The sequence below is a fragment of the Diceros bicornis genome, chromosome 33 (genome assembly GCF_020826845.1).
Source record: "Diceros bicornis minor isolate mBicDic1 chromosome 33, mDicBic1.mat.cur, whole genome shotgun sequence".
Classification (NCBI taxonomy): domain Eukaryota; kingdom Metazoa; phylum Chordata; class Mammalia; order Perissodactyla; family Rhinocerotidae; genus Diceros; species Diceros bicornis.
Genome location: NC_080772.1, coordinates 27305319 through 27449497, shown reverse-complemented (window position 1 = coordinate 27449497; position 144179 = coordinate 27305319). Strand labels below are relative to the sequence as shown.

The 144179-nt window shown below is 35.6% G+C and overlaps 1 long non-coding RNA gene across 1 annotated transcript; it reads left to right on the top strand.

Moving 5' to 3' along the window:
• Positions 1-28600: 28600 nt before the first annotated feature.
• Positions 28601-139692, top strand: LOC131396569 (uncharacterized). Its single transcript, XR_009216586.1, has 3 exons — positions 28601-28790; positions 129546-129768; positions 139401-139692. It is a non-coding gene; the product is annotated as an uncharacterized LOC131396569 (long non-coding RNA).
• The last annotated feature ends 4487 nt before the right edge of the window (positions 139693-144179 follow it).

Here is a 144179-nt window from a genome sequence, read left to right as displayed (position 1 = left end):
GCCTAATTATAGGTATACGGAAATTTCAGTTCTAATTAAATTACTGTCTTTCCATAGCCCCATTTCTAATTAGCCTTCTCATTTCTTTGAAGCTTTACTTTAGCTTACACATAGCTAAATTGTATGGTTGTTCTAATTGTGCACACAAATTTAGTGTGGTTTAAAAAGATGACCTAGAAACGTGCTTTTAAATACATGAAACTCACATTATAGACATTATATTTTATTATTTGTACCGTTCAGATTTACTTGAAAAATCTCTGGCACTCTTCACCAGCTGGATTTGTATTATCTGTGGCCTGACAGCTCTCACAATAAGGTTTTAAATATAAAAGCAATTTCTAAGCTTTCAACGAGCTCATAACAATAGATTCATGTGCTTGTGGAATTAGCAGCATACCTCAATACTATCAATATGTCTGTGTAGGTTAGCAAAAACATATCTTGATTGCAATGAGCGCTCCACATCTCAGAATGACTGTTACTTTGCATGCATCATGACTAACGAACACACGTCTCTTTGCAAAGAGCATTGTTTCTGGAGGAAAGAAACTGCTGCTAGTAATGTGTGTTGATTTTTCAGATCCTCTCTTCAACGGAAAACATCGATGGTTTTTATTTGTTATCTGTGCCTGGTAGAAAATACCCCTAGAATCCACTGTTTCTCAGTGGATTTATTTCCCAGCAAAAGTATTCTCTGGGAAGACGGCAGAATCTACATGGCTAAGTGCCCTGTGGTCTGGGAAGTATTTTACCAGAGCTGCTGCTGCTGGCTTTACAGGGAATGGGCGGGGAAATTCTTTTAAATTAATTCTTTGGGCTGTTCTGAACCCAGACCTCAGCCCACCTTCAGATGTGCACCTCTGTCCTGGACACTAGAAGGACTGTTTGAGTCTGGACTGAGCTGTCAGCCTCTCCCACTGGTGTCATCTCTTTCTCTTTTTCTCCTTTTTTTTTTTTTTTTTTTTCGCTCCTTTCAAAGCCCCATTGTTGCAGAAGCTCAGCAATGGGCAGGGACTGAGGAACTCTTTGAAAGGAGACCTGGCTCTACTTTGCCATGGGGCTGAGCAGCACTAAGCAAAACCCACCTCACATCTGTCCAAATCACACTGAAGCGAATGAACTTTTAAACAAATGAGCTGCATGTTTTTCTCTAATGCTTATTACTAGCTGTGCAGCGAGGCTGCACCAATTTCAAAGGCTTTTCAATTCCTGCACAGAACTGAGAGGCTGTAGCAACGGTTCTTTGAAGAGAAAACACCACTATTGGGACAGGCGTGCAGCTCGGGCTTGGCTCAAAGACCTCCAAAAGTGACAGGGAACGGCAGAGGGGAGGGTTCTGGCTACAAGCAGCTCAAGAAATTAATATAAAAAAGGCTTTCTTCTGTCCCCTACTGCAAATATTTCTCTTGCAAGAATCCTTGGAACTTGTCATACATACGAGTTCTCTTTCAACTCCAAGGGGCTAACTTTCATACCTGCGTTTTGGCATCACTCTAGATTTTAGACATTTTAATAACTACTTCTGATTTAAAAAAAAAAAAGCAACCAACTTTTGCTGCATTTAAGCCTATTTCTGCTTTTCCTAATTTGACATTTGTTAAGCAGATCTAAGAGAGGTTTATCTATTTTTTATTTTATTCTTTTCATTCTCCAAAAAAGGATTTCTAAAAGAATCAGGTATGAAATGAAAATGTTTATTGAGCTAGGGATAGAAACTAAATAAAACATTTTAGTGTATTTCACAGGAAAGGAATCCGCAATACAAGCATCAATCAACAGGTTTTTGGAGAATGCTTTGGTATGTTAATTGGAAAGGACTCTAATCTGTTCAACCACAGAACTCGTTTAGGTGGCCTTGATTAGGACAGCTCAAGTTACACCCTCTACCTAAAAGTGATGAAGCTATATTTCTTCAAGAATATCTTATACTTTGGACTTTCCACTCATTTATCTCAACCATTATCTCTTTGATCCAAATTAGTAAGGGTTAATGTTGAAATTTAGGATAATTCAGAAATTCTGGGCAAACAGAAGAAAGACTCCAAAGAAAAGTGGAGAAAACATCATGTTAAATATTTCTAAAACCGTGGCTTCTGCCCAAGTGTCATATGGAAATCCTGGGAACCCAAAACATCACCTCATAGTAGAGAGAATATTCATCAAGATTCTAGGTCGTCATAGAAGAATTCAGCATGGAGTTACAAAAAGAATCAACTTTTGAAATCAGATAGACTTGGCTTTATTGCTAGCTTTGTCACTTTAGGAGATGGAGATTTGGTCAATTTTCTCAACATTTCTGAGTCTCAAATTTTTCATGTGTAAAATGAGATAAAGACTGATGAGAGAAAATATGAAAAGAATTTACTAGACAGTGTATAATCAGTAAATATTAGTTCCATTTCCCCCCTTTAATTAAATACTTTTAAAACAAGAGTTCAAATGTATTTCACTTAAATTCTCAAAAAGTGTTTGTGACTGACTGACATTTATGAAATAGCCTTTAGTCAACTTCTTCAGAATTATTCCTGATGGTCAGACTGTTGTAATTATTATGTTACTGTATATAACTGACACTAAACAATTTTTACTGAAAATCAACTCTATTGAGGTACAATTTACATAAAATATATTACACTCATATTAAGTGACAGTTTGACTAGTTTTAGCAAATACGTATACCAAGTAATTACCCCTTTAATCAAGATACAAAATATTTCTAATACTCTCCCAAATTCCCTCATACCCCTTCCCAGTCAATTCCCCCGCTACAGACTGAATGTCTGTGTCCCTCCCCAATTCGTAGGTTGAAACCTAATCTCCAATGGATGGTATTAGGAGATGGGGCCTGTAGGAGTTGATTAGGTCATGAGAGTGGAGCCTTCATAAATGAGATTAGTGCCCTTATAAAAGAAACCCCAGGGAGCTCCCTCACCTCTTCCACTGTGTGAGGACTCAACAAGAAGATTGTTGTCTGTGAACCAGGGAGCAGACCCTCATCAGACAATGCTGGTGCCTCCTTCTTGGACTTCCCAGCCCCCAGGACTGTGGGAAATAAATTTCTGTTGTTTATAAGCCACTTAGTCTATGGCACTTTTGTCATAGCCGGCCAAATGGATTAAGATACCCTCAAAGCCAAGGATGATCTGCTTTGTTTTACAGATGAGTTTTTCCCATTCTAGAATTTCATGTAAATGTGATACTACAGAAGATAATCTTCTGTATCTGACTTCATTCATTTAGCATAATGTTTTTGAAATGTTTCGTGTTGTTATGTGTATCAGAGGACTTAATTGCTGACTAGTATTCCATTATATGAATACACCACAATTTGTTTATCCATTCACCTGTTGATGGATACGTGAATTGCTTCCAGTTGAGGACTGTTGTGAATAAAATTGCTGTGAAGATTTTCACACAAGTTTTTTTGTGGACATATGTTTTTATTCTCTTGGCTAAATATGTGGCAGTGGATTTCCTAGATCGCATTGTAAGTATACATTTGACTTTGTAAGAAATGGCTAAACAATTTTTCAAAGTGGATATACTAATATTGTGCTCCCACCAACATTTGTATAGAGTTCCAGTTGCTTTTTATCCTAATGAATACATGTTATTGTCAGTCTTATCTGTGTCTGGTGGTACCTTATTGGGATTTTTGCATTTCCTTGCAATGATGTTGTACATCTTTTCATATGCTTATTAGCTCTTTGCCTATGTTGTTTTGTGAAATGTTTGTTCAAAGCTTTTTGTCCATGTTTTCATTGGGTTTTTCATCTTATTTTTGATTTTTAAAATTCTTTATATATTCTAGATGCAAATTCTTTGTCAGATATATGTATTGTAAACATTTATCTCAGTTTTTGGCTTGTCTTTTCACTTACACAGCACTCTCCTGTGTGGAGCAGAAGATTTTAAACTGTATAAAGTCCAATTTATCTTTTTTTCTTTTATAATTAATGATCTGCGTGTCTTCTCTATGAAACCTTTGGTCTAGACCAAGGTTACGCAGTTATTCCTCTATGTTTTCTTCTGGAAATTTGACAGGTTTAGTTTCACTTTTATGTCTACAACTCATTTTAAGTTAATTTCTGTGTATGATGTGTGGTATGTTTGAAATTGTTTTGTTTCCATGTAGATATCCCCTTATTTAACTGATTTTTGAAAAGAGTATTCTTTCTCCATTAAATTATCTTAGCACTTTTGTGAAAAATCAATTGCCATACATGTGTGGGTCTATTTCCAGACACACTATTCTGTTCCATTTAACCTTATTCACTCCCTTGATTAGTGTAGATTTATAGTAAGTCTTGAAATCACATACAAGAAATTCTCCAATTATGTTTTTTTTGTTTAAATTATTTTGGCTATTATTCCTTGCTTTTCAATACAAATTTTAGAATTACCTTATCATTTGCCACAGACAAGTGTGCTAGGATTTTAAATGGAATTGCTTTGATTCTATAGATCTACTTGGGGAGAAATGAACATCTTAACACTAATGTGTCCTCCAATCAACCATGTGGTCTACCTCTTCATTTGTTTACCTCTTCCTTAGTTTCAGACATTTGTAGTATTTAGGTCTTGTACGTATTTTGTAAAATTTACTTCTAAATGTATCATGCTTTTTTATGCTTTTCTAAGTGGCTTTTTTTTTTTTTTTTTTTTTTTTTTTTGCTGAGCCAGATTGGCCCTGAGCTAAGATCTGTGCCCATCTTCCTCTATTTTGTATATGGGACAACACCACAGCATGGCTTGATGAGCGGTGTGTAAGTCCACACTCGGGATCTGAACCCGTGAATCCTGGGCCACCAAAATGGAGCATGTGAACTTAACCACTACACCATTGGGCCAGCCCCCAAGTGGCATTTTTAAATTTTATTTTCCATTTGTTAGTTGCTAGTATAGAAAAACAAAATTGACTTTTTATATTGATCTTTTATTTTGTAACCTTGCTAAACTTACTTATTAGTTCTAGTAGATTTTTGCTAATCCTCCAGGTTTTTTTTATCTAGATGATCATGTCATTTTTGAATAAAACCAATTTTACTTCTTCCATTCTAATCTGTAAGACTTTTCTTTCTTCTTTCCTTCCTCCCTTCCTCCCTTCCTCCCTTCCTCTCTCTCTCTCTCTCTCTCTGTCTCTCTGTCTCTCTTTCTCCCTTTCTTTCTTTCTCTCTTCTCTCTCTTTTCATTATTGCACTGGTCAGATCTTTCAGTACAATGCTGAATAGAAGTGGTGAGAGGGGACATCTTTGGCTAATTTGTTGTCTTCAGGGAAAATCATAGTCTTTCATAATTAGTATGCCCTTTATGAAACTGAATTTCTTTCTATTCTTTCTCACTGACAGCTTTTATCATGAATCGTGATTGAATTTTGTCAAATTCTTTTTCTATCTCTCTTGAAATGATCATAGATTTTTTTTCTTTTTTTCTATTATTACGTTGAGATGCATGACTACTTTTTGAGTCTTAAACCAACATTTCACTTATGGGATTAATCCACTTGGTCACAATGTATTATATTTTTACATATCATTAAATTTACTTACTATAATGTTATTAAAGACTTTTATTGTTTATGTACATGAGAGATATTGTTTTGTAGTTTTCTTGTAATCTTTTGTGGTCTGGTTTAGGTATCAGAATAATGGTGGCCTCCAAAATCGAGTCATCAGGTGTTCCTTCCTTCTCTAGTCTAGAAAAGAGATCATGTAGGGACAGTGTTTCTTAAATGTTTGATAGAATCTTTCAGTAAAGCCATTTGGGCCTGGATATTATTTGTGCAACTTTTAAATTACAAATTCTATTTCTTTAATACTTTTATGATTATTCGGCTTTTCTATTCCTTTTTGAGTCAGTACTGATAATTTCTGTCTTTCAAAGTGTTTATCTATTTCATCTAAGTTGTAGAAATTATTAGTATAAAGTTTTTCATAATTTTAAGATTTTTCTTTTAATGTCCAAGGGATCTATAGAGAATCCAGTCTTTTATTACTGATATTGTTACTTTCTACTTGTTCTCTCTCTCTTTGTTTATTTTTCTTAATCAGTCTCGCTAAAAATTGATCATCAAAAATTTTTTTTCAAAGAACTAGCTTTTGGTTTCATTTATTTTGCCTCTTATTTGCCCATTTTCTACTAACTGATTTCTGCTATTAATCTTTATTAATTCCTTTCTTCTACTTGTTTTGGGTTTAATTTAATCTCTTTTTTCCTAGCTTATTCAATAGGTGAACACTTACAACATTGACTTCATCTCTTTTTTATTTTCTAATATAGGCATGTAAGGCTGTCTAGCTCCCTCTCAACACTGCTTGATCAACATCTCACAGTTGTGGGGGCCGGCCCGGTGGTGCAAGCAGTTAAGTGTGCACACTCTGCTGTGGTGGCCTGGGGTCCGCTGGTTCAGATCCCGGGCGCGCACTGACACACTGCTTGGCAAACCATGCTGTGGCGGCGTCCCATATAAAGTGAAGGAAGATGGGCATGGATGTTAGCCCAGGGCCAATCTTCCTCAGCAAAAACAGAGGAGGATTGGCAGATGTTAGCACAGGGCCGATCTTCCTCACAAAAAAAAAAAAAACTCAGTTTTTGATGTGATGAGTTGTTATGATTCAGTTCAAAATATTTTCTAATTTCAATTATTATTTCTTCTTTGAATGCTGACTTATTTACAAGTATGTAGTTTAATTTTTAAATATTTAAGAATTTTTCAGACATGATTCCATTGTTGATTTCTAATTCAATTTTGTTGTGATCACAGCATATAGTTTATATAATTTAAATTTTTAAAAATTGATTGAGACCCATTTTATGACCTAGCTTACGGTCTATATTTGTGAATGTTCCATATGCTAAAAAAAGAATATGTATTTTGCATAGAATTCTATGAACATTGAGTAGATATTGTTGGTTGCTAGAGTTTTTCAAGTCATCTATATGCTTATGCTTTTGTGGTTTACTTTTTCTATCAACTTTTGGGAAAGGAAGGTTGACATATTCAAGTATAATCATAGATTTTTTAAAATCCTGTGGATTTTATCTGTATTCTGCTTTCAGTATTACTTTTCCAAAGATGTTAAATGCAATCCTAAACCAAATGCAAACATTTTATTTTAGAGACTCTGTTTGCAAAAAAAAAAAAAAAAAAAAAAAAAAAATCCCACAAATCCATTATTGTTGAATTGAAGAATTATGCTCAACAAACACTTCAAATCATCACTAAGGTTGGGGCCAGTCCTATGGCATAGTGGTTAAGTTCATGCGCTCTGCTTTGGCAGCCCAGGGTTTGCGGGTTCAGATCCCATGTGCGGACCCACGCACCGCTCATCAAGCCATTCTGTGGCAGTGTCCCATATACAAATTAGAGGAAGATAGGCACAGATGTTAGCTCAGGGACAATCTTCCTCAGCAAAAAGAGGAAGTTTGACAATAGATGTTAGCTTAGGGCTGATCTTCACCAAAAAGCAAAGAAAAATCAACATCATTAAGGTTAATATAGGGCCAGTCCCGTGGTTTAGAAGTTAAGTGCTCGCGCTCCACTACTGGCAGCCCGAGTTTGGATCCCAGGCGTGCACCGACGCACTGCTTCTCTGGCCATGCTGAGGCCATGTCCCACATACAGCAAGTAGAAGGATGTGCAACTATGACATACAATTATCTACTGGGGCTTTGGGGGGAAAAACAAAGGAGGAGGATTGGCAATAGATGTTAGCTCAGAGCCGGTCTTCCTCAGCAAAAAAAAAGAGGAGGATTAGCATGGATGTTAGCTCAGGGCTGATCTTCCTCACACACACAAAAAAAAGGTTAATATAGTTAAATAAAGTTCAGAATTTGTAGAATTCTGATCTCTAGAGGGAAGAAAATGCTTATCTCTTTTGAGGGAAAATGCTTCTGTATAGAATATGCATTTCTACTTTAGTAACATGATAATAAAAGTTTTGCTAGATATTATTTTCAGTAACCTCAAACAGAACCACAAAAGAAGTTACATAAGCCATATCTATTTACATCTATTACATCTATTATGAAATAATAGATAATACAAATATCTATTATGTCTATTATAAAATAATAGATAATACAAATAAAAGATAATAGTTGTTGACAAATCTTCCTGCATGTAGTGGTGGTTTGTGTAAATGTTGTATCAAAGGGATCATAGAAATGAGAAAAACTATTAAGCACACTTTTTAGATTCCCAGTATACTCAGATTATATAACTAAAAAAATAAATGCCACCAACATCCTTTCACTGAGATTCTGCTGATTATCACATCCATTTTTGTCTTGCTTCACTTCAGAAAACCAAGAATAATTATGGGTCTTTTTACTCTTCCTGGTGATGATGGGTGATAAAGACAGTGGATCATGTTCAATATACATATTCAAGAAAACACTCCTCAAAAAGGATTTCTTTACCTGTTATTCAACCTTGACTATATAACTTTGTCGGTCACCATTTTTTTTTTCTTTCCTATATACCAAAGAGAGAAAAACCAAGCACACAAAACTGTATTCAATACAGGCTAGAACCTGAGAAGTAAGATATTCTAAATGACACTAACAATAATGTGTAACAGTTATGGGGGAACTTATTTCATCAGATTTTTGTGAAAATCTGCTAAGCATTGGGCAGCAGGCTAGGCATTGAGGATATCTCCTCTCAATATGTATACGTTGAAGTAGACAGACACGTAAGCAGATATTTTCCCTGTAAAACAGAAGTTTCCTGATGGAAGCAAGCCCAAGATGATACAGTTGGGCAGCCTAGGCATTAACATAGGGCTTTATGGAGAAGACGGTGCCTCAGCTGGGTCTTTAAAGGTGAAAAAACATAACACAGGGAAAGAAAGATGGAAAAGGTATTCTGGACAGAGATTATTATGAAGAATGGACATACTAACCAGTTTAGTACAAGGAATTATTGGTTCAGTATCCCCTGATAATGAAATGGGGTGCACAAGAGCAGTATAGGAACCAGGTCTTACAAGAGTCTGTAGGTTCTGCCAAGGAAATTAAGATAACCATGTAGAGAATGAAAAGCGATTGAAGAGTTTGAAAAACGTGCTTTGCATTGGCAGGCTAGCTTGAGTACTATGACTTCAGGTTAATCAGCTTAAGAAGAACAAAATCAGAGAAAAGGAGATCAATCAGGTGGCTACTGTGATAGCATAGCCAAGAAATAATGCAGTTCTGAACCAAGGTAGGGTTAATAGGGTTTAAAAATAGGGTATGGATTAGAAAAATATTTGAAAGCTAAAATCTTCAAGATTGGTCCATTGATTAATTGTGGAAAGTAGAGTAAAAGGGAAACAAATTAAATCTGATTTCAATATTTTGGTGACGTGAATTGATTTAGAAGTCATCAGTTTACAAGCTATGATCGTCTGAGATTGTCACAAGTGAACACATAGAGAGATTACCAATCCCTCAAGTCACCAAGATTAAAATCCTGAGGAATACCAATCTTTACAAAGCTGGACGAAGGAGCCAGAGTGTTATGAAGAGATGAAGAGAACCTGGGGAGGGATGTGTAAACAGCAGTCAAGAGCATGATGACCATTGTCCAATGCAGTAGAGAAGTGTTAGTGGATTTGGTAATGATGAGGTCACCTGGAATGTTAGTGAGAGCACTGCGAGGGGGTGGTGGAGATGAAAAGTAATTAAACAAATGGGACGAGGGAATAGGAAGGAGATATAACAAATGTAGACTACTCTTTTGAGAAGCTTTAGTATATGTTTTACAGAGGTTCAGCAGATGAGCTTCAGTGTCAAGATATCTGGGTTGGAATCTTGCTTCTACCAAAAAGAGCTCTGTGCCTTTGGGTAATCATGAGCCTCTTAAGGATCAGTTACCCCAAATGTAAATTGAGAACAAGAACATCTATTTTATGGAGTTACTGTGAAGATCAAAAGAGATGATACATTAAAAGTAAATAGCACGTGCCTGGCACATAGTGAGTATACAGTGATTAGTGTACACAAATCCCAGGGAGGTTTCCTTTTTGTTTTGTTTTCAGTTCTAGATGTAATTTTTTGCTATTCATTTCATTTCATTTCAAATAACCTATTTATTAATTTTTTTTAATGTTTATTTCTTCTAGATCCCAGATGTAGAGTGTTCATTGATTGTATTCCTCAGGTCATGGCACAGTATCATTGTTGTTCCATTTTGTTTATTATTTATTTGACTATTTCTTATTTTGTTGATGTTTATTTATTCTCTTTTAGCCCTGTACCTCCATCCTCTTCTCCTCCTATCACAAAGAAAACCATTTTATTGTGTTTAATGTGTATGTTTGTGTTTGTATTCTAACAACATGGTTTGCTGTTGTTTTCTTTGCATGTATTTTTAATTTGCCTAAATGGTTTCATGCAATGTGACAATCTGTCTTACATGTTTCATAATGCAATATATTTTTTAAGATCTCTCTCTGTTGTGTATAGTCACCATTGTCTTAATCAACAGTGTGAATTCATGCCTACCTATTCTCCTACTGATGGACACAGAGATTGCTTCCAATTTCTACCAGTACGAATGACATTTCCATGATCATTTTGTGCATGATCTGGGCTTGCATCACATTTCTTTGGGATGTGAATATCCTGAATGGAGTTGCTCCACTCCTTGTAGGGTATGGTAATGCTTAATTTGCCTTATTGGTACAGTGTGCTCCCCAGGGTGACTTGTACCAGTCTATGCTCCCATCAGCAGCACATGAAGGGTTTTTATTCTCCACACCCCCACCAACACTTGGCAATAGGCTTCTCTCCAATGTTTTTCAGTCAATTGACATGAAACCATATCTTATTTCAATTTGCATAATCACAGGAAATTACAATTATTTTGAACATATCCCCATGAGATTTGTTTTGTTTTGTTTTGTTTTGTTTTTTTACCAAATTATGGAACTAGAATGAAAATGAAAGTCTGATAACTTGTTAAATGAAGATAACCAAGCCCATTCCCCAAATTCACCCTAGGCCTGGTGATTCTTTAAATTAGAACTACTGGTTCTTTTAGTAAACTCTACTTCACATACATATTTAAATCAGAGAATATTAAAGCTAAAAGTGATCTTAGCCCTGTAGACCAAGCTTTTGACTTTAAATGTGGGGACAGTTTCAGATTTTGGAGAATTTTTTGGAATAATAATAAAAATATAAAGAAATTTCGGTTGGGAATATAACACAGTATCACTACTGACATACTTATGCTCCAGCATTTCACAATTTTTCCCACTTCTGTCTAATCTACAAGTTACCTACTATTTAGCAAATGGCCTATAATCCATTCTAGCTGCCCCCTTAATTCCTTTCCAAATCCTCGGACATGTCTCACCCTTTTTCAACATTCTTTTAAACAGCAATTTTAAAAGACATCATGAAGACTCCATCTTGCACAGTCTCATTTTGTGGGAAGCTATGTGCTTTTGAAGTGACTTTTTTGAAAGAGCTCTGACATCAGGTGGTCCCTTTGTCATAGATCTAAAGATCTCATGGATAAAAATGCAAAGGGGGATACATAGAACTTGCTTTTTTATACTTATGGTAGTAGATTGAATTTCAATTTGGAGTGTAATTTACAACTTTCTAATTTATTGAAACAAAAGACCCCAAGCAACAAGAAAATCTGGTTTCCCTGATTTCTTGCTACTCTTCTGTCCAATTAGCTTTTTATTTATTTCTTCCCCATAGCCTAAACACAGCACAATCACCTAATTTTATTTTCTAACTCTATTTTCCTTTAGTAGACTCCAAGAAGGAAAATTTCTCACTCTGAATGTAGGATCCCTATATGCCTCTGATGGTTATTTAGTGCCCCATATAATACACGCTAGATTCCAGTTTATATGTATTTAACATCTATTTAATTTTTTGTCAGTAATATTAGTAAGATGTTCTCTCTATAAATCTTGATGACTCATTAGACATGCCAGTTACATCATTAGGCTCGTGGTTTTTTCTAACTTTTTATCTAAACAGTAGAATGAGAATTAATAGCCTAAGAAAAAAATAGCTTAAGAATTTATTTCCGGGCCGGCCCCGTGGCTTAGCGGTTAAGTGCGCGCGCTCCACTACTGGCGGCCCGGGTTCGGATCCGTGGCGTGCACCGACGCACCACTTGTCCGGCCATGCTGAGGCCGCGTCCCACATACAGCAACTAGAAGGATGTGCAACTATGGCATACAACTACCTACTGGGGCTTTGGGGACAAAAAGGAGGAGGATTGGCAATAGATGTTAGCTCAGAGCTGGTCTTCCTCAGCAAAAAGAGGAAGATTAGCATGGATGTTAGCTCAGGGCTGATCTTCCTCACAAAAAAAAAAAAAAAAGAATTTATTTCCCCTGATCCCCTTCCCTATCATCTTTTGAAGGAGTCTAGCTCAATTTCATATAGATACTAAAACTGATTTTAATTTTTTGACTGTGCTTCTTGTGCTACTGCTTTATATATTCTATAGTTTCCTATAAACTATTACTTAAATTACCAGTTGAATTACAAATGACTATAACCTTCTCATGATACAAATAGATGTGTCTCTCAAAGAGGTAACTCTCAAAGAGTTGAGGTATTTCATCAGTAATAGAAATAGGACACAAAATCTGTTTTTATTTTTTCACTACCACTTAAGGGTGAGAGGGAATAGTGAAGACCAAGAACTCAGCAAAGAACACAAATCCGTATTATTTCTGTGGTTTTACTCATACTGTAAAATTATAAAGTTCAAAGGTATAGAAAGTTTATTTTAAAACTATGTTTACTCTTCTACATTAGAACACAACTGAAATAAATAATTTAAATTCTATTTTGAAATGTTCATAACTCTCTGCCAATCCCTAGACTATGGATCCAAAGAATATGGATCTTTGTAGAAACTGGACAGCTAGGGTAGGCTTGGATCTGAGCAAAATGAGTGCTGGTGTTGTTTAGGGCTTCAGTAAACAAGTAGAAGATGAACTGCTTCCAATCCACAGCTTTCTTAAACTTAAACCTTTACTTTTGGCCAGAATACACTTCATTCAACACAATCATCCAGGTATTTAATCGAGAACAAACACAAAAAAGACCTCAAAAAAGAGAAGCAGCATACTTCGGATTATAACCTACCTATCCCATGCCCATTTATTAGTATTTTACAAGGAAATCACTTGCTTTGTTTCTGTTCTCGCTGGTGTTCTAGGATACATAGAATCACCAAGTCTCTTCCCTTCTGTTATTGGGGCCCTCAAAGAATCAGGTTTGGTTCTGGTTTTCATTTTTGTTTTAATTGCATCTTTCAGATCACTATAAGCCATAAGGAAGAACATTTAGTGCCAACTGGTCTCTGATACTCCAGATTTTATACAAAAACTTTCTTATGATTCATTCCAGTAAAGAGAATTCTTATATCCTTCTAGATCAATCTGATTACAATGAAAACTATGATGTTTGATTGATTTTCATGACTTCCTGTAGCCTTTGTCCTAGCTGGTTCTTGATGATTTTTAAAAAATCATTTCACAAGCAAAAGTGAAGCAGCTCTTTATCCTCTGACAAAAGTAACTCTTTAAGCACTTAAAATTAAACTTTTCTTGATGATATGTCAAAATATTCTGCCACTATAATAATTCATCTTTGTAACCCTTAACTACTGAGCATATGACTGTATCCCTGTCGATTTGTAGAAAATGTGCTTAAAATGTTGCTGTGAGTATTCAACTCAGAGACTGACCAGTCCCCAGAACATCTAATGGTGCTAGGGAGCCCTCTGGGTAAATACCTGGGTTTCATCATTTAGGCAATGTTGACAAGCTCATTGAAGCAGACATTTTTACTGCACTTAATATGTTGTTCTTCTTTCCATCTCTGTGTTTATCCTTATGTTTTTTGATGATAAGAGCTTAGGAAAAGCTATAGTTTCAGACTGGATAAGGCTGTTCTGAGTGGCTCACTTTACAATAATCCATAGGCCCTTCCAGTTGCCTTCATGTATCATCAAATTTCCTAGGAGAATATGGAAGGGGTGCGTTTGCTGTCTTCTAAGTCACAATAGATATGGCACCAACTCGTACCATAGCACATTGGAAACATCATTTTGCCCCCAGTGGGGTTAGACTTGAATGGCATAGGTATAATGGCTCATATGGGATGAACTAAAATCCAGATAAAGGATGAAAAGTTGTATCTTTTTTATCTGTCAGCAGGAAGAAAAATGAGTATTCTATGAGCTTAATTACTAAGGTTTTCAAGCTTTGCTAGATGATAAATTCCTGTGTCTACAATACATTTTACATGCATTGGTCACTGGTCAATAATATTTTCATGAATTTAGAATGACATTCACAAACTTGATATTATCTTCATTCTTTGTATTTAAGGTTTAAGTAAGTATTTGGCACAGTTAATACAGTCAGTTTGCCTTTGTAATTGGTAGAGCATAATTTGATTAGATGCTCAAAAGCTACTTCTGTTTCCTCTTTTAGAATAAAAATAAATTTCTTTCTTTCAAGTTGATTGGTATAATTATCTTTTCATATCTGAAATAGCACTGGCTCCTGTTTTAAGCTCTTAGTTATCTGTAATATATCCGGAGAAAATTCTTGACAATATGTGCTAGTTGCAACCTTTCTCATCTCAGTTTCACAATAGAATTAATACCCCATGCCCTATGATATTCATTGTATGTAATGAGTGAACTTCTCTCCAATGTATCTAGAATGTTACTGGCTACGCAGCGTTCTGGAGGGAGCTTAGAAAATAGTCACTCAAATCATCTCCAGAAGGACTTAATTCTTTTGTAAAGCTCCAGTTGAGAAAAGTCAGAATTGAAGATATTTTCAAACCTTTTTTAATCAATAGAATTTTTTATTCAAATAAAATTTTATATTGAAGCCCAGAATGGAAAACAGATAAAAGCTGAGATGTTTTGGATGAACTAAAAGAGGGGTGCCTGGAGAAAGTCTGTGAGTATCTATAAGCAATGCCCATAGATGTATTGTACACCATTACAGTTACCAAGCATTGCTGCAGTGTTTTGAGTGGTATAGAAGCCTTAAACACTGATAATTAGAGATATCATGCAGGGTGTGCTTAATGGTCCTCTACCATGTCCTCTTGGAATAATGAGTTAAAGTTTCACAGAAAAAGAAACATATTATATATTCATAGACAGATCCAGAAAAATCAAATGGTAACTAAGTCTGAAATGATGGAGTAAATATATTTTCCCTCTTCCTCCTGCTAAGTACAATTAAAAGCTCTGTACACTACATATTTGAAAAACAAACATAGAAAGATTCTGAAAGGTGGAAAGAGGAAGGCAGACTAGGTGGTGACCTTGGTACCCAAACAATGACACCATAATGAGTTTCCTGGGCAAACTTGGTGGTGACCTGAAAATACCAACAAACACAAACCAAAAAGAGTCCAACAAAAGGCTATTATCTCTGGCCAGATACCAGGAAAAGGGTAGCATAGCAAGACAGAAATATTTTTTAGACATTAACCACACTATTCTAGCCAAACACCACAGAAAAAACTAAGGCCCCAACCCTAGTCCTGCCAGAAAAGGCTGAGAATAGATCCTAGACTTCCATCTTTGGCAGAATGGAGTGAGATGCTCCAACCCGCATGCTACAGTGGTGTCAGAGAAGACTAGGTAGGGAGCTGGGGATCATCATGCAAGTTGGTAATAAGCCCTCTGCCCCTGTGGTGTAACATCCACATGGGGAGCCTGGAATTCCACCATTACCTGCCAGTAACACGGTACACTTCCTCCTCCTCAGTGGGGTGATATCAGAGGAGGACCAGTGGAGAGTCAGAAATTTCACCACTGTCCTGTGGTAATGAGGTCACATATCCATCCCTGTGGGGTTAGTGTAGGCCAAGTGGGGAGCATGAACAAAGCAGTCCTACTTTTCCAGCCACAGATGTACCAGTGGAGGTCTAGTGGGGAGAATGAACACCCTTGCAGTAATGTTGACTCCATCTGGGTGTCAAAGGAGGCCATGAGGTGAACCTGTACCATATCTAGCAGTTGGGAGGTATGCCCTCTTCTTCCCTTGTTAGAGAGGTGTCAGAGGAAGCCATCTAAAACAGGTTTAAATAAGATCCAGAATCTCATTACACAATACCTACATGTTCAGGTTTCAAAAAAAAAAAAAATCATTTTTCATGCCAAGAACTAGGAAGATCTCAAACTAAATGAAAAAAAGACAATCAATAGATGTCAACACCAAAATGATAGAGATGGTAGAATTATCTGGCAAAAATTTAAAAGTAGCCATCACAAAAATCCTTCAAAAAGCAATTATAAAAATGCTTAAAACTGGGTGACGTCAACATCATGGCAGAGTGAGCTTTCCGGTAAACTCTTCCCCTGATAAGATATAACAAAAGGGTCAGGCACAGACCAACAGTGGACTCCTACACAGCAAAAAGGAAGATCGGAAAGATAAGGAGAACTCCTCTCCCTCCCCATCAGATCAGTGATCCGGGTCCACGTGGCTCCCAGAGGGGGGGAGGGGCGGCCCTCTGTGGTGAAACCGTAGCTCTTCAGGCTCTCTCAGCCAGTGGGAAACTCCCACACAGAGCACTCAGCACTGCTGCAGGGGTGCCATCAACATCTGAGCACCCCAGGAGAGCAGATAACGAGGGACAAGCAAGAAGCCCCCCACTCCAGGGACCCGGCGGGCATAAGAGAGAGCCCTCCCCCTCCCTGCATGCCCGACACTGCAGCTCAGCTCACTAGACCAGACAAGCGGGCAGCAAATCGCAGGGAGGAGCCTGGGCAGAGTGCAGGGGGCTCAGATTACACAGCCCTTAACCCCTACACAGTGGTGGCAGGTGGAAACTCCAAGCAGATATTTCCAGGATGAGGAAAAACAAAGCGAATACAGGAACCACAATGTAAAGGTACATAAAATCACCAGCCAGAAGGAAAATGACAAGCACCCAGGAACCAACCCTGAAGGCACAGAAATCCATAACCTAAATGACAGAGATTTCAAAATAGCTATCATAAAAAAACTTAATGAAATACAAGATAACACAGACAAACAATTCAATGAGATAAGGAGTTTCTTCACAAAAGAGATTGAAATCATAAAGAAAAACCAATCAGTACTGATGGAGATGAAGAACACAATGGAGGAGATAAAGGAGAATCTGGAATCTTTAAAGAACAGAGCTGACAATATGGAGGAAAGAATTAGCACTTTAGAGGATAGGAATACAGATATGCTCCAGATGGAGGAGGAGAGAGAACTAAGACTAAAAATAAATGAAGAAAGTCTCCGAGAAATATCTGACTCTATGAGGAAAGGTAACATAAGAATTATAGGTATTCCTGAGGGAAAGAGGAACAGAGAGACTTTTCAAGGAAATAATAGCTGAGAACTTCCCAAATCTGGAGGAGGAGGAAATACCAGTAAGTGAAGCCAAAAGGTCGCCTAAATACATCAAAAGGCAAAGGCCCACTCCACGGGATATAGTGGTAAGGCTGGCTAAAGTCAATGACAAAGAAACAATATTAAGGGCAGCCAGACAAAAACAAAAAAATAACATACAAAGGAACTCCCATCAGGATCTCAGCGGATTTCTCAACAGAAACTTTACAGGCTAGGAGAGACTGGAATGATATATTCAAAATACTGAAAGACAAAAACTTTCAGCCAAGAATACTCTATCCAGCAAAAATATCCTTCAAATATGATGGAGAAATAGTAACTTTGCCAGATAAACAAAAGCTAAAGGAGTTCATGGCCATGAGACCCCCCCACTACAAGAAATACTCAAGAAGGCCCTCAGGCCTGATAAAAAGAAGAGAAAGAGAATACAAAGCTTGGAGCAAGGAGAAAAATAGGTAGACAAAATCATAAAAACAGTAGATCTTTACCAGGATAGGTTAGCAACCACTTAAATACCAAAATCAAAGATCAAAGGAAGGAAATCACCAAAATTAAATATAACCTCATCACTGTAAACACACACCCACAACACAAGATAGAATGAGTTGTAACAAGAATGACTTAGAAGGGGAAGAGGAAAGAGATTGAATTGTCTTAGTATAAGAAAATAAGAGGCCATCAAACCTCAAGGTAACCACTAAACAAATAATCAAAAACAAAATCACATATGATAAACAAAGAGAAAACTAGAAGAGTCATAAGACAGAAGAACCAAACTGAATTGGCAGTCCGAAACACATGGGACAAGAAACAAAGGAAATGCAAAAGAACTGGAAAATAAGTGACAAAACAGCAACACTAAGACCTCATATATCAATAATTACCCTAAATTTAAATGGATTGAACTCTCCAATCAAAAGACACAGAGTGGCAGGATGGATTAAAAAGCAAGATCCAATAATATGCTGCCTCCAGGAAACACATCTCAGCTCTAAAGACAAGCACAGGCTCAGAGTGAAAGGATGGGAGACAATACTCCAAGCTAATGGCAAACAAAATAAAGCAGGTGTTGCCATACTCATATCAGACAAAGCAGACTTCAAGGTAAAACAGGTTAAGAGAGACAAAGAAGGGAGATATATAATGATAAAAGGGACACTCCAACAAAAAGGCATATCAATTATAAATATATATGCACCCAACACAGGAGCACCAAAGTACATAAAGCAACTATTAACAAACCTAAAAGGAGACATTAACAACAACACAATAATATAGGGGATCTTAATACCCCACTTACACCAACGGATACATCATCCAAGCAAAAAGTCAATAAAAAAACAGTGGACTTAAATGAAAAACTGGATGAGATGGGCCTAGTAGACATATACAGAGCACTCCCTCCAAAAATATCTGACTACACATTCTTCTCAAGCATGCATGAAACATTCTCAAGGATAGACCATATGTTGGGAAACAAAGCAAGCCTCAATAAATTTAAGAAGAATGAAATCATAACAAGCATCTTTTCAGACCATAATGCTGTGAAATGGGAAAACAACTACGAGAAAAAAACTGGGAAAGTGACAAAGATGTGGAAATTAAACAACATGCTACTGAACAACCAATGGATCATTGATGAAATTAAATGAGAAATCAAAAAATATCTGGAAACAAGTGAAAATGAAAATATGCCATACCAAATCATATGAGATGCAGCAAAAGCAGTCCTGAAAGGGAAACTCATAGTGATACAAGCCCACCTTAGCAAACAAGAAAAAGCCCAAATAAACAACCTTAAGTTACACCTAACAGAACTAGAAAAAGAAGAAAAAACAAAGCCCAAAGTCAGCAGAAGGAGAGAAATAATAAAAATCAGAACAGAAATAAATGAAATTGAGACCAAAAAGACAGTGGAAAAGATTAATGAAACAAAGAGTTGGTTCTTTGAGAAGATAAACAAAATTGACAAACCGTTAGCCAGACTTACTAAGAAAAAAAGAGAAAAGGCTCAAATACATAAAATTAGAAATGAAAGAGGAAAAATTACAATGGATACCGCGGAAATACAAAAGATTAGAAGAGAATACTATGAGAAATTATGTGCCAACAAATTGGACAATCTAGAAGAAATGGATAAATTCTTAGACTCATACAACCTCCCAAAACTGAACTAAGAAGAAATGGAGAATCTGAATAGACCAATCACAAGCAAAGAGATTGAAATAGTAATCAAAACCCTCCCAAAAAATAAAAGTCCAGGACTAGATGGCTTCTCCGGTGAATTTTACCAAACATTCAAAGAAGATTTAATACCCATCCTTCTCAAACTATTCCAAAAAATAGAGGAAGATAGAACACTTCCTAACTCATTCTACGAGGCCAACATCACCCTGATACCAAAGCCAGACAAAAGCAATACAAAGAAGGAAAATTACAGGCCAATATCGCTGATGAACATAGGTGCAAAAATCCTCAACAAAACATTGGCAAACCGAATACAGCAACACATTAAAAAGATCATACACCATGATCAAGTGGGATTTATACCAGGGATGCAGGGATGCTTCAACATCTGTAAATCAATCAACGTGATACACTACATCAACAAAACAAAAAATAAAAATCACATGGTCATCTAAATAGATGCAGAGAAGGCATTTCACAAGATACAACATCTATTTATGATAAAAACTCTCAACAAAATGAGTATAGAAGGAAAGTACCTCAACATAATAAAGGCTATTTATGACAAACCCACAGCCAGCATCATACTCAACGGGAAAAGGCTGAAAGCCATTCCTCTGAGAACAGGAACGAGGCAGGGCTGCCCACTCTCACCACTCTTATTCAACATAGTACTGGAGGTTTTGGCCAGAGCAATTAGGCAAGAAAAAGGAATCCAAATAGGTAACGAAGAACTGAAACTCACTACTTGCAGACGACATGATTTTATATATAGAAAACTCTAAAGAATCCATTGGAAAACTATTAGAAATAATCAACAACTACAGCAAAGTCACAGGGTACAAAATCAATCTACAAAAATCAGTTGCATTTCTGTATGCTAATAACGAACTAACAGAAAGAGAGTTCAAAAAGATAATACCATTTACAATTGTATCAAAAAGAATAAAATATCTAGGAATAAATCTTACCAAGGAGGTGAAAGACCTATACAATGAAAACTACAAGACGTTATTGAAAGAAATTGATGATGACATAAAGAAATGGAAAGACATCCCATGCACATGGATTGGAAGAATAAACATAGTTAAAATGTCTATATTACCTAAAGCAACCTACAGATTCAATGTAATCCCAATCAGAATCCCAATGACATTGTTCACGAAAATAGAAAAAAGAATATTAAAATTCATATGGGGCAACAAAAGACCCCAAATAGATAAAGCAATCCTAAGAAAAAAGAACAAAGCTGGAGACATCACAATCCCTGACTTCAAAACATACTACAAAGCAATAGTAATCAAAAAAGCATGGTACTCGTACAAAAACAGACACACAGATCAATGGAACAGAATTGAAAGCCCAGAAATAAAACCACACATATACGGACAGCTAATTTTCGACAAAGGAGCTAAGAACATACAATGGAGAAAGGAAAGTCTCTTCAAAAAATGGTGTTGGGAAAACTGGACAGCCACATTCAAATGAATGAAAATGGACCATCTGCTATCGCCATTCACAAAAATTAACTCAAAATGGATCAAAGACCTGAAGATGAGACCTGAAACTCTAAAACTCATAGAAGAAAATATAGGCAACACACTATATGACATTGGACATAAAGGAATCTTTTTGGATGCCATGCCTACTCAGACTAGGGAAACTACAGAAAAAATAAGCAAGTGGGACACTATCAGATTAAAGAGCTTCTACAAGACAAATGAAACCAAAGTCAAAATGAACATACAACCCACCAGCTGGGAGAAAATATTTGCAAAACATATATCTGACAGGGGTTAATCTCCATAATATATAAAGAATCATACAACTGAACAACAAAAAAACAAACAACCCAGTCAAAAAATTGGCAGAGGAAATGAACAGACACTTCTTCAAAGAGGATATACAGATGGCCCATAGGCATATGAAAAGATGTTCAACATCACTAATCATCAGGGAAATGCAAATCAAAACAACACTAAGATATCACCTCATGCCTGTTAGAATAGCTATAATCACCAAGACAAAAAACAACAAATGTTGGAGAGGCTGTGGAGAAACAGGAACCCTCATACACAGCTGGTGGGAATGCAAACTGGTGCAGCCTCTATGGAAAACGGTATGGAGATTCCTCAAAAAATTAAAAATAGAAATACCGTATGATCCAGCTATTCCACGACTGGGTATCTACCCAACAAACCCGAAATCAACAATCCGAAGAGGCTTATGCACCCCTCTGTTCACTGCAGCATTATTCACTATAGCCAAGAAGTGGAAACAACCCAAGCATCCCTCGACTGATGATTGGATCAAGAAGATGTGGTATATATATATACAATGGAATACTACTCAGCCATAAAAAACACAAGATCATCCCATTTGCAAGAACATGGATGGGCCTATTACGGGAGGGTATTATGTTAAGTGAAATAAGCCAGAAAGAGAAAGACAAACACCATATGATCTCACTCATATTTGGAATATAAACCAACACATGGGCAGAGAAAACTGTATTGTGGTTACCAGAGGCAATGGGGGTGGGAGGTGGGCACAAGGGGTGAAGGGAGACATGTATATGGTGATGGACAAACAAAAATATGCAACCCAAAATTTCACAATGTTATAAACTATTAAAACATCAATAAGAAATAAATGCTTGAAACAAATTTAAAAATAGAAAGTTTCAGCAAAACAAGGAGGATATATAAAAGAAACAAATGGAAATTTTAAAACTGAAAAAAAGAATAATTGAATTTAAAGTTTCTTTTTTTTTTTTTTTTGAAGATGCATAAAACTTTTATTTTAAAAGATGATTGCCAAGCCCAGATTACATCATGACAGTGATTCGGCTCAGGCAGGGGTCTCCAACAAGAGGGCTTCCATTGAACAGTCCTCGTGACTGCACTTGAGGACAGCGTCTCAAATCCGCTAGTCCTGGTGCTTATGGGCTGTTTTCATTTTCTTTTCTTTTCTTTTCTTTTTTTTTAATTTTTTGTTTATTGCAGTAACATCGGTTTATAACATTGTAAAAATTTCAGGTGTACATCATTGTACTACTATTTCTGCATAGATTACATCATGTTCACCACCAAAATACTAATTACAACCCATCACCACACACATGTACCGAATTATCCCTTTCACCCTTCTCCCTCCCCCCTTCCCCTCTGGTAACCACCAATCCAATCTCTGTCTCTATGTGTTTGTTTATTGTTGTTATTATCTACTACTTAATGAAGGAAATCATGCTGTATTTGACCTTCTCCCTCTGACTTATTTCACTTTGCATAATACCCTCAATGTCCATCCATGTTGTCATAAATGGCTGGATTTCATCGTTTCTTACAGCTGAGTAGTATTCCATTGTGTATATATACCACAGCTTCTTTATCCATTCGTCCCTTGATGGGCACTTAGGTTGCTTCCAAGTCTTGGCTATTGTGAATAACGCTGCAATGAACACAGTGGTGCATGTACCTTTACAAATTGGTGTTTTCAAGTTCTTTGGATAAATATCCAACAGTGGAATAGCTGGATCATATGGTAGTTCTATCCTTGATTTTTTGAGGACTCTCCATACTGTTTTCCATAGTGGCTGCACCAGTTTGCACTCCCACCAGCAGTGTATGAGAGTTCCCTTCTCTCCACATCCTCTCCAACACATGTTGTTTCCTGTCTTGTTAATTATAGCCATTCTGACGGGCGTGAGGTGATATCTCATTGTAGTTTTGATTTGCATTTCCATGATAGTTAATGATTTTGAACATCTTTTCATGTGTCTGTTGGCCATCTGTATATCTTCTTTGGAGAAATGTCTGTTCAGGTCCTTTGCCCATTTTTTAATTGGGTTGGTAGTTTTTTTGTTGGTAAGATGCCTGAGTTCTTTATATATTTTGGAGATTAAGCCCTTATCAGAACTATGGTTTGCAAATATCTTCTCCCAATTGTTAGGTTATCTTTTCGTTTTGTTGATGGTTTCCTTTGCTGTGCAGAAGATTTTTAGTTTGATGTAGTCCCATTTGTTTATTTTTTCTATTGTTTCTCTTGCCCGGACAGACGTGGTGTTTGAGAAGATGTTGCTAAGACTGATGTCGAAGAGCGTACTGCCTATGTTTTCTTCTAGAAGTTTCACAGTTTCAGGTCTTACATTCAAGTCTTTAATCCATTTGGAGTTAATTTTTGTGCATGGTGTAAGGTAAGGGTCTACTTTCATTTTTTTGCATATGGCTATCCAGTTTTCCCAACACCATTTGTTAAAGAGACTTTCTTTTCCCCATTGTATGTTCTTGGCTCCTTTGTCAAAGATTAGCTGTCCATAGATGTGTGGGTTTATTTCTGGGCTTTCGATTCTATTCCATTGATCTGTGTGTCTGTTTTTGTGCCAGTACCATGCTGTTTTGGTCACTACAGCTTTGTAGTATATTTTGAAGTCAGGGAGTGTGATACCTCCAGCTTTGTTCTTTTTTCTCAGGATTCCTTTAGCTATTCGGGGTCTTTTGTTGTTCCATATAAATTTTAGGATTCTTTGTTCTATTTCTGTGAAAAATGTTGCTGGAACTTTGATAGGGATTGCATTGAATCTATAGATGGCTTTAGGAAGTATGGACATCTTAACTATGTTAATTCTTCCAATCCAAGAGCACGGAATATCTTTCCATTTCTTTGTGTCTTCTTCAATTTCTTTCAGAAATGTTTTATAGTTTTCGGTGTACAGATCTTTCACCTCTTTGGTTAAGTTTATTCCTAGGCATTTTATTCTTTTTGTTGCAATTGTAAATGGGATGGTATTCTTAATTTCTCTTTCTGCTACTTCGTTGTTAGTGTACAGAAATGCAACTGATTTTTGTATGTTGATTTTGTATCCTGCAACTTGACCATATTGGTTTATTACTTCTAAAAGTTTTCTGGTGGATTCTTTGGGGTTTTCTATATATAAAATCATGTCATCTGCAAATAGTGACAGTTTCACTTCTTCCTTTCCAATTTGAATCCCTTTTATTTCTTTCTCTTGCCTGATTGCTCTGGCTAGGACTTCCAGTACTATGTTAAATAGGAGTGGTGACAGTGGGCATCCTTGTCTGCTTCCTGTTCTTAGAGGGATAGCTTTCAGTTATTCACCATTGAGGATGATATTAGCTGTGGGTTTCTCATATATGGTCTTTATTATGTTGAGGTACTTTCCTTCTATACCCATTTTATTCAGAGTTTTTATCATAAATGGATGCTGTATCTTGTCAAATGCTTTCTCTGCATCTATTGAGATGATCATGTGATTTTTATTCTTCATTTTATTAATGTGGTGTATTACATTGATTGATTTGCGAATGTTAAACCATCCCTGAATCCCTGGAATAAATCCCACTTGATCATGATGTATAATCTTTTTAACGTATTGTTGTATGTGATTTGCTAGTATTTTATTGAGGATTTTTGCATTGATGTTCATCAGTGATATTGGCCTGTAATTTTCTTTTTTTGTGTTGTCCTTGTCTGGTTTTGGTATCAGGGTAATTTCGGCTTCCTAGAATGAGTTAGGGAGGTTCCCCCCCTCCTCAATTTTTTGGAAGAGTTTGAGAAGGATAGGTATTAAGTCTTCTTTGAATGTTTGGTAGAATTCACCAGGGAAGCCGTCTGGTCCTGGACTTTTATTTTTGGGGAGGTTTGTGATTACTGTTTCGATCTCCTTACTGGTGATTGGTCTATTCAAATTCTCTACTTCTTCTTGATCCAGTTTTGGAAGGTTGTATGATTCTAAGAATTTATCCATTTCTTCCAGATTGTCGAATTGGTTGGCATACAGCTTTTCATAGTATTCTCTTATAATCTTCTGTATTTCTGAGGTGTCTGTTGTAACCTCTCCTCTTTCATTTATGATTTTACTTATTTGTGCCTTCTCTCTTTTTTTCTTGGTGAGTCTAGCTAAAGGTTTGTCAATTTTGTTGATCTTTTCAAAGAACCAGCTCTTGGTTTTATTAATTTTTTCTATTGTTTTTTTGGTCTCTATTTCATTTATTTCTTCTCTGATTTTTATTATTTCCCTTCTTCTACTGATTTTGGGCTTTGTTTGTTCTTCTTTTTCCAGTTCCTTCAGGTGCATTGTTAGATTGTTTATTTGAGATTTTTCTTGTTTGTTGAGATAGGGCTGTATCGCTGTAAACTTCCCTCTTAGAACTGCTTTTGCTGTATCCCATAAATTCTGGCATGTCGTATTTTCATTTTCATTTGTCTCCAGGTATTTTTTGATTTCTTCTTTGATTTCTTCGTTAACCCAGTCATTGTTCAGTAGCATTTTGTTTAATCTCCACGTATTTGTGGCTTTTCTGATTTTCTTCCTATAGTTGATTTCTAGTTTCATACCGTTGTGGTCAGAAAAGATGCTTGGTATTATTTCAATCTTCTTAAATTTATGGAGACTTGTTTTGTGGCCTAATATGTGATCAATCCTGGAGAATGTTCCATGTGCCTTTCAAAAGAACGTGTATTCTTCGGTTTTTGGATGGAACGCTCTGTATATATCTACTAGGTCCATCTGTTCTAGTGTGTCGTTTAAGGCCAATGTTTCCTTATTGATCTTCTGTTTGGATGATCTATCCGTTGGTGTAAGTGGAGTGTTAAAGTCCCCTAGTATTATTGTGTTACTGTCTATTTCTGTTTTCATGTCTGTTGATAATTGCTTTATATATTTAGGTGCACCTACATTGGGTGCATAGATACTTACAAATGTTATATCCTCTTGTTGGATTGTTCCCTTGATCATTATGTAATGCCCTTCTTTGTCACTTTTACACTTTTTGTTTTAAAGTCTATTTTGTCTGATATGAGTACTGCTACCCCAGCTTTCTTTTCATTGCCAGTTGCGTGGAGTATCTTTTTCCATCCCTTCACTTTCAGTTTGTGAGTGTCTTTAGGTCTGAAGTGTGTCTCTTGTATGCAGCATATATATGGGTCTTGTTTTTTCATCCAGTCAGCCACCTTATGCCTTTTAATTGGAGCATTTAGTCCATTGACATTTAAAGTAGCTATTGATAAGTATGTACTTACTGCCATTTTTTAACTGTTTTTTTTTTTCTCAGTGTATTAGTAGTCCTTCTCTGTTCCCTTCTTCTTCTATACAGAATTGATGGTCACTTTAGTTTGACCTCTGTCTGAAAGCTGTACTCTTTAACTCCCCTCCTCCCTCATGTTTTTGATATCATATCTAACCTCTTTGTTGTGCATTTGTATCCATTACGTTCTAATCATGGAAATAGATAATTTTTCCTATTTGTGGTCTTTTCTTTTTCCCTTAAATCAGTCCCTTTAACATTTCTTGTAGCACTCATTTCTTGGTGACAAACTCCTGTAATTTTTGCTTATCTGGGAAAATTTTGATCTCTCCTTCCATTTTGAATGATAACCTTGCTGGGTAGAGTATTCTTGGCTGTAAGTTTTTTCCTTTTAGCACTTTAAATATATCATGCCATTCTCTTCTAGCCTGTAAGGTTTCTGCAGAGAAGTCAGCTGATAGCCTTATGGGGTTTCCTTTCTACGTAACTTGACATTCTCTTGCGGCTTTTAGGATTCTCTCTTTATCTTTAATTCTGGACATTTTGATTATGATGTGTCTTGGTGTGGGCCTCTTTGGGTTTACCTTGTTTGGGGCTCTCTGTGCTTCCTGTACATGGATGTCTGTTTCCTTCCTTAGGTTAGGGAAGTTTTCATCTATTATTTCTTGAAATATATTCTCTGCCCCCTTGTCTCGCTCTTCTCCTTCCGGGACACCTATAACATGGATGTTAGTGCGCTTGATGTTGTCCCAGAGGTCCCTTAGACTGTCCTCAGTCTTTTTAATTCTTTTCTCTTTTACCTGTTCACCTTGGGTAATTTCTTCTAGTCTTTCGTCCAGCTCACAGATCCGTTCTTCTGTATCCTCTACTCTGCTTTTGAGTCCCTCTAATGAATTTTTCATTTCCAGTATTGTATTCTTCATTTCTGATTGGTTCTTTTTTATATCTTCCATTTCTTTATTGACATTCTCACTGAGTTCATCTATTCTTCTCCCCAGATCAGTGAGCATCCTTAACACTCTTAGTTTGAACTCTCTGTCGGGTAGGTTGCTCATTTCTGTTTCATTTAGTTCCTTTTCTGGGGTTTTGTCCTGTTCCCTTACTTGGAATGTATTCTTTTGCCTCTTCATTTTGCCTCTTTCCCTGTGCTTGTGTCTACATATTAGGTAGGTCAGCTACGTCTCCTGCTCTTGGATAGGTGACCTTATGTAAGTGATGGCTTAGGAGGCTTCCAGTGTGCTTCCCTCAGTTCTCAATGTTCCAGGGGTGACCCCTATGTGGGCTACGTGTGTCCTTCTGTTGTTGCCTGTTTGCTCTCCCTGTAGGCTCCCAGGGAGGCTGAGTTATGCTCCTGGCCAGCTGTTGTAATGCTCAGCTGCTTGTAGTTGTTGTGGGCCCTTCAGTCTCTTTATCAGGTGTGGGGATCCCCAGCACAGTTGGCTGCAAGTTCTAATACCACATTTGTGTTGTAGTATTTCTTTTAAGTGAGTAGGCCCCCAGCGTGGCAGGTTGTTAGGCTCAGGGCCTTACAATTGCTGTAAGCCTCTAGCCTATTAGGTCTCTTGTCAGCTCTCTGAGGATTGCAGCTGGGTGCGGCTGGCCTCAGGCACAGGAGCACCCAATTGTTTCAGGTTTTGGAAGGTGGAGCAAACCTCCTATGTGGGTCTTTGAGAAGCACAAGTCTTCTGCGGCTGAGAAGCCCTGCCGCCCACAAGTCCACACACACAGTCAACACAGTCCTGCCCCGTGTGAGCGCCCCAACCTCCCCAAGCGGACCCAGTCTCTCCACGGCGGGAGGGCCACACACTCTGCCACCGCCCCACACTCTCCACCCGCTCCTTGTGCACATCCTGCCCTGCTCAAGTCGGCTCAGTTGCCAGGCTGCAGAGAATCCAGTCACCAATCTATGCAGGCCCACAAGTTGTCTGAGGGCTTGTTGTTGGGTGGGGCCAGTCACTAGGATGGGCTGCCTGCCCTGGCTGAGCTGGATTAAATTGGTGCTCTAGCGGGTGGGGCAGACCCTGGGCTAGCAGGCCTCAGGGAGAACTCCAATGGCGTCTGTGTCAGCACGCCCACACCAGGCCACACCAATGGCTGCCGCCAATGTCCCAGTCCCTGGAGAGGTCTCACCCCTCACCGAGATGCACTCAGGGCCTATTAGGTGAGTCTCTTGTCACCAAAGCACTGTACCCCTTTCTTTCTGGTGATTTTAGGGTGCTTCCTGAAACGGGTGAGTTTGCGCATGGGCCCTTTAAGAGCCGGTTTTAGTTTCTTTGTGAACTGGGTTTTCTGGGGGTACTCCCCAATGCTTTAGTAGCAGGCAAAGTCAGATATTATGCCACTGGTCTCGATTGTGCTGGGTCCACAATATGCCCACAGCGGGGGCGCTCCCCGGCTCAGGGCCCCGCGCCTCCAGGGAGGCTGCGTACCTGTGAACTGCTCTCGGCGGCCATGAAGCTGGCGGCTTGTGGAGGCGGCGTTTTTCCTCTCCAGAAGGGAGTCTCTGCCTCTTCCACCTCAGTTAGGATTGTCCGTTGTTGCAGGAGTTCCTCTTATCCAGTTTTCAGTTCTGTCTCAGGGGTAATTTTTCCACGAGTAGTTGTAAATTGGCTGTGTCCACGGGAGGAGTTGAGTTCCGAGTCTGCTTACGCCGCCATCTTGACTCCTCTCCTCTGAATTTAAAATTTCAATGGATGAGTTCAAAAACAGAATGAAGAGCACAAAGGAAAGAATCTGAGAACTGGAAGAACAATAAAAATTACCCCGTCTGAAACACAGAGAAAATATACTGAAAAAAAAAATGAACAGAGCCTCAGGGATCTGTAAGACTATGACATTTAACGTTTGTGTCATCAGAATCCCAAAAGGAGAAGAGAAAGAGGGCAGGGCTCAAAAAGTATTTGAAGTAATAATGGCTGAAAAATGTTCCCAAATTTGGCAAAAGACAAACACAGATTCAAGAAGCTGGGATAATTGTAAACAGAATAAGCCCAAAGAAATACAAAACAAGATACACCATAGTAGAACTTCTGAAACTAAATCCAAAGAAAACACTTGAAAACATCAAGAGAGAAATGATACCTGACCTAGAGAAGTAAAACAATTTGAACAGCAGATTTCTTATTAGAAACCATAAAAGCTTAAAGGAAATGGCATAGCATTTTTTTAGGGCTGAAAGAAAACTGTCAGCTCAGAATCTTAGATCCAGTGACAATAGCCTTCAGGAATGAAGAGGATATCTAGAAATAGGAAACCTAAAAGACTTTTTGCCAGCAGATCTACTAAAGGAAACGCTAAAGGAAGTTCTACAAACAGAAAAGATTGATAAAGAAATATGGGAACATCATAAAGGTAGAAAGAACATTGTAAACAAAAATATGGATATATATAATAGACTTTCTTTCTCCTCTTGAGTTTTCTAAATTATGTTTGATGGTTGGAGCAAAAATTATAATACTGCTTAATAGAGGAAATATTTAAGACAATTATAATGAGAGAAGGTAAAGGGATGTAAAAGGAGGAAAAGATTCCATACTTCACATGAACTGGTAAAATTGACACCACCAGTAAATCATGATAAATTATGAATCTATAATAAAATATCTCTAGAAACTGCCTAGAAAACTGTACAAAGAGAGAAACTCAAAAATGCTATAGATAAATCAAAATGGAATTCTAAAAGAAAGTTTCAAATAACTGTAGGAAGGCAGGTAAAAGAAAATGGAGAGGTGAAAAACAGAGAGAACAAAGTGAAAACAAAAAAATAAATGGAAGACTTAAGCATTAATATATTAATAATTAAATTAAACATAAATGATCTAAATGCAACAAGTAAAAGACAGGGATTGGCAGAATTTATTTTAAAATATGTAACTATGTACTGTCTACAAGAAACTCACTACAATATAACAATATCAGTGGGTTGAAGTAAAAGGATGCTAAAAATTATATCATATGAATATTAATCAAAAGATAGCAGGAGTGATGAAAATTACTAGAGACAGGGAGGGATATTATGTAGTGATAAAAAGGCCAATCCTCCATGAAGAACAGTAATCCTAAATGTGTATGCACCAAGCAACAGAGCTACAAAATATGTGAAACAAAAATCCATAGAACCAAAAAGAGAAATAGACAAATTCACAATTATATTTAAAGACTTCACCACTCCTCTCTCAACAATTGATAGAACAACTAAACAGAAAATCAGCAAGAGAAAAACAACAACATCAAGCAACAGTATCTAATTGCTGCTCCCAACACTGCCCCCAACAACAGCAGAATTCACATTCTTTAATAGTGCTTATGGGACATATACTAAGATAGCCCATACACTAGGCCATAAAGCAAACCTCAACAAGTTTAAAATAATTGGAATCATATAGATTGTGCTCTCTGACCACAAAGGAACCCAACTAGAAATCAGTAACAGAAGTATAATAGGAAAATATCCAAACACTTGGAAACTAACCAATGCACTCAGTCAAAGAGGGAGGGAAATGCAAAAAAAAAAATACATTGAACTGAATGAAAATGAAAATACGATATATGGACATTTGTGGGACACAGCTAAAGTAGTGCTGAGAGGGATTTTTATATCACTAAATGCACATAACAGAAAATCTTATAATCTAAACTCCTACCTCAAAACCTAGAAAGATAAGAGCAAAATGAACAGGGTAGGATATTAAAAAGATAAGAACACAAACCTATGAATTGGAAAAGAGCAACACAATAGAGAACATCAATGAAACAAATAGCTAGTTCTTTGAGGAGATTAATAGAATTATCAAACCTCTAGCAAGACTGATAAAGAAAAGGAGAAGATACAAACTACCAGTATCTGGAATATAACAGGGGATATCGTTACAGACTCTGCAGACATAGAGATAATAATAAAAGAATACTACAAACCTACACATATAAATTTGACAATTTAGATAGCATGGACCAATTTGTCTACAAATACAGACTACCAAAACACATTCAAGCAGAAATAGACAATCTCAATAAATTTATAACTCTTATGGAAATTGAATCTATAATTTAAAAATTTCCCCCAAAAGAAATCCCAGTCTCCGGTGGGTTAACTGGAAAATTTTACCACATGTTGAAAGAATTAACACCAATTCCATACAATCTCTTCCAGAAACTAGGAGAGAATACTTTTCAATTAATTTCTCGACGCTCATATTACCCTGATACCAAAACCAAGGATGGTACAAAAGAGAAAACTACAGATCAATATCACTTACGAATATAGATGCAAAACTCCTAGTAAAATATTACCAAAGAGAGTTCAGCAGTATAAAAAAGGAATTATACACCCTGCCAGGTGGGTTTATTCCAGGGACACAAGGCTGGTTCAGTGTTCAAAATCAACTAATGTAATCCACTATATTAACTAGCTAACGAAGAAAAATTACATATTCATATCAATCTAGGCAGAAAAAAAATTGACAAAATTCAATACCCATTCGTGCTAAAAATCCTCAGAAGAATATGAATAGGGGAGAGAATTCCTCAGCTTGATAAAGAGTGACTAAAAAACAGCTACAGCTAACATTATACCTATTGGTGAAAGATTGGATATTTTACCCCTAAGATTGGAAACAAGACAAAGTTGTCTGCTTTCAAAACTTTTATTCATGAGTGTTGGCAAATACAAGAAAAGGAAATAAAAGGTATGCAGGTTGGAAAATAGGAAACGAGTTTCCTACTTGCAGATGACATAATTGTGTATGTAAAAAATCCCAAGGAATCTATGAAAAAACTCATAAAGGACTAACAGATGAGTTCAGCAAAGTCACAGGATACAAGATAAACGAATGCATCAAATCTCCCCTAAATAGTATACTAGCAATTAACACGTGGATACCAAAATTAAAAATATAATATCATTTACAATTATTAAAAAAAAAGCTAGAGGCTGGCCCGGTGACACAGCAGTTAAGTGCACGTGCCCCGCTGTGGCGGCCCGGGGTTTGCCGGTTCAGATCCCGGGCACGCACTGACGCACCGCTTGGCAAGCCATGCTGTGGCGACGTCCCATATAAAGTAGAGGAAGATGGGCATGGATGTTAGCCCAGGGCCAGTCTTCCTCAGCAAAAAAAACAAGGAAGAGGATTGGCAGATGTTAGCACAGGGCTGATCTTCCTCACACACACACAAAAAAGCTAAACATGCAGCATGCAGCTACCGTGTAAACTAGCTTTCCACTCCTGGAATTTTATTCCAGAGAAATAAAAATTTATTTTTACACAAAAACCTGAAAACAAATGTTTATAGCAGTTTTATTCATATAGCCCAAAAATAGGAACAACCCAGGTGTCCGTCATCAGGTGAATGTTTATAATAATGTGGTATATCCACACCATGGAATAGTACTCAGCAATAAAAAGGAATGAACTATTGACACATGCAATAACCTTCGTGAATTTCCAGAGAACTACGAGTGACAAAAGCCAATACCTAAAGGTTATATACTGTATGATTTCGTTCATATGACATTATTGAATTGACAAAATTACAGAATGAAGAACAGATTAGTGGTTTCCAGATGGGTAAGGAGGAGTGGGAGTGGGAGGAAAGTGGATGTGACTATAAAAAAGCAATATGAAGGATGCTTGAGGTGATGGCAATGTTCTGTATTCTGACTGTCAATGTCAACATCCTGGTTGCAATATTGTACTACAGTTTTGCAAAATGTTACCATTGGAGGAAAGGTGTTAGGGTACATGCGATTTCTCTTTCGTTTCTTACAACTACGTGTGAATCTAAAATGCTCTCAAAATAAAACCGTTAATTTAAAAATCAAGTGGTAATTATTATCATTTTGATGAATGCATATTGGTCTTATCAACATCTGAAAAAAAGTCTGGAAGTTATACAAAATATAGAAAATATAAAAAAAAATTACATTTGCTTTTCTCCTTCTATCACCAGTATATTGGCAGAATATTTTTACAGTGAGTCTCCAGCCATATCTAGTGTCATTTAATATGGGCATATGCCAAAAGTAAATATTGTCTAATTATAATGCATGTGTGTTCTCTGCTGAAGAGTTGGATTCTCATCAAACATCTAGCAATCAGAGAAAAACATAAGCAATTTGTATCATCAACCTACAATTAGCTCACACACATTTTCCTCTTATCTTTAAGTGAGAAAATGTTTTCAAAATAACAACAATATACCTATATTTTCACTAAATATGTACTTGCCTGCTCAATTAGTAAAACACATTTTGAACATGCAGTACATATTTATTGTAGGCAGAAAAACAGTTGTATTTAGAGTCCTTTAGTTTAGGGATAATAAAAAAATGTCGGTGATTCTAGAAATACATCATCTTAACCAAGTTATGACACATTAAACATTAAAGCTCCATACTACATAATGAATGAATTTCATTTTAGAAAATCCTAAAAATAGTATGTGCTGTGACATCTGGACTAAAATGTCCTCCAAAAAAAAAAACCAAATAAAGAAAGACATTACCCCACACTTTAAAACTTTATATCAAATTAAGCCACTCTAGATTAGAATTTCCATGATTATGTACTTATCTCCTTTACATTATCAAAAGCAACATTATTGCACAAAGGAAACTTTCCTATGAATACCTGAAAAACAATATGGTATTCAGTGCCTTCAAAATTATCCTTTTGCCTCTGATCAGGTACAAGCCAAAGAAAATTAAAGCAAGCAAGTAGGTGAATCCTTCAACGAGAAAAATGATTTGGTAAGGACCACAATTTGGGTCAGATCAGTTATATCTATTGAAGACTATAAGACAATGGTAATGCTATTTACGTTTTGGCGTTGCTGAAACATTCTTTGCTTTTCATTGTAGCCTAGGGAAAATTATGTAATTATTAAGTATAATGATGCTTTTTAAAAGAAGATTATTTCATAGGATCAAAAGACAGGCTGCCAAATTTATCCACCTTCCTTCCTTTTTCATTTTCTCCATAAAGCAAAAGTAATTGCTTTCTGTTTATTCTTTGCCTGTTCTATGAAACTTATTTTGAAGGTAGTCATACAAAATGCTGGCATGGACAATAAGAGGTACTTTGTAGACTAGGTGTTATTTAATTAAATATAAAAAGCTAATTTAAAATAATACTATGCTCACCATAATGAGATAGCCCTGATTGAAAGCCACTAGTATGCTTTTAGCACACCCCACAGCATCGAGCAGTCGTGAAGAGCAGTTGTCTCTTCGCAAATCATCCTTCATCTGTAGTGACATATCCTGGGAGATATTCAATATCATTATAGCTTTCATTTCCCCATTTCTCTTTGATTGGTTAGAATAGTATCAAATGTCTGAAACGGGGTGTTCTTTAAAAATATATATATATATAAATATATAAGAAATATATATTATATATGAAAATATTACATATAAATATGTATGAAGTATATATTATATATCAATAAATATATATATTTAAAGATATAGAAGAGCCAGAGAGAATATTACAATCCCAAATTGTCTTTTTTTTATTAAGGTGGTAAAATACAACTAGGAGTATTTTTGAGTCACCATCACTAAGTTATTATCTGAATATTACAGGAACAACAGGGCAGAGCATTGAGTTATTGAACAGCATAGATCTAGACTATCTATTGAATAGCAAAGTCAAATTTATCTTCATAATTAAAGAACTGTATCAATCTTTTTCCTGTGCCAAATCCTACATGTCCTCTTTCATGTTCTCTTTAGTTATATCTGTCAGCATAATAACATATTTAACACCAAATTTAGATAGCCTTGAATTATGCTGTCTTGAATACTAATATCTCTCAGCCAATTTGCATTTAGATACTGCTATTATCCAAAGAGTTATTGATCTATGGTAGGTATTAATTCAATGAGCAACACAAATGCACTAAGTAGAGATATAATTACACAGCTAAGTGGGTGCCTTCTCTTGAAAAGATTTTAAAACTATTTTAGTAGTATGATTGAGGATCAGGAAAACAATACTCCTAGACTAGCACCTTGGGATATTAATAAATGTAAAGTTTTAAAGGCTTCCAAGGGCAAATAAGTTAAGCAAATACAAAATTAAGCAATTTTTTGTTTGTTTTAATGTAGAATGGCTCAGAATTTTTATTATTTGATGAATATATTAAGTGGGACACACTTTGGGAAATGCTAATCTTTCCATGAGATTAGCAAAAAGAAGAGTTCTTCATGTAAAAAAATGTAATATAAATAATATCCCTTTTTCCAACAGACATGAACAAAATTGCCTCATGAAGTCAGCTGGCCCAAGTACTTAAGAATAATGCATTTAAAAGAATCATCTCTGCTCATTTTTCATTTGTTGTGATATTCGATCCAAACTATTTCATGTCTCCCATTTAACTTCTTGAATAAAAAATTAAAGCTAAAAGCAGGTTTAGTCCAGGAGAAGAGCTTCAGACGGCCAGAGCAAGGCCAGGGGGCTCTATTTTTGAAGCAGCCTTTTATTTCTGCATCTCTGATATCTAAGGCATAGCTTTCAAAAACACTTCTCTTGTGACTAGGTTGCTTTTATCTTTCCCATTTTATTAAAGGAGTTAAATGGAAGGTATTCTGAAACTCCAATTTAGCTTTTATTTTTCAATAAAAATGACAGTCGAAAAACAGTGTAACCACAGGAGAGGCAGGGTAACCTGGCACAGAGCGGGTGGATGCCCGCTGAGCTGGGACTACAAAGTGTTTGGATAACATACTCACCAGGCTCTAGAAACTCCTTGGTGAGAAACTTTAAGAGGAGGGCAAATAATAGTCTTCATCTTTGAATTCACTGGAGCTCTTTCTACTGTCATGAAATTTTTATATAAAGAAATCTATAAAGAAGACCATTTGAATACGGTTCTTGAACACTCTAACGCTTTGTTTTAGTTTGATGTGCCTATGTGCTGTAACTTAGAAAGTGTAAATTTCACATCTTAGTTTTAAATCAAATAGCTAATCCTCCAGATCTCTCCAACTAACCATAACGCTCATTCGACAGCATATCCTTAAGTCGTATTTACTGAATTTTTACAGTGATGTCCTAAGTTGTGAACATGAACACTTCCACAAATAATCTTCTAAAATATCATATATTTAGAAAAGACTTAAGTCTGATATACGTTCCATAATCCTTGAGTAATTTCAGAACAATATCTCATTCTCATTTTCCTAAGATACACAGTAGATATTTAGAAGAACATGATGCATTGGCTTATTTTATTTTTTGCAAGCATCATGCATGGCTAATGGTAGTCGTGCTCACTAACTTATTTTAAGGATGGTGTGTGTACATGGATAATACTAATAATTGGTAGAAGATTATGGTGTAGAAGGGTTCGTTCTAGAACATTCTGAATCAAATATAACAAATTTCGAAAATTTTGTCAGTTTTATTTGGAAAAATCCTAAATGAGAAAGGAATTAACATTAGTGTTGACAAATAGAGACCTGGAGGTAAATGGTAGAGAGCTGAGATGAAGTAAGGGGCAGACCTTTGCATAGTGCAGCTTTGGGAGAGGCACAGAGTCAAACAATGCAGGCTCTTGGGTCTGCTCTCCTAAGATGTCAATTCTATGATCTTAGAAGCAGATCTGAATGTTCTGCCTGGCTTTGCCTTGCTCCTGGATGGAGATGTTCTGGATTGAGTTAAAGTGAATAACCCTGGGTTTTGCATGTGGTCCCCTCATCATATGCAAGCCTTTTTCACTTAGATGAGTCAAGTTAAAATATTAGTGAGAACAATTTTATATAATAAATAATTAGAGAATAATTTTCTACAAAAAACATACAAGTTTCCAAGTTTTCTGTGGCAGAGTAATTCCTAGTGAGAAATGGATGTTACAAATAAGAAGTCAAATGTTCATTTTTTTTAATCAGTCAGCTAATATGCTCCCATGTTTATATACTACATGAATCACTGTAGAGTATTAATTCAAAAGCGCTAAAGTACTGATTTGAAGAGTTTCGAATTTAGTGTTAAGATTGATGAAGTGATTTTTCCAAATATCCATAGGAAAAGAAAAACATACAAACTATTTTAGTCTCTTTTTAAAGGGATAGCATTTTCCGTGTAGGGTAGGAATTAAGATCCTGGCCTCAAGCTAGACTGCCCAGGGTTTGAATCCCACTTACTAGCTGTGTAGCTTGTAGCAAGTTAATTAACTTCTCTGTACCTCAATTTTCTCATTTTTTAAAAAGAGGATGACAATAATACCTATGCAGAATTATCCTACATTTTAAAAGAGTTAATATTTATAAACTACTTAAAAAGTGTCTGAAATGTAAGAAGTGTGCCTTAATTGTTAGATATTATTAAAATGTGACTTGCAGAGCAAGGCATATGATTTTTCCCTTGTTCATTTTGGTTATCAGATTAATGCATTAGCACATTTCCCTGTCAATCCACTCCCGGTAATAGCTGCTCTAGAGAAAGAAATGTTTATCCAGCCCTCTTTTGACTGGTAGTTATGAGTTTTATCAAAAAGTAAAATTAACTGGAAGGATATAATAGATAGAATTGGGGGGAAAAAAGCTTTATGATGCCAATATCTGAATCTTCAGGACATCTATATCTCTTTAGAGTCACTTGTTTTTCTGGTTGTCCACTGGCATTCCTTTCACCAACTAGCAGATTGTCCAATGCATAGTTGTCACTTCATCAATAGTTATTAAATTTGTGAATACATAACTTATTTTGACTTAAGTATTTTTGGAGAGAAAATAGAAAATAGTTGGCTTTATATTTGCAACAAAAGACGCTATCTCTATACTTAAAATAGAGTTATAAAGCTGAATGTTTTAAATTTATAAATGATTCTATCAAATAACTGTGAAATCAAAATACAATCATTAAAAAAAGTCTTTAATACATTGACACATTTTTGGTACCTGTTTAAAGTTAAAGAAAACAGACAGACCAGGTGGAGTACTTAACTTCCATTAAAGAAACGAGATTAACTCTTACACGCCTCCCTTCATAATGAAGGAAGCCATCTGTTTTATTCAAAAAGATTCCTGGAATTGTGACTCTTGTTCGGTTCCTAGATTATAGTTTCCATTTGGCAACATTGAATAATTAGTAGATTGATTGCATTTTGTCTATTTTGACTTTATAGAATGAAAGCTTCTTAAGAGACATGATAACACCAGAAATGGTATTCCAAAGGACTTATGATTCTATCACCTGGAGATAACTCATTACTTAGGCAGAAAGAGTTGCTATTAAGGACGGAATATAAGATGCAGAACCTTTATGACTATATTAAAGATGTTTAAATTTCAACATAACCTACTGCCACTGCCTGAGGAAGTGGAAAAATAGGCTTATTGCCTAGATAATTCAGGGAAACCTTTCCCTTTGCCGGAATTGTCTGGAAAATTGTATCAATTTTCTTTCCTTAAGTTATTAAGTTCTTTTGCTGAAATTTGAGAAACATTGTTTTGACTAGTTGACATCCAGGAACTCCTATGCCCTCTCTAAATTCATTGTCACTACTAAAAAGTAGTCTTTTGTTATGTTTGTAGCACTTAAGCTGAAGATAAGCTTCTAAACAGGTTCAATTTTTATTTTTATTATGAAAATGATATATGGCCATTGGAAAAAAAATCCCAACAATGCAGGCCTATATGGAGTAAAAGTAAAGGCATCCACATTCAAACACCCATACCCACTACTCTCCCTAGAACTAGCCACAGTTCACATTGTTGGGTTCACTTTTCTGTACTTTTGCTGGTGTACATTCACGTACAATGTATCTGCATGGGTGGATATAGTATACAGTTTATACATGTAAATGACTACAGGTCTTCTTCTACTTCTGGTTTTTTTAGTTAACACTCCAATTTGGAGATCTTTCCATGTCAGCACAATGAAGACTGTATAATGCTCCAAAGCATTGATGTACCAAAATTTATTCAACAATTCCTGTGTTAAGGAACATTCCAGTGGCTTTCATTTTTGCTATTTCATACAGTGTTGTAGTAAGCCTTCTTACACATAAATCTACGTGTATATATTTGGACATTTTGACAGATATTGCCAAATTATTTTCATAAAGACTGTACAAATTCACATTCTTACTAGCAGTCATATCCACTTTGCCAACTGCCCAGGTCATTAGCATACCACGTGTTCAATCAGTTGACAAGAAAGCAAGAGCTTGTACCACAAGTCTCAGATAAGAGAAGAATTTTTGAGATGGAGTATTATTTAAGACTTAGAAGAGGAATAGGAATTAATCAGGAAAACTTGGGGGAAAATGACTGAGACACAACAAATGGAACGTCCAAAGGCATCGAGAGAGAGAGAGATAGAGCATCTGGTGCATGAGGAGAAGGAAAGGTGCTCAGGAAGGAAGTGTAGCAGAGTGGTTGGGTAGTCATGTGATTTAACACATTATGCCTTCTCCCAAAAAACTTTCAAGGGCTGGTTGGTTTACTCCCTATAAGGCTGCCCATTGATGAATGCTCACCTAAAATGATACTTTGCTAACTGGTACTAATGTTGAAATGTTAATCAGAAACAACTAGAGGACCATCCCCAGAAGCATCCGTTTTTTGCTACGTATTCTCCAGAGAAAGTGCCTGATTCATTCATGATGAATTTCATGGTGGCAGTTTCAAAATAGAAGGAGAGATGCCATGATTGGATGTCAGTCTAACTCAAGTGGAGCCTTTGGGTGCCTCTTAAATTACATAGCATAAGATAATATGGTTCTTTCTCTCCACAAGGCCAAATCTGACAGCACAAAGCATTAACAAACAACCATAGCACTTCTGAAATTCTTGATGACTCTGACGTGGATGACATGAGGACAGATAATTAAATAAATCAGTTTAAAATTCAGAGTAGTAGTTCCTGAATATTTGATGTATTATAAGCTTGATGTTTTTATTAGGAAATAAAATTAGGAAACTTTTAACATGGATCTTCACATAGATCTCCTCATTGGGTTGGAAACGTATCTAATTGCTCATACATTACATAAAAAGGAAACAAATGTGCTTTTTATCAACATTTTATTCATGAATTTGTACTACATATTTCACAAAGGCCTTATGATCATGAATCACTTATCTTTTATATCTTTGAATAATTATTTAATGTTCATATCTCTACTTGATATAGAGCAAATGATATAACAAGACCTTAAATATCTTAACAAAGATCACACTGAGAAGCAGAATTCTATTTTCAAATCCACTTTATCGAATTAATGTAAAATGTGACAAATTTACCTTACTTCTTTTGATACCATGAGACTATGTAAATATCCTTAAAATAAATTAAACAGATATCCTATTTAAAAAGGTGTACTACGAGAATATGGAGTTGTTTCAGATAAAGGGTGTTTATCAATGTTTGCAAAAACCACTGCAAATTAAAAGGAAAATATTCTTTCAAAGATACATGGTATAGTAAGAGAACAAGAAGATGTGGAGACTAGAATGTTTCTTTGGACAGGAAGAGAAATAGAGGTATAAGGACCAGGAAATGCATTTTAGAACACTAAACTCTTATGAAATTATGAATCCATGCTTTTAGTAAAAGGGGGAAGAAGAATTCCTCCACACTTGGCCAATCAAATATTTCAATGAAAAGATCAACTATGAGTAAAATAGGTGACTATGGGTGCAGTCAGAAAATTTACTTTCCATGGAAAAATAGGATAATCTAAATTCATCGCCTTGATGTCTTTGCTCCTACGGCCAAGATGTGGCAAATAGTTAAAATTAGAGAAAAATATGTCTAGTGGCAAACTTAAAAAGGAAAGCCAAACTCCTAAACATTCCTTCAGTTACTCTCATCAACAGTGATGAGTGCTTTGTGGGTGATATTCAACTATTATTAGAACTTCAAATGGCACATAATTGAAAGATCTTTTCTCATGTCTTCATATGAGAAAAATGCATCCTCCAGCCATACTTTCCAATTGACATCAAAGAGAAGAAATCTTTTACTGGATCAATGATTCCAACACAAATAAAAAGAAAAATGCTTTGCATTTTTACCCATTACTATCGGAAAGCCTTGTGAATTAAATATTTTGCTAAATGGTTGCTTAAATATTTTTAGAAATGTGTATATAGTCTGAACCAAGAGAACATAAACATTGAGGAAATACTATCCATTTATATCCATTATTCAATCCTCCATTCATTTATTCTTTCATTTACACATTTATCCATTTTATTCAACAAATATGCATTATTAGTCTTCTTCATTACAGACATTTTCATAGCTTCACAGTGTTATAAAACTAAAAAAATGCATTCCTTTTGGTTCAGGGGTTTACTAGCTACAGGTGGGCACATGTCATGACAGAAATATTACAAACAATATGATAAGTACTTAATGGGAATAAAATTAAGAACATCAGAAGAAAATAATAAAGAAAATAAATAGTCAGTAAGCTTAGGAAATAAAGGGACATTTCACTAAAATGTTAGAGGTCCCAAGTTTTAAGAGCGCAGGACTTGGTCTTTTGACATTTTCTCCCCTAAAAATAGTTTGAAGTATGTGTATGTGTCTTTGTGAATACCAATGTATTCTAATTATATGCCTCAGTAATTTGACTAGTTTTCAGAGAAGAATGATTTTCAAAATGAAACCATCAATATTTCTCTTGCAAGAATTTGTTGCTTCTATTTTGATATGTATTGAAGTTTATAGTTAGCATAGAAGTTATATTTGTAAGCAGCATTGTCCTGTTAGGACATTGTCAACAAATTTAAGTAACTAAGCTTAAGGATCATGTCTCCAAACTTACCTGTGAGCACTGAATATATTTATGATTTATGTTAGATTTTTCTTAAAAGAACTTTTCCTTTGGATTTATCACGCATAAAAAGTAGTTGTCTTTTTATTTTCTGTAATCCACAGCCTGCCATTGATTGTGGTGATTTTGAAAAAGAGTTGCACTCTTTCCACAATGACATTATGACTTAGAGAAAATATAATGGTAATTCTCAACACCATGAGTTTAAGTCTTTAATGGTCTGTTGCTAGGAATTTATAGAACATGTGAGCAAAGAGATTCATTTCTGGAAATGGCAGACTAATTGATCTTGAACTAACTATCTAGCTGAACACCTGATAAATCTGCAAAATTATACGGTGTGTCTGTCTGTGAATTAAGAACTTGAGGGGCCATGATTTAGGAAAAAAGAGGAGTTAAGAGAGGTAAATAGTATTTATCACTATTTTCACCCCTCAAAGCAAACGTGAAAGTTGAGGTAAAGAGGTTGAGAAGCTGAGCAAATGTTCAGCAATCTGAACAATGCTAATAGACAAAATTTGAAGTCCAAGCCCTGTCAAAAAGGAGGGCCTGAGAACCAGCGGCATTTTGGGGGTATTCTCCAAAATACCTATACTTTAAGAGGAAGGACAAATGGTAAATAGACTTGTCCCAGCAAGGACAAAAACCAACTTTGAATCATCTCAATCCCTAACTAGATTAAGGAGATATGCCCCTACACTGTCTGACAAAATCAAAATGCATTCTTTCTAGAAGTTAAGATCATGCAGACCCTTACACTTTCTCTACAATATTTTACATATAAGAATCAAAAATCAAAAAATGTTTTAGGTGTGTAAGAAGATAAGACTTGAGCAAAACACAACAGATAATGGATGGAAACAGATCCACAAAGGATCTAAATAATGGAGTTATCTGGCATGGATTTCAAAATAGATATGATTAATATATTTAAGAGATTAAAGAGAATTTGTAAGGAGAATAAGAAACTAAAAAAATAAACCAAATTGAGATTCTTAAAGAGAAAAACAGATATCTAAATCTAAGAACTTAGCAGATGGGGTTACCTGCAAATTAGACATAGGAGAAATAAGAATTGGTGAACTACGAGATAGGTCAGAGAAAATATCCAGACTGAAACACAAATAGACCAAAAGGATGAAAATATGGAAACGAGCAAGGAGTACAGCCAACACATTGAAAAATCTAATATACATGTGATTGAAATTCTATTTAAAGAGATAATAGCAGAGAATTGAAGAAAGAATCAAGCCATGGATTCAAGAAGTTTTATGAGCCCCAAACAGGATAAATATGACAAAAAACATAAAAGCACATCATAGTAAAACTGCTAAAAATGAAACAGCATAAAAAAGGTATTGTATTTTCAAATAAGCAAAAATAAGACATCAATCAGCTAGCAACAGAAACAAGGGAGCCATAAGACAATGAAAATCTTCAAGTAAATGAAAGGAAATAACTGCTAGCCTAGACTTATATACCCGGAAATATATATTTAAATAAATGAAGTGAAATTAAAGATATTACACACATACTAAAACCAAGAATTTATTACCAGCAGACCTGCACTAGGGAAAATAATAAAAGATGTTCTTCAGTCAGAGAAATAATAATCCCAGATGAAATCTTAAAGGCAAGAGATGAAATAAAAAGCATGGAAATGTGAGCCAGTAAGTGAATATTGACTTTGTGAAATAACGATAACGTCTTGTGAGTTTTAAGTGATATACAAAATAAAAATACTCAACAAAAATAACATAAATCAAGTAGGGCTAAATACAATTAGAGCATTCTATGATACTGATATCCTCCTGCAAGTCATAAAAGCATCAATGAGTTAGATATTAATAAATCAAGAAGGTCCATTATAATTCCTAGCAAATCACTAAAGAATAATAAAATAATATATAACAAACCAATAAGGGAGAAAATTAAAATAACATAAAATCTTAATCAATTCAGTAACCATGGGTCATGTGTGCAATGTTTTTGTTTACCCATTATAAGTGTTGGATACCAAAATCCATTCCTTGCCTCTCTTCTTATCCCTATGTCTCTTAGATTCTTCCAGTTTTGCTTATTATTTTCTGGTTATTCCTACATATTTGTTTTGCCTGTTCTCATAACAATTTGGGACACTTTGAATTTCCTCTGTGACTTATATTTAGTGATATTTGTTTTTTTCTCGTTATGCTGATATTTGCCATAACGTCCTGACTGATATTGAATGAATAAATTCATTCTCTTCTTGAAGATGCTAGACTTGCCGAGAGGTCTGAAGACAGGCAGGATGCAAGCTATCAGAGGAAAGTCCCCTTCGTGGGCATTGGCAAGGAGGGGAGAGAAGAGTTCATATGTTTTGCCTTAAAATAATTTCTTTTTATGATAAACATAAATATTAACATTGATACTTACATATTTTAATACTCACCATTTAGGTTGAATAGCATCAAAGAATAGAATAAGAATTATAGTCCATTCTAAAATTTCACAGTCATTGATGCTTAGGTTAAAGTTAACTAAAGGAACTCATTTCCTCTCTTCTGGACTAATAGAGATATTTAATAATTTTCTCTTGTATTCAATAAATTTTTATTCTTTAAAAACATGCCTTGAATTCAATATATATATATTTAATTATATATATATGTAACATATTAAGTATACATACATATATATGTAATTTATATGTATAGACATGCACACGCATACAGTCATGAGCCGCATAACGAAGTTTTGGTCAACAACAGACTGCATATACGATGGTGGTTCTATAAGACTAGGACCATATAGCATAGGTGTGTAGTAGGCTATACCGTTTAGGTTTGCGTAAGTACACTCTATGATGTTTGCGGAACAAAATCACCTAACTACGCATTTCTCAGAACATGTCGCTGTCAGTAGATGACACATGACAGTGTTCTTACAAAAAGGAAAAATCTACTTTTCCATACTTTTGCAAAAGCTATTTTCTACATTTTTGAGATAAGCATGTGTCAATAAGCTTCCAAACATTTGGAATTTAATATATATTTCCACTTTCCTTGAAGTATGATAAAAAATTATAAAGAGAGTCTATAGCAACAAATTTAATTTATAATTTTTGGTCCTTTCTTTAGCCTATCCCATCACCTGCCTAAGCACAGTGATAATTGATAAGCTATTATATATAAATATGTATTTCTGGACCTTTTGCAGCTAAATTTATTATTGGGAACAATTGCTACTTTATAGTGCTTACTATGATTTGGAGCACATCATCTAACTCAACTATTAGAGTGTATAAATTTTACAGAAGTGTAAAATAAAGTGGTGCTATCTTAGAAAACCAAAAATAATAATGTGATTTATATTGAAGAGATTTTAGAGAGAACTCTGTTACCTTTTTTTTTTTTTTGGTGAGGATGATTGGCCCTGAGCTAACTTCCATTGCCAATCCTCCTCTTTTTGCTTGAGGAATATTGTCCCTGAGCTAACATCTGTGCCAATCTTCCTCCATTTTGTATGTGGGACGCCTGCCACAGCATGCCTTGATGAGCAGTGTGTATGTCCACTTCCGGGATCTGAACCCATGAACCTGGGCAGCCGAAGGGGAGTGCGTGAACTTAACCACAACACAACTGGGACAGCCCTGAGAACTCTGTTACTTTTTACTGATTTGTGAAGATATCATCTAGAGATGTATTAACATCCTAATACTTAATGTGAAAAAGAGTTTCTTTTTTGTGTGTGTGAGAGGAAGATCAGCCCTGAGCTAACATCCATGCTAATCCTCCTCTTTTTGCTGAGGAAGATGGGCTCTGAGCTAACATCTACTGCCAATCCTCCTTTTTTTCCCTAAAGCCCCAGTAGATAGTTGTATGTCATAGTTGCTCATCTTTCTAGTTGCTGTACGTGGGACGCAGCCTCAGCATGGCTGGAGACACGGTGTGTCGGTGCGCACCCAGGATCCGAACCCAGGCCGCCAGTAGCAGAGCACGCTCACTTAACCGCTAAGCCACAGGGCCGGCCCTGAAAAAGAGTTGCTTAGATAACAGAAACTTCACATGGCCTTGAACTATTGGGAGATAGTTGTGCTAAGGAACTTTACTAAACAACCAGAAAGTAAAACTCAAATCATTTATTCTTTGAAAAATCTAAGTTGCAAGTTTTTATTATTTGTCTATTGAGGTAACTTTGGTTTATAACTTTAAATAAATTACAAGTGTATAACATTATATTTTGACTTCCATATATACTACCTAGCGTTCATCACCAAAAGTCTAGTTTCCATCCATCACCATACAAATATCCCCCTTTATCCCTTTCATCATCCCCTCACCACTCTTCCCGTCTGGTAACCACCAATCTGTTCTCCATGTCTATGTGTTTGTTTATTGTTGTTTTATCTTCCACATCTGAGTAAAATCATATGCTATTCATCTTTCTCTGTCTGACTTATTTTGCTTAGCATAATACCCTCAGGATCCATCCATGTTGTTGCAAATGGCAAGATTTCATCTTTTTTATGGTTGAGTAGTATTCCATTATATATATATATCCACATCCTCTTTACTCATTCTTCTGTTGATGAGCACATAGGTTGTTTTCATGTCTTGGCTATTGTAAATAATACTTAAATGAAATAGGGGTGCATATATCTTTTCAAAATAGTGTTTTTGTATTCTTTGGATAAATACCTAGAAGTGGAATAGCTGGGTAATATGGTAGTTCTATCCTTAATTTTTTGAGGAATCTCCATGCTGTTTTCCATACTGGCTGTACCAATTTATTTTCCCACCAACAGTGTACAAAAGTTCCCATTTCTCCACATTCTCTCCATCACTTGTTATTTCTTGTTTTTTTAATAATAGCCATTCTGATGGGTGTGAGGTGATATCTCCTTTTGGTTTTGATTTACATTTCCCTAATAATTAGCGATGCTGAAAATGTTTTCATGTGCCTGTTGGCCACCTGTATATTTTCTTTGGAAAAATGTCTGTTCAGATCCTCTGCCCATGTTTTAATCCACTTCTTTGGGTTTTTTGTTGTTGTTGAGTTGTATAAGTTCTTTATATATTTTAAATATTAACCCCTTTGTCAGACATATATTTGCAAATGTCTTCCCCTATTTGGTAAGTTTTCTTTTCGCTTTCTTGATGTTTCCTTTGCTGTGCAGAAGCTTTTTAATGTGATTTAGTCCCATTTGTTTATTTTTGGTTTTGTTTCCCTTGGATATGTCACTGAGGAGACATATCTAAAAAGATACTGCTAAGACAGATGTGAAACAGTGTACCGTGTATGTTTTCTTCTAGATGTTTTGTGGTTTCAGGTCTTACATTCAAGTGTGTAATCCATTTTGTGTTAATATTTGTGTATTGTGTAAGTGTAAGATAATGGTCTACTTTTATTCTTTTGCATGTGACTGTCCAGTTTTCCCAACACTGTTTATTGAAGAGACTTTCCTTTATCCACCATATGCTCCCGGCTCCTTTGTCAAAAATTAGCTATCCATAAATGTGTGGCTTTGTTTCTGGGCACTCAGTTCTGTTCCATCCATCTCTGTGTCTGTTTTTGTGCCAGTACCATGCTGTTTTGATTACATAGCTCAGTAGTATACTTTGAAATCAGAGAGTGTGCCAAAGCCTTCAGCTTTTTTCTTTTTTCTCAGGATTGCTTTGGCTACTTGAGGTCTTTTGTTGTTCCATATGAATTTTAATATTCTTTCTCCTATTTCCATGAAAATTGTCATTGGGGTTTTGATAGGAATTACATTGAATCTGTAGATTGCTTTAGGTAATATGGATATTTTAAGTGTATTAATTATTCCAATCCATGAGCACAGAATCTTTTCATTTCTTTGTGTCTTCTTTGATTTCTTTCAACAATGTTTACAGTTTTCAATGTATGGGTCTTTCACCCCCTTGGTTAAATTTATTAGTAGGTATTTTATTCTTTATGTTGTAATTGCAAATGGTATTGTTTTCTTGATTTTTCTTTCTGCTAGTTTGTTGTTAGTGTATAGAAACACAACCAATTTTTTTATGTTGATTTTGTACCCTGCAACTTTGCTGTATTCATTTAGTTTCTAATAGTTTTTTGTTGTTGTTGGAGTCTTTAGGGTTTTCTATATATAAAAACCTGTCATGCACAAAGAATGACAGTTTTACTTCTTCCTTTCCAATTTGGATACCTTTTATTGCTTTTTATTGCCTAATTGCTCTGGCTAGGACTTAACAATACCACGTTGAATAAAAGTAGTGAGAGTGGACGTCCTTGTCTTATTCTTGTTCCTAGAGGAATAAATTTTCATTTTTCACCATTTAGTATGATATTGGCTGTGGGTTTGTCATTTATGGCATTTATTATGTTGAGGTACTTTCCTTCTATATCCGTTTTTGAGAGTTTTTATCATAAATGGATGCTGAATCTTGCCAAATGCTTTCTCTGAATCTATTGAGATGATCATGTAAGTTTTATTCTTTATTTTTTTAATGTGGTATGTCATGTTGATTGATTTGCAGGTGTTGAACTATCCTGCATCCCTGGAATAAATCCCACATGGTTATGACATGTGATCATTTTAATGTATTGTTGTATTTGATTTGCCAATATTTTTATGAGGATATATGCACCTATGTTCATCAGTGATATTGACCTGTAATTTTCTTTTTTCATGTTGTCCTTGCCTGGTTTCGGTATCAGGCAATGTTGGCCTCATAAAAATGAGTTAAGAAGAGTCCCCTCCTCTTCGCTTTTTTGGAAGGCTTTCAAAAGGACAGGTATTATCTCTTCTTTGAATGTTTGGTATAATTCACCAGAAAAAACATCTGGTCCTGGGCTTTGTTTTTTGGGAGATTTTTGATTTCTGTTTCACTCTCCTTACTCATGATTGGTCTATTCAGACTCTATTTCTTCTTGATTCAGTTTTGGAAGGTTGTACGATTCTAAGAATTTATACATTTCTTCAAGGTATCCAATTTGCTGGCATATTGCTTTTCATAGTATTCTTTTATAATCCTTTGTATTTCTGTGGTATCTATTGTAATTTCTTCTTTTTTGTTTCTGATTTTATTTATTTGAGCTTTCTCTCCTTTTTTTTTGTAAGTCTAGCTAAAGGTATGTCAATTTTGTTTATCCTTTCAAAGAACCACTCTTAGTTTCATTGACCTTTTCTATTGTCTTTTTAGTCTCTATTTCATTTATTTCCACTGATTTGTATTATTTCCTTCTTTCCAATAACTTTGGGCTTCATTTGTTCTTTTTTTCTAGTTCCTTTAGGTGTAACATTCTATTGTTTATTTGAGATTTTTCTTGTTTCTTCACGCGTTGCAATATACTTTCCTCTTAGTACTATTTTTGCTGCATCCCATAGATTTCAGTATGTTGTTTTCATTTTTATGTCTCCAGGTATTTTTTTTTTTCTCTTTTGAATTCTTCATTGATCCAATAGTTGTTCAGCAACGTGTTGTTTAGTCTCCACATATTTGTGACTTTGTCAGCTTTCTTCTTGTAGTTGATTTCTAGTTTCATACTGTTGTGGCTGGAAAAGGTTCTTGACATGATTTCAATCTTAAATTTATAGATACTTGTTTTGTTTCCCAACATATGGTTTATCCTTGAGAATGTTCCACATGCACTTGAAAAGAATGTGTATTCTGCTGCATTTGGATGGAATGTTCTATATATATCTATTAAATCCATCTGGTCTAATGTTTCATTTAAGGCCAATGTTTCCTTAGTGACTTTATGTCTCATGATTTATCCATTAATTTAAGTGGGGTATTAAAATCCCCCACTATTATTGTGTTGCTGTCAATTTCTCCTCTTAGGTCTCCTCTTAGGTTAATAATTGCTTTATATATGTTGGTGTTCCTATATTAGGTGCATATGTGTTAATAAATGTTATGTCTTCTTTATGAATCGTGTCCTTTATCATTATATAATGACCATCTTTGTCTCTTATCTTTTTTGGCTTGAAGTCTATTTTATCTGATGTAAGAATGGCTACACCCACTTTCTTTGGTTGGTGTTTGCTTGAGCATCACTTTCCATCCCTTTGCTTTGAGCCTATGTTTGTCTTTAGAGCTGAGATGGGTCTTCTGAAGGCAGCATATTGTTGGGTATTGTTTTTAATGCATCTAGCCATTCTATGCCTTTTGATCAGTTAATTCGATCCATTTACATTTAGTGTGATTATTGATATATGAAGAGTCAATATTGCCATTTATCTTTTGTTTTCTATTTGCTCTATATTTCCATTGCTTCTTTTTCTTTGTGTTTCTGTCTGCCCTGCAGTTTCATGGATTTCCGTAATTTTTGTGTGTGTGTGTTTTGTTTCTCTGCTCTGAATTTTTGTTTTGTGGTTACCATGAGGTTTGTATAAAAGGTCTTGTAGATAAGATAGTCCTTTTTCTGCTGATACCGTCTTATCTTCATTTGCCTATGCAGATTCCATCCTTTTCCTCTTCACTTTCTATGTTTTTGTTGTCACATATTATCCCTGTTTTATATTGTGTGTTTGTTACTGAATTAAAGTGGTTATAGTTATTTTTAATGCTTCCTTTACCTTTAACCTTTGTGTTTTATTAAATATTTACTAAACTATTCTGATACAGAGTCGCAACTTTCTGATTCTGTCTATTTATCACCTTGCTCAATACTTTGTGTACCTTTGCCTTTTTGTTTCAAGAAGGAGAGCTCCTTTCAACATTTCTTGTAAGGCAGGTCTAGTGGTGTTGAACTCCCTCAGCTTTTGTTTGTCTGGGAAATTCTTTATTTCTCCTTCATATATGAAAGATAACTTTGCTCGATAGAGTATTCTTGGCTGACAGTTTTTATATTTCAATATTTTGTATATATCATTTCACTGTCTCCTGGCCTGCAGAGTTTCTGCTGAGAAATCTGTTGATATCCTAATGGGGGTTCTCCTGTAGGTTATTGTTCACCCACTTCCCCAGCTGCCTTTAATATTCTTTCTTTTCATTGACTTTAACAATTTTATTATCATTTGTCTTGAAGAAGGTCTTTTTGCATTGAGATAATTGAGTGTTCTATTAGCTCCATCAATTTGTATTTCCAGTTTCTTCCTCAGGTTTTGGAATTTCTCAGCTATTATTTCTTTAAATAAGCTCTATAATTTCTTCTCTGTCTCTTCTCCTTCTGGTATACCCATTATCCTTATGTTGCCCTTTCTAATGAAGTCATATAATTATCATAGAATTCATGCATTTTTTAAACACCTTAGTTCTCTCTCTTCTGATACCTACGTCATTTCTAGGTTTCTATCTCTGAGCTTGCTAATTCTCTCTTCCATACGATCTGCTCTATTTCTAATGCATTCTTCATCTCATTTATTAAGTTCTTCAGCTCCAGAATTTGTTTGGTTACTTTTTAAAGTTTTAATCTCTTTAGTAAAGTATCCCTTCTGTTCAATGATTTTATTTTTAAGCTCACTGAACTCTCTTTCTGAGTTTTCTTGTAGCTCACTGAATTTCTTCATGATGGCTATTTTGATTTGTTTATCAGTTAGATCACAATCTTTCATGACTTTATGTTCAGTTTCTGGAGAATTGTTATTTTGGTTTTTTTGATTATTTTTGGTGAGGAAGATTAGCCTTGAGCTAATCTCTGTGGCCAATCCTCCTCTTTTTTTTTGCTGAGGAAGATTGGCCCTGGGCTTCTATCCATGCCCATCTTCCTCTACTTTATATGTGGGATGCCTGCCACAGCAGCGTTTGATAAGCAGTGCATAGGTCCAGACCCAGGATCTGAACCTGCTAACCCTGGGCTGCTGAAGTGGAGCATGCGAATTTAACCACTACACCACTGGGCCAGCCCCAAGAATCATTATTTTGTTTTTGTGATGCTGTATTACTTTGGCTTTTTGTGGTGCTTGGTGAATTATTCTTCTGCTGGTGCATTTATTGTAGTGAACACTTTTCTTATTTAGGTAGTTTTGTTTTCATTCTAACTATTCACCTAATTGGAGATTAGAGGATTTTCTTTTATTTTTCAGTTGGTGGTGCTACAGCACTAGTTTCTAATTTCTCTTTCTTGCCCTGCCTCTGGCTATATTTGAGGATCTGCATGTTCCATCCTCTACCGTCTCTATTAGGGGTGTCATTGGTACTCTCATTATTGCTGCCTTCACCTCCAGGGGTCACTGATACCTTGCTGTTGCTGGTGTCACTGCAGTTGCTGGCTTCATCGTTGGGGGTACAGGGAAGACTGATGTCTCCACCATGTCCAGGATCACTTGGGTTGAAAGCTCTGCTGCCATGGCATGAGCGGAGAGGTTGGGGAGGGTCAGGAGAGAGCCAGATTCATGGGACACCACTTCTGCTGTTGCCTATTTCCTTGTGGCCACAGGCACCACTGCAGTTGGGAGGTCACTGAAGTCGTGTGTGTGACTTTGCTTTTGCTACCAGGCTCTGAGCTGTGGCTGCGGGCCCAGGATTATCAGCCTCTGCCTCCACTGCTGCTCCTTTCCCCATGGCTGCATATGCTACTATAGCTCAGAGGCCAGATGCCTCGTGCACATGCCTCCTCTGCTGCCCACCAGTTTTTCTGGGGCTGAGGGCTGCAGGCTCAGCTGCTGCAGCTGAGGGATCAGGATCTTGGGCATTGTCTCTGCTCCTCCCGTTGGTTCAAATCCTCTATGTGCTGCAATCCAACCACATTTGTATGTACTGATGTGTGGATATTTCCAGCATCCTGATGTGTTAGACAATGTAGCCTTTGTTGGGTTATGCATGTTTTACTCACTGTAGATTGAAGGGAAAAGACAAAGGGATCCTCTCATGCCACCATGATGTCAATCTAAATCACAATTCTTTTTTAAACATATGCTCAGCCACATTTTAGGAATTTATTTCTAAAAAACACAGTGATAAAGGAATCCAGCAAAGAATTGTGTGATTTGTACTGTAAAAATAAATTTTTAAGTAGTGGAAAAGAATTATATTTTTTTATTTTATAGATATATTTTGATAATTTTGTTCAGTGCCTATATTTCCAAAAAAGTAGTGTTTAGTTTAGTTTTGTTTTTAAGTCAACTTAAAAAATGTAAACGTGCATACAGTAGATAATTTTGTACAGCTCTATGGTCTTACATTATTTCTTTACTTTCTACTTTTGTAAATCAATTTCAATCATTCCTTATTATAATAAATCCTCTTTGTGCCTTGTTTAACCTTTGTCACTTAATTCTTACTTGTTTTGTTTTATTTTCTTCCTTTCATATAATATTCTAAATCATCTCCTCTATTTCCATCTTCTTCTTCTACTACAAATCATAATTTTGATCATTGGTCATAATTCATATTATACTAATTACCACAGCCATCTTTTTTAACAACTTTATTTTTCTATTCACTTGAAGTTTTGTCACATTTATGTATGCTCAAGCAGCAATAAATTATTCTGTACTCCTGGCTTTATTCTTGTTCATTATAAGACTCTCTTTCACCAGATTAGAACTTCTTATACTTCTTTTTATAACTGTTGTATCCTAGAGTATTTATATTTATTAGTTTCTCTATTATATGGTGGGATCTATTATTATCAGTCTCATATCATAAATATGCTACTTTTAATTATTTACATTGACTTATTTTACTATTTCTATTCTTCAAACTATTTTGAAATATCTATTTTTTACTCAGACTATGGTATAAGACATCTGAGAAAAATTGCTTATTTTAATGTGTGGCAAAAAATGATACTAACATTCTTGGAAATTTTTGAATTGTAGATAAGAGTACATTTCCCTAAGCTACTATTTCTTCTGTCTCTCTCTTTATTTTAACCAATGTCCAATTCTCTCCTTGTTTTAAAAACCTACAGTTTAATGATAATTGAGTTATCTTAGATAAGATAAAGCAATTCCTAGGATTAAATATATTTTCTGCTCTTGGCTTTCTAATTTAAGCCTAGACCAAAAAGAAAATGGTTTCCCCTGGCCATACAAAGTTTTATGCTCGAGGAAAAAGTAAAGAAAGTGGGCATGATAGATGAAGGAGATGAGGGAGAGAAAGGCAGTTTTAGGTTCTTCAGGATTTCAATTAATCCATGCCAATTTTCAAGTCATTATTATTGGATCTAAAACACAACTGGGAGAGATTATCTTTTTGAGATCAATTGTTGTCTTTGGGTTCCTAGTTGGAAGGGATTCCATTCCTTTGAGAGGAGGCCACCATTGTGAAAACTGACTCCTTTCCAGAACCTTGATTCTAAACTGCTCATGTCAAACGATGAAACAAAACAAAACTGAAAACTTTGCAAATCAAGTCTATCTTTCTCAGTAGATTTTAACACATTTTGATTTCCATTACATTCTTAATGTGTTTGAGAGTCTATTCATTTTTTCCTATACTTTTTCTTATGCACGTCTACGTTTTTTGCACCTTTATTCACAATAAACAAAATATTGAAATAACGTAAATGCCTATCAATGGATGAATGGATAAAAAAGATGTAGTTATATGCACAATAGAATGTTATTCAGCCGTGAGAAAGGAGGATGCTCTCCCATTTTCAACAACATGGATGGACTTCACATTATGCTAAGTGAGATAAGTCAGACAGAGAAAGGTAAGTACTGTATGATATCACTTATATATGGAATCTAAAAAACGTCAAATGTGTAAAAAACAGAGTAAAATGGTGGTTACCAGGGGATGGTGGGTGAGAGTTAAGACTGATGTTTAAGGGTACAAATTTGCAATGAGTAGTAAATAAGCCATACAGGTCTTCCTATACTCTTGTATTCCTACCTAGCTGGAATCCTGAATTCTGTGTGGAATCTTACTCCAATGATAGCATCTCCCACTGGTCCTGTGAAAAATAAAATCCATGACTGGCGATTTTATTCTCCCGTTTTTTTCTGATGTTTTTCTCTAATTTCAGCAGGATCTTAAGGCTACCTGAGTTCTGTATTACCACTTTGATCACATAATTTTCTGGCTGTCTCTTGTTCTTGACCTCTTTATACCTGTAATTCTTTTGGGAGAAGGAAAGTGTCTTTGTTCTCACTTTCACCGCATTTGCTATCTGCAATCCCCTTCTAAGGATTCCTCACTTGCCTCTAGAGATACTTCCCAGTCCTGGACTTGTTTTTCTTCAGAATGCAAGATGATCTTGTGAATGATTATTTTAATACTTTATGAATTGTATTATGGTCATCGTGATTTGCAAACTGGAATATATATACCCTTGTGAAAGTGGCTGCAATAATAAGAATAGTAAAAGCTATTGCAGCTTCCTAGAGAATCAATTTTACTCAAAGCTTTGGGTGAATTATTTGATAGTAAAAAAATATTGACGTATTATAGACTACAACATGAAATTTTTCTTAAAAGGTAAAGATGAGGCTTTAAAGAAATTTCATGATTACTTTCAGCCATTTTGACCTAAGCTCAACAAATAAATGGAAGTTTGCACTTGTTCTTCTCTGCAATTTTTGACAGATGCTGCTAAGAAGTACTAACCCCAAATGTCTTGATTTGGGATCAATAATTCTATCAATTAAAAATTCTCATTGCCTTTGAGCAAACAAAGATGTTTCAGAATGAGGTATTAACAAAAATGTCTCCTTAACCTTCCGGTTTCAGTACATCATTATCTGTTTGAAGGATCATTAAAAATAGTCGTATTCAACATCTAGAAACTCTGATATGGAAATAATTAAAGACATATACAATATTTCCATGTAAATATGATCATCACATTGATAATCATTTTAGCCATTCTTTCATTCAGTGAAGCCTCATTCAACAAAGATATACATCTAGTTGTGAGTAATAAAAAGTTGAAAATAGACCAAACAACTAAAAATCTCCTGGTTAGACAAATAAATTAGCTTAAAATATATATATACACACACACACATATATATATATACACACACACACACATATACATATATATACACACACACGTATATATACACAAACACAGATATTAAAAAGTCAAATTTTCCAATAATAATTTAGTAATATTAGAAAATGCTCGTGGCCTTTTAAATAAGTGAAAAATAAAGCTGCCTACAAAGTTTATTGATAATATAGACCCAATTTTTGGTTAAGAAATATGTATATTTTTTAATACACACATAATATTTATACATATGGACAATACACACAAACGTTAAAATGTTGTGAGTGCTCTCTCATGTTGGTGGAATTTGGTGATTTTTATTTTCTTGTTTATATTTTTCTCTATTATTTCTCAATAACTACACATTTTATAATCAGAACAAACCTATTTTAGAATTTAATAAAAACTTTCATATTCTGCTTAAAATCTTTTAGAAGAATGACTATGTCCTTTTCATCTTTGAGTCACTAAAATGAAAGCTAAAACCGTCTACAGCACACAGCTTACTCTACATTAACATAACTCGACTCTACCATTAGGCTGTCTTCACCAATGTCACTTTGCTATTCCGCTGTCTTCATCAACATAAGTTTACTGTTCCAGGAAACTCTTACCCAGGAAGATAAGTTGCAAGTAACTTTATTGTTCATTTAGAAACTTCCAGGAAAAACCATTTAAATGAACATCAAACTGTTAGACTTTTCAATAGATAGCATCACATAACTATTTAGCCTTCAAAACTCTTTGCCAACCCCCACCTCAAAATTCTCGCCTTGCTTTGTCCACCAATATAGACTATTAAATCATAATTTTTTTTCAATTCTAGTCATCTCTTCCTCCACCACCCCTGCATTGAAAGACCTTCCATAAACCAGACTCTAAAACCTCATAAATATCCTAACTTTGCCTTCTCTCTTCCAAGAGGCTAGGAAAACTCTGTCAGAGTAGTGCTTTCACTTATCAAGGTAAGAATAAACTTACCTCTGTTTTTTCAACAGGCTTATTTGGTAAGGCTCTTTTAGGGAAGTCAGCATTTGATATAAGTGTGAGTAGTGCAGGGATTTACACATAATAGATATTCAATAGCTATATATTAATGTTCAAATGTTGTAATTTCACTGAATTACTGTTGATCTCTTTGTATCTCTAAGAATTTTAATCTATGACTCCATCCACTTTGAAGACAAGCATAGAATCTCAATGTACTTGTCTCTTGATGTTGGTGTGCACATTTCATTAAAGCAATTTAATTCATACTTTGATATTTGCTCTCACTTCAAAAAGCTTGCTCCAATGATTATTGTTCAATCTGAGAAAATGTATTGCATATCATTTCTTTTTCTTTACTTCCCATTGAAAATTTAATATTTAGCTATGACAGTGTAATTAATTTTCATTATCTGAGTTTTCTTGTAGACCTATGTTTTGAAATATTAGCCTAATAATAGAATTCAGTGGAGCTATTAAGAAATGGGGTGGGTATTTGATTTCTGGAGGTCTGTCTTTGTAACTGTTGTTTCTTGACACTTGGGAGGCAAGGCTTCGCCTTTCTTTACCAGCTTAGAATTGAAGAACTTAAGAATGTGCACTCTGAGTTAAACTTTTAGTCACACATAATCAGCACATATTATGCCCAGTCATTTCAAAGGGAAAGTGTCTATAAGCATTTCTGTTAGAAGGTATTGACATATGTAAAGACAGAATTTATTGATGGATGTTGGTGGTGGTGGTGGTTCCCAGTTATGAAAGAAAAGACAGAGGAACACTACTGGAAGCAAACAGGTACACCTGGGCAAAGCACTTATGCCCTTTTAAGCACTTTCAAGGATAGTACTACTCAAACGTCAACGTGCACACAAATCACCTGGGGATCACTGGAAAATTCAGATTCTCATCTGAAGGTCTAGAGTGGGCTTGATATTCTGCATATTACAAAACTGCCAGGTGATGCTTGGCATGCTTCAAGTAGCAAGGATTTAACTGAAGGAAATCCTGACCATGGACATGTGTTGATTTATCTCTGCTTTTTCTGGATTCACATCCATCAAACCAACTTCTGATTATAACATGGCTTCTTTGTTAGTTTATCTGAATGACAGTATTGTTAATCCCAATATTGTACTTCTAATTGTAAATTAATATGTGGATCCTGTAAATTCATGCATTTGTTCCTGTGAGTTTGGTTAACATAGGTTTGTTTCTATCAGATGGGGTTAATAAAAATAATAATTGCTAAGATTTATTGAGCATCTAATCTGTGACAAGAATTATGATAATCTGTATTTACGGTACAACCTCATCAAATCCTCACAACAATCCTATGAGATGCTATTATGAGCTCACTTAGCAGTTAAGATTTAGGCTTGGGAAGGTTAAATAATTTGCCTAGAAAAAGCCCAGCAAATAAACAGCAGAACCAGGATTGTAACTCAGACTGTCTGGCCTTGTGGTAGACAGACTAGCTGCCCGCATAGATGTTCATCTCCTGATCCCCAGAAACAGTGTTACTTTACATGTCAAAAGGGACTTTGCAGATATGATTAAATTAAAGATCTTGACATAGGGAGATCATCTTGGACTATACAGTTGGACTTAAAGTAGTCACAAGGGTCCTTGTAAGGAAAAGAGGAAGACAGCAAAATCAGAGTCAGAAAAGAGAGATGTGATGATGTAAACAGGTTGGAATGATGTGCACTGAAGATAGAGGAAGAGGCCATGGGCCAAGTAATGCAGGGGGCCTCATGGGAAAGATATGTCAACAGATTATCTCCTAGAGTCTCTAGAAGGAATGTAGTCCTACCTACACCTTGATTTTAGGACTGCACCTTGATTTTGAAGAGAAACCTAAATTAGTGTTGTTTTAAGCCACTAAGTTTGTGGTAGTTTGTTACAGCAGCAATAGGAAACTAAGCCAAGACTCAACACTCAAGCTCTTCAACCAAATGTTATGCTCTCAGAATAAGACAGAGGTAGAGAAAACTGAAAGGATGACTGACAGCAGGTGTTGGAAGAAAGAAGCAATAAAACTGGTGACCACTGAAGACTAACAATTTATTTAGTAATTGCTTTGTATAAGGCACTGTGCTTGACCTTTTAGAGATGATATTTCATATAACTCTAGTGACAATATTTTTAAAACTAAATTTTTAGAGCTGTTTAAAGTTCACAGCAAAATTGAGAGGAAGGTACAGTTATTTCCAATATACGCCCTTCCCCCACACATGCTAACATCACCCATTATCAACCTCTCCCATCAAAGTAATACATTTGTTACAATGATGAACCTACATTGACACATTATAATCACCCAAAGTCCATAGTTTATAATACGATTAAGTCTTGGTGTTGTACATTCTACAGGTTCGAGGTATCATGACCTTATCTATCATTATGGTATCACACAGAGTATTTCACTGCCCTAAAAATCCTCTGTGTTCTGCCTACTCATCCCTCCCCACTCTAAACTCTGGCAACCACTGATCTTTTTACTATCTCAATAGCTTTGTCTTTTCCAGAATGTCATATAGTTGGAATCATACAGTGTGCAGACTTTACAGATTGGCTTCTTTCACTTAGTAATATGCATTTTAGTTTCTTCCATGTCTTTTCGTGGCTTCATAGCTCATTTCTTTTTAGTGCTGAATAATATTTCACTGTCTGGATGTACCAGAGTGTATTTATTCAGTCACTTACTGAAGGACGTCTTGGTTGCTTCCAAGTTTTGACAATTATGACTAAAGCTCCTATCAACATCTGTGTCTAGGTTTTTGTGAACGGTCTTCTAAAATGGCTGAACCATTTTGCATTTCCACCAACAATGAATGATAAGTCCTGTTGCTCCACATCCTTACCAGCATTTGGTTTTGTCAATGTTCTGAATTTTGGCCATTCTAATAGCAGTGGTAGCTTACTGTTTTAGACAAATTCTTGAAGAATGTCTCTCATGTTGGAAAATTTTTACTTAATTTTAATTAATTAATTAATTAATTACATAAATTTGATTTGAGACATTGAAAAAAGATATTCAAACCAAAGTCATGTCTTGAGTCCAGAGAAGGGAACCTCATTGGGACATATTTTTTGCTTTAAGAGATAGAGAGGGAGAGGTTTAAAACAACAATATTGATTTCATTGTTGGAATTTTAAACTTGTTCTAAGGGCAAGGGATAGGTTTTATAAATAATATGGTAAATTCAGGTTCATGAAGTAAAAATATACAGCTTCCTAATTGAGTACTTTTTGAAAAAAAACATTCAATCTGAAGTATAAGTACCAATATGTTTGCTAAAATATGAATGTGTTGCACAGGTCATATTTAAGTCAATTTATTTAGCCTTTGATTGAGTCACACAGATGGCGCTAGGTAGTGCGAGTTCATGGAGAGGGAGCAGAGCCCTGTGAGTAGGAGCCTGCCTTGAGAACCTGGAGTCACCACTTACTAATGTGTGGCTGTGGCCAAGTCACTTATCTTCTCCACACATCAGGTTCCCTCTTTGGTAAAGGAGGATAATAGTAATTATATCTCTATTGTAAGGTTGTCACAAGGATTAAATGAGTGGATTTTTGTAAGTCACTGAGAATGCTGGGAGCAGAGGAAACACTATATAAATGTTTGTAAATAAATCTGAATTTCTCAACTCTGGCCAGTGTAGAAACAGTCCAGTATTCCGAGTGAGCAGCATATGCCTAGAGTTTAGGTAAACAGAGGAGAATTAGAAATGACGAGAAGTTGCTTTAATTATAATGTTCACTGCGGTGCTTTCAAGCTGGTCTTTTTAAGATGTGTTTAGAAATGTGAGAAAAAAAAAGTTGGAATCCTAAATTACGTGTTTGAAAATTATTCTATCATCTGAATATTCTTAGAGATTATATCTTGTCTTCCTGTGATATTTGATTATATTTATTATTCATTTAGTACAATATTCTAACCTTTCTAATGAATAATATCCTTTAATAAAAAATACAAATATATTGTCCTTCCTAAGTATTTGATCATCTTATTCTCTTTCCATAAAACAGCTTTTAATGATCTCCTTAAAGCTGGCACTGCTCCCAAAATGTTTCAAGTTTTGATTGTTCCCTAATCCTTCACTTCACCATTAACCCTTCTCATTAGCCTCCAATTTGTGAGTAAAGTTCTCCAGAAAATTCTGTTTTTAACTTTCCAATCACTTTGCTGATAATAATTCATGATTTTTTCCTGTTTAATTTTTATTTCCATCTCAGTTATGAATCACTCTCTTCCACTTCGTTGAAGATCACTTGAGACTTATCCATTAATGATTGGACTCTCTTTGCATTCATTAGTATTTTTGCCATTTATTTGACAATATTGAATTTAATCCAATTCCCACAACATTTGTTGAAGATCTGTTCAGAATAGACGTAGTGCTAGGTTCTGTAGGGGATACAAAAGGATGAATAAAATATCATTTGTCTAAAGGAGTGCAGTCTGATCAGGGAGAATGACACATACATAAATAGCTTTCTGAAAAGGCAAAAGAGATTAGTTCTGGAATCCATACAAGTGCCAAAAGATGGCAGATAACTCCCTTGAATCTCATGCCCAGATTTACTGAAATCACAGCTCTTGGCTTCTTCTATGTCTCTTGGTGACAATTAGGTCTAGTGGCCTCGTTTCTTTGTGGAGAATCAGAGCTGAACAAAGGGTAAAATATTTTAGATATTTTGATAAACTGTTGTTTTTCTTCATATGTGTCACTAAATTTCCAATAATTGTTCATTTCCCTTTACATTCTAAGAAATCATACAATATTTGTCATGTAAAGATTTTTATAATTATACACTTTGAATTAGCTACCCATAGCCCTTGAATATCAGAAGAACTAGAATTTTTTTGAAGAAAAGCTCTAAGAATCGGTGATCACTCAGAATTATTCCTAGACAATTTGAGGAGTGGGGACTCTATTTCAGGTTAACCCACATTTTATGTTTTCACATAGCTTAGAATAATATTGCATTTGCTTTTTCAATGTTATTCATAGATTCCAAAGCTTTGGAAATCTGGTCTTAAATAAGAAATTTTTGAATGCATTTAAATATTTCTGGGCCTAGTTGATTTGCTATCACTTATTTTCTTCATTAAGAATTCCAGGTAGGAGCACCCAAATGAGAGCTGCTTATGTTGCTCCTTAAAACTTCCTGCTTGGGACCAGCCCAGTGGCATAGTGCTTAAGCTCATATGCTCTGCTTCGGTGGCCCGGGGTTCACGGATTGGGATCCTGGGTGAAGACCTACACACCACTCATCAAGCCATGTTGTGGCGGTGTCCCACATACAAAATAGAGGAAGATTGGCACAGCTGTTAGCTTGGGGACAATCTTCCTCAAGCAAAAAGAGGAAGATTGAACTTCCCGATCAATTGTTGGTAGTAGAAAAATCTCATGCTGCACAACAGATCCTACATTGAATTTCACTTCTACCACTGGGAAACTATTTGTGCTTAATATTCACACTTGCTCTTAAGAGACTATATAGATATATTTAAATTAAACAAAACATTAAGGTAATAAAAACCCCATTTGCTTCAGAAAATTTGCATAAGCCTCACCTATAAATACAAAGGTTTCTCCTATTCTCTTCTTACCAATGAAAAATAGTTTTCTTGCTACCAGCTCCTATATCACCAGACTAAAGAAAATTGTACCAGCAGTAAATGACCAGAACATTCCCATTAATTTGGACACTTTTGAAGAACAGCCAAAAGAAATGGTGAAGTGCAAGAAGATATTAAAGTCATTAGATTTTTTGATGACAGTTTTTCAAATACCTTAATTACTTTTATTTATGACTTTAATTCTTTCAGATCTTGGAGACATACCAAAAAACATTGAGATCACCCTGAAAAGAGGTTGCTGCCATTGTCACCTTCTCTCATCTCCCTGTGGTCCCAAGAAGAAAGATGGGCATCTGGTTGCAGAGATTTGCCCCCCAACTCCAGCTTTGATAATGGAATGTCACCACCACCACATCATTTTTCTCGTCTGTCTGTCCCTCTCCAGTTATCCTGAAGGAAAAGATCAGTTCCACTCATAAAAGTGTAAGGATTTATGCTGTTTCTGGTTACATGTGACTATATGCTGAGTCAAGAGCCAACAGTCAATAAATATTCATTGAACACATATTACATGGTAGACACATTGCCACTTAATATCAATGTGCCTTAGATTCCAACAGTTATAGAGCTACTTGGCTGTACAAGAGTTGGGGCTAAAAGGATTAAAGAAATGCAGCACTTTTTACGGAAATGTCCACTTACATCCTCTGATCTAGTGGGATTTAATGGTATCTGAGGCTATCCTGAGAAGAAGAATTTGAAGCATGCCCACCATTGGAGTAAAGATGAAAAAACAGGCCTGATTGACTGTGGTAGCCCGAGGATATGTCAGATGACATTAAAGAATAAAAGACCTGACCCTCCAATATCAGGGGAGAAGAGGGGTTTCAACTGCGTGATCCTGGCAAAGATGTTCCTTTTCTATCCCTTCACCAATAGAATCTCACTTTCGAGGACTCCATTCTCCGAGAACCACTTGCTATCTTTTCTGGTAGTTCTCTTCTAGTATTGTACTCAAATCATTCTTTGATCTTATTGGGTCCTATAAGCGATTTATCCTATCACTTTTTATTATCCCTCTTCAACCCACATGTCTTTCCTCTCTCACCTAGATCTATTGTCCAACTTTATAATCAGTGACTCCTGTACACTCTCAACTTCCTAGCTTTCTGTTCACCTAAGAATAAATTCAAGGTTTCTAAAATCTAAGTTTCTTCCCACTCAGCACCTATACTAAAAGAATGGAACTTGGCTAAAGAAAAGTAGGTAAACATTCTGAGTGGTTTCATCTTAAATCTCTGATGACTAACTTCAAGTGGCTAGCAGTTCTACATAGTTCACTAATTATTTACTCTCTGATCCTTCTGGAAAACTATTTCATACCTCAGCCTCTCTCTGAATATCTCTTCTTCACTCCTCACTCTCTGAAGAAGACCTCTCTTGGAAAAGAAAGCTCATGTACTCCTGTATTCATATCTACCACTGTCTAGCTACTAGATAACTCATCATCATAAAACTTGTCTCAATATATTCCATCAATAAAACAGAAAATAAACCTTCTCTCAGTCCCATTCCCCCTTCTATCTACCATCCCTTTTTTTTTTTAGTGAGGAAGATTCACTCTCATCTAACATCTGTTACAATCTTCCTCTTTTTTTGTATGATGACAATTGTCCCTGAGCTAACATCTGTGCCAGTCTTCCTCTATTTTGTATGTGGGACACTGCCACAGCACGGCTTGATGAGTAGTGCAGGTCTGCACCTGGGATCTGATCCTGCAAACCGGTGACACCAAAGCAGAGTGCACCAGACTTAACCACTACACCGTGGGGCCTATCATCCCTCCCCTGTTCCCTTATTAGGTTAAAAGTCTTTGAAACAATTGCTAATATAAATGTTTCTACTTCCTCTCTTTAAATCCCCTGTAATTAGACATTTCCTCCATTACTCACAAATCCAGTTGTAGTAAGGTTACCAATTATCTTGGATTGGGTTTCTTACAAAGTAGACCTTATTAAAAAAAATTAAAATTTGGGTACAAATAGTTTATTTGGTGGTAAACAGAAGCACAATTGTAGAAGTGGAGAAAGTGAAAGAGGAAAAAGAAATGTCATTAGAAATTGTAATAATTAGAGGGATTCCCCTTACGTACAACTGATCTCCACTGGGAATTGTCTGAGAAACTATGTGGCACACGCCTGGGAAGTTGTCAGTTGTTGGATACAGTCTGCACCTGAAGCTTCAGATGAACTCAGGAAGGCCTAAAGGATATGGGGTAGGGAGTCTGGAGTGGTCTGTTACATCACTCACTCTAACTTTTTCTATCTTACTAGCTCCTTCTTCTAAGTCTCATTTGCTACATTCTCCTTTAAATATTGGGGTGTCATGAAGCTCAGTCCCTATATTTCTTCGCTTCTATCTTTTATATAGGCTCATTCCTTAGATAATCTCCTTCAACCGCATTCTTTACGTATAGTCAAATTATTTTCTTAATTCCCAAATTACATATATAATACCCGCTTGACATCTCCACTTTGATTTTAATAGGCCTTATAAGCAAAACATGTTCAAAACTGTTCTCATGGTATTCCCCCCAAACTCGATCCTCCATCTCTCCCATCTCAGTAAATGGACACTCTATTTTACCAGTTGTTTAGACCTGTTATGCTTCTCCCCTTGACATGTGCAAGGCTCACTCCTTAACTTCATTTAGGACTCTGTTTAAATCACTACAAGAAAAAAGTCTATATAAAATAGCATCCAAGCACATCCTAACCCTTACCTCTGCAATTTTCTTCATTATGCTGATATAATGATGTATATATTTAAGTTGTTTATTATTCTTCTCTCCAAACTAGAACGTACATTCCTTAAGAGGACATTGTTTTATTTACTGCTGTATCACCAGCAGCTAGAATTTTGCCTGGTGTTTGTTAAGAACTCAATAAATATTTGTTGAATGAATGAAGAAAGGTCTACAAAGAAAAGCAAAGTGAAACAAAAAATAAAAATTAAAAATAAGGAGTTTGACCTGATGGGGGTAAATCAACAATAAGGGTTGAGAATGGTGTATAGTGATGATGCCAAGAACAGTATGACAAGGGACAAAAGACCCAATTCTAACACAGGCACTTGAGTAGCATGTGTGCCTTGAGAGAAAGAACGTCCTGACTTTAAGGTGTGGCAATACTTTGAAACTCAGTTGACTTTGCTCTGGGAAGTACATTCATTCTTCTTGTCTTTCCATCTCCTCACTGTTTATGCCCAGTTAAAGAAAGAGACCGTAGTATCTGTAATTGAAATTGTCCAAACTCCCTCTACATATTTTGATAGTTCCTCACATAGTGAAGCTTGCTTTCCAAGGAAAATAAAAATCTACCACAATAACAACTAGGGGAAAAAAGCTACATTTCTCAACCTTCCTTGATGAGAGAGTACAGATATAAGACTTACAACCTTTCTGTCGGACAAACCCATGCGAGCCTTTTCTTCATAAATTAGCTACATGAAGAAGGCTGCTGAACACTGTCCGCACATTTTGCTGGTGTAAGAGCTGGCGAGACAGTTACTGGCGATGGCAGAAGCAGCTTCCTGGTCATAACAGAAGCAGTGCGGTTTAGAGATTGTCAATGGCAAAAGTCTCCTTGCTAGACTTGTAGTGTGTTTTGAAGAGTAGTTTCTGGAAGCTGGGCCTAATGCTGTTTCTTTAACCCCTCCAATAAGTGTATGCTATCTAATATATTTCAGTTAATTCATTTTTGATAAACTGTCTAGAATAGATTTTGTTGTCTGCAACTAACAACCTTGAATAATACACAAGCACATGTACAACAGCTGTGCATAACACAGAAGAAGTATTCTGACTTATTGTGAGAGAACAGCAATAAGAATCTTTATCTTTTTGATGTAGTCTCAGCAAATTAGTTCCGTAACTCAATATGAACTGACCTTTACAAATATAGTGACTATAATGGTGACTGGAACTAAAGTCCACTCTATGAACTGCTCTTCAATTGAATTGTCTGGAGATGGGCCTCTAGAGTACCAGCTTGACTACCTGTAGTGACAGGAGATGGCCAGGATTACTATGTGGACATATTTAAACACAGCTGAAGATATGAAGAAAATTTTCAACTATTTAATTCTGTTAAGGACTGAATTTCTTATGATCAACAAGGTCATAGTTTGGAACCATGATAATTTAAGCATTAATGGGGCGTATATCTCTTTTCACAGTCTGGTGATATAAGGAATGCTAAGTTTTAAAAAGATACTAGATATTCTTAGAAAAAGTGTACATCTCAAAAAATTCCAATCACATGCCAACTGGAATGTAGATTTTAATTTATAGGAGTGTATCCGTCTACCATTTTATCCATAGTACCTAGCATAGTATCTGCCACATAAAAGGTGCTCCATAATTATTTGTTAAACACATAAGTGAATGAACATAGATCAAAATTATTTGAGAAGCACAGATTTTTAAAAATCTAATTTTTATCAAATAAATTATTTGAAACTATAAGTAAAGTATTTCTGATTTTATGAATGGCAAAGAGAAGTTTATAACAAATAAAAGTTTATTCTTATATATTTTCATCAAAGTAACTAGAAAATGATAAATGTCATAAAATGTGTTCCTTAAATAGTTGTCAGTTCTATCAAGTATGCTATATTAAAAAAAAAACTGTTATTATATTTGTATCTTTACAATTGATTGTGTATAGTTCAAGTAAATGTGATTGTGCAGTCACTCACATAGGCAGTTATTACTATATCAAGCATCACTGCAGTTGTTTTGGTTCATCCTCAGCTCTCTGAGCTTTGAGGAGTAATATCAAAAACATAGTTTTCAATGGAAATAGAGAAAATTCTCTTATGCTGAGTCTCTAGAATAAAGGCTATCTGCTCAACTTTTGCCTTCACCTGTTCTTTCAGCCCTACAGATATCACATACTCAAAGTCTTACTGAGTGTCTAGGTACTTTTCTAAAGCAGCAACTCATTATCCTAATTTAGTATCTTAATTTATTAAGGTTATTTCCCTGAGATCATGAAAATCCTAGTGTTATGAAGGATATTTGAGGTTCATTTTGTCCAGTCTCCAAAAATTGGTGCTGCCGAATGTATGAAAAGCAAAGTCACTGGAGAATCACATTGCCCATGAAGAGCTGCTACAGCAACTAAGAATATTTTCCAACACACTAACTCTAATGGACAATCTGTAGTCTCCTTTTTCCTTGGACTTTCACCATTTGACTGTCTTTTTCAAAACTGCCTTGCCAAAATTTCTCATGATCTCCACTTTTTCCATGACATGAGAATGGCTGAAGATGCTAAGTTCAGGTAAATGTAGTTTAAACAGGGACTGCGTAAGGACAATACATATAACTCCAAATATCTCTCTCCTCAACTCCTACCTCACACACATCTACTACCTACTACTCATCTAGCCAGATTTGGTAAGGAATAGAGATTAATGGTGTTGAGCTTTGGAGTCAGAAGACCTACTATCTAACACCTGCTTCATTATTTAGTAGCTATATAACCTTGGGCAAGTTTTAAAACTTCATCTTGTGTTTCTTTATCCATATATTATTGATTATAAAAATTTAATATTATGTTGTGGTTTCCAGTTCCACATGTAGGGAGTTAAAGTCACCACTCGCGTTAACAATAAGTAAAAAAATGAACAGACTGAAAAATCAACTTTTCTAGGATCTGTTAGAGAGGTGAGGACACAGGTAAAAGGCTGCCCCCAAGACTGGAGAAACAGGTGAATATAGGGGGTCCCAGCTTACCAGCACAGAGACTCATGAGTGGAAACCTCCATAGAAAGCAGTGCAGGGGTGGGAAAACCTGAACTGTAATTGACAAATTGCTGGAGGCTCAGTATGAATAAGTCTGAGAGTTATACATTTCACAGTGACCTAGTCATAGAGGATCCCTCACAACTATGTGAGATTTACCTCCAGATCTCAATCAAGTTCTCACAGTAAATATTGGAGAAAAATCTCTTCATGCTTCCAACAGGATAAATGGAAAAGAAACCATTTTGAAATATGCCAGAACAATCTGTTCTTTACAAGGCCTGCCCTCAGGAGAAACTAGTTATTTAGAGCCTAGCTAGCTGGAGTCTTATCAGAGCCTAACTGACCTGGGGGAAGGGAAATATCAACTCCAGTCCACTCTAGCCATCCTGTCCAACCTAAGAGAGGAGAAAAGAATGAGAAACATTTGTGACGTTCACAATCCAGACACATAAGCTCATTAAAAGACAGAGAGAAAATCATAGGACTATAGAACACTTTCCTTCCCCCTACATCTCACCACTACATTTCTAAAGGCCTATTTACAGCAGTTTCTTTTACCTGATACATCATGTCTGGCTATCAAGAAAAAATTGCAAGGTATACCAAAGGCAAAAAACACAGTTTGAAAAAATAGAGAAAGTTCATAACTGACTTAGCAGTGATATCGGAATTATCAGACCAGGAATTTAAAACAACTATGATTAATATACAAAGGATTCTAATGGATAAAGTGGGCAGCATGCAAAAACAGGTGGGCAATGTAAGCAGAGAGATGGGAATGCTAAGAAAGAGCCAAAAAGAAACGCCGGAGACAAAACACTTTAACAGAAATGAAGAATACCTTTGGTGGGCTTATTAGTAGATTGGAAACAGCTAAGGAAAGAATCTCTGAGCTTGAGGATATCGCAATATAAACCTCCAAAACTGAAAAGAAAAGAGAACAAAGGCTGAAAAACAACAGAACACAATATTCAAGGACAACTACAAAAGGTGTGACAAATGTGTGATGAGAACACCAGAAGGAGAAGAAACAGAAAGGAATAGAAACCATATTTAAACCAATAATGACTGAGAATTTCCCCAAATTCATGTCAGACACCAACTCACACATACAGGAAACTAAAAGAACACCAAGCAGGATAAATACCAAAAAAATACACCTAAGCATAATATTTTCAAACTACAAAAAAATCAAAGATGAAGAAAATATCCTGAGAGAAGCCACAGGGGAGAAACACCTTATCTGTGAGAGGAATAAAGATAAGACTTACATCCTACTTCTCAGAAACCATTCAAGGAAGAAGAGTGTGCAGTGAAACATTTAAAGTGCTGAGAGAATTCTGTACACTGAATTCTACCTAGAACTCTGTCCCTACAAAATTATCCTTCAAAAGTGAAGAAGATATAAAGACTTTCTCAGAAAAACAAAAATTGAGGGAATTTATTGCCAGTAGAACTACCTTGCAAGAAATGTTAAAGGAAGTTCTTTACAGAGAAGGAAAAAAACACAGGTCAGAAACTTGGATCTACATAGAGAAAGGAAGAACATGAAAGAAGGAAAAAGTGAAAGTAAAATAAAAAATTTGATTTTTTTATTCTTAATTGACCTAATATAACAATTTGTTCAGAATAATAATAATAACAATCTATTCTAAGATGTAGGCTTATATATATGCCTATATATACTTATATATAAGTAAAACGAATGACAGGAATGATACAAGGGATGTGAGGGAAGAATTTGGATTAGTTTGTTATTATAAGGTACTCACACTAGCTGTGAGTGGTATAGTGTTATTTGAAAGTGGAGTTGGATTACCTGTAATTGCTTATTTGCAAATTCTAGGACAACAACTAAAAAAAGGCAAAATATATATATATATATATAACTGATATGCTAAGAAAGGAGTGGACATGGTGACATATAAAATGCTCAATTAAAACCAAAAAGGGTTAAAAAAGAGTGGAAGACAAAAATAGGAGCAAAGAACAAGGACAACAAATAGAAAACAATAACAAATATGGTAGATATTAATCCAACTATATAAAAAATCACTTTGTCAAACGTCTAAAAGCATGAGTTAAAAAACAGAGATTGTCAGAGTGAATCAAAATACAAGACTCAACAATATGTTGTCTACAAGAAATCCATTTTAAATATAAAGATATTTGAATTAAGAGTAAGTGGATGGAGAAAAATATACCATGCTAACACTAATCAAAAGATAGCAGGAGTAGCTATATTAACATTAGGCAGAGCAAACTTCAAAGCTTGCTAACTTCAGAGTTACCTGGGAAAGTAAGGGTATTACATAATGACAAATGGTCAATTCTCCAAGAAGGCATAACAGTCCTTATTGTGTGTGCTCCTAACAACAGGACATCAAACTATGTGAGGCAAAAATTATAAAACTACAAGGAGAAGTAGATGAATCCACTATCCTAGCTGGAGACTTCAACACCCTCTATCAGACAGGGACAGATTCAGCAGGCAAAAAATCACTAAGGACGTAGTTGAATTCAACAGAATCATCAATCAACTGGATATAATTGACATCTACTTCACTCAACACCAGGAGAATACTCATTGCTCTCAAGGTCAAAGAGAATATTCATCAATAGACCACATTCTGGGCCATAAAACACAACTTAACAAATTTAAAAGAATAGAAATCAAACAATGTCTGCTCTCAGACCACAATGACATTATACTAGAAATCAATAACAGAAAAATAACTTGAAAATCCCAGAATACAAGGAGGTTAAACAACTCCCTCCTAAATAACACATGAGTCAAAGAAGAAAAGTCAAATGAAATTAAAAATAGTTTGAATTAAATGAAAATGAAAACACAACTTATCAAAACGTGTAGGATACAACAAAAGCAGTGCTTAGAGGAAAATTTATAGCATTGAATGCATGTTTTAGAAAAGAAGAAAAATATAGAGTTAAATTTCCACCTTAGGAAACTAGAAAAAGAAGATCAATTTAAATCCAAAGTAAGCAGAAGAAAATAAGCAATAAGAATTAGAGCAGAAAGCAATGAAATTGAAAACAGAAAATCAATAGAGAAAAGTCAACAAAACAAAAGGCTGGTTCTTTGAAAAGATCAATAAAATTGATAAGCCTCTAGCCAGGCTAAGTAAGAAAAAGAGAGGACACAAATTACTAATTACAGAATTGAAAGAGAGGACATCACTACAGATCCCATGGACACTAAAAGGATAATAAAAGACTATTATGAACAACTCTATACTCACAAATTTGATAACCTAGATTAAAAGGACCAATTCCTTAAAAGATACAATTTGCTGAACTCACACAAAGAAAAATAGATAGTCTTAATAGGACTATATCTACTTTCAAAATTGAATAAACCATTAATAACCTTCCAAAACCAGAAAGCACCAGGCCCAGGTGGATTCACTGGTGATTATACAAAACATTTAAGGAAAAAATTATACCAATTCTCTACAATCTCTTTCAGAAGACAGAAGCAAAGGGAAAACTTCCTAACTCATTCTGTGAGGCTAGCATTACCTGAATACAAAAACCAGAAAAAGACATTACAAGAAAAGAAAACTATAGACTAATACCTCTCATGAACACTGATGTGAAATTCTCAACAAAATATTATAAAATTGAATCCAATATGCACAAAAAAATTATACACCAAGACAAAGTGGGATTTAACCCACATATGCAAGACTGGTTCATCTTTCAAAAATCAATTCATGTAATCCCTCACCTTAACAGGCAAAGAAGAAAAACTACATGATCATATGAATAGATGCAGAAAAAACATTTGACAAAATCCAACACTCATTCATGATAAAAACTCTCAGTAAACTAGGAATAGAAGGGAACTTCCCAAACTTGGCAAAGAATATCCACAAAAAACTTTTAGCTAACATCCTACTTAATGGTGAGAAACTAGAAGCTTTCCTAAGAAGATCAGGAACAGGGCAAGTATGTCACCTCTCACCGCTCCTTTTCAACATTGTACTGGAAGTTCCAGCTAATGAAATAAGACAAGAAAACAAACAAACAAAAAAAGATATATAGATTGTGAAGGAAGAAATAAAATTGTTTTTATTTTAGATGATATGTTCATCTCTGGAGAAAATTTGAATGAATGAACAAAAAAAAGTCATGGAACTAATAAGTGATTATAGAAAAGTTGCAGGATGCAAAGCCAATATAGAAAAGTTGATCACTTTCTTATATATCAGCAACAAACAAGTGGAATTTGAAATTAAAAATGCAGTAACATTTACACTATCACCCCAAAATATGAAATACTTAGGTATAAGTCTAACAAAATTGTACAGGATCTATATGAGAAAAACTATAAACTCTGATAAATGAAATTGAAGAAATAAATAAATGGAGAGTTATTCCATGTTCCTAGATAGGAATACTCAATATTGTCAAGATGTCAGCTCTTTCCAACTTGATCTATATATTCAATACAATCACAATCAAAATCCCAGCAAGTTATTATATTCATATTAACAATAATTCTAAAGTTTATATGGAGAGGCAAAAGACCCAGAATAGCCAACACAATTTTGAAGGAGAAGAATAAAGTTGGAGAACTGACATTATCCAAACTCAAGACTTAAAAGCTACAGGCATCAAGATAGTGTGGTTTTGGTGTAAGAATAGATAAACAGATCAGAACAGAAGAGAAAGCCCAGAAATAACCACTGTAAATATTGTCAACTGATCTTTGACAAAGGAGAAAGTCAATACAATGGAGCAAACATAGTCTTCACAACAAATTGTGCTGTAACTACTGGACATCCATGTATTAAAAAAATGAATCTAGACATAGACCTTACATTCTTCACAAAATTAACTAAAAATGGATTAAAAATCTAAATATAAAATGCAAAACTGTAAAACTCCTAGAAGATACTATAGAATAAAACCTAGATAACCTCAGGTGTGGAGATGACCTTTTAGATAACAACATCAATGCAAGATCCATGAAAAAATAATTGACAAGGTAGACCACTAAAATTAAAAACTTCTTCTCTGTGAAAGACAATGTTAAGAGAATGAGAAGACTAGCCACCGATTGGAAGAAAACATTTGCAAAAGACTCATTGGATAAAAAATGTTATCCAAGACATACAAAGAGCACTTAAAACTTAACAATAAGAAAACAAACAACTCAATTAAAAAATGGGCCCAAGACCTCAACGGATACCTCATTAAAGAAGATATACAGGGCCAGCCCCGTGGCTTAGCGGTTAAGTGCATGTGCTCCGCTACTGGCAGCCCGGGTTTGGATCCCAGGCGCGCACCAACGCACCGCTTCTCTGGCCATGCTGAGGCCGCGTCCCACGTACAGCAACTAGCAGGATGTGCAACTATGACATACAACTATCTACTGGGGGTCTTTGTGGGAAAAAAAGGAGGAGGATTGGCAATAGATGTTAGCTCAGAGCCGGTCTTCCTCAGCAAAAAGAGGAGGATTGGCGTGGATGTTAGCTCAGGGCTGATCTTCCTCACAAAAAAAAAAAGAAAGAAAGAAAGAAAGAAAATAAATAAATAAATAAATAAAAAGAAGATATACAGATGCAAATAAGCATATAAAAAGATGCTCCACATCATATTTCATCAGAGAAATGCCAAGTAAAACAGCAATGAGATACCACTACACCCCTATCAGGATGGCCAAAATACTGAACAATGACAGCACCAAATGTTGATGAGAATGTGGAGTAACAGAAACTCTCATTCATTGCTGGTAGGAATGCAAAATAGTACAGCCCTTTTGGGTGACAGTAGGGCAGTTTCTTATAAACTAATCATACTCTTACTATATGATCCAGCAATCACACTCCTTGGTATTTACCCAAAGGAGTTGAAAGCTTATGTTTACACAAAAACCTGCACACAGATGTTTGTAGTACCTCTATTTATAATTGCTAAAACTTGGAAGCAACTAAAATGCACTTCAGTAGGTGAATGGATAAATAAACTGTGGTATATCCAGACAATGGAACATTATTCAATACTAAAAAGAAATGAGTTATTAAGCCCTGAAGAGACATGGAGGAATCTGAAAGGCATAAAACTAAGTGAAAGAATTAATCTGAAAAGGCTATATCCTATATGATTCCAACTATATGACACTCTGGAAAAGGAAAAACTATGGAGATAGTAAAAAGATCAGTAATTACCAGGAGTTAAAGGTTGAAGAGGGATGAATAGGCAGAGCATAGAGAATGTACAAGGCAGTGAAATACTCTGAATGATATGAAATGATGAATATATGTCATTACACATTTGTCCAAACCCATAGAATGTACAACACCAAGATTGAACCTTAATGTAAATTATGAACTTTGGGTAATTATGATGGTCCATGTAGGTTCATCAACTGTAACAAATGTACCACCCTGGTGGAGACTGTTGATAATGACAAAGGCTATGCATGTGTGGAGATGGGGGTATATGGGAAATCTCTGTACTTTCCCATAAATTTTGCTGTGAACTTTACTCTTAAAAAAACAGTCATAAGAAAAACTTAATATTATGAGGATTACATGAGATTATATCACAAACTATACAACGTTATGCTAAGATTTATTATTATTCCTCCGTCAAGCATTTATTTGGAAATATTCCTTCAAAGTAGAATATATAAACAATTCTAAAAAAATTATAGCCCACAATTATATGAATTTATCTTCAAAATATTTTGTTATCTAGTAATTTTTATATATAACTTTTGAATTTCCCCAATGCCTGGTACCTAGTAAGTTTTCAATAAATATTTAATGAATGATTGAATGAACATAATCACAGCGTTCATAGCATACGTGTAATGCTTTATTATGTCATAAATGCTAATTCTTGTGAAACAGATTTATTGATATCAACTAAGGAGTACAGTGGATATGCACAGCATTTCTTTCTTCCAATCACTGTTTTCATCTCTGTTGTGTCAATCTCCTTTTCTACCCCTTCGTGATATATTCTAAAACCTTTTGGTCATGATCCATGATTAAAATTCAGTCTGACTGGTATAAAACTCCAATATCCCAACTGATTCAGAGCTACAACTCTTCTCTTCCCCACTAGATAAATTAGTGGCTGGAATGGACATTCTTTCACTTCTCAGTTCTCACATTCCTTGACTTATTAGCACTTAACACAGCCGACCAAGCCCTCCTTGAAACAATCTGCACTTGACTTCTTGGAACTGCATTCTCTTGGGTTTGCCCTTCTCCATTGGCTACACCTACTCAGTTTCCTTTTCTCTATCCACTTCCCTTCCTGCTCTCTCAATGTTGGAGGGCTACAGGGCTTTGCCTGTAGCTTCCTTCTCTTTTTGCACACTTACTTTTAAGGTAATTTCACCTTGAGACGACTTTAAAGGTCATTCATATGCCTATGACACCCAAATATATTTCTTCCATGATCTCCAGATTTATTCAACTATAATATCTAATTACTGATATTTCAAACTTAAAGGGCCAGGATAGAACTCTTGATTTCCTTCCTCCTCTCATCATCTTCACCTCAGGAAATGACCAGCATTCATCCAGTTGATGAAACCGAAAATTAGGAGTCAAATCTGACTCCACTTTTTTCATTAGACTCTCATTCAATACTTGAGCAAGTTCCTTTAGCTCTATCTTCAAATTTATCTAGATTTTGATAAATCTACCTACTTCTCACCACGTGCACGGATCCCACCTTAGTTCAAACCACCACCCTCCCTCCTAGACTAGTGTAATGTTCACAGGCTTGTTCCTTCTTCATCCTCCTCTTATTCTAGAATACTTTTTAGTCCTGGAAGGACAGGAAAATAAAAACTACATTTTCCAGGCTCCTTTGAGGGTAGGCTTCTTAAATGTGAGTTTGTTTTTGCAATTAGATGTGCTTGCTCAAAATTTGATAGGCAGAAGTAAGGGAAGCTATCTCCCGCAGTCTTTTGCTTTATTTTTCCTTGTTCACTAGCAAAGTTGTGGAAATTGGATTGCTTCTGCGCCAGCATTCTAGGATCTATTCTCCAGCTTCCTGGGTACAGAAAGGTAGCTGTGGCATGAGGAATGATGACAAATGACATCTTGATTCTGGCTTTCTAATTTTTCTGATTTCTGTGTTGCAGAAGCCAGACTATAGCTCACTTCTCTAATCACTCCAAGGAATTTGTAAGCTCCAACTTCCCTCCCTGAAATTCATTCGTGCTTAAGATAGCTAGAACCATTTTTAATTTTCTGCCCTGACAGAAATTTTAATTGGCATTTCTCCTTTCACTCTTGCCACTTCGAGTCATTTCTTTACATAGCAGCCAGAATGATCAAGCCGTCACACTCCCCCGCTTAACATCCTCCAATCACCTTTCATCTTATTTAAAATTAGCTCCATATTCTTTACCGTAACCTATAAACCCATTTATGATCTGTTCACTGCCTCCATCTCTGATCACATGTCCTACCACTCTCCACCTTGTTCACTCCACTCCAGCCACTTTGATTTATTTGCACTCCTCTAATACACCACGCTTGTTTCATCTTAAGATATTTGCACTTTTTATTTTCTCTTCCTAGAATGCTCTACCTTCAGACCTTCTTTTGGTTTCTTATGCACTTCATTCACATCTCTCCACAAATATCACCTTACAAAAATGGAATTCACTCTCTGAATTTATATTACATATTTACTGTTTTTTGGCCCATCTCTCCTACTAGAATAAAAATCCCATGGTGACAGGGACTTTGCCTATCTTATTCCTCACTATATTCACAGCACCTAGAACAGTTCCTGGTATATGAAGGAAACTCAAAAAAATTAACGTGGATTAAGTGAATAAATGAGTTACATCAGTTTTTGCAAAAACTTTTGGCCAAAGAGGAAACATATTGTAGGGGAGAAAATTTTGCCACCCCAAAATGGGTCTTTTTGGCATGAGGATTATTTTAGGCTGATTATTTTTAAGAAACAGAAGACTTGGTAAGTTTTTCTTTTTATCTCACCCTCAACTGCCTAAGAAAATTCAGACAGAGGGTCTGTTCCAGGAAGAGAGCTACCACCTGAAATAACTACAAAGAATATGAGCTAGGTGTAGTAGACTGAGGGGAACATAGAAAGGCCTGCTTATTCAAAGTCCTCTCTGTGTCCCATTGTCTCTGCATGGCAGGGCAAACATTTGTTTACCAAACATCTGCTCTTCTCATCTTCCTGTAAATTATCTTCCCCTGCTTTGAAGTTCCAGACACCTACACCTTTCTCCTTAGCTCAGGATGGCATATTAGCCTTAATTGCCTGCCTGCCTGTGGGTCTTATATTCTTATGGGGTTTCCGTACATGCATAATTAAATTTGTTTTTCTCCTGTTAATCTGTCTTATATTAATTTGATTATTAGACCAGCCAAAGAACCTAGAAGGATAGAAGGAAATTTTTTCCTTCCCTATAGTATCTAAAATCTGATCAAATTTTGACCATTTAAAAATAATATAAAGGCTGGATTTGGAGTGCTACCAGTATATCTTTTTTGAGGTTGAACATGTAGATTTTCTTATTTTCCACTCATTTAAATCCACTATTGTCTCAGTGATTTGGACTGAATTGAAGTTTTGATGTGTTACAGCTTAGTCACTTACTAGGTATTCAGTACGTGCCCACTTCTGCTATGTATAAGTGAAAGTTAGATTTACAGGTCAAAATAATTTTAAAATAAATGCAACTTTTGATGTGGGGAGGACCTACTATCAGTCTGCTGTTTCACGCATACTTCATTCAGCTTCATAACTAACCTCTTCTCGAGCTCAGCACAAAGATGGAAATACTCCTTGTGGGCCCAATTCTATAACTCTTATTGAAGTCATTAGGGGCTTCTGGGGGACATTTTTAGAAGAAAGGCTGCTAGGTCAAGCCCAAGATGACTACTTTACTTGGAAAATGAGAAATGTTCTAAGATATAAACACATAATATACACTTTAAAATATCAGAGGTAGTTATTGCTACTGTGTGAGAGGAAAGAATATGCTGTTAAAAGCATTGTGATCTTACTAAAAGCAAGACCACCCAGGTCCTTGGCCTCATTTGAACCCTAGTTTATTTTTCATGATTGCTTCAGAAACAGTTTAAAAAAAAAAAAGACTAACGCCATTCAGTCAACATTCCTTTTGCTATTTTTATTGATGTTATTTTCATTGAACAATAAAACTTCAAGACATTGTTTTCTTATTCAATATGCAAATGCTGCAGTTAACTCAGGCCAGGAAGAAAGAAAATACATAAGAATGATTAAAATGTTTCATTAATTTAAGTATGTTGAGAGAATAAATGTGTATTCCAAGTGGTATAAATCAGTCATCTTAATGTTTTATTTTCCAGATCAAAATGTTGATTTGGCTTTTAAACATACTGAACATATACATGTCATAGAAATTAGGAATATAAGCATCTTCCATTAGCTGATATTATCATATTATTGAATTTTGAATGGGTTCCAAAACACAATAGAAATTGCTCGCTAAGTTACTGCTCTAACGAACTGTTCAACATCATGCACGCCAAAAATCAAATAATTGTTTTTGGCTGACATTCTCCAGTGTTCAAATGGGCAAAACTACATAATCATTTCCTGCAGACCACTTACGCCATTATTCGGGAGTGTGGTGAGTGTGTTCTGATACTTAACTATTTAATATCAGTTAACCGACAGGTGCCAAAATGTAGCTATTTTATGATTAACAAACTATTGGAAGAAATCACTAGGAAAACACTTTTTGAGAGGTAGATCCTAGTTGCATCAATAATTTTGTAAGAAAACTTTCTGTTCACCATCAAATCACTGAAATTAGCTGAACATTGTAGGCTTAAAATTAAAAGCCAAGTGAGATTATTTGATTATAAATGGAGCCTTTTGAATTGAGGTGGAAATATTATGTGTCATTTGGAAGTGTGATAAATTTATTTTGGGGTTCAGGGTTTGTTTTCATCTTGCCTAGTTGCTTTTTCTTTTCTTTGTAAAATTCACAGTCCAGTGCTCAGACTTGAAGGATACAATTCAACAAGCTTTCACAAATAATACACACCCAAATAACAAAGACCTTCATCAAGATATAGTATGCTTCCTTATGCCTGGAAGTTCCTTCATGCCCTCTTTCAGTCATTCCCATCCCCTCTAAGCAGCCATTGTTTCAACTTTTGTTAAAGTTTTGAACTTCATGTAAATAAAATCAAAGAGTGTGCATTCATTTGTGTCTCACTTTTTTAGCTCAACATAATTTTTTTTTTATTTTTTAAGATTTTGTCTTGTTGTTGCAAATATCACTGGTTTTATTTCTCTCTTTCTAATACAAGCATTTAAAGATATAAATGTGCCTCTATGGCCTGCTTTATATGCATCTCAAAAATTTCAATGTGCTTTTTTTACTAACATTCAGATGAAATATTTCCCAATTTTTCTTTTCTTTGTGAGCCATACGTTACTTAGAAGTGTGCTGTTTAATGTCTAATCATTTGGAGGTTTCCTAGTATCTTATTCTTATTGATTTCTAATTTAATTTCATTATGGTCAGTGAAAATACTCTGTAAAATTCAAATTTTTCAAAATTTATTGAAGACTTTTTATGCCCTAGAATAACATTCGTCTTAATAAATATCCCACATGCATTTGAAATCAAGTGTACATTGTAGATTTGGGGGATAATATCAGATAAAAAAGAGATAATATCAGATAAATCTTGATTAAATTACCTTGGTTGATCATGTTGTTCAAATCTTCTATATTTTTACTGTTTTTTTTTTGTCTACTTGTTCTATCAATTATGATAGTGGGTATTAAAAATTTTAATTATGATTTTTGATTCATCTAATTGTGCCTTTAGATCTCCCAGCTTTTGTTTCTTATTTTTTAGCATTATAGTTTTTATATCTTTCTAATGAATTGTCCATTTATTTTATGAATGGCCACTCTTATTCTGGTAATGTCTCTTGTTCCAAAGTCTAATTTATCTAATATTAACATAGCCATAGTAGCTTTTTTATGCTTATATTTGCACAATGTGCCTTTCACTTTCTTTTTCTTTTCAACTTACCTTTGTCTTTATAAGTGGACCAAATATAAATAAGGCTTCCTTTTATACCTAGTCTGACAATATCTTTCTTTTAATTGCAGTATTTAGTCCATTTCTATTTAATGTAATTTTTAATATTATTTTACTTAGACCTACCATCTTGCTATTTATTTATCTCTTGTCTTATCTTTAATTGTTCCTTTTTATCTCTTTTCTGTCCCCTTTTTGTATCAATTGAGTGCTTTTTAGTATTTCACTTTATTTCCCCTATCGGCTTATTGGCTCTTTGATTTATTTTTCAGTCATTACTCTAGAGATTGCAATGTGAATTCTTGAACATGTTACAATATAACTAGAGTTAATATTTACCTTATATATAAAATATAAAAATCTTAGGAATATAATTAGTTTTAGCCCTATCTATTCTTTTTGTACTTTTGTCACATGCTTTATTAATATATGCATTATAAGCTTCACCATAAAATGTTATCATTTTTGTTTTAAATATTCAAATAACTTTTAAAGAAAGTAAGAAAATAAAAAAGAAAATCTTTTATATTTATACATATCTACCAATTTTGGTGATTTTTATTCCTTCCTAGATCTGACTTTCCATTTGTTGACATTTCCATATAGCCAGAAGAACCTCCTTTAGTATATCTTATAGCACAGTAAACTTAACTCAACTTTTATTTATCTGAAAATATTTTTATGTCACCTTTATGTGTGAAGAATATTTTTGCTGGAAAAAACAATTTTGAGTTGACACAATTTTCAATGACAGATTTGATCTGAGATATACTAATCATTTGTCCTTATGGATTTTCCATATATCTGTACAAATTTGAGCTCCAGAAATGTCATATATATATATATAACTGTTAGTTCATTACAGATTGTCTTCATTCAGTTAAACATTGGCCTAATATCATTGACTTCCATGTTTATAAAAATTTTAATGAACACTTTTTTTGCATCTTCTATAAAATATCCACTAAATATGTTGTTTATCAATGTCCCTCACATGAAGATTCATAATCTTATTTGAATTCAGAAATAGAACAAAAGTTTATCTAACTGGGAAAATAGATATCCTTTAATCTGATAATTATAAACCATCAGAGTTTCCTTTTTACCTTAAGAGTCAAAACAAATCTTAAGGAGCAGTCTGAGTAACTGAATTAGCATAGATATGGAGTATAAATGTAAATTGCTTTTCTGTATGTGCTAATGTTCTTTTATTTCAAATGTATTCTTTTCTGAAAGTAGTCAAAGTATAAATTAAAGAGAAAATGTAGATATTTTACAAATCATTATTTACATTTGGCAAGAATAACATAAATCAAAAGTTTTTATATGTATGTTCAATTTGTTTCTGTTGGCATGGATGTCTCATCAAGCTTCAATCCCCCTCAGCCAGGGCTTTCTGAAGGAACATCTCTTATCCAGAGCTATGGCTATGTCACAACTAAAGGGGCTGAAGGCTGAAAGGTAAATAAATGAGTAAAAGAAATCACCAGTACAAAGAGATACTAAGATAATTCTAATATTAGTTTTGAGAACTGGAGTACAACACAACCAGCCAGTAATGGGAGCATTGACATGAGGTCTAATGGACAAATAGGAGGTGGGTCTATAGAAACACCAGGGAAAACATCATACTACTTGTACCTGGCTTCTGTATTTTCTTTCTGACATGATGCTTCGGCATTCTGGCTCAAATAAGGAAAAGTTGATGGACTATAAATATAAAAAAATAGAAGAAAATCATAGATATGAAAAATAGTAAAAAATTTAAAAAAGTAGGGCTTATTTTAAAATACATTTGACAAATAGGGTAAAAATGATACACTATTTGTCCATCCTTAAACTTGCCCTTTTTCCTTTATTTGTTGACGTATATTTACAGAACACCTAACATAAGGAAGGCATTTATGTTGAGGTGAATTAAACTAACAGATCTAATCTTAAAGAGATTTTCATTTTCATTCATTAGGGAAAGTTAGGTAAGTTCATAAATACCTAGTGTCCAAGATACATGTGATCTATACCACAAGAGATGTATAGAAAACATACTAAGGAAGTCAAAAGAAGAATGAAGTTATTTCCAGGGAAGGCTTCAGGGACAGTGTCACAGGTATCCTAGACTTTGAAGAAGAGAGAGGATATAGAAAGTCAAAGATATAGGTAAAGTTAAGCATTAATGCTATGCTTATACACTCTTATATTCTGTTTTATTTTGAAACGGTAGCAATGATGTGAAGGCTTGATGGTAGCGGTAAACAATGATTGTATATCCCATTTTATAGAGAAATTGGCACAATGTGTCCTCATGTATATAATTAATATTTTGGGAAGAATGGTCATTACATGTGTTGCCCTTGAGTATTTTAATTATAATTATATTTTATATAATTAGAACATAATACATTATAACTAATTTCCCTGTTGACTCGAGTGGCAAAAATACCACCTTTCCTTTTCCCTTAGTGTAGCCAACACTCCTTTCATCTCATAGTATGCTGTGATGCTCCACCAGGTTTGCCGTGGTAGTTGTTGGAAAAGGATTTAATCTGGTCACGGGACAATTTGCACCATTTAGGGAAAGGACTCAGTAACTGGGGGTTATGTAAAGGGCCTGCTCGCCAGCAACTCCCTGGCAGCTCATCCTGTAATCATAGGATGAATGACATGCTCATTTATTTCTTTTGAAATACTTGTTAGTCACAGCAGTAGGATTTTCCCAGGAGCAAATAGCTGACCAATTCTTGCTGCAGTTTAATAGAACTTCTTGGCCTCAGGGATCAGTCTAACTGGGGATTCCACTTGCAAAGGTATGTGACACAGCCAAGGAAGAAAGCAAAGGTGAACTCTGCCTTAGCCTGCCCAAGTCTCTGCGGGTGACCTCTCAATAAAGGAGGAAAACCGTTTGAAGCGGTGGCAGTGCCTGGCTGACACAGTGACCAACTGAAGTCCTCAGGGGAAAGAAGATATTGGGAGAGGTGTTTAAACCCTGCCTGACTTGTTTAGTAACTCAGGCAGTCAGCGTTTCTAGGAAATGATGGACATATACGATCCTTGTGGAAAGACTGAGAGTTTCTGCTTTTATTCTTAAATTAATGTAAAAGAGAAAGCTGACGCTTCTTAATCTTTGGACATTGTAACGTCTCATTTATTATGAACTTGTGAATGTCCTTCAAAAATAACAGAAGTGTGCCACATGCAATAGATGACGCAGCATCCTTAGGAAACAGGCCTCACATTGTACCTTTTCCTTTAACTATTTATTCTGTGGCACAGCATCCGTTTTCTCAGGCTCAGCTGCTCTTAACTTGACTTGTATGACATGAAGACTGTAAGTTTCATGAAGGCAGGGACTTGATCTGGCTCACCTTTGCCTCACTCGTGTCTAACATAACGTCTGGTTTGATAGGCAGTGCTCAGTAAATATTAAATGTTTTAGGGGCCAGTCCAGTGGTGTAGGGGATGAGTTTACACTCTCCACTTCGGTGGCCCAGAGTTCGTGGGTTCAGATCCTGGGCGTGGACCTACACACCACTCATCAAGCCATGCCATGGTGATGTCCCATATATAAAATAGAGGAAGATTGGCATAGTTGTTAGCTCAGGGCCAATCTTCCCCACCAAAAAAAAAAAGTTTAATACAATTACTCAACCCTATGCACATTTATGCTCATTTTTTTAGATATTTCACAATGATTAAAAATTTTCCCAAATTGAATGTCCTGCTAACAACACATTCAAAATGACTATAATCCCCTCTTCTACTTAATTTACCTAGAGTGGTGATCCAAGTGGAAAAACTTCAGAATCATCTTTAGCCATTGGTATTTGAAAACTTTAATTCACTTATTCGACAAATATTTAATGGCTTCCTACAGCTGCACAACATGGATAACATAGAAATGCATAAATTAGGATCCTCCAGCTGGCACAGACTTGTTCTGATACAGAATAAAGACTTAATAATTAATAGCTCATATTTATTGAGCAATTATTCCAGTTGATTTTTAAACACTTTAAGTATTTTATCTCATTTAATCATTTTAAAAAACCCGATTAGGTAGCTGCTATTACTAACTTTGTGAGCAAAAGGACTCAGAAAGAAGTAAAGCACCCAATGTTATTTAACTAATTATGCAATTCAAATAGACCCAGAGCCCAAACTTTGAACAACTGCTGTGATGGGGGTGGTTGTTCTTCATATTGCATACTGAGTGAGATTTTTTTTTTTTTAAAGACTATGGTTGTATATTTTTTTAAAAAATGAACTAAGGATACCTTGAGTTAAATTTTTCTTCACTGGCGTTTCTTTCAGAGTCAGGAAATAACAGCTTTGGGGAACAAAGCCAAAAGAAGACTTGGTGACTAACTGGAGTCTGTTACAGAGAAGAGGTTGATAGGCATTTATTGTCATGATTCCTAGAAAGACAAGTAGAAGTGGTGGAGAAGAATCCAGGCTTCCGCTCTTTGAGACAAATTCATCTGTGCTTTTTCTTCTAGGTTTTTGCTCTCATATCAGCATACTGGCACCTATACCCATTCCTATATGTCATCCTATTTTCATTTTTCTAAGTTTTCAGGCATGTTGGAAATATTTCTGCCTTTCTGCATTCTCTCCCTTCATCTACTTAATATACTTTCAGTGGTACTTTGAGTAAATAAAAACTTTGCTCTCTAAGCTGTGAATTCAGGTGAAAGGGGTAGCATTTTAGAGGATCTACTGAGTGAAATTAATTTTGTAAAAGGATCCAAAGGACTTGGTTAGGACACGTGACAAACAATCGGGAACTAAAAGGCCAGGTTCTGTTGACTGGTGTCCAGGTGGCCAAGAAAGGTGTCCAGGGCTGAAGAAAGGTCTCCTGGAATGTTTCTGTGTGAAACTGGCAGAAATGAAAGAACCGAGAAGTTCGGTCAATATCTGGTAACTACCTTTGCTCCTCAATTGGCATGGGGATATTGAGAGAGAAAATATCATTGTCAAAAAGGAGATAAGAAAAAGAACTATCTAGTGCTACTGATGAGTTCAGTTTTTGAGCATAAAATGGGAAGAGTCAGTGGAACATTCTAGGTGAAATACTTAAAAATTAAAGAAAATGTACAAAAGGAATTTAGGAGAGGTCATACCGACATATAGTACAGTGAGAGTTATCTGGATACAAACTGTACAACGCAATGTCACGTGAGTGTTAGGAATACTGACAGAATGTAGAGAGGGTGAGAAGAGAGAGAAGAAGGCAGTGATATAAAAATTAGAGTTGGAATTTAGACAATGTCTTCAGGTGGGGGCAGGAGAAAGAAGCCCAAAAATTAAAAGTGATACGAAAAGAAATTCTAAAGAATTTAAAAGGTCCTGTTTGTTACCAAATACCACAACTGGGTTTTCTGTTTATTCGTACAACTTTTTTTCTTTTGATGAGGAAGATTGTCCCTGAGCTAACATCCATGCCAATCTTCCTCTATTTTGCATATGGGACGCCACCACAGCATGGCTTGATGAGCGGTGTGTGGGTCCACGCCCAGGATTCAAACCCACGAACCCCGGGCCGCCAAAGCAGAGTACGCAAACTAACTACTACGCCATCGGGCTGGCCCCTATATGGTGTTTTTTAAATGGTAATTTTTACATCTGAGCCTGCTTCTCTATACATACTGTGAAATCTCTGTTAGTGATATCCATTTTTCTGAACAAGTGAATGCATCTTCTTATAGAGGACTAGTGACTTATTATGCCCCTTAGTTTTATTCAACTCTGACTGTACAATTCACGTAACCAGCCTTGACTGAGTAGCTACTGTGTATGAGGCACTGTGAGAGTTGTTGATAGTATTATTTTTTTTCTAGGAGAATGTAACACAACTCTCAAAGATGAGGAAGAGCTCTGAATCCATCTTGTCTTTGCTTTTGTGCATAGATTGTCCACAAATGTATCTGTCTTAGCCTTAGTTCCCAAGAGAACAGAACCTGGAGCAAGGATTAAGTGCTGGTGCTTTATTTAGAAAGTACATTCCTAGGGCAGTGAGATGAAGGAAAATGGAGTGAGACAGTGAGAGACGTGAAGCAATGTAAGGTAATGTGTTATCGTACTGCCCCCGCTTTGTTCCTAACCACAAAGATATGCCCATCACTTGATACATGCGTCTGCTTGACCATTTATGACTCTTTTGGAGGGGCTATATGGATAAAACATTCCTCAGAGAACCCTATGGAAGGGAGAAACCCTTCTTGTTTTCCATTTAGTGAACCTTGCCTATAAGGGAATTAACTGCCCAGTATTTCAGAGTTATATTTTCTGGTCCCTTTGGCAGTCGTTCAGGAAACTAGATCTCATGCTCAAGCCTGCCATTCAGGGCTTGTGGCTGGTTTGGCCCTGGGGCCAAAAGGAAGAGCTCAGACCTTCTGAACAGCTCCAGGGGCTGGCACTATGCATACCCAAGCTGAGTCAGTAGGCTGTGACAGCAGGATTGTGAGTGGCCCCTCTGGGAGAAAATATCATGACGATGGCTGAAGAGGAACAAACAACTGAGGGGCTTGAAGACTATGGCATCAAGAGGATCACAGAAAGTGCATTAAGCTGTGCCTGATATGGTATCTAAACATTACTGGATTCTGCATATGTAGTTTTTGTTTACCATCTCTTAGAGTGGTGAATTCTATATATTACTATTCACTACTTTTTTGTTGTTCTTTTCTCCTTGTTTTCAATGTCCACATCTTCATTTCCTTATTCACTATGACCGTATTCATTCAAGGATTATTTTCACAGGTATTCTCTGACTAAACAGATGAAAGGGAATTTCACCTTTTTTCTACTTCTCACGTCTGTTCCCAGTTATACAATGCCACTTTTGAGAGCAGAAACACTTATGCTACTAACAAAATCTGTTGGCCTCTTAAGGTTCTACAATGAGTCCTTTCCTCTATTGCCCAAAGAGAATTAATTACTTCTATTTCTGCACTCTACAGGGCAACAGCTCTACCACAGTGCCCTCACGGCCTTGCACATATACACATAGGCCACTCAGGCCACCCACCCATAGCTGTGGTTGAACCTGGACCTCAGCTAATTGCAGTGCTCCCAGAATGCCTCATGATCCTCCTAGATGGGAGGCCTCTGAGGAGCCACTTTGAAATATCTGCCCCTCACCTTTCCTTCTCACCTGGGTGGCTATCAGAGACAGTTTCTCAGCACCTCCAGGATTCTGATGAGGTGTGGGGCTTTCTGCCCGTCCCCTTCAGTTATAAGATAAATAAGGTCTGAGGAGCTAATGTACAACATAGTGACTATAGTTGACAACACTATTGCGCAACTGAAATTTGCTAAGAGAGTAGAACTTAAGTATTCTCACCAAAATAAAAGGTGAAATATGTGAGGTGTTATGTTAGTTAACTCGACGAGGGGAATCCTTTCACAACGTATACGTATACAAATCATCAGATCGCATACTTCAAATATACAGTTTCATGTGTCAATTATATCTCAATAAATCTGAAAAAAGAAAATAATAATAGAACTGCAGAACTTGGAACTGCTTTTCTGCAGTCTAGGATTGGCTCCTCGGCGACAGAGTGTCCCACAGCTCATGTTGTCGTTTTGGTCTTGTCCCTCCGGGTGTGTGGGAAAAGGGGAGCTGCCACCTGTGGCTGTTCTTCCCTTCCTTGTCTCGGGAGGTAATAAGCTGTCTGAACCCACAGCGGCTCGTGTATCTTTACCTGCCGAATCGGTCAGGCGTTGGCCTTTTCTTGTCTTGCACGTGCTTGACACATTCTCTTGGGATTTTGCTTATAAATTCTACTATATATAATTCATTCTCTTCTGTTTAACATGCACAGTTAGTAGTTTAAACGTTTATCTCCCCTCTGGATTTAAACTTAAGACAGTGCTTGTATACATTTCAAATTTTCCTCCAGAAAACTAAGTACAATTCATGGAATATGGAAGTAACGTTCCTGAATAAATATATGAATGAGTGATCCATTTCATTATAGATGAAGACAAATACAAAGTAAAATATAGAATTCATTAATTCAATGAACAATATTTTATTACCAGCCAATAATAAAAAGTGTGAAGTTTTGAATCTCTTTTCATTATTAGATGGAGGAATACTATAACAGTCAAAACATTGATTAATTTGATATAAATAAGGAAACTCTCCAAGGTTTGACATGAACTTTGTTTTTAATTATTGGCTAGGGAGAGTGATTGAGGCTGCCTTTCATATTTTATTTTTTTTAATAATGAAGGTGGAATTAAGGTGAATTATTTATTCAATAAATATTTATTATGTACTCACCATATATCAGGCACTTTTATATACACTATGGGCAGAGCAATGATAAAATAGACAAAACTACTTACCCACATGGAACTTACATTCATATTTTCTCACCAATTCTTCTATGGGTCAATCACAGCTGTGCTTCTTGGACTGCAATGTGCATGCAAATTACCTAAGAGTCTTGTTAAAATTGAGATTCTGATTCAGGTGCTCTGGGGTGGACCCTGAGACTTGGCATTTCTAATAAGCTTCCTGGTAATGCTGATGGCAGTGGTCTGCCAACCACATTCTGATTGGCAGGTAGTAGAGGACTTATTGGAACAGTGACTTCGAATCTAACTGGTCTCAGTGTCAGGATCTGTCTTCCCTATAGCCTGACCTGATAGTTTCTCTCTCCCCTCATCACAAGCCATTTTCTACTCCTTTATCATTCTTTTCTTGTTTCCAGCCACTTACTTTAATGCTTTCTTGCATTTGGTCATGCTATTGTCTTAGCCATTAATCTGCCTTCCCCTCTCTCCATTTCTAAATGGTGACTTTGCCTGATGTGAGCTGGAAGGAACCTTAGCTATTATCTAGTCCACTGCTCTGAATTCACAAATAAGAAAACTCATTTTTCCAAGAAAGTTTCCTCACTACTAGTATTGTACTCACTTTATGGCCATTTCAAGGAGGGGGATTGATTGCGTACATTTAATGTACAATTTAAGTAAATGCAAGTTTATTTTCCTATAACTACTTATATTTTCTTTCTCAAGTCTGATCCACCTGATGTTGTCAAAGACAATCTGATTACTTCCAGACAAATTCAGTCACTTTTAGCTTTTTCTGAGTCATTTCAATTGTAAACTTGATTCATAATTTCTATCCTTTCGCCTTCAATTTAAAACCGCATCTGAAGGAGTTAATATGCTATTGAGGAAGGAGTGTGAGATCAGTCATTACTGTGCTCCAAACGTGCTAGCATTGGCTGCTCTGTCTTCATATTCTCTATTCTCCCAACATCTGCACCAGACTCCATTGGCCTTTGCAGAGACACCGCCCAGCCGGGTCCTCAAGCAGTCATTCTCCTCTATGCCGCCACCAGCAGAAATAAAATGTGCTCTCGTCTGATCTGTCTCTAGGCAATCTCTGTGCATCACCTTCTTCAAGAGTCCTTTTATATTCACCATGAGACCTCTGCAGACCCACTGTTTGTCTCACGTGAAAGAACTTACATGACCTTTTTGGAGCATGCAGAAATAAAAAATCTGACCTACTTTTCTAGAAACTGTTGAGGGAGGTCATTGAGAAGACGTGACCACCAGTTGATCCTTGGGCTGGACTTGGACAATTGAAGCTCCTCAATTCTCAGAAGCTCCCTCACTCTCCGAAGCTGCTCCAAGGATAGAGCCTCGAGATAGAAAGTGGCGTTGAGACTGTCTGGACCGGGTGCGTGACTGAACCCAGCTAAGGCTTCCTGGGTACCTGACTGAACCCAATTAAGGCTTCTAAATAAGCTTTTAGGATTCTGGTAGGCGGGTACAGAAATCTACACGTGTTGCAGCCACCCAGGGCAAGCCTCGTAGGTAAATTCCCTTACTTGTTAGACTTGCTGCCTACCCATCCAGAGTGGTCTGCCTCTTTCTTCCATCTCTCCTTGTTCTGTGTGCACAGGGACTGATTTCAGATTATACCCAGGAAGCTTCTGAGGAGGTTGTGACCCAACAGAAACCTTATAGAGCCATTTTAAATCTACTAACCCAGCCATTTATGGAGGATGGGGCCTCTCTCCAAGGCTTGGTCTCATCTCAGGACAATATAGTTTTGAAATCAAAGCAAAAATCCCCTCTACATTTTGATTTTCTGAGATTCTTTACTTCTTGTTCTCGGCTGTTGTTCTCAGGAGGAGGGCAAGGGGCGGAACGCTTTTGCATGCTGCAAAATCAGCAAACCCTTTTTGGATGTTCTCCACCTTCCCACTGTCTTTTTCTTCTCCAGATCAGATGACACCTTTCTAATGGGGAGTAGAGGAGACACAATATAGCTCATCTTTTTGTTTTGCAATATAATATCTTAGCTATTAATTCCTCAAAAAATATTTTTATTTTAATATAGTCAATGCTACTCTGACTTCTATGAAGTTAAATGTTTATTTTAAATTAATGAGCTACATCCTGACTCTTAACTATTCCTGGAGTAAGGGATGATTCTGAGTATATACAGGGAGCATCACATAAAAAGAAGAGAAGAAGGAGCTAATTAACTGGACTTCAAAATATAATTCCACCACCTATAAAATGTTCTTAACTCCCTGGGGTTCTTGACCTCTGCTATCAACATATTTTATGTTACTCCAGGTATTGAGTTAAATATGTTCCATAGTTCTTTATACGGCCCTCAGTGCCCAGCACCTCTTTTCTTCCCAGCTCAGTTTTGTTTTATACTGAAGCCAACTGCTAACTGACTGAGAAGTTTTATTTGCTTCTTCCAGTGCCAAGAACTCATCCTGGGTCACTAGTCAGTCAGCGCATGCAAATCACAGCAGATATATTAGCGCCTAATATTTAGTACACCCTGAAAGACAGGAATATTTATAGATGCATTTTTAAAAGGAGTCTATCTTACCTTGATTCCAAAGTAAATCTTGATCTCTATGTTGTACAAATTAATAACAACCGGAGGTTAGGACTTTAGGAGGATGACGTCATTTGTTGATGATGATTAAATCTACGCTCAGGGATTACAGCTCTATATGCACATGCATTTTGTACTTTGTCCAACCACACACGACAGAATCTGTATGCAACTCCTACCGCTGGACTTTCTTAAGATTCATTTTTAATTATTCCCTATTCTGTGTATTTTTTTTTCTTTTCTTTTTTTTCTGAGCTGGGCGTAGCAGCCAGCAGGGAGGGGGTAGGGCCAGGGCTCTGCGCAGGCGGGCAGGGTACCTCTATAGTGATTGGCTAGAAAAGACGTATCTAGAACCAAGCAGAGAGAGGAGGGCAGGACAGCTGCCAGACTCGCGAAGGAGCATTGCATGGCGGAAAGTCAATGCCTACGACGAGAGCCGGGTCAAGCTTCCTCCAGATGGATAAAGGAACGCAGCCTGGCTCCGTGTTGATTGCCAGAAGCTGGACTCAACCTAGACTAGGGGCCGGGCCAGAGAGAGCGGGAATCCGGCTCTGCACGCATTGGTGGAAGCTGGAACTATTTAGCAGCAGGGGTGAAGACAAGGCTGGGCCGAGACAGACGTGTGTGTAATTTAAGGTACCTGAGGAATGATTGGGGTGTGGGAGAGAGGTAAACCTTGGGGCCAGGAGTGAAAGGCTGCTTACCTTGCTTGCAGTCCCACCTGACTCGGCCCATTCTCTATGGTAATTCACAGAGCGGTGTCTGAGAAGAGGAAAAGGAGGGTCAGGTGGGTTGCTCAGATAGGCTCGCTTGACCTTTTTCTTACCAAAGGATGATTTTAAAAATAGTCAATGCGTATAGTCACACAATGCTTACTGGAGGAGTTACTTTCTAGTCAAGGTCCAGTTATAAAAAGTGCATTATCTTTACTTCTATACTCCAAAAAAGTTCACTTTAAGTTTATAATTTATCTGTTTTATTGCTGAGTAGACTTTTCCCCCAATGTCAATACATCTCAAAAAAGTTGGCTGCCTCCTTTACTCATCTCCCTAGGCAAGCCTATCACTGTTTGGTCTCTGCCACTCTAGGCATCTCTCCAGTGCTCTGTGTATCGGTAGGAGGGAGCACCGTGGGCCTTTCAGGCAGAATAATTTGTCATTGTGAAGGGCTATTAAGGAAGTTGAGGGTGGTGAAAAGCCTCAGATCGTGAACACTCAGTGCCATAGCATAACCCAGTCATTACGGGAGCCAGAAACGTCCAGATGCCCCCTCAGGGGGCAGTCCTGGCTGAGAACCCCAGCTCTGCACATGTTTCTGTGTGTGGGCATTCATTCGACCTTGGCTTCATCGGGTTCCTGTTTTGTTAATTTCTTCAGCAGAAAGAGTACATTTTTTATTGGGGCAAGTTGAAAACATATTCATGTGACAGAAATACAGACTCTGTAATATAGTTTTGAAAAAAGTTTGCTACCCAAAATGTATTAACTCCCCCAATCGTTGTGATTAGATTGTTGGTATGAAAATGTGAGCTGTCGAGTTGGTTGCTTTCTTCCTATCGTGTGCAGGGCCTGAGAACGAAGCCAATTCTGAGACTCTCAAGCTGTGAAATGGGTCTGGTGATACCATTTGCGCCCTTGATGAAGTGGTAGCAGTTACCGGCCTTATTACTAGACTTTTTGTTAAATGAGCCAATAATTTCCTTTTATTTCTAAAACTATTTTGAGGGCTTATTTTTGATACTTCAAAAATAAAAGAATCATATGTGACGCATGCATAGTTTCATGGCGCTTTTTCTGTGATTTAACCATTTTCGTGGGCTGAAACAGTTGGCGGGTGAATAGGGAGAGTCTATGTCCCTATTTGCGTACTTTCTCTACGACTTAATATTGGCTACAAATAAACTTGGAAACAAAAAGTAAGACAATTGAAGGCAAATCGCATCTTCATGCAGGCATAGAACTTGAGCTTTTTCATCATGAGGAACTCCCTGCTCTCAATAACAGAAGCAAAAAGACTCACATTTTTAAACACCTTATTAACAACAAAAATGCTTTAACTCAATGTTCATTCAAAGTATTTTGCAAAGATGATGTGTGTGTGCGTGTGCATGTGTGTGTCTGTTTGTGTGTGTGTGTTTACTGCAAGGTGAAAAATAGTCTGTGCCTTAATCTTCTTATGTCACATATTTTGGTGCTAGAATTCTAGGATGGGGTCCTTGGTGTCGCTGTAATAAGCATGAATAATGTGTTTTATTGTACTACATTTACTTAAACTGAGTGTTAAGAAATGCTTAAACAATGTCTTGACGTCTGTTGAAAAGACAGAGTATGAAACAAATCTAAAGATTTTTCTGGAAAATAGTTTATTTTTAAGTAACAATGTAGTCACATTGCTAGTGCCCATGTACTAGTGTGCTTCAATCTAACAGTTCCATTAGGTAACGTTTTATAGATACTTTTTACAGCTGGACTTTGCTCATGAGCAGATAAAACACTTATGTTTCTGTAAAATTGCAATGCTTATTGATTTAATAATTCAATAAATATGCATTGTACCTCTTCAATATTCTAGGTACTCTGCAAAGTGTGGGGGAAACAGTGGTGAAGAAGACAGGATTCTTGCTTTCAAAGAGCTTTTATTTTAGTGGAGATTTGAAGGCATTAAATAGCATGTAATTATAGTATGTAAGCTCCATGAGGCCTGGAATTTTTCTATTTTGTTAACTGTTGTACCTAGAACAGAATAACCATTCCACAAGTGTTAGTTGAATGATTAAATAAAAGAACGAATGAGTGTAGTATAAGGTCCTTTGGAACTATATAACAGAGAGATTTAACTTAGTGTGGGGGTTAGAGAGGTCCTCTGTTCAAGTGAAAAAGCAGAGCCATAGTAATTAACCTTATAGAAAAAATCTGAGGATAGTAACCAGCGGTAAGCATAGACTAGCAATGGAAAAAAGCAGTCAATACCATCCCAGATGACCTAAGGTAACAGAGCAAGGGTTGACAGGACACTTGATCAAGTGGATAAAGGGGATTTAGTGGGAATGAAATGAGTAGCTTCCAAGCCACTGGAGAAGATTATGATTATAGAGATTCAAGTGTCTGTCATTTACAATAATGCTTGATTAGAGGCTTGTCTCCAGATCCCAACTAAAGGAACACAGATAAATGATAATGGAGACTTTCACCCCAATACATTTTGAAATACCTTACTAATTGCTTCCTTAACTGTATTCTCTCCTGCTTTAATCCATCCTACTTATGCTTGCAAAAACCTCCTCACTGGGCTGAATAGCAAGGAAACATTGTGGGAGAAATTATTCAAAGCACAATAAGTGATGATAACCCCAAAGTTCCCAATTCTTTTCTTTTGCAAGGCAGTATGGTGATCCATATTAATCATGTCCAGATTCCTATAATTATACCCAAACGAAAACGGTAATGAATGAAGGCTGACCATCGCTAGCCCTTCACAGTCACCTCCAGCAACAGAGTGGAAAGGAGGGAGGAGTTATTTGGCCTATAATTTTGGGAAGAAGTTTGGCTTTTGGATTTTTGTTTGTAAGTCAGTATTCAGTGTATAAATACTGTCACTTTGCAGTGTTCCTAGAGGAGAAATAACTGCTTTTTTATTCTTAACCCTAACTTGATCATTGAAGTTACTATTGTTTTGGTGAACACAATTGCTCAGGAAGATTGTGCCTATGTTGATTTTATAAATTCTCTTGAAGGAAAGAAGAGATTAGTCAATTGGAATTTTCTAAGAACTGTCTCCTTGAGAAAGTTGATACCTGATACCTGGTCACCTCACCTCTCTTCCTTGTAAAAGAGTTAAAGGTCTATTTCCTGGAATTAAATAAGATGGCTGAGGGGGACAAAATAGCGAAAGTTTCTGGTCAAAAGCAGGGGAAACATACTAGAGCTTTAGGGTTTCAAATCTCCCCTAGACACTTTTTGAAATTAACAGTTTCAGTTGGATTTTGTTTGGATTTCTCAAGTTGGCTTAGGCTTCATTAAAATGAAGAAGAAAACTGGTGGAGTCACATATCAGTAGAAATGGGGCCCAATCAAAGGTCGGGTCTTCTTGAGAGAGTTTGGATCAGCTAACTTTAATGACTAACTGCAGCCTTCTTCTTAATTTTCTCCTGCATCAGCATTTAAACACGGATCTGTAAAATCCTAATTACTGACTAGAGTAACATTATCTGCATTTATCCTCTGTTAACAGATATTACTTTTGCTTATTTCAGGAGCCCTGCCAGAAATTACCTACTGTATGGTCAATTATCCACCTCCCCACAGCAACACATTATTTTAATATAAACTTTTCACTGTAGTCAGCAACTATTGTGTATTTTCTTTAAATTGAGTTGTCATATCTTATTATAAAATATAAAAGGAAATGGCTGGAACTTTTAAGGTTAGACAGAGTTATTTTACTGTGGTTTGGCTTCTATTTGCAGCATATTTTCTATCCAGCAAGCCTTAACACGACCATGGGAAAATAAAAGAATCTATGAAATAAACAAAATAGTTAAAATGAGAAATATGCACTGTGTATCAATTGGGCTAAGCCATTTTTTAAAAATTGAATGCAGATCCTCCTTAGTGCTAACCTACTGTGCTATGTAAAAAATGTAAATATGTCCTTAATATGAAGATTAATATCTTAGTTAAATCAGTTTCAGGTTTCCTGCCTGATAACAAATCTCATTTACATTCTGAATACCAAATGGGGTTGAGCCAAAAATGTTTGCAAGCTATGTTTTGTTTTTTTTTAAGTTCAATCTGAACATATAGTGACAATCTTTAAAGGTCCTCATTGATTGTGGTTTATTATTCAATTATCTAAATGCTGAGCTCAAGAGTAAATGGGAATTCCTCATTACAATCTCCCTATGAAATCAAGAAATGTAGACTAAATATGTCAAAATAGCTTTCCCACAGTATCTTCTGAACCTCCTGATGTTATAATATTGGTTATCAAAATATCAGGCTAGATAATTAAAACAAGGATTTAAAAAATAGGACCATTTCTTGTTCCTGAAAAAGTGATACATTATAGTCTATTATCTGCTTTTCCACAATACAGGTAATAGCTTATTTTAAAAGAAGGTGAAAGAATGCTACTCAATTATTAATCAGCATGATTCTTGCTCCCTTTTAATAATGTTAACTTTCAGCATCATTCACACTCACAAATATGACTTCCACTGACCAACATGTAAATGTTTGATTACTCAAGTCATTTAAATTCTCTTTATTTCAATCATTTATATGTTTGAAAGGACTGTTCCACACAGTCTCGCTCAACAATGAGGCTAAAAATCTTATATTTTACAAGGACACTCTGATGACAATAATAATCACCCAGACAAACCACAACGCTTATATTTGCTGCTATTGTCATTTATGTAAAAGCATTTTTGGAAAGAGCCAAACTCGTACAGCAGCTATATGTTTGAGTTCAGATAAATAGTTTTAGAAGTACTTGGGTAAAAAGAAGGGAGGCCCATTGGCAAAGTGTGGAGAAACAAAATCATCATACCTTTATTTAAATTTTGAAAACCAAAATGTTCAGGAATATGATTTTTTCTGGTTTTGATGGGATCCTAACTTGCAAACACTGATTTTTTAAAATAAATGATACAGGATTGTTAGTTTATGTATTTGTTGAAAGTTGGGTCAGTAGAGTATTCTTCATATTTGCCAAGCCTTACTTCTCTGGCAAGTTATGTGATGTGATCTTGATCATTGAAAAAAAAAAAAAGAGTCACAGTACTTTGTTTATTTAGCCTTTAACTATCTAGGAAGCTCTCCAGACCAGTACAAGTGGTCTCAGATCAACTGTGGGTCTAGAATGGATTTCATCAGTAAGTTAAGTGGGATTCGTTTTCCCTCTAACCTGCGAAACAGTAAAGACATGCATGTTTTATTAAAGTGTACAATATTAAATGAGTACTCTCAGAGAATGCATGTATTTTAGCTATCTTTTGCTGCATATCAGACTGTCCCAAAACTTAATGGTTTAAACAGCAGCCATTTTATTTGCTGACAATTCAGGGGAGTTATGTGTTTAGACAGAGTTCCGCTGAGTGGATCTTGTGGACCCCATGGCGTCAACTGAGGATCTCCCATAAGGTTTCAGTCAGAGCACAGATTTAAAATCTGGCAAACCTAGTAAAAATTTCATGTTACTTACCTCTGTACCTTTTGACAAGCCATATAACTTCTCTAAACGTCACCTTATTCATCCATAAAATAGTAGTAATAACATCTACTCTATAGAAAAAGGATCTTCTAGCTTATTTTGGCCAGATTGTCAAGCACTGATGAACCAAAGATATCTCTGGTGAGAGACACTGTTTTAAAAGAAAAACTCCCACGTCCCCTTCTACGTATTCCTCCCTCAGCTCTTTGGATGTGTCTATTCTACTCCAAAGTCAGTGGTGGAATCAACTAGTTCAGACTGGGCTCCAAAGGAACCTTTCTCTCTGCTGGTTCCTTGTAATCGGGTGTTTGAATGGACCCAAAGACTCTCCTGGGGACTGTTCATTTCCCTCTTTTTGCAAGCATAGCTAAGTGTGTGGATCCCAAGATTTGTTTTTAGGGAGAAGTTTGAGGCATCATTTAGGGCTTGAGCCTAGGCCACATGCATCTGTTTGGCCATTAATCAAGCTTTGCTCACATTCTCAAAACTTGTATGACTCTCACTCAAGTCATTCCTTCATTCTCAGTTTGCTATTTTTTAAAAAAAAATATTTTTAAATTTCACACTACTCCACCGGGAACTCCATTGGAAAGAGAGGTGATTCAGGCATTCCTGGACCTCTGGTTATAACCCTCTAATAATAGCTCCCAAATAACTCCCATAAACTCTAATAACTGCTTTGCAGTATTTTTAGAATCAGAGAGTACACAATCAACTTTAGTTGCCTTCCTCTTTTTTTTTTTTTGTGAGGGAGATTGGCCCTGAGATAACATCTGTTGCCAATCTTCCTCTTTTTGCTTGAGGAAGACTGGCCCTAAGCTAACATCTGTGCCAATCTTTCCTCTATTTTGTGTGTGGGTCACTGCCACAGCATGGCTTGATGAGGGATGTAGGTCTGCGCCTGGGATCTGAACCCCTGAACCGGGGCCGCCGAAACAGAGCATGCGGAACTTAACCACTATGCCACTGGGCTGGCCCTGCCCTGCCTTCCTCCTTAATAAGTCAGCTTTTAGATATTCATTACATGAAAGAGAAAGTTTATAAATTTTTATATATGAGATATAACTTTGGAACTAAATATAAAAATTCTATTCTCATGCAGTTTTTACAAGTTTAGTGGGTATCTAAACTAGTAATAAAGGTGCAGCTGATTTCGAGTTGTAGTAATAGCTAGAAACAACACGGGCATAATGTTATACAGAGAATTTTTAATTTTCAATAAAATTCTTATTGATTTATTCAAACATATATTGAGCCCTTTGTACCACACTGCGGTTTGCATGATATAAAGGGGAAGAATGCAAACGTTACATCCAATGAGTTTATTGTCTAGCAGGTGGGTTGGAGGTGGGGACGATGGTGAGTTATGGCGTAGACAGTTACACCAACACCCAAAATGTGATGATTTCTAGGATAGTGGTAACTAGGAGGTGCTATGGAAGCACAAATGAGGAGTGTCTAACTTCAGACAGGGTGCCAGGAAAGGTTTCAAGCAGCAACAGCCTTTGTTTTTCCCTTACCCTACATTGACACCCACACGCACCATCTCCTCAACTCATACAACCCCCTCATATCTATTCCTTATGTGAAACTAGCACAGATATCCTCAAATCTATCACCCATCTCCCACACTGAAGACCTTCCTTGACAACCCCCTCTCCCAAGTGGCCTAAAGGTCCTTACTATGGCATAAGATCCCTTGATGACCTGATGTTTGCCCTTTCCCAGTTTCATTTAACATACTCCTCCCTGTTCTTTATATTCTCCTAATAACAAACTGCTAGTATATTCCTCATGATGTTGCATATGCTATTTGTTCTATATGGGATTCCCTTATCACTATTGCTTGCTTGGGAAATTTAGACTTATATTTCCAAACTCTACTCACATATTTTCCTCTCTAGTTGGTCTTTTCTTACCAATTATCTTCCCTTCCAAGCTGCTATCATCACAAAGTCACTCCCTTCTCTAATTATCTCTGTGCCTTTTTATTCATTATCTGTAGGTAAATATGTTTGTCTACAAACACCTCTCTTCTACCAGACTTTGAACTACTTGAGGACAGTGCTATGTACCCCATCGCTTGTAAAATGCGTGGCACAACCCGTTATTTTCAAGGGATATGAATGAGAATGCTGATGCAGGAGATTATGTCACAGAAACAGTAATGGAGATAATACACACAATTAAAAGTGTGGAACTGAAAAACAAAGTGGGTCCTATTACATGGCAAGGTGAAGAAGAGGGATGACTATAAGGATAGCAATTAAAATCTAGTCTTGGCAATGGGGAAGATATTGGTCTAATTTCTTCAAGTCCTGAGTTTTTTCCGCAACAGACTTGACATCTTGGTGTCATATAATATTGTTAGGCCTGATCCTCACAGTTAAAATGAAATTATTATTAGAGCAATTATCTGGGAAATTTAGGTTATAAAAATGGAGCTGTTGATCACAGAGGATTGTTAGGGCAGTGAAAATACTCTGTATGATACTATAATGGACACGTCATCATTCATTTGTCCAAACCCATGCAACATACAAGAGTGAACCTTAATGTAAACTGTGGACTTTGGTGATTATAATGTGTCAATGCAGGTACATCAGTTGTAACAAATGTACCACTCTGGTGAGGGATGTTGATAATGGGGGAGGCTAGGCGTGTGGGGGGGTGGTATATGGGAGCTCTCTGTACCTTCCCCTCAATTTTGCTGTGAACCTAAAACTGCTCTAAAAAAATTAAATTCTTAAACAAAATGGAAACTATTTGTCATCTTGGTTAATAAAATCAGACCTGGTTCTTAATTTTTCTTATGAACCTTCATAAAAGTAGTTCTCTCAATTTTGTTATTATTGTTGTTTGGTAGTTCATTGTTATTCATGTTATGCAGAGTGTTTATTATTATAAGTAAAGGGACTGATTTGCCTAGGTGGCTTCCAGAATTCAGTGTTATTTCTTTCTAATCTTTTTCACATATATTATTACTCAGTTACTATTCCATTAACTTCAGGGAGGCAGAAGCTCAAGCCATAAACCGTGGTATTAAAGTCTAAATTTCAATTGTACTAATTTAGTAGCCTGTTTAAATTATGTGTTGAAAGTTTTTGCAAAATTTCATACAGTTCCTGCAATTTTTCAAAGTAACATCCTAGACCTTCCGGTGAAAGGTAGAAATGAGGATTTCAAGAGTATTCACTGACATTTCAAACTCTTTAGGAATATGAAATTACAAATATGAAAGCTTAAGCAAGTAATTTTGATGTTCAACACAAAATAGAATGATTGATTTTTATATGCAAATTCTATCTTTTGAGCTCAGTTGAAATCCACACTTTTGTATTCCAGGGGAACTCCTCAGAAACTTAATTTACAGGAAAAGATGGTTTCCTTTGAGCAAAACATTTCTTAGAGAGACCTCTTCACTGAAGTGCAACTGACTGAAGCATGAAGCTTTGACCACTTGAGAGTGTGATCTGAAATATCATTTTTTGGGGGTATTTATGTCAAAAATTTTTAAAAATAAAAATTAACATGAAGCACCCCAATATTTTATGAGAGTAAAAAAAATTTCATGGAGGTGATACAGAGCTATTCCCTATAATAGAAGATTTGATGAATGCCTGGCCGGTTCCATTTGTATAAATGGTCTGAAATGGTTTATGTTCTCACATCAGTTGAGTCATTTAAATGCCGGAGTCTAGTTCTCATAGTTGAGACCATATGAATCTGGAATCAGGCAACTAATCATTTGTATTGCCCTGAGCTGCAGTAGTAGGAACAGCAGCATATAAACCAGATGAAACAGCTTCATTTACAATTACAAAAGCAAGGGCTTTCACAGAACAAAAGCAGTTTTACTGTAGCAATTCCATTTTCTAGATGCGATCCTCTTTATTTGAGAAATATACAAAAGCATTGAAAATTATTTTTCTTTTTTGTGTGTATACTGATTTTTGAGTTGTTTTATACAGAAACTTGAAGGAGAAGAAAGTGTTTAATTATTTTCAGTGTGATTTCATTTCCATTTCTTAACTGTCTAATTTGAAACCCAACTGTTTGCTTTGAGTGGAAGATAATGATCCAAAATATTTGTCCACAATACTGCTGGATGCTACAATCCCATCACTGCTGTATTCTTTTGTATTATAAGATGACGCTCAGAGCAGATCCTATTATGTTACAAGATATGACTATAAAAGTATGAAGATGTTATAGATAAAGTGATTTCTGATTGTATTGTCTTTTGTATATTTGCAATTATGTACACTTTCTATAGCAAAATATGAATTTTTACACAGAATAAAAAGTGTATGCTATATCAGCAGTGTGGATAGAAAAAATCATAAAAAATAATGTTTTTTTTCTGACATCGACATAATTTCAGTGATGCATTTTTTTTAGGTCAATGATCATTCGATGATGATATCCTTAATAAATTAGAAATAAAAGGCAAAAGAGCCACCATGCCATAGATTCCCTTTGGAGAGGGAAAATATTATACCACTTTGTTTTGGATTTTTATTTTTCAACTTAGAAAAAAGCTTAAAGGTAAGTGTCTTAGAAAGTTGACTCTGGAGTTAGATTTTGACATCTGTTAACTGGTTTTATAGAACAGTTTTTAAAGCTAGCCTCAGAGATCATTATGTAACTATATACAAGAACCAATAATGTCAGCATGCCATAACAACAAGTCACTGTGGTTCGATTTCAAATACTGCTGTGCATTTAATAGCTTCCTGAATGCATTGTGTTTTTGTCTCAACAATATGATTGCGTTTTGGGGCACAAATTAGCAGATTAGTATTGATAGTTCTTGCGTTCGATTAAAAAAATTGTGTATCTTGCTCTACATTTTCAAGTCAAATTTTTCTCTTCCCTGGAAAGCTATCACATTCTTAGAACAAATAATGAGAAAATGGTTTTACTGTAGGGTTCAGTTCTCATGATATTTGGTTTATCATTATTTTTTCTCTGTTTCCCCAAGTCTTGAGTGTCAGCCTGTATCCTCAAATGAAAGGATTTCTGATTTGAGATTTCCAAACCAAATATGAAAAACAACCATTTAAATGAAGTAGGAATAAAGACCTTTGGTATTTCAAATTTATTTTGATCTTATTTTTTATTCCTTATGCACAAGTAGCAAGGAATACTATTTATCTTGCCAGTAAAGATGCATTCCATTGTGATATGAAATGATGGAGTTCCAGACATAAAACTAATTATGTTATTTTTATGGATCTAGTATCCTAGCTTTATAGAAGATGTTCATCAAACTTTGGTTATGACTTGTGTTCACCAAACCCCATGCTCACACACACAGAAAGTAGTTGATAAGTCACATTAGTCAATGAGAGTGTAAAATTCAATTTTATCCATGTAAAAAGCCCTCAAGCAATATTTGCAGGATGAGAAAAATACAGACAGCAAATTTTTTATCCTGCTGGTGTGGTGTATCTGAATATCATAATGCACTCTAACCTGCTACATACGTTACAAATCCAGCCATAAGAATACTCAGGATCTCCAAAGTTAACCTCTGAAGGAACACTAAGGCCAAATACTCCTTAGATTTTTATTTTACTACATTAGCAAAAATGTCCTGGGGGAATATACAGGCCAGCACTCATTTTGCATTTCCAATTGTCATATATAAACACGTAAGATAGGATATGGACGATTTGATCCACGGTGCATATGGATTACAAATATGTATGAAAGACTTAATTCTTTCTGGTCCTGTTCACTTTTAAAATATCTTCTCTGTTATACTAGTACGTGATTTTACCTTCTCTTAACCATGCAAAAGCTATACTGTTTCAAAGCTGCAGATTAGTGATGGTGGCAGTTTATTTCTTTTGGTTATCTACAGCACCATCTTAGTGTCTTGAGGCATAAAAGAATATTATCTGTGTGACAGTTATGGCTGGAACCATCTATACTGTTCATGGTATCAGCACTCAAAGTGCTCTGAATAGAAATCAGTTTAAGGCATTCTGTACTTTCATTAAAACTTACAATCACAAAGTGCTGCAAGTTACGACTAAGGTTATACAAAATTTTCAGTGAATCTCGTAGGTGGAAAAGCATATAAGGGGTTGGGATGTTTTTTTGATGCGGCTTGTTTTTGATGTAGATTTGCTAATCTTTTGTAGAGGCATTGACACAGCAAGGCAACCTATAATCTGCTTTGTTTCTTTACTTAATTTTCATCACAACGTGCTTCTCTGATGGCATGGAGTCATCAGGATTGTCTTCAATTACTACTGCATGCAGCCTCTGATGGTAATACCTGCCTTCATTCCGAATCTTGGGGGGTGGGATGTGGAGAAAAGAGAGGGGTGAGTGGCGAGAGAGCAAACTCATGGCTAGTTATGTATTACAAATTTCAGGTTACAAAGAAAATGTATACATTCATATAAGATAATTTCAAAGCTGGAGTTGTGATTGCAATAATGGCTCATTCATATCTGCATTTCATTTAAATGCACTGTTTTGACTCACTGAACATTTGTCAAAGACAGTACAGCTCAACTTTTTCACATGACCACTGAGGTAACGACAGCATTACATTACCAGGAAACTGCCTGACTTGCTGATACTTCCATTTTCCACAGCAGCTTATGAAATAATCAAAATGTGTGCATGAAATGGCGGCCTGCTCTGAATTTATTTTAATACAGATGGGCTTATGCGGAGAGAAGAATAGTGTTGGACCCCCGACACAGGAGACAATGACTTTGCACAAAGCTGAATTTTACTAGCACAGAAGATGGATATATGAGTATTAGACTTTTCATAGCTATAGGAAGGATAATCTTTCAATCAGATTAATGAGAAAATATATTGCATGGGCCCTACAGCGCTTTTTGCTTTCCAGGCTAATGCGTGATTTAAATCCCCAAAGTACATTTTCAGCATTACAATATCCTTTGATAATAATGTCGCTTGCACAAAGACAGATAAAAATAAAACAGTCCCCCTTGATTTCCCATTTTAGATTTGAAGTATATTTTCTGTTCTTTGCTGGCAATGAAGTGAATTCTATTGAGAAGAGTCACATTTAATAAGACAAAGAGAATTTTCTAATTATGCTACCTGTCAAGATCGGAATCTATGGGATTGCAGCTGCAATTGCAGAAACAGAGGAAGCAATTGCATACCGTCCCGTTTACTTTGCTGTATGATTACTATTTGCGCTTAGATATTGCTAAATGTAAATCAAGCAAAGACACAGAAGCACGCTTTGAGGTAAACACCAAAAGGCAGGTTTCTGAGTGGATCCTACCATTCCCATTTCAATTTCAGTAACCAATTTTCTGAGATTTTCTAATCCATCTGTTGAAAACAACATAACCCACTGGAAGTTTTTAACAAAGGGCAAAATTGCATGCTTTGTTACATAACCAGCTAATGAGAAAACTTATAAGGCCCAACACACTCGTGCAAGAAATATATATACACAATATGCATAATAAATATCTACTAAAGGGAACTGACTTTCAGGAAAAATACATACTAGGGAAAATAGCTACAACGACTCTAGAATACATCTATACATTTTGTTATTTTTATCTAATTTGTATTACAACTGTGCAGACATTAAAGAAAATCTCACTCCAATTCAGATGCTTCCCTGGAAGTTATCACGTGCTACTCTGTGTGAACCTCTGGGGAACAGTTCCCTTCCCCATCAAACATTACTCTTTTTTTCATCATTGCAATTGTTGAAACACTGTGGCACATTAGACAAGGAAAATAAATATTGTACTTTCAATGGCTTCCTCATATGCTATGTATACACAAACTGGCGTACAATCAATTATTATAAATACCATCATCTGCTAAAATATATTTCTGCTAGTACTCAGATGGTAATAATTATGACAAATAGGAATTTACCAAAATCACATTGTCAGAGATGCAATGAAAAGAGAAAAAAAGTATAACAGCAGCAAGCTTATGATTAGGAATTTAGTTTTAAAAAATTAACCTTTAATCTCCAAGAGAATAAATGATAGACTCCATTAGGTTCTACAAATATATTGGCAGGGTATTCAAATGTTCTCGGCTTTGCATAAGTTTCAAATAGGTGTTTCTAAGTACTTAAGCCATATTTTTGGTTTTGCTATCCATTTTGTGACCACACAGAAAGAATAGGATATTCTGAAAACATTAAAGCATTAATTTAAAAATTAAACTCTGCAAATGATTTTTCAAATAAGCAATTAGATACTTTCAAAGGAAATCCATCAATTATTACAGCACCACTGCCTTATTTTTTTAATAAGAAAGTCATTAGAATTAGTATATGATTTAAAATTTACTTTATGGATCAAAGTTATGAACATAGAAAGTTAGAGAACAAAGAACACATGGGGCAAATCAAAACCAAATTTATTTAACAAATCTAAATTAATGGAAAGACATCCTGTGTTTATGGATTAGAAAACTCAATATTGTTAAGATGGAAAGACTACTCAAAGTGATCTACAGATTCAATGCAATCCCTCTCAAAATTCTAATAGACTTTTTTCATAGAAATGGAAAAGCTGATTCTCAAATTCATGTGGAAATGAAAGGGTTCCCAAATACAAAACAATGTATGAAATGAACCAAGTCAAAGGATTCACGCTCCCCACTTTCAAAACTTACTCTAAAACTATAGTAATTAAAACAGTGTGAATGAACATGTAGGCCAATGCAACAGATATGAGATTCTAGAAATAAACCCATACATATATGGTCAACTGATTTTCAACAAGGGGGCTAAGACTATTCAATGGGGAAAAGAATAATTTCTTCAACAAATGATGCAGGGACATCTGGATATCCACATGCAAAAATAAAGTTGGACCCTCTAACTCTCACCATATATAAAAATTAACTCAAAATGGATCAACAAACTAAATATAAGAGCTAAAACCATGAAACTCTTAGAAGAAAATGTAGGAGTAAATCTTAATGATCTTAGATTTGGCAAAGAATTCTTAGATATGAAATCAAAAGCATAAACAATAAAAGGAAAAATAGATAAATTGGACTTTGTCAAAATTTAAAACTTATGCATGAAAGAACATTATTAAGAAAGTGAAAAAACGACTCACAGAATGGCAGAAAATATTTGCACATCATGTACTTGATAAAGGTCTATTATCCAGAATATATAAAGAATTTTCACAATTCAATGAAAAACAGTTAAAAAATGGGCAGAATTGAATGGACATTTCTCCAAAGAAGATAGACAAACGGCCGAAAAGCACGTGAAAAGATGATCAACATCCTTAGTCATTAGAGAAATCTGAACAAAACCCCCTGAGATACTGCTTTATACCTACTAGTATGGCTTTAAAAAAAAAGGAAAGGGAGAATAAGTGTTGGTGAAGATGTAAAGAAATTGGAAGGCTCATAATTGCTGATGGGAGAGAAGGTAAAATGGTTCAGTCACTATGGAAAACTGGCAGGTTCTCAAAAAGTTAAACGTAGAATTACCAGATGAGCCCACAGCAATTCCACTGCTGGCTATATACTCCAAAGAATTGAGACTAGGTACTCCAACAAGTACATGTTCATGCATACTGGTAGCAGCACTATTCATGATATACATGAGTTGGAAACAGCCCAAATGTCAATGAATGAATAAATAAACAAATTGTGGGATATACATATAATAGAATATTATGCCAACATAAAAGGAATGAAGTTTGGATTTTTGCTATGAAGTAGATGAACCTTAGAAACCTTATGGTACATCAGAGAAGCCAGACACAGAAGGTCACATATTGTATGATTCCATTTATTTGAACTATTCAAAATAGGCAAATCCATTGAGACAGAACACAGATTGGTGGCTGCCAAGGGCTGGGGAGGGGGATGGCAGGATGGGGAGAAATTGCTTAATGGGTATGAAATTTCCTTTTGGGGCAATAAAAATGTTTTGGAACTAGACGTAGTGATTGCACAACATTGTGAATGCACTAAATGCCCCTGAATTATTCACTTTAATATGATTAATTTTATGTTATGTGAAAATCACGTTATAAAAAAAATTTTCTAAAGAACAAGTAGCATAAATTTAGATTTAAAAAACACACAGTGATGATTACATTGATACAAATAGTCTAAACAAATAAGTTAAGTGGCTGATATGGCTACAGTAAATACAAAAGCAAGACCCTACAGTACACTGTCCACAAAAAATTTTCTAGAAATACAAAGACATAGATACCTTAAAAGCAAAGGATGAAAAGAGTACCCCATGTGAACAAAAATCATAAGATTAAGTAGTTGTATTAATATCAGATAAAGTAGCCTTCAGAACAAGGAATATTGCCAAGGATAAAGAGAATCCTTTCAAAATGATAAAGGATCTATTCATTAAGATAATATAATAATCCTAAATGTGTATGCATCTAATTACAGGATTTCAAAAACTTAGAAACAAATAGTAAATAGACAAATACACAACTATAATCGGAGTTTCCAACACCTCTCTCTTTCAGTAATTGATAGAAAAAGTACTAGGGATAGGGAAAACTGGAAAAACATCAACTCAACTTCCTAATTGTTAAATGGAGGTCAACTTGCTGAAAAATGGTGAAATATTCATTCTTTTCAGTGCAAATGAAACATTCACTAGCACAGATCACAGCCTGGACCATAAAATAAGCCTCAATGAATTTAACAGGAATGAAATCATATGAAGTTGTTATCTGACCAGCATGGAATTAAATTAAAAATCACTAACAGAAAAACATCTGTAAAATCTCCAAATACTTGGAAATTAACAAATAACTTTTAAATAATCAATGGAACAAAGGAAATAAAAAAGGCATTAGAAAATATTTTGTACTTATTGAAAATTAAAACATTACATATCCTAAATTGTAGAACGCAGGTAAAGCACTGTGTAAAGGGAAATTTATGGCTTTCAGCTCTTATGTTTCCAAAGAAGAAAGGTCTGAGGTTAATGATCTGAGCTTCCACCTTAAAAATCTAGAAAAAGAAGAGCAAGTTAAATCCAAAGTAAGTCGAAAGGAATAATAACTACAAGGTAGAAATAAGTACAGTAGAGGAAAATCAATCAAACTCAGAGACGGTTATTTGAGAAGATCAAAAATTATTAAGGCTGTATCTAGACTACTTAAGAAAGAAATAGAGAAGGCACAAATTACCAATATCAAATATAAAAGAAGGAACATTCTTGTAGATCATACTATCATTAGAAAGATTATAAGGGAATATTTCAAACACCTTTATAACAATAAATTTGACAACTCATATGAAATGGACATTTTTCTAAATTACCAAATTACCAAATTACTCAAATAAATTACACAAAAAACAGTAAGATCTAAATAAATAAAGGGCAAAAAACAATTCATAAAATTGCAAATGATATACTTTTCTAAAAGTTCACCTAAAAAATAGTGGAAGAAATATAAATTTAAATGAATATAAATTGTCAAAATATTTAATACCCAAATGATCACAAGGACTTAATAGTTAAGTCCTTATTAATTGGTGAGAGCAAAAGTTAGTACAATAATTTTGAAAAGCAATATATTCATTAAGTTTATTAAGAAAAACTTATTAAGAAGGTTAAAAATGCACACAAATATATTTTACATCTTGATATAAAAGATGATAATAATAAACAGCATAATAGCATTTTTTGCACATTTTCTCAGAAAAAATCTCCTTATTCTGAAGTAAACTCTGGAAAAATATCAATTATTAAGCGTAGACTAATAGGAAGATTATGACTGATATCCACATAAGGGCGACTATATATGATATATATTTTATAAAAAGCACTCATTCTAGAAGAAAAATCTAATCTATTTCATTGTCTTAATGTCACCCAAATGTAAAACAAGATTGCAAACATCTTGACGCCAAGAGGAAGAATATTATGACAGACTTATTCCCATACATAAGATTTGATATTTTGATCTTATTCCTGATCCAAAATTATATCTGGATAAATTTCTACATAAAAGCTTCTAATTTCTCTTTTTTATAAGAATGCTTAAGGAGGTTTCACTACTGTGGATATACAAAGATGTCTTATGTCTCTCATTAGATTATATCAGGAAAAGGAAAAAGAAATCCCTTTTGAGTCCTGAAATTTTGAACTTACGCATGCATAATGTTGATCAGTTATAAAAACTCATCATATGTTTTAAGATCAGTTGGGTAAATACTCAGCGGTGTGACTGCTGTATCCTATGTTAAGGCTATGTTTCACTTTATAAGAAACTGTCAAACTGTCTTCCAACATGACTGTACCATTTTGCATTCCTACCAGCAATTCCCACCTGTTGTTCTGCATTATCACCAGCAATTGACGTTGTTAATTTTTTGAGAGTTTTAGCCATTTTAATAGGTATGCAGTGGTAACTCATTGTTTTAATTTTCAATTCTTTAGAGAAAAATTATGTTTTATATCTTTGTATATGATTATTTGCCATTTGTGTATGTTGTTTGTTGAAGTGTCTATTGAGATCTTTTGCTCATTTTTTAATTAGGTTGTTTTTCTTATTGTTGAGTTCTAAATGTTCTTTGTATATTTTGGATACAAGTCATCTATCACACGTGTGCAATTATTTCACACAATTTGCAAATATTTTCTCCCAGTCTGTGGCTTGTCTGTTTACCTTTAATGGTGCCTTTCAGAAAGCAGAAGATTTAATTTTATTAAAGCCCAACATCAGTTTTTTCTTTCATGGGCCATGCTATCGGTTTTCCATTTTGTAGTTTTATCACCAAAACTAAGGTCACCTAGATGTTTTCCTATATTTTCTTCTAGAAGTTTTATAATTTTGTATTTTATATTTAGTTCTATGATCCATTTTAAGTTAACTTTCGTGAAAGATGTGAGGTCTTTGGTCTATTTTTTTTTTAACATATAGGAACCCAAGTATTCCAGCACCATTTCTTAAAAAAGCTATCTTTTCTCTATTGAATTACTTTTGTTTTTTGTCAAAGATCACTTAGCTCTATTTATGTGGCTCTATTTCTGGGCTCTCTATTTTGTTCTGTTAATCTATGTGTTTATTCTTTTGCCAATGTCTCATTGTCTTGATTACTGTAGCTTATTGTAAGTCTTGAAATCTGGTAATGTGAGTCTTTCTTCACCCGTTATATGTTGGCTATTCTATGTCTTTTGCTTTTCTACATAAACTTTAGTCAATTTGTTGATACAAAATTGCTTGTTGAGATTTTCATTGGGGTTGCATTGAATCTGTAGATCAAATTGGAAAGAACTGACATTTTAACATTATTGAGGCTTCTAATGCATGTTTATGGATTGATACAGAATATCACTCCGTTTATTTAGATATTCTTTATTTGCTGATTTTGTTAGTTTTCCACATACAGATTCTATACACATTTTATAGATAGTTATTTCCTTTTTTTGTGCTATTGTTCATGGTATTTTTTTTAAATATCTAATTCCAATTGATCAGTAATGGTATGTGGGAAAGTAATTGGCTTTTGTATATTAACCTAGCATCCTGCAACTTTTATATACCTGCTCATTAATTCCAGCATTTTTTTGGTGAATTCCTTAAGATTTGTACATAGACAATCATTTCATCTATGCATAAAGATATTTTTTTCTTCCTTTCCAGTCAATATACCTTTAATTTCCTTTTCTTATCTTATTTCACTAACTAGTACTTCTAGTGCAATGTTGAATAGGAGTGGTAAGAGAGGACATCCATGCCTTATTTCCAATTTAGGGGAAGTTGTCCAACTACAATTAAGGTAATGGTTCATCACTATTAATGATTCATCACTATTAAGTATGATGTTAGCTGGAGGTTCTTTTGTAGATGTTCTTTATCAATTTAAGGAAGTTCCTGTTATTCCAAGTTTGCTGAGAGTTTTTATTGTGAATTATAGATTGTTAGATTGTGTAATGCTTTGTCTGCATCAATCGATATGATTATATGATTTTTCTTCTTTAGCCTGTTGATGTGTTGAGTTATATTGATTGATTGTTGAAGGTTGAACCAGCCTTGAATACTTGGAACAAATCCCCTTTAGTCATGGTGTATAATTCTTTTTATACACTGTTGGATTTTGACCTACCTTTTTCATTGGATATTAAATAATAGGAGATAGGAGATGTCTGAGAGCCCAAAGGATTCTTGATTAATGATGTTTTCCACCTTTAGTTTATAAAGTATGCCAGGTGACACACTGAGTTGCTATTCCTTTAAAAGTTGAAGAAGAAAGTTGGACAAACTTCAAATAAATACATGAACGTTATAAATAGCTGGGGAAGAATTACATACATGAGAAGGTTTGACGAAAGGTGATTAAAGGTGGTAGTAATGGGGAAATTGTTAGACACAATGATTCAGATGATAAAAAAGAAAAAACTCATTAGAAGTAGATCAAAATGAGAGTCAAGTTTTGGGGAAAAGTGTATCTGACCAGATGGGAAAACTTTATCTCAACGCAATGATTAAAACCAGCATGGCAAGCTCACAATTTCTCTTCTAAGACTCGCTTAGTCCTTCTCTCTTTTTTTCTTTACAAAAATGTACATTTAAGAAAGAGAATTGTTTTTATTATTCATAGAAATTATACAAATGTTTTTATAAAATTCCTTTGGCCAGAGGAACTGTTTTTTTGCCAGTCTTCATTGACATTTCTTTTCAGCAATCTTCCCTTATCGGAGGTAAAGGCTTCTTATTTAAGAAAAGATGAGATGACACAAATGGAGCTATTCTAACTTATTTTCCCCATCTCATTGTTCCATGACAATTTAGAAAAGAGTCATATTACAGTTTCTTCTTTTGCAAAGTTTTGGTGATGATCATGATGATGATGATCCTCATTTTCTTTCTTCTCTCCCAGCCGTGATTACATCATATACTATCACAATTTGTAAACTGCGGCCTAATGTTTCATTTGTACTTACACTTGAAAAATAAAATGCTCTATCTGATTTTAACTCTGACACGTAAAGAGCTTACAAATTGTCACTCTGTCCTTACATAAGAAAAAACTGAAAATCAACAACTTTTCTAGCACCCATCAGAGAATTGAGGTTGCAGGGCAAACCATCACCCAGTCTGGAGAGACAGGCAAACCCAGAGTCACAGTGAAGATATGATTATCTAGAGCAGAAGCCACCCACTGAAAACATAAACTACTGGGAGCACTTAAATGGTAATTTTGATGAATTGCTGGAGACTGAGTGTAAACTAGCTTGAAAGTGAAAAACTTCTTGGAGTTGCAGTCTTGAGGGGTCTCTATATTTTGGGAGTTTTACCATTCAGGAACAAGGAGATCATTGTGAAAATCCAAGACCAATCTTCTTCTGGGTCTGGCAGAGGAAAGTGAAGGGTGATCATTGCAAAATATTACCTGCACATTATCCCTAATAAATGCCTACACCTAGAATAAACACCTTTGCCAGAGATTTATCTTGCCTGGAGAAATATTCTTCCTTCAGCTCCAGCTCTCTCTTGCTTCTTTGCTAATCTAAGGGAGATGAAATGGATACAACAGGGACCAGCCCAGTGGCATAGTGATTAAGTTCATGTGCTCCACTTCAGCAGCCCGGGGTTCACAGGTTTGGATCCCTGGTGTGGACCTACATACCACTTATCAAGCCATGCTGTGGCGGCTTCCCACATATAAAGTAGAGGATGATGGGCGCAGATGTTAGCCCAGGGCCTATCTTCCTCAGCAAAAAGAGGAGGATTGGCAATAGATGTTAGCTCAGGGCTAATCTTCCTCACCAAAAAAAAGGATACAACAATAAAGAAACCCTTGTGTAGGTCACAGTGCAGAGACAAATGACCATTAAACGCTGTGATTTAATCAGGAGATTATACAAAACTTCCCCTTTTCCACACATAACCACCACATAAACAGACTCCAGCATGACAATGGTGGATCACATCTGAAAGAAATTAAAAATGCAAACTCACTCTGAAGAGGAGTACTTGGAGAAGACAAGAGGGAAGACAGAAAGGACACTAGAGTAATTGAAGACTTTGGTGCCTACAGCTACAGTAAATATTAAACACAGCCCAACTCTTAACCAGATTGAAATGAATCCTCACACTAACAGTTTGTTTAGCTCAGTTCCTAATACCCAATACAAAATGTCCATTTTTCAACAAAAAGTTCCAAGGCGTGCAAAATATAAGGGAAAAAAAACAGTCTAAAGTGACAAAACATTTCATAACCAGACTCTGATATGACACAGATGACAGAATTGTCAGGGAATTTAAAATAATTGTGATTAATATACTGAAATGTTTAAAGAAAAAAGTAGTAAACACATTAGAATAGGTTGGTGATGAAAGCAGAGAGGAAAGGAAATGTTTAAAATCAAAAACACTGCAACAAGAATAAAGGATGCCTTTAATGGACTCATCTATAGACTAGACACAAATGAAGAAAAATCAATGAGCTTGAAGACAGGTCAATGGAAACTTCAGAAACTGAAATGTAATGAGAAAAAATTAAAAGAATGAACAAAACAGAACAGAATATCCAAAAATCAAAGAACAAATCAAACGGTGTAACATATATGCAACCAGAAGAGATAAGAAGGGAGCAGAAGAGATATTTGAAGTAGCAATGACAGAGAATTTTCCGAAGTTAATGGCAGACACACGAGCACAAATCCAGGAAGCTTAGAGATAATCTAGCAGGATAAATACACAAATATTACACAAGACCTATCATATTCAAACTTCAGAAAGACAAAGACAAAGAGAAAATCTTGAAAGAAGTCAGAGGGAAAGAAAACCACCTTATCTGTAGAGGAACAAGATTAAGAATTACAGTGAACTTCTTGCCAGAATCCATGCAAGCAACAAGAGAATGGACTGAAATATGTAAGTTATTAAAAGAAAAAAAAAAAAACCCACTGACCTAAAATATATTTCCAGAAAAATTATTCTGAAAAGTGAAAGAAAAATAAAGATTTTCTCTGAAAACTAAGAGAATTCATTACCACCAGACTGTCCTCACAAATATGTTAAAAGAAGTTCTTCAGGCAGAAGTAAAATATTATAGGTCAAAACTCAGATCTGTATAAATAAAGGAAGAGAGACTTATATAATACTCTATTCAACAACAGAAAAATGCACACTCTTCTCACTCTCACATGAAGCACTCACCAAGATAGACCACATTCTGGGTCATAAAATATACTTAAACAAATTTAAAAGAATAGAAATCGTACAAAATATGTCCTCAGATCATAATGAAATTAAACTAGACAGCAATAACAGAAAGATTGCTTGAAAACTCCAAAATAGTTGGAGATTAATTCACATATTTCTGAACAACACATGGGTCAAGGAACAATTTTTAAGAGAAATTAAAATATTTCAACCTAAATGAAAATATAACATGTCAAATTATATGTGATGCAGCAAAAGCAGTGCTTTGAGGGCAATTTATGTTATTTATGGAATTTATGATGAATATATTAGAAGAGAAGATCTAAAAATCAATAATCTAAGCTTCCCCATTAAGAAACTAAAGAAAGAAGAGTAATTTAAGCCTAAAGAAAGTAGAAGAAAATAAACAATAAAAATTAGAGCAGAAATCAATCATATTGAAAAAAAAGAGAAAATCCACAAAACCAAGATCTGGTTCTTTGAAATGAGGAAGAAAATCGATAAACCTCCAGTCAGGCTAAGAAAAAAAGAAAGGACTCAAATTGCCAAAATCAGAAATGAAAGAGGATTCATCACTACTGATCTATTCATCCCACAAACACTGAAAGGACAATAAATAATTCTATTAAAAACTCATACTAGAATTGGTAAAATTAAAAAAAATGCTGGTGAGAATGTAGAACAACAGGAACTCACATTCATTGCTAGTGGAAATTAAAAATGCGACATCCACTTTGAAAGATAGTTTGGCAATTTATTAATGATAAAAAGAAATGATCTACCAAGCCCCAAAAAGACATCGATGAATTTTAAATATACATTGCTAAGTGAAACAAGCTAGTTTAATATGTCTACATATTGTATGATATTCTGCAAAAGGCAAAACTATGGAGATGGCAAAAATATCACTGGTTGCTAGGACTTGAGGAGAGAGAGAAGGAGTTGAATAGGTGAAGCACAAATGATTTTTTAGGGTGGTGAAACTATTTTTTTATGAAACTGTAATGGTGAATACATGGCACTACGCATTTGTCAAAAACTATAGAACTTTCCAGCACAAAGAGTGAACCTTAATGTATGCAAGTTTTAAAAATCATTTAGGATGTCAGGAGCTCCCAGGATGGAATGAGAATGTGACAAACAACATAACTGCTTTACAAATATGTGAAAAAACTTCACTGAAAGGGAAAGGGGAAAAAGGTGATCTCTGAAGCAAGTTTGGAAATCAGTGGAAACTGTAAGACTAAAGGCAAAAGCAACTGTACTAGGCACTGTAATCTTAGTTGATAAAGTAATTTCCCACGGGAGTATGTGCTGTTACTGCTATATATGAATATCAGAACTGAACCATGAGTAAATATGTGTTAATGATGAGGGTTGGATTATTCACTCTTGGATTGGGAGGTTACATAAAAGCAAATGCTGGAGGCTAGAATGATCCCTGTTTAATGGATTAGAGTTGTAGCCATCAGCATGAACTCAAGTTTTGCTTAATATAGATACAGATGGTTACATATAGAAATACTTATTGATATGTGAATATACATGGGTTGATATACACATATATTTCCTTGCACTGTTAGCTGAGACTGGCTAGAAGCAATGACTCAAGATAACAATAGCACACCTAGTAATGAGCACACCTAGTCCCCAAATATTGTTTTTTACTATTATTCTCCAATGAAAGGAATCAAGGCTCCTTGGAGAAATTCTAGAATGGGACAAGAAATATTATACAAGTTGAGTCTGGAACATTCGTAGTGTCAGAAAATAAGGAAGTGATAAATATACATACACACAATGATGAGGTTATGTCAAAGGAATACAGGAGCCAACTGAAAGAGCTCTCATTGGCCCAAACTGCAGCAATTCAAACAAAAAAATAAGGGAAATAGTATTGGATTATAACTCTAAGTATAAAATAAATATCTCTGAGTCCATACTTACGTAAACAAGTGATTGGACAAATAAGTAAATGAGGGAGAACAGGTAAATCTCATATGAAGAATTCCAAATAATTTATGTACATACACTGCTCTAAAGGAGATGCAGCATAACTCTCCACTCCATAAGTGTGGGCTGGGTATAGTGATTTCCTTCCAAAGAGAACTGTATGAAAAAGGAGAAAAATAGAACCTTTACACTGGAGAAACCTGACAGACAATACTTCAGCCAGGTCATCCAGCTTCACATTCTCAGTGACGAGTCAGGTTGATAGTATGTACCTTGACATGATGATAGGTACATTGAGTGATGATAATGACAATTTACTTCTGTAGTCTTCCTTCTAAGGATGTGAAACCCTAATCTAATTATGAGAAAACTATCAGACAAATCCCAATGGAAGAACACTCAACAAAATACCTTACTAATACTCCTCAAAACTATCACAGTCATCAAAAACAAAGGAAGTCTGAGAACCTGTCACAAATAAGAGTTGTTTAAGGAGACATGATGACAAAATGCAATGTGGTGTTCTGAATGGGATCTTAGAATAGAAAAGGGACGTAGGTAAAAACCAAGGAAATCTGAATTAAGCGTGGACTTTTGTTAATAATAAAATATCTATATTGGTTCATTGTAACAAAGGTGCCATAAAATGTTAGATGGTAATAATAGCAGAAGCCAGGTATGAGGAATATGGGAAATCTCTATTTACCTTTGTAAGCTTTCTGTAAATCTAAAATGCCTATAAAGTAAAGACTTTATTTTAAAAAATACTTGACTTCACACCTTCCTTGAGTCACTGAAGTAACAGTTATCTCTTTTTAACATATCTAAAATAGTCCAGACAAATACAAGCCAAGGAAAATTTCCAGTTTTGGGGGGAATCAATTCTTCATCAATCTCTGTTTCTACATAGCTCGTGAACAAGGGAAATGATTGTCATTCATTCCAGACTATCTTTTCAAGGATGTTTATATAATGCACAGTTTTTGAAGATAGAGATAGTGTCTGTCTCTTAACAAAAATAGAGGCAAATTTACTACCCATTTAAAAGATTTATTTTCCCTAAATTCAGTATTCTTTTGTAATTCAACCTACTGTGCACGCAGGCTTTAATCTGTTCGCATGAACATTACCTAGTGTGACTTCAGGGCAAGAGGAACTGACACCAATATACTGATGCTTGTGCTGCTTGCTGGACCCTAGGTAATAATGTTTTTTTTCTCTAACCCAGTGATCTCACGTCTTCTGTCAGCCTCCCTGGAACTGTGGCCGTTTAACTTGTTAGCTTTCAAGAGGGACAAAATCTCAACCGTTCACAGTTCCACACAATCTTTATATTTAAATACTAACATTGACCTGTTTTCACTTATAGTAGATTAAATAAACTCTATACTGCATAGAGGTTTTGTCTTCAATGGTTTATTTTGAAATTTTCTACTGAATATGAATTTTTTTTCTCTTCTGCTTTCCATTTTATTTGATGTTTCTATTCTTAGTACTAATAACCAAATTTATTGATCCACCTCTATGAACTGTTTTATATATGTATTACCCGCATGTAATCATCACAATAAACAGAGTGATATTAACCTCTTATGAACCAATTTAAACATTTAAAAAAAAATCGTTACTGGTTGTTAAATAGCTATTGTTCCAAACTTTTCTCTCCAATCTGCTCCCATTGCTTCTGACACCCTGGTACCTTCCCAAGATACCCCCCACCTCTTTTTGATGCAGCAACTAAAGGGTTAACATTTGCTCCAGCCCATGGTCAGGGGATAGCTTGAGGAGCTACTGGCCTCCTGTGTCCATATATTTACATTGTTCCATAGTGACAGGTAAATTTTTGGATATTACATCTGGTAATATCCACAGTGTATTGGCAATAAATCTGAAGATCAGAAAGGACGGTAACTTATCCTAAGCTGCATAGCATTTAAATTCTGAGGCCAAGATCTAAAGGCAGAACTGGTTGAATCAAAGGACCTTTCTTTGTCTTCTATGTCCTTTGCCTCTGTTATTCTAAACAGGTATGCTCTCTTTTAGTCTTTTAAATGAGGGATGCTTATTTGCTTTACTTATACCTGTATCTATATCTATATTATATTACATGACTCAAAATTCTCCTTAGGAAGAAGTTCTAGGTTATAGCACAATAGTCCATAGGCTTAATGTATGATAAGTAGCAAAGGATCCTGGGGTGTGAAACAAAAAAATGCAGGGTCTGAGGTCCTTCACATACCAGAAAACTTGTATTTTATCTACTGTGGGTCATAGTACTTTTTCCCACCTTGATTAGGTCCAGGAAACAAATACCTGGGCAAAATTATAACACTACTGAGACTTTATGCACAATCCAGACCCAGTAAAAATTTCAGCCCATTTAAGCCACAACATAATTGCTAATAACTTGGAAAATTTAGTGTTCAAAGTACTTTTTTAAAAATATGTGCAAACTTCTTTTTCCTTAAGCACTAGAATATGTTGAAAAAGATTTCATTTGAAGTTATGCTGTTTTTTTTTTTACTTTCCAGGGCTCTAATGGAATTTTGCATAGGTTGACCACAAACAGCATTTGGTAGAAAAGGTCTTTGATAACCTTTTCCACAGCCAGATATGCTCATGTAAATCTATGGAAATCAAATGACAGAATGAATGCTTGTGTTCTCTTTTTACTCATAAGGGTTGGAGGGGAGATGCCTAGAGATTCAATAAAGCAAAGCTGAGTTCTAGATATAAAAATCCAGGACATCTATTTTAAAGTAGAAATTAAGGTATGAAAAGAGGTTATTTAATCTTGAATTTGCAAAACTACCCGATGACAACTAATGATTTTAATAAGATTTGAAAGAAAGGAGAATAGGAAGCAAATATCCTCTGTAAGTTCCTTTAAAAATTACATCCCAGTCATAGACCTTACCAAATAACAAGAAATCTGTGTATGAATTCAAAAATAGTAACACTTTTTTTATAACACGTTTCCTGTGGGAAAATGCTTTTTTTATATAATAATCAACTGAAATGCTGAGTTTTCAAATATGTGAAGAGCTTTGTGTCACCAATTCGTATTTAAAAGAGTAAGACATAGCCCTGACTACAGACTCAATTAATTGGTTTATTGCTTTGAAGAGCTGGTCGCAAGGAAAACAGTTGGTAGCAGGGGCTTTTCAACATAGAAAACGACATGAAATAACTAATTTAAGCCTTCTCAGGCTCTCTTATCAGCTGGTCAACATGGGACCACATCTTCAGATGGATAATGAGACGAACAGTACTCTAGTTTAGAACCAACAGCCACACTCCAACCTCACCTTTGCCACCAATGTCAATAGACCACAGGAGCTCTCTATTTTCTGACAAAATTCTTAAATTATTTGCATAATTCATCCAAATATATTTATTTCTTCTTAGCAAAAAAAAAAAACAAAGAAGCTGATATTAACATAAAATGAAAAGTCATTTTTTTCAAAGAAGATTCATCATACTATTTTTAACAGAATATATTTTTCAAAACATTTTACCATAGTCAAAATTTGGATTCATAATGTAGCTGGGTCCTGTAGACAGAGGAAGGGAGGATAGTGTATTTGCTGATTTTTAAGAAGCATAGTCAGTTCTTGTTCATTAGTAGTATTGAGATTTTGGAAAATTGCTATGGTTGTTAATAACGTGCTGTTGACTTACTAAAATGTGATTAATTCAAGTTGCTTTCAAGATGTCTACCTATGGCTACACATATAAGATATAAAGATATATACATCACTTCCTCACCATTAATTCTGCCTAATGGGTAAAAGATGATCGATAATGTTTAAGTCTACAAAGGACCATTCCTGTGGATTTTGATCTTCACTGTTACTGAGAAAATGCCTCATAATCTTTACTGCGCACGTGAACTGCCTGGGGATCGTGTTAAAATAGAGGTTCTGATTTAGGAGATCTGGGAGAGGACCAATGATTCTGCATTACTAATGAGCTCAAGGTGAAAATGATGCTACAAATCCACGTATCACACTCTGGGTAGCAAGGGACTGCAGAACACGTCTGAGGAACTCTGGCTTTCGTGTAATACTCTGAATGCAGCAGGTCTCTTTTTAAATAAGAGTAAGTGATTATCCATCTCTTGTGATACTTTTAGTTCATTTTCCTGCTTGATGAGATTATAGGAGAGTTATATCACAAATATTGTAAATGTGCACGTGGATTCTAAAATCATCACTTGTTGTACTCAAATTTACGTAAAGGCTTAAGATATGTTTTAATATTTATTTCTCTATATATATTTGTCAAAAGCCATCAGTTCATCCTGATACCTCCAACAACAAACGGTTCATTCCCATCTTCTCCCTTTTTGTATTGTTAACTTTCTTTTCCAACATAGAGAAACCTGCTTCCTACTATCCAAGTATATTTACTAATTTTCTCAGTCCTAGAATTCACACAAAGGAGTTTCAGAATTGCTAACCCATACTACTGTGATAAACACCTTGAGTCCAAGAATTATTTATAATTCTATTTGTCTTTAGTCTTCAGTTACATAGTCGAAGTGCAACGTTCCAAAGTTAGCTAGGTTAGTTCTTCCTGAGTACCCCCTCTTCTCACCTTATAGTGTTGGTGATATTCACTTGAAATACAATTAGGTTTATTTGTTTCAGTTTATATTGCATATTGTTTTTTTATCTTCCACATCCTCCAATTTTTTATGTATCTATTTTTTAACTATGTAAAACATTGACATGGTTCTAAAAGTCAGAACTTTATGAAAATGTATACTCAGAAAAGTGTCATTTCCCCATCGCTTTTACCCATTCCCATCCCTCCATCTTTTCTACCCTATTCCTACTTCTTCCCATGGAGAACCAATCTCAATAATTTCTGTTTATCTTGCTTATATTTCTTTTTGTAAAAATGAGCAGAATCTATGTCCCAGAACAATTTATTAAAAATTCTATCTCTGAGATGACAATTTCGTCATTTACTAAATTACCATGTGTAGTTGTTCTAGTTCTGAACTTTCTATTATAGTCCACTGGTATGTTTGTCTAGCCATGTACCAGTATGATATGTTTTAATTACAAAGGCTTTATAGTATGCTTACTATTTGATAGCAATCAGCTTTCTCATAATCTTTTATGGAAAGCTAGCATATTGTAGATATTATTTTACATTTCTCTTTCTTCATTTAACAATATAGCCTGGAAATCGCTCCATATCTGTCCATAAAATCTTTGTTGTTTTTTTCAGCTTAATACTATTCCCATAATTTAATCAACTGCTTTATTTTATACGAGCATTTTGTTTGTTTTCAGTATTTTGAAACTACAAGCAATAGAGTGAATAACCTTGGCATATCCATTTCATATTTTTGGTGATGTATTTTCAGGATAAACTACTGGAAGTGGAATTACTTTGCCAAAATAATTGCTTAAACAGTTTCGTTAGGTATTTCCAGTTTCCCCATTAAAAAGGTTATACCAGTTTGCTTTCCCTCCAGCAAGTAAATGAGAGTACCTGTTTCCATACAGCCTCAGCAAGAGAATGTGTTTTCATACTTTTTACTTTTCATCAATATGATAACTGAGAAAAGGAATCTGAGTGTAGTTTTAATTTGCATTTCTCTAATAATAAGTGAGAATGAACATCTTTTCTTAGGCTTAAAAGAATACACATCCATGAATTATCTGTTCATATCTTTGCCCACTTTGCTATTGGGTTTTTTTTTTTTTTAATTTTTTGTTTATTGCAGTAACATTGGTTTATAACATTGTAAAAATTTCAGGTGTACATCATTATACTTCTATTTCTGCATAGATTACATCATATTCACCACCAAAATACTAATTACAACCCATCACCACACACATGTACCGAATTATCCCTTTCACCCTCCTCCCTCTGCCCTTCCCCTCTGGTAACCACCAATCCAATCTCTGTCCCTATGTGTTTGTTTATTGTTGTTATTATCTACTACTTAATGAAGGAAATCATACGGTATTTGACCTCCTCCTTCTGACTTATTTCATTTTGCATTATACCCTCAATGTCCATCCACGTTGTCTCAAATGGCTAGATTTCATCATTTCTTACAGCTGAGTAGTATTCCATTGTGTATATATACCACATCTTCTTTATCCATTCGTCCCTTGATGGGCACTTAGGTTGCTTCCAAGTCTTGGCTATTGTGAATAACGCTGCAATGAACACAGGGGTGCATGTTCCTTTACAAATTGGTGTTTTCAAGTTCTTTGGGTAAATACCCAACAGTGGAATAGCTGGATCATATGGTAATTCTATCCTTGATTTTTTGAGGAATCTCCATACTGTTTTCCATAGTGGCTGCACCAGTTTGCACTCCCACCAGCAGTGTATGAGAGTTCCCTTCTTTCCACATCCTCTCCAACACATGCTGTTTCCTGTCTTGTTAATTATAGGCATTCTGACAGGCATAAGGTGATATCTCATTGTAGTTTTGATTTGCATTTCCCTGATAGTTAGTGATTTTGAACATCTTTTCATGTGCCTGTTGGCCATCTGTATATCTTCTTTGGAGAAATGTCTGTTCAGGTCTTTTGCCCATTTTTTAATTGGGTTGGTAGTTTTTTTGTTGTTGAGATGCATGAGTTCTTTATATATTTTGGAGATTAAGCCCTTATCAGATGTATGGTTTGCAAATATTTTCTCCCAATTGTTAGGTTGTCTTTTCGTTTTGTTGATGGTTTCGTTTGCTGTGCAGAAGCTTTTTAGTTTGATGTAGTCCCATTTGTTTATTTTTTCTATTGTTTCTCTTGCCCAGTCAGACATGGTGTTTGAAAAGACGTTGCTAAGACCGATGTCGAAGAGCGTACTGCCTATGTTTTCTTCTAGAAATTTCACAGTTTCAGGTCTTACATTCAAGTCTTTAATCCATTTGGAGTTAATTTTTGTGCATGGTGTAAGGTAAGAGTCTACTTTCATTTTTTTGCATGTGGCTATCCAGTTTTCCCAACACCATTTGTTGAAGAGACTTTCTTTTCCCCATTGTATGGTCTTGGCTCCTTTGTCAAAGATTAGCTGTCCATAGATGTGTGGGTTTATTTCTGGGCTTTCGTTTCTATTCCATTGATCTGTTTGTCTGTTTTTGTGCCAGTACCATGCTGTTTTGGTTACTATAGCTTTGTAGTATATTTTGAAATCAAGGAGTGTGATACCTCCAGCTTTGTTCTTTTTTCACAGGATTACTTTAGCTATTCGGGGTCTTTTGTTGTTCCATATAAATTTTAGGATTCTTTGTTCTATTTCTGTGAAAAATGTTGTTGGAACTTTGATAGGGATTGCATTGAATCTATAGATGGCTTTAGGAAGTATGGACATCTTAACTATGTTAATTCTTCCAATCCAAGAGCACGGAATATCTTTCCATTTGTTTGTGTCTTCTTCAATTTCTTTCAGAAATGTTTTATAGATTTCGGTGTACGGATCTTTCACCTCTTTGGTTGAGTTTATTCCTAGGTATTTTATTCTTTTTGTTGCAATTGTAAATGGGATGGTATTCTTAATTTCTCTTTCTGCTACTTCGTTGTTAGTGTACAGAAATGCAACTGATTTTTGTATGTTGATTTTGTATCCTGCAACTTGACCATATTCGTTTATTACTTCTAAAAGTTTTCTGGTGGATTCTTTAGGGTTTTCTATATATAAAATCATGTCATCTGCAAATAGTGACAGTTTCACTTCTTCCTTTCCAATTTGGATCCCTTTTATTTCTTTCTCTTGCCTGATTGCTCTGGCTAGGACTTCCAGTACTATGTTAAATAGGAGTGGTGACAGTGGGCATCCTTGTCTGGTTCCTGCTCTTAGAGGGATAGCTTTCAGTTTTTCACCATTGAGGATGATATTAGCTGTGGGTTTGTCATATATGGTCGTTATTATGTTGAGGTACTTTCCTTCTATACCCACTTTATTCAGAGTTTTTATCATAAATGGATGCTGTATCTTGTCAAATGCTTTCTCTGCGTCTATTGAGATGATCATGTGATTTTTATTCTTCATTTTATTAGTGTTGTGTATTACGTTGATTGATTTGCGAATGTTAAACCATCCCTGAATCCCTGGAATAAATCCCACTTGATCATGATGTATAATCTTTTTAACATATTGTTGTATGCGATTTGCTAGTATTTTGTTGAGGATTTTTGCATCAATGTTCATCAGTGATATTGGCCTGTAATTTTCTTTTTTTTTTATGTTGTCCTTGTCTGGTTTTGGTATCAGGGTAATGTCGGCTTCGTAGAATGAGTTAGGGAGCTTCCCCCTCTGCTCAATTTTTTGGAAGAGTTTGAGAAGGATAGGTATTATGTTTTCTTTGAATGTTTGGTAGAATTCACCAGGGAAGCCGTCTGGTCCTGGACTTTTATTTTTGGGGAGGTTTGTGATTACTGTTTCGATCTCCTTACTGGTGATTGGTCTATTCAAATTCTCTACTTCTTCTTGATCCAGTTTTGGAAGGTTGTATGATTCTAAGAATTTATCCATTTCTTCCAGATTATCGAATTTGTTGGCATATAGCTTTTCATAGTATTCTCTTATAATCTTTTGTATTTCTGAGGTGTCTGTTGTAATTTCTCCTCTTTCATTTCTGATTTTACTTATTTGTGCCTTCTCTCTTTTTTTCTTGGTGAGTCTAGCTAAAGGTTTGTCAATTTTGTTGATCTTTTCAAAGAACCAGCTCTTGGTTTTATTAATTTTTTCTATTGTTTTTTTGGTCTCTATTTCATTTATTTCTGCTCTGATTTTTATTATTTCCCTTCTTCTACTGATTTGGGGCTTTGTTTGTTCTTTTTTTTCCAGTTCTTTCAGGTGCATTGTTAGATTGTTTATTTGAGATTTTTCTTGTTTGTTGAGATAGGCCTGTATCGCTGTAAACTTCCCTCTTAGAACCGCTTTTGCTGTATCCCATAAATTCTGGCATGTTGTATTTTCATTTTCATTTCTCTACAGGTATTTTTTGATTTCTTCTTTGATTTCTTCATTAACCCAGTCGTTGTTCAGTAGCCTTTTGTTTAATCTCCACGTATTTGTGGCTTTTCTGATTTTCTTCCTATAGTTGATTTCTAGTTTCATACCCTTGTGGTCAGAAAAGATGCTTGGTATTATTTCAATCTTCTTAAATTTATGGAGACTTGTTTTGTGGCCTAATATGTGATCAATCCTGGAGAATGTTCCATGTGCCTTTGAAAAGAACGTGTATTCTTCGGTTTTTGGATGGAATGCTCTGTATATATCTACTAGGTCCATCTGTTCCAGCGTGTCGTTTAAGGCCAATGTTTCCTTATTGATCTTCTGTTTGGATGATCTATCCATTGGTGTAAGTGGAGTGTTAAAGTCCCCTACTATTATTGTGTTACTGTCTATTTCTGTTTTTATGTCTGTTAATAATTGCTTTATATATTTAGGTGCACCTACATTGGGTGCGTAGATATTTACAAGTGTTATATCCTCTTGTTGGATTGTTCCCTTGATCATTATGTAATGCCCTTCTTTGTCTCTTTTGACAGTTTTTGTTTTAAAGTCTATTTTGTCTGATATGAGTACTGCTACCCCAGCTTTCTTTTCATTGCCATTTGCGTGGAGTATCTTTTTCCATCCCTTCACTTTCAGTTTGTGAGTCTTTAGGTCTGAAGTGTGTCTCTTGTATGCAGCATATATATGGGTCCTGTTTTTTTATCCAGTCAGCCACCCTATGCCTTTTAATTGGAGCATTTAGTCCATTGACGTTTAAAGTAGCTATTGATAAGTATGTACTTACTGCCATTTTTTAACTTTTTTTTTTTCTCAGTGTTTTAGTAGTCCTTCTCTGTTCCTTTCTTCTTTTATACAGAATTGATGGTCACTTTAGTTTGATCTCTGTCTGAAAGCTGTACTCTTTAACTCCCCTCCTCCCTCCTTTTATGTTTTTGATATCATATCTAACCTCTTTTTTGTGCCTTTGTATCCATTACGTTCTTATCATGGAAATAGATAATTTTTCCTATTTGTGGTCTTCTCTTTTCCCCTTAAATCAGTCCCTTTAACATTTCTTGTAGCACTGATTTCTTTTTGACAAACTCCTTTAATTTTTGCTTGTCTGGGAAAATTCTGATCTCTCCTTCCGTTTTGAATGATAACCTTGCAGGGTAGAGTATTCTTGGCTGTAAGTTTTTTCCTTTTAGCACTTTTAAATATATCGTGCCATTCTCTTCTAGCGTGTAAGGTCTCTGCTGAGAAGTCAGCTGATAGCCTTATGGGCTCTCCTTTGTATGTAACTTGACATTCTCTTGCGGCTTTTAGGATTCTCTCTTTATCTTTAATTCTAGACATTTTATTATGATATGTCTTGGTGTGGCCCTCTTTGGGTTTATCTTGTTTGGGGCTCTCTGTGATTCCTGTACCTGGATGTCTGTTTCCTTCCTTATGTTAGGGAAGTTTTCATCTATTATTTCTTGAAATAGATTCTCTGCCCCCTTGTCTCGCTCTACTCCTTCCGGGACACCTATAACACGGATGTTAGTGCACTTGATGTTCTCCCAGAGGTCCCTTAGACTGTCCTCAGTCTTTTTAATTCTTTTCTCTTTTACCTGTTCACCTTGGGTAATTTCTTCTAGTCTTTCGTCCAGCTCACAGATCCGTTCTTCTGTATCCTCTACTCTGCTTTTGAGTCCCTCTAATGAATTTTTCATTTCCAGTATTGTATTCTTCATTTCTGATTGGGTCTTTTTTATATCTTTCATTTCTTTGTTGACATTCTCACTGAGTTCATCTATTCTTCTCCCCAGATCAGTGAGCATCCTTAACACTCTTAGTTTGAACTCTCTGTCAGGCAGGTTGCTCATTTCTGTTTCACTTAGTTCCTTTTCTGGGGTTTTGTCCTGTTCCCTTACTTGGAATGTATTCTTTTGCCTCCTCATTTTGCCTCTTTCCCTGTGCTTGTGTCTACGTATTAGGTAGGTCAGCTACGTCTCCTGCTCTTGGATAGGTGACCTTATGTAAGTGATGCCTTAGGAGGCCTGCAGTGTGCTTCTCTCAGTTCTCAATGCTCCAGGGCTGACCCCTATGTGGGCTACGTGTGTCCTTCTGTTGTGGCCTGTTTGCTCTCCCTGTAGGCACCCAGGGAGGCCGAGTTATGCTCCTGGCCAGCTGTTGTAATGCTCAGCTGCTTGTAGTTTTTGTGGGCCCTTCAGTCTCTTTATCAGGTGTGGGGAGCCCCAGCACAGTTGGCTGTAAGTTCTAATGCCACATTTGTGTTGCAGTATTTCTTTTAAGTGATTAGGCCCCCAGCGTGGCAGGTTGTTAGGCTCAGGGCCTTACAGTTGCTGTAAGCCTCTAGCCTATTAGGTCTCTTGTCAGCTCTCTGAGGATTGCAGCTGGGTGGGGCTGGCCTCAGGCACAGGAGCACCCAATTGTTTCAGGCTTTGGAAGGTGGGGCAAACCCCCTATGTGGGTCTTTGAGAAGCACAAGTCTTCTGCAGCTGACAAGCCCTGCCGCCCACAGGTCCACACACACAGTCAACACAGTCCTGCCCCATTTGCATGCCCCGGGGCACGCTCCCCAAGTGGACCCAGTCTCTCCACGGCAGGAGCCTCACACACTCCGCCACCACCCCACACTCTCCATCTGCTCCTTGTGCACACCATGCCCCACTGAAGTCGGCTCAGTTGCCAGGTTGCAGAGAATCCAGTCACCAATCTATGCAGGCCCACAAGTTGCCTGAGGGCTTGTTGTTAGGTGGGGCCAGTCACTAGGGTGGGCTGCCTGCCCTGGCTGAGCTGGATTAAATCGGTGCTCTAGAGGGTGGGGCAGACCCTGGGCTAGCAGGCCTCAGGGAGGACTCCAATGGCATCTGTGTCAGCATGCCCATACCGGGACACAACAATGGCCGCCACCAATGTCCCAGTCCCTGGAGAGGTCTCACCCCTCACTGAGATGCACTCAGTGCCTATTAGATGAGTCTCTTTTCACCCCAGCACTGTGCTCCTTTCTTTCTGGTGATTTTAGGAAGTTTTCTGAAATGGGTGAGTTTGCGCGCAGGCCCTTTAAGAGCCGGTTTTAGTTTCTTTGTGAACCGGGTTTTCTGGGGGTGCTCCCCAGTGCTTTAGCAGCAGGCAAAGTCAGATGTTATGCCACTGGTCTCGATTGTGCTGGGTCCACAAAATGCCCACGGCGGGGGCGCTCTCGGCTCAGGGCCCTGCGCCTCCAGGGAGGCTGCATACCTGTGCGCTGCTCCCGGCGGCCGTGAAGCTGGCAGCTTGTGAAGGCAGTGTTTTTCCTCTCCAGAAGGTGGTCTCTGCCTCTTCCACCTCAGTTAGGATTGTCTGTTGTTGCAGGAGTTCCTCTTATCCAGTTTTCAGTTCTGTCTCAGGGGTAATTTTTCCACGAGTAGTTGTAAATTGGCTGTGTCCATGGGAGGAGGTGAGTTCCGAGTCTGCTTACTCCGCCATCTTGACTCCTCTCACTCTGCTATTGGGTTTTGAGACTTTTTTCTCTCATGTTTTAACAATTTGAGAAGTGCATTCAAAATTCAAGGGGTCCCCAAGTCACCTGGCTTTTACTTTCTGCTGCACCTATTAGGTCTTCACTGTCCAAGCGTGTGGGCCCTTTCTCACAGGGGAGAAAGAATTTCTGGAGAGGATTCAGAAGCTCTCAAGTTTCTAAAGGCCTTCGCTGGGAACTGGCGCACACATCTGCCACAAGTTGTATTGGTCAAAGCAAGTCAAAGATTCAACAAAAATCAAAGGTGGTGGTAGTGGAGAAGTATCCTTCCCTCCATGACTGGAACAATTGCTGTTGAAAAGTAAGTGAATACAGTCAATGACAAAGAACTGGATCATTTTTGCAAGCAATCTACCACAACCATCCTGAAAGAGATGTAATGAGAGAAGCAGCAAATTGGATGATTTTATTTTACACTGAGGAATAATTCAAGACATCTTCAAGGAGGAATCTTCGAAGATGCCATATAAAGTTTGAATAGAACCAGAACAATTAAGAGAATAGCAGGATCCAGGCACAGGAACCCAAGGCAGTAATGATTATAGTGCTAACAATCTGACGGACCTAATTATAATAGAAACTATCAAAGGCCTACTTGCATACAAATCACTTTATAAACAATTTTCTGTAGCATAAACTTCATAACAATCCTATGAGAAAATGCTGGTAACTCTCTCTCTATGAATGGGGAAACGTGTTCTTGCCCAAGCTTACAAGCTTGACCCCATATAGAACTGGTATTTTAAATCAAGTTCTTAGTTCACTAAACTCCATATGAATTTCCAAGGGGAAATATCTATTTCAAACAGTGTTTCCTCCAGAGACTATGTCACAGTTTAAACATGTCTTGCAAAGCGTGTGAATGATATTTTAAATAGCAAGTTACATAAATGTTCATAGTAAAGATTGTCCCAGGTGAATACTTATATTGAAAAATTCTCCTTGACTATTTAGAGGAAGAATCCATAGGATAGTACCCAATAGCTAGACTTAGTCTGGTATACTTTTCTGCCAGTAGCTCTCTACCATGGTTAAATATTTTAATCATATAGGGAAGAGTTTTAAATAATCTTGTTGGAAGAGGCCCAAGTGAAACAAATTAAATTAGAAGTTCTAGGTTGGATCCCAGGAAGCAGTATTGATTTTTAAAACTCCCAGCAGTTCTAAGTGGGCATTCACAGTTGAGACACTGATCTAGAATGAAACAAAACCCACTGGGAAAATAGCACTGATGAACCTTCAAAAACAAAACATCAGCCTGAATTTATCATTTATAATGTACCATTCCCTAGGAAATAAGCTTAATCTTTGCTATTCCCTTGCAAGCTATCATAATCACTTACTTACATGTTTTTTTGTTCATCTTATTCATATTTATTGATTTTATACTCTTATTTTAAAAAATACTTATTGTACTTATTGCAGTAGTTTTTATTGTAAACTTGAAAATAATTGTGGAAGGCCCAGTACATAAAAGGTAGTATAGTAGCCATTGGGAAGGAAATAATAATCAACATTCCTCTAAAGAGCTCATTGCGTAGATATAGAAAACACATACATGAACATGATGCAAAAACTTTTAAGAAATAGAACTATATAAAAAATTGGCATAAAATGCTATGAGAATTGAGAACTGAGGAATATAACTTCTGACTTAGGATATCAGGGAGGAATTTTTGGAGGAGATGTCTTTTAAGCAAGGTCATCAAGAATGGATAAACTTACTGACACTATGTGGATGAGAATAATCATGTTCTAAATAGATTCTTGCTTAAAATAGCAAGGTACCTACCATTTTGAATTGTACAGATAGTGAGAAATGTCCATGCTTCTCAACTTTATATAGTGAAAAGATTTAATAGTGACTCAGAAAAATCAATAGCTTTGGAAACTCTAGAGCCAGCACCAGAAATTCTAAGGTATTAACTGAGATTAATTAGTTCTTTCTTCTAACATGGAATATCATTTGCACTTTATTATAGTGTTACTCTACTAGAGCTTAGTTTATTAGACCAATAAAGGGAAAAATTTTAAATTAATAAAGAGTCTAAATTTTTGAAAAAAATCCTTTAATTCATTTTTAATTGTTCAGTATATATACACCATCAAAGTACTTTATTGCATATTCCTAAGGAGGATTGCTTCAATAAAAAGATGACTTTTGCAATTATTATATTAATTATTTGTTTGTAAATCCAAAGCAATGAAGAAAACAGTATTTAGAAATTGGTTCCTATTTTGAATGATCATCTACCCTGATCTTGTTTGCACTTCTAATTTGTTTAGAAAATTATTTTTTATTCTTTTGTCATGGTGTGTGAAAATGTTATCTTAATGGCTTTAAATATGTTTGGTTTATTAGGTGTTTTTAAACACGTTAGAAATAAATAATTGCTGTTATTTTCTTAATGATCATGGAGTTTAATTCCTCACCTACTGCAAAACTAAAATAAATCATGTAACTACTAAGGATGATGTTATAGAGATGAGCTGCCTATAGAGCATAAATTTAATTATCTCCTAAGTAATATAAGCACTAAGGAAAGGCTTCCTGGCAGATAGAAGGGGCCCATTCCCCGTGTTGGACAGTTGATGTTCTTATAAAGAGTTTATTGAGGACCTTTGATTTATGTGATTTTACAAATAACTTCAGAAATAGTATTCTAGTGAGTTATAGGTGTGCTTTCTCATTTATCCATTTAACAAATACATAATAACCATCTGATGTATGCAGAAGACTATGTTAGATTATGCTTATTATTTGGAAGAAGTTAATTTGGTATTAACAATTTTTTACAAAAGGAAAATTGAATCGTGGTAATTCATGACTAAATGATGCTAATATGTATGGATTTTGGCCAATAGGCAAGAAAATAGTTCTTGGTGTAAGTTGATTATTGATTACAATGCTTTGAATGAAGCTATGAAACACTATTTTCACTAGTTTATTTAAAATCAGCATAACATTATATTTTAATATTAAATTTTTATTCAATAAAATTACATTAATTTTATCCAAATTACAACCTAGAGAGTTAACAAATTGATGGAGTTTGGTAAACTAAGTTAATAAAAGAAATATGGTTTGAGGCTTAGTTGTTTTTAGAATGGCTTCAGTTTTCTCCAGGATGTCTAATAACCTTTTCAATCAGGATCCTATTGTCACAGTTTCTTTTTCCTTTTTCCAAAGAAAAGAGCCCATCCTTAAATAAACACCTCTTACAGAAACCAGAATGCCATCTACTGGCAGCCTCCAAAATTTGTAAACTTTTAAACAAAACAATTTATGCTTAATTTAAAATAAGATATATATTTTTAATGAAGATACCTCTAGATTTTGAAATGAACATCTATGTTAACGTGTTTTCAAAAGGGAGGTATTTTCTGCATACACATTGTATTTTATTACCATCATAAGAAAACATTTTCATAGAGTAACATAAATAATATAATTATCAAAGAGTTAATATTATCCCCCTGGTCTTACTAATTTAAAGCAATAAAACTCCATTAAATAAAAAGGTATTCCAAAATTGAAAAATATTGTTTAATATTTCTAGATATCATTAGGTCACCAATTTACTTCTTACCTTAATATTTAGTTCCAAAGAATATTGATGGAAATTGTACATAGCATAGATACGAGAATTTTATTGGAAACTGATTTTGTGATAAAAGGCTGCAGAAAAAGCACAATGAAATTCTCCCAGTTAGTTATATAATTAATTGACTTAGGCCTTTTGAGGACAAGCTTTAAAAATATCATTACCAAATATATAATCATTATTTTTAAATACTTAAACTTAATATTGAACTTATACCTATAATATCATAAATATATATATACCAAATGTTTCATTCAATTGATCCTACAATAAAAGAAAGTAATGAACATGGAAAATCAACTTTAGGTTTTAAAATACCAATAAACTCTTCCAAAAATAATCCATGCATCATTTTAATGGCTTACTACAAGCATAGTCTTATCCTTTTATTGTTCTTTTGTGTATAATTTTACACACTTACAAGATTTAATTCCAAGAGTAGAATTCACGCAAAGATTGTGAAATCTTTGAGAATGGATGCATATCATAATTTGTCTTCTAAAGCACCCAATCTCCCTAAATTTTGTAGAGGACTTGTTCCCTTCATCATCACTAGGAAGCTTTATGGGGCATGGCTACACACAGCCATGACACCCTATGAATGTGCATAATTCACGCATAAGAATATATTTCAGGAAATCTTGAAATCTTGTCATGTCTTTTTCAGTTAAAGTACAAGAAGAGTACTTAAAAAGTAAGTCCTATCAGTCCAGAAAGGCATTCTTAAAAGGCTATTATAAACGAAGTTCTCAGAACTCTGGCTCCAGCGAAGATATAAAGGTTAGAAATTGCCTAGGCAGCCCTACTCTATGATCATCTTATTTCAAATGCAGATTGTCAGGAACTTGGAACCATATACATTCATGATAAGTTTAGAGAAATGAAAAGACAGGGTAGGAAACATAAGAGCATTTTCTTGCACAGAAATTTACCAGAAAGCAACAAATACTAAATAAATCAGCTTTTAAAATTGTGATCATTCTTGTACAAGGCAAAGAAGATAATATTAATTTTACTTTCCAATTACTCATGTATATTAATATTTGGTATAACGTTTTTTACTTGAATATTATAATTCACAGAAAAAGTATTGTTTAGTGACATACTTGAATTTTGAATGATCCATATAAAACTATTCTTTATAAAGGAGTTTGTAAGCTGCTTTCAAAAATGCAAAAAAGATGCTGAACACTAATTCATAAAGAAAATCGAAATTTACTTATGCATGCATACAGATATATATGTGATCTCTTATTGCTTAAATAAAAAAATCATTAAGCAACTGGACTATCTTACCCTTGTAAGACAAGGCATTAGTTTGGATCACAGAACAATTTTAAAAAATGAATTAAAATGTTACATATCATCTGCTCTTCTTTCCATCTTGAAAAAATTTTCAGGTAGCCAACAGTTTTGAAATAAATTTCCCTGCAGTTGCTATAGTGATGGTGATAAAGTTCTTGCTTCTATTTGTATGATAGAGGTTCCTAGCAGAACACTTGAAAAGGTAAGCTAATCAAAATGAAGACACTGTTAGTTCTCATCTTCTCTGCAGCCTCCTCGAATTTAGTTCACAATGACAGGACTCAACCACTGTCGACAATTTTACTGTATGTACATTATCATAATCTTTCTCAATGTAGCCCTACAAAATTACACAGCAGAGATGAGCCCTCTTTTTTTTTTTTATCATAGGTTAAAGTCATTGGACAAAGGATATTTAAGTTAATTCTGGGTATTCTGTGAGAAAATCAATGATTCAATCAAAGGCACTGCTCTATTAGCTATTTTTGTCCATTACAAAGCTTTATTTTTCTAACAATACAACGATTGTATGTTATTTTCCTTCCATGGTACACGTTGTTCAAGTCTCATTTCATCTCAGTGTTGATGCAAACTAAACAGCTTAAAAGTAGACAGTTACTTGTCAAACTGAGTGAATCATCAGCCATGTCATAGATAAAGCAGTGTTACTTAGATACATGTGCTATCACATTGACGTAAAAAGGTAATAGTGTTTACCTTAAAACATTTGGGAAATTTAAATAGCTTTAAAAATTGTTGGTTCAGAGAGAAAATATGCAAAACAGCTCATTCAAGTATAGAAGGGCATTTTGTGTCATTTTTATAAATAAGCAGAAATGTTTATTCTGACTCTCAAAATCCACATGCTTGGTTCAAAATAACAATCGCAGATCAAGGGAGTATTTTACTAAAGTATTTACCTCGCTTCCCAATCATGGTTATATTCTAAGGTGCACAGCACTTGTGTGTTACTAGGACCCGCGGGTATTTTATTTCATAAGCGTGCATATTCTTTTATATTTTCATTAGCTCCTAAGATTGACTCTCTCCCTTATAAATAAGCTATATTCTGAATGGTGTACATTAGTTTTCTAGCTGTGTCACCAATTATCACAAATTGAGTGACCTAAAACAACACCTATTTGTTAATGAGTCCAGGCACAGTGTGACAGGCTCAAGATATCTAGTCCTGGTCAGCATTCCCTCATTCTAAGGCTGAAATCAAGGTGTCAGCCAAACTCAGGTCTCATCCTGGGGCTCTCAGGTTGGATCATTTTTGAGTTCCTTCAGGTTATTAGAAGAATTCAATTCTTTGTGATTGTAGTATGCAAGTATGTGTTTCCTTGTGGGATGTTAGGTGGAGGTCCCCTCTGCTCCTAAGAGGCTGCCTACGTTCCTTATCTCACAGCCCTCTCTCTCTTCAAAGCCAGCAATAGAGAATCTCTCTCATTTGGAATCTCTCTCATGCTATAAATTTCTGACTTCAGGAGAAGCCCAGTCCTTTTTAAGGGCTCAGCTGACTAGGTTAGGCTCACCCCAGATAATCTCCTTTTATTAAAGCGAACTGTGGCATATAAATCAACCTAATTGGGAGTAAAATGCATCATACGGCAGTCCTAGGGTGTATATACCAGAGGGTGAATATTTTGGGGGCCATCTTAGAATTCTTCTATCTTATGATGCAAATATATTTGGTTATTCTATGAAACAGAGGGGTTTTTTAATATTTATTTATAGACTCAAAATAGATAGCACATAATAAAGTAGTGTACTGATATGGGGAATTATTAGTATTCATACAGCATTACGTAAAGAGTAGGATGTAACTGGAGCCCTCTCTTCCTTTTCAAAATTGCCAATAATAGAAGACCATATCATAACCCAGAATCAAATGGCACTGAAAATTGACTCAAGTAGTTTATAGAAGCTCTGTGGTCAAGAATTCTAACTCATGTCAGTTTTCCCAGCATTTTTTTCTTTACTGGTAGATATTTGAGCAGGCTATAAAAATATGGACATGCAATGAAGAGAGTTCAATATGAAAGTCAATTTTTTTTCATTATCAAGTTAGGAAAAGTTATGTGTATCTATGTATCAGTTTTGGAGTCACACATGGATTTGATTTTATGCTCTGTCACTTATTAGCTTTGTGATCTTCAACAAGCTAATATACCCCTTTGATCTTCAGTTTTGTTATCTGTAAAATGGAAATAATTATAGTACGTCATATGATTGTTGTGAAGATAATTGGGACAAAGCATACAGCCCAATTCTTCCATAAAGCCAAGTAGTCAATGAATGGCAGTTATTATTATTATTGTCATTGTTGTTATTACTACCCAAGACTTTATGTGAGATTTCCAAGGAATAACCAAAATTACTAATATTGGTTTAATGCCTGCTACACACTGTACTTGGTGCAATATATAGAGGATTTTAACTGATCCTCACAACATTTTGTGATATAGCTATTATTATTTCCATTACATAGATCAGGAAACTAATTAGCGTTGTTGTAAGTCATGCTCCAAGCCAAGAACTGGTTGGTAGCAGAGTGAAGATTCCAACCCAGGCCTCTGCTTGAAGTCATTCCTCTCTGCCATGTACCTTTCCTAAAAGCCACAAGAGCCCATTCACTCCAATTGCCAACTGACCGCACAAAAAGATGGCTGCTTACCTCCTGATATTCAGAGAAACTAAAAAACATCCCTGTCAAATGAAACAGGTATCAGAGAACATTACGCTCTGGGACACAGAGAAACCATGCTGGACAAAAACGGTGGGAAATTGAGAAAACCAAAGGTAATCTTGATCAACTATACAATTTTAGTAATGGCTAGTCTTGGATGGATGTTCTTTAGCATTCTTTCTCAATAAACCAGAAAACTTAACATTATCTAAATTGCTATATATATTTATGAAAGTTCAATGAAATTTCTGTTAATATTAGTCAACACTTAAAATGGACAATTTCATCATTTATACAAAAGTCCTATTACTAGTGGTTTCAAACCATATAATGCATACACTCTAAGCCATCTTGGTAACAAAAGTAATTGTGTGCAAATTTCTGATGGTGAAGTTAATAATTTATTTGACTATGGGCATTTTAAGCCAGAAGTTTAAATTTAAAATAGGTATTTTTCAAAATAGCATATATATATAGGCCAGAGATGTGAAACCAAAACTTGACCAATGACATTCAGGTTGTGAGTAAACATATGGTCTGCCATAGTCACTCAATTAAACATCCATCAATGTAATTGCATAATACATCAGAAGAGGTAGTCTCTCACCATTGAGGGTCAGCATCTCGGATTAAATTCAGCAGGAAAAAGCATCATTTTGCTATAGCTTATTTGGCTATATCATATAAAATATTTTAAAATAATACCTTTGATACTGTATTTATATTTTTTGTCCTCTAGAAGAAATTTTTGACAAACTGAGTTTTGGGCTGCTGTTAAGAAATGATTCTTCTTATAATAAGTTGGTGTAGGTGAAAAGGACAACTTACAAGACAAGTATAGCACTTTAATCAATTCTAATCATGTTAATGTTGAAATAAGAAAGAAGGTATATCATTTATATATTATGTAAATTTTTTATAAAGTTTAGTTTGTTACAAACTTCTAAGAAGGGCCGTGGCTGAACTAATTTATGCAACTATCTAGACATAGAATACTACATTTGACAAAATAATGATAACATTCTGTAAGTAATTTTTTTAAAAAAATGTGTGTGTGAGGGGCCGGCCCGGTGAGGGGTGCAAGCGGTTAAGTGCGCGCGCTCCGCTGCGGCGGCCCGGGGTTCGCTGGTTCGGATCCCGGGCGCGCACCGACGCACCGCTTGGTAAGCCATGCTGTGGCGGCGTCCCATATAAAGTGGAGGAAGATGGGCACAGATGTTAGCCCAGGGCCGTCTTCCTCAGCAAAAAAAGAGGAGGACTGGCGGATGTTAGCACAGGGCTGATCTCCTCACAAAAAAAAAAAAAAAAAAAAAATGTGTGTGTGAGAATTAACCCAGATTGGAAGTATGACGGTGAAAAAGCTTGAAATTATGAGCAAATAAACCTTGTGCTGGGTTTATACTTCATAATTAAGATGTATTTATTGAATCAGGAAATACCAGGTTTCTATCTGACATCCTTCTCCTTCATTTAAGGTTCACATCCTGAGGAATGGCTCCACATCATTAATACTATGTGAATTTACCCATAATCTTTAGTGTAAAGGGAAAAACACTGGAGAGGACTTAAAGGGGATATTTTTTATCCCCTTTAGGGGGATATTAAAGAGGATATTAAAGGGGATATTCAATCAATAGGTAGTTTCCATTTGTATTTTATGCAATTTGCATTACCTTTGGAGAGAAGAAGTAATCAGAACCCTATTCCTACGTGATTCTTGATATGGAAAAAATCCATGCTGCTAGTTTATTTTTCTACTTTTTCAGTATTTGACCTTCCTCTGGTATGATTCAATTTTTCTGACCTACAGTTATTTGATATAAAATCTTACTAGATTTCTTGTTTTGTTTATTTTTCTGGAATTGGCCCCCCATTTTAGATTAAAATATGATATTTAACACAACAAGAATAAAATGTTAGCAATATTTACCTTCTAACAAAACAAAAGCTGTATGTGGTTAACTAATTACCAGTTGGGTTAGGTAATAGTTAAAAAAAAAATGTGGGGCCAAGAAAAAGAAATGAATAAGGCTTCAAAAATTGTTTTTGCTACAGAAACTAAACTACTATGGCTATCAGCTCTGATGAGGATGGTCAAATTGTTTGGAAAAGAGACTAGGCAATTCAATGAAAAGATACGCTCTGTTACTAAAATTAACTTGAAAAGCCAACAGTTACATAGACACTATTTTCCCAGTTGGGCCCAAATAAGAACTATTCCCTATTTGGAAATTGTCAGTCCTCCTCATCCTTTAGATTTACTTTATCAACAAGCCTGTATAGACCACTGATAATTAGTCAGTGTTAAGTGTACTCTCTTTACTATTTTTTCAGATATAGAGATTTAATCCAAGAATAAGGTCCTTCTGGACTTTGATTTTCCTGAGGAAACAAACATCTTCTGCCACAATTTCACTGCTTCATCAGAAAGTCATGAAGGCTGCTGAGATTCTCCTTGCTCATCAAAATCTCTGCCACATTGTATATGTCGTACTATCCAAGAAAATTACCTATGAAGCTCTCCTCTCACAAAAGATAGCCAGAAGCTTCAGTGCAAATGCTGAAGCCATTCAAAGATGTTTAACTGGCAAATTTCCACTTGAAAATTGTGACCTGAAATTGGCTTGCGTTTTGGGCTTGCCATCAACGTTGGTTCGCGCCATCATGCTGAAGAAATAAAATTCTTGTAGATAGCTCTGTCTGATGTTACTTCATACTTTCATCCACTAAAAAAAGAAAGTCAAAGAATTGATAGGTGTTTCCATAATAAAATAAAATCTCTCTGTTGTAATAAAATCTCTTTACACTTTATTTTGAACAAATCATCCCACTTTGTACTTGAGTGAATACCTGAAGGTCATAGTGGTTTAATTTTTGCCATCTGCTTTATTCTACCTCCAAAGGTAACTACACCTTCACCCAATTTTTACTCCTTTCTTTCTCCCTTTAGGGGCCAATAACTTTTAACATGAAGATTGGGAGGGTGCTGTTCTTGGGATTGGAGGCATGTGGGATCAGAATCACGAGAACTATTCTAGAACTCCACGTAATCAACATGGAGAGACTGAGGTCAGGCCCCAATCAGGTTACCAGCTGAGAATTATTACCATGGAGATGTTCTGCTCTGCACGAAATTATGCTACTTTATGTTCAATATCATTATTAATTAGAAAAATGAAAGTTAAATCCAAAATGAGTTACCCTATAGAATGGTTACAAAATAAAAATCACAACTGATAATTCCAAGCACTGACAAGGATGTGGAGCAACTTGAACTGTCATACATTGCTAGTGAAAATGCAAAATGGTACAATCACTCTAGAAAACAGTTTTATAGTTTTATTGCCACACAAAAACCTTCCTGTGCATGTTTATAGCAGCTTTATTTGTAATAGCACAAAACTGGAAACAACCTAAATGTCTCTCAAGTGAGGAATGGAAGAACAAAATGTGGTACATTTGCATAAGGGAATATTACTCAGCAATGAAAAATAACTAACTATTGAAACATGCAACAATGTGAATGAATCACAAATGCATTAGGGTAAGTGAAAGCAGTCAATAAAAGGCTATAAATTCTATAGTTCCTGTTATATGATATTGTGGAAAATTATAAGAACAGATCATTGGTTCCCAGGAGTGAAGAGTGAAAAGAGTTTAACTGTAAGAAGTAACACAAAGAAGCAAGTGGTGGAACTATATTGTATCTTGATTGTGCTGGTGATTATGAGTGCATGCATTTATCAAAACTCATAGAACGGTTCACCCAACAGTATGAATTTTAATGTATGTCAATTTTAAGATCTGAATAATGTATACTTTGCAAGTTTTAATTTTGAACAACTAGGAGGACTCTGCAGTGGGAAAAGTATGACTTTCTTCTCTGGAGCAGTAGAGCACTGGGGTGCAGATACTAGAACATGATGATTGATGAAAATTCTTGAAAGTGGCAATTCTCGGGGGACAAAGTCTTGGTGAGGGAAAGTACAATATGAGCCTGGAACATCTTATTGTAACAAAAATTTAAAAAGTACTAAAAGAATTACGAGACATGCCAAAAAGAGGCAGACATCAGCTTTAAAAGGCTCCCACTTACAAAATCTGGGATAATTTGAACACTAAAGTACATAACAATATTAATAGATTATAATATACTCAATAAAATAGGAATCCATGAGGCCACCATAATATAATTATACATATACATATATACATATTAAGAAAAGAAAGTTCTTCCCAACAAGAGGATGCTAACTAATACATTTAGTAGGAATTATAGGATTAAAATTAGAAAATAATTATTTGGCAACCATCAGAGTAAACATCAATAGCTGCTAAGACTAGTAGGGTAAGTTTGTTTATGAATGGAATATTTGCATAGTTTCAAAGAACCTTCTCAAAATATTTATTTATTACAAAGAGGTAAAACAGTGACTTTACGATGGAGAAACTAGGTAGACTAATTAAATAAATTTAATCAAATGATTAAAGTTTACAAAACAATTAACAAGACAAATCAAAATCATGTTCTTATTACCTGATAAGACACAATAAGAGGAACACAAGGCCGCCTCCGTGATATTCTTGCCAAAGTACATAAGGTGGATTCAATCATGAGGAAACATCAAACAAACCCAAATTGGGGAACATTCTGCAAAACAGCTGGTCTATAATATTTAAAGATGTCCATGTTATAAAAGTTGAGGAAACCCTATTATAAATTGAAGAAGATTGAAAAGACATGATGAGTAGAAGCAATATGTGGTCCTGGATTGGATCCTTTTGCTATAAGAGAAATTGAGATAAATGGCAAAAAAAAAAAAAAAAAAAGGGTGCCTATACTGATATAGTAATGGATCAATGTTTATTTCTTGGTGTTGATGATTATACTGTGGTTAAGTAGGAGAATGTCTTTGTTTGCAGGAATTCCCCCACTTAAACATTTGGAAGTAACAGAATGTCATGTCAGCAACTTACTCTCAATTGATTTTTTTAAAAAAAGGTAGCTTCACTAATTTTGCAAAAAATATGAGCTTTCAAGACAGCCTCTGTTGATTATTGATTGTGTCAGTCTACGAGACTCTGATAAACTATATGAAATGGTTTCCAAGATTGTCTTTTGATGAGGAGAATAAGAAAAGCATTTTTCTACTAGTTACCATTCTTTATTGTTTTAAGTGCTGCCTAATGTGTATTAACTCTCTTATACTTGCAAGTTGCACATGCATGCAAAGAGACTGGGCTTCTTCTCATTTGACACTATAAAATCAAACAGAATTATTAGGAAAGGAGGTTAAAGGTGTGCAGCATGGGCTTGAAGTGAAGTATCAACTAGGACGTTACATAAAGCTGTGCTATTCTGGTTTCCATGGAGGTGGCTGGAAAGAAATCTGTAAGGTCAAGGATCAGAAGTGCTATGAAAGAGGTAATCAATTCAGTCCACCCCTGGCATGACTCATGCACTCCAATATATCTGGCAACCATCCTATGTAGGGAGCCTCAATTTTCTTGACTGAGGGGAGGTACAAGGACACCCCACCAAAGGGTCGGTTCAGGTGTGGACCAAATACAACCTCCGCAAAAAGATAATACAGAAGGGTTAGTGAAAAAGCTACAGTGGCCAGAGCTCCTGGAGATATTTTGAGAATATTCATTCTTTATGCAGAAGGTTATGTCCTTGCTGTGGAACCCAGTCTGTACTTCAGCTCTACTATGGGGGCTTGCCACATAGCATCCTTATCCAACAGAGATTCTGCTAACACCATCAGATTGGCTTGATCATATAGCGTGTGGCAGGGAAGATTGTACTTCAGCTTGGGCTCTATGTGAAACTGGAAGCTCTCTGAGTCACCTACAAAATGGGTTGACCAGTAGTTCCAAGGGCAGTATAAGTTGCATTCAAAAGACAGAATTCCACCAAACACTGTGCCTCTTCATGGCAGTTGTTAATTGCTAAAGAATTGGGGGGTAAAAAAAAAATGGGAAGATGATGTCCCAGGATGGATGCCTCATATCTTTAAACTCCTAAAATGTTCACTTTTTTTTTTTCTTAAGGTTTAATATTCCACCCTCTCACACATGCCTCATGGTTTACTAGAGCATCAAGCATACTTCCTAATCCTGGTTCACCTAGTCCAATTGAAATAACATTGTCAATACTGTGAACCAGTATGACGGCATGGCATCTGCAGAATGTCAAGATAATTCTATTTATCAGAGCCTTTGCAGAACTGGTCACTACATTAGTGGATGAAATAAAAGACAGATAAGGCCAACAGGTACTGAAGTGATGCATAAATGGTGTCCAAAATAAGCCAATAGCAAATAACAGAATCTGGAGAACAGAGCACATGAGTTTTCTATTGCTGTCATAAAAAATTACTGCAAAGCTTAGTGGCTTAAAACAACCTCCATTTATTATCTCACAAGCTCTTTCCTTAGGGCCTAGTTTTGCTCCCTGGAAGTGTGTCTACACAGCTTTGCCTCAGTCATCTTAGCCCTTGGATCTGCCCTCTGAGTTTTCTTCCTTTTCATAAAAAATGGCGCATATTTGCAACTGAACAGCCCTCTCAGCCTTCTTCCTTCTCATAGAATAGGCTTTTTTTTTGTTTTTTAATTGTCTCAAGACTTTTAATCCAAGTTGGTAGTAACTCTTCCCATACAACTCTCTTAAGACCTTGTGACTAAGGCTGCTTCTTAGCACCCTTAAAGGGTGCTTGAATGTCTTTAAGATTCTAAGAAGCCTCTTCATCTCTAAGGTCTCAGAAGAGCCCTTCACTCTCACCCTAGGCCTGATGTTGACTATGAGGTCACGTGTTACTGCCAGCACCCTGAATTTGATCTTTACCTGAGTCAATTTCTAATTTTGAGAGTCTTTCACCGGGAAACCCTGGGGTTAGAAAACAATTTTGTGGAGGTTTTTTTTTGTAAGGTAGATTGGCCCCTAGCTAACATTCGTGCCCATCTTCCTCTACTTTGTATATGCGACACCTCCACAGTATGGTTTGATAAGTGATGTGTAGGTCCATGCTTGGGATCTGAACCCATGAACTCTGGGCCACTGAAGCAGAGCATGCAAACTTAACCACAATGCCACTGGGATGGCCCCAATTT